The sequence below is a fragment of the Glycine soja genome, chromosome 11 (genome assembly GCF_004193775.1).
Source record: "Glycine soja cultivar W05 chromosome 11, ASM419377v2, whole genome shotgun sequence".
NCBI lineage: Eukaryota > Viridiplantae > Streptophyta > Magnoliopsida > Fabales > Fabaceae > Glycine > Glycine soja.
The window spans coordinates 16,222,113-16,366,291 of record NC_041012.1 but is presented as its reverse complement, the minus strand read 5'-3'; the positions used below and the strand labels follow the sequence as shown (position 1 = coordinate 16,366,291).

Below are 144,179 nucleotides of genomic sequence, written 5' to 3'. Positions count from 1 at the left end.
ATAAAATTCTAAAAATTTTGTCAGATTTTTTTTTTGGTAAACAAGTTATTACCTTTCTTAAAGTCCAATTCACCCATTTTAATTCACAATTCTATTTTGATATTTTTTTTTACTGGTTCTACTTTGATCTTTAAACTTAAAACTAAACAACTTGATCTCTAATAGTCGGTTTATTTATAGTTTTTAAATTTGTAATTTTAAGAATGTGATTTTAATTTCTTCTTTTTTTATAATTATGATTTTGACTTTTTCTTATAAGAAAGTAGTTTCTTTAAAATAAAAATGTTTTTTTCATAAAAATACCAAAACAAATTAGCTCTGAATTTTATTTTATAAAGTATGCCGTTTAGACTTATTGAATCATTCATAATGGAACCCATGTCATGCAACATTTATATTTAAATGTTTTAAAAACTTGACATTTGATGTATTTAGTCTTCGGCATCAAAAAAATATTTTGAAATTTTTATATTAACTAGATATGACATGATTAAATTATATATATATATATATATATATATATATATATTAACAAAAATAATTTATGAGTTAATTTTTGAATTTAGGTTACCTTTAAATTCAAATTTAGAGTGAAAGAAAAAAAAATATACATTACTATTAAAAAAGATAAATTAAACCTTTTCTTCTTCATATTTTTAATACGTATAAATTATTGCATACCGTTAGTTCAATTCATACTTACATCGAATTATGCCGTATCGTGAAATCTAACTAGTAGATAACTTGTTAAGAAGGGCACGTTCTCAATATGATGTGTATCTAATTGCGTAGCAGCATTAGCCCTTTGCGGATTGACTTTGATTTACTTTAGTTCTATACATTGATAATTTAAAATATCTAAACTTTATGAATGAATTAAATGAAAAATCAAATTAAAGTCCATTTTTTAATTGTACTATTATAAGTCATCATCACAACATTACCCTACAAATTTTATCTAAATCTTCATTTACACCCATAAGCGTCCTACATTTAAAATTGAAGGTTAAATACCCCCACCTACTATAATAAAGGAATTGTTATAGGGGCACTAATTGGGGAAAAAGGATTTACGTGAGGAGAACGAATATCAAATCTGTCACTCTAGTAGTTTTGCTTACGCTGCTAGTTTTTCAACGGAGAGTAGTAGTCCTTCCTAGTCTATGTGGTTTTATTTTGTTTTTTTTTTAATTATATATTATAATGTATAATAGGTTTACTAATTTTTATAAGAATTATCTTTAAAATTACATTGATAATAATTTTTCAAATAGATAACAGTATATTTTTTTTCCCGTAAGAATGTATGGCCATTAAACTTAAGAAAAAAAAAATATAGTAAACAAAATTGTGTTAGTTAATGAAAAGATGAGTCCCCGATGATGGTGTCAGCAAGTATGACAAACGACACATGTAAAAAATGAAGGCATGGTGATGGTGGGGTACACTTCACAAGTTATCAAGAACTATAATAATTATTGAGATTTGAGATGAGCGAAAAATAAAAACAATAAAAAACCAGGAAAATACAAAATGTAAAATGTTAGATGTAAGCAATGGAGGTATTAAATATGTTTTTCATAATATATATATATATAGTCTATCTCTCTAACAATGACTTAGCCCAACCCAGAACCAAATGTTTTGGATCCTCCACTCTACATAGTTCCTTCCTTTACTTGATTTTGGAATAACAACCTTGCCTAAAAATTGCACTTGCAAGTTATCCAGTATATGCAACTGACATATTTCATATGAAAAAAATAAAACAAAATTTGAACTACTATGAGCAAAAGTAGTAGCACAACTTATACCTAAATGTTTTTTTGCAGATTTCCCTACACTATGTATAAATGAAAGGGTAAATCTATACAAAAATGAACATCACAAATACGGTGCATGGAAAGGATAATAAACGAGAAAACAAACAAGTAACAGTCAACTCGTCAACTTCAATATTGGTTATGCAACTGCACCTTTAACTAAACCTACTAGTAATTTTCAACTTTTGATCACTATGGCCGAGTAAAAAAAAAAAAAAAACTAAGAACTAATATTTATCATAGAACAATAAATCTTAATATTGAAACTTGCAATTAGATGACCATGACATGAATCATTTGATATAGAATTAATTTAGTATAATAAGTGGTGTTGAATTTTAACACTTTGCCTCAAAGTAGGATTTTCATGGTAGTATAAAGAGAAAAATAACAAAGTAGATTAAAATACTTTAACATCTGCTCCGATTGGTTACATGCCACAATTTTTTAGGAGATATAAAAAAGAATGAGTTGGATGATTAAGGAAGAATAAAAAATAAAATAAAAAATCACAAAATTCAATTTTTTTTAACAAAATTAACATTCTAATATATATACTAATATTTGGTAACGGCTATTAAAAAGATGTCATAATTTTGCTGTAATAAAATGATGGTATCTGTACGTACGCGTTGATGCGATTGTGTTAGAAATGTTAGATACATCATATGCTTTGGATTGGAACAATAAAATTATTTAAAGTATTTTAGATTTAGAGGTTAGTGTACGAATCAATAATGCAAAAAAATTCCGGTGCTCCATCCCTTATCTTTTGTGTTTATCTATTAAAGGGAGACTTTTGAAATTGATTGGTGTTTGAGAAAAGCAGAGCAGGAACCGGACAAGTAGAGTGTTGATTGCCATTGCCATTAAAACAAGAGTATATTATACCAAAAAATCATGATAGTCTATGAGAATATTCAACTCAGTCATCGATTGGATTTCAGTATTATAACCGCGAATCGGGAACTTGGATATCTATAAACATGACACTATCCGCCATAGAGGTTTTGTACAGAATAATTGAACTCAAAGTCATCAAGATATAACATATGCATGGCTCCCCTCAATTTTTTTATATGGCTCGGTTGCCCACATGGCTTCCTTTTCTTTCTTTTAGATATACCCATATACATGCCATAATATCAAGTGAAATCTATGACTATTATAAATTTAGGACATATAAATATAAAAGAAAATGTGTTATATACTACAAATCTAACATAGTTTTACAGTGTAATTATAATTTATTATCATAAATTTATTAATTTTTATGATAATTATTTTAAAATTTATATTAATGATAATTTATGATTGTATGATATTGTAAATCTGTTTCATATTATGACCATTAAACTTTAAATATAATTGGTGATCAACATTAAAATTGTTAATTAATAATCACATGACTATTTAAATAATTATGTGTGTTTTTATTTTGATTATTCAAATATGATATAATCTATAATCATTAAAATATGTAGAAAAATACCAAATCTAACATGTAGACTAGTCTATAAGATGAATTTAGGGACACCGTAGATATTTACATTTCCAAATGTGACCTTGCCTAGGCTTTCATGAATTAGAAAAATACTAAATCAAGACCTAATCAAAAGTCAAAACAAATTTTCCTTCATTTTAAAGCCAAACAGATATTAACAAGTTGATTTAATTATTTTCTTTGGTCTGGAGTCTAGACAAATGCCATTAAAAGCATCTCGTTATGACTTATTTAGACTATGTTTGGGAGCGCAGAAATTGCAAAGAAGAGAGGAGAGGAAAGTTACGAGACCAGATGCATTTCCACGGTTTGATAAAGGAAAAATGCAGAAGAGATATTTTTTAAAAAAAATGGTGGATCTCATGCTTTTGTTTTTATTTTTTTTTTTACTTTATTTGTTGTCCTAAATTGTGCATTGTCTTTTTATTTTTTTAAAAATTGTAAAATTACATTATTTTTTCTGCAGACTTATGTACTTAGTTTTATGTTTAAAGGCAAAATTATTTTTTATTGTAATTTTTTTTTTTACCTAGCAAACAACTTTAATTCAAATATTTATCTTCCATTAAACAACCTCAATTTCCACTCTATTTTTCTTCTTTTCTTTCTTCATTACCTACTTCTCTTTCCTCTACTTTTTCCCCTCTTACCAAGCACAATCTTTTTTTTTTCCCTAACCATGATATTGGTAGTAAATAATTTCTACCACAAATAATTATTAATCTTCATTCAAGATAATATTTTTGTCCCAAGATTTATTTCATATAGCTGCCATTTGTTTTGGACCTCTCTTAATGTAACTAGGGTGGGCCAGGCTTAAACTTAAGGTGAGTCGAGCCTTTTAGCCCGTTATAATGGAAATAGACTCTACCGGTCCACTTCTACTAACTTCTCTATTTTTGCGTAAAAAAGAGTTTTGCTGGGGGAAAGTATTAAATAGAATAAAAATATTTGATATATTAAAAATTGACCAAGAATTTATTAAATAGATTATTTTTAACAAATACATTACTTTTTTATATGGACTGAATGGGTATGTGAAAAGAAATAGGGCCGGGGAGATGCAATCCCAGAAAGAGCTCATGTTTAAGTTGTGCAAATTAAATTAAAATATGACACAATTAATTGATATATACCAAAAAATAAAGTATAATGATTTAAGGTCATAGATTTTTTTTAAAAAATTTATTGAATTAAAAAATTAAATGACTTTCACTCTTTATTTAAAACCACTAATAAATAATGTGTTAAAATGAATGTTTAGACAAAAAAAATTCTTTTAGACAAAAAAACATTTATAAATTAAAAAGGAATTATTATTATTTTTTATATTGGCAAATACATTACTATCAGAACTGAAATTATATAACCAAAATTTATTTTTATTTTTAATTGTCTTAGTAGGGTGGGGGAGTACTACATAAAATAAAAAATATTAGAATTTTTTAATAGTTTATAAATTAAAAGGGGATTTATTAAATTTTTTTATCTTGGCAATACAGCACTTGATAGTAGAATAAAATTATATAAGCAATATTTTTTTTCTTATTTTTTTATTGTTTTAGTAAAAATATATTAATAGTGTAAATATCTTTTACACAAACATTCCATCATAAAATCATTGAAATGTTATATAATTAAAAATTATTTGCTTTTGCAAAAATCATTTTAAAAAGATATTTTTAAAGTAATTTATAATTAATTGAAAATATTTCTAATTATTTTTAAAGTAGCTTTATATTAATGGAGTATGAGTGAAATTAAATTAAATTTCTTTAAGGTCTTGTATTCAAGTCTTATATAATCAATTAGATTTGTTAATAAATATTAATTATCATCTTATCAACTCAAATCCTTAACATAAGTTTAATTAATATAGATAAAAAAGTTTATTTATAATACATAAAAAAATAAAATCCAATTTTATTAAGTAAATATCAACTTAAAAATATTTTTATACTAAAATAAAAAATTATATTCAATACAACTTTCAATTTTAAAATAATTATCATCAAAATTAACAAATCTATCATAAATAATAAGTAATTAAACAATAAACTAAATATCACGATAAGAAAAATATATCTTATTACAATTCATAGATAATTATCTTATGGGAGATTTAAATCAAATTCAAATTATTATTATTATTATAAACTAAAGAAAGAATTTGAGATTTATTAATTTTTAGATTAAATTTCTATATAATTTTATTTATTTATCAATCCCTACATGGTATTTTCTGATTCTCACGGGCTCACGGCCTGTAACCCTCGAAACGCGAATGGCCGTGTCGGCCACCTAATTCTCTGTTTAACGTCTTCAATCCTTCTTCCATTGATCACTATTTCGCAGGTTCTCTCCTTCTTTGCCTTTTCTTTTTTCCCTCAATTAACGCGTAAACGATAATTTAGAATTTCAGTTTCGTTGTTAAGTGTTTGCTTGGAAAGTTGTTGCTGCTGGCTTTCATTGGTATTTTAGTGTTTCCTTAGGTTGTTTATAATAATTGTTCTTCTGGCTTATGCAATATGCCTTATTATTGTCATTTTCATCCTAAAACTATATTGTAGACGCTTGCAATGTGTGTTTTATAATATTGAATGTTCTTATCATTGTCGTTGTTTAATGTTTTGTTTCTCTTCTGATAATTTTTTTTTGTGGTGAAGTGTTTGCCTTAGTCTCTTGAGGTGCAATGAGATTGGAGAAGTGTTGGTTCTGTTCTTCTACCACATACCCTGGACATGGAATCCAGTTTGTTCGTAACGATGCCAAGGTAATCTTATCTCTTACACCATTCTCCTTGTAAATCTTACTATGCTCAGGGATGAAAAAGAATCAAACTAACTTGAAATGTGATTAAGACTTGACTCGTTAGTTAGCTCGATGAACTTGGTTCATGAACTAAACGTGTCAAACTTGAGTAGAAGATTAAGCTATGTAGGGGTACATCTAGTGGCATCTATACATCTCTGTGCCAGTGAGTGTGAGAGAGAGAAAATGGTTGATGATATCTATGTAACCTTTCTTATTTTTGACTTTTGGTTCATGTAATTTCAAATCGCAAGCTGAACTAAACAATTTATGAACTGAAGTTGAGTTGGACTTGAGTTGAAAAAATTGATTCATATGAAACTAAACTCAACTCTGGATCGAACCAATTCTTGTTTAGTCGAGTTAGGTTTGATTTGACTAGACTCGTTCAACGCTATATATGCATTGGTTTGTTTATGCAACTATAGAAATAGAACTAGTTATGGATTGGTTTCTCTAGTTGGATCAATTAAGGGATCTGGAAGTGAGGCTCAACCGCTGTAGCAGCTAGTTACTTTCTAAAGCTGCACGCTCACCTTAGTTTAGAAATACTAGTTGTCTGTAGTCTGTACTGTAGTTTGATATTTTAGGGTCTTTGCTCTTGACCCGACTGTCTACTGTAATCTTCTACGATTACAAAGATGGAAGGACTCAGTAAATTTGTGTCTTATGCTTGAATTGATTGTTTACATCACCAACCAAGTTCGTTGATTGTCACTATTTTATTTTCACCAGTAATTGGCATAGACATAATAGTCATTAGTGTGCTATAGGGGTGTGGTTTTAATAGGATTTGCAATAGGAGCCAAATAACAGCTTTACCATGATTATAAGCTTCAAAAACCTCTTTTTACTCCTAAAGTCGTTTTGAATAAATTTGTGATTTCTCCCTCATTTTCTAAAGCATTTTTTGCTTCAGAAACATAATAGGATTTGAAATCCTTCTTCCTTGACCATTCCACAAAAAGTCACCTATGTTTGTTGATCTCTATTCCTTTACACTTTAGTTTACAAGACTACTTTTTTCCTTGTCTTCCATTCTTTCTTCTTCCTTAGGTCCTTTAAACTTCTTAGTTCACATTTGGGCAATTTTTATCTAATTTGTTATATTCTTTTTCTTTTATCATCATCTTAATTTTTTTACATCATTACTATGTTCTTATTGTTCCTAGACTTATAGTGATTGTGTCATAATGTGTAACTATGATATATTATTTATCATGAATTTCTTTAACTTTATATGTGTAGTATAAATTATTAGTTTTTATTGTAATATTTTAAATTGTGGCCATCTTGCATCATGCTATCCCGCTATAGCATTTTGGCTATGGCAAGTTGGTAACTACTAACTGGTAGACATCCAAGAGTAATGAATGACTATGTATGTTCATAGCTCCACTTCACTTCACATGGCACATATAATTCAGGTTTCTGACAACTGTTCTTCAGATTTTTCGGTTTTGTAGATCTAAATGCCACAAAAACTTCAAAATGAAGAGGAACCCTCGGAAAGTAAAATGGACAAAGGCATATAGACGAGTGCATGGAAAGGATATGACACAGGTAAATCAATTAACTTTGTTTCCCTTTCTGTCAGGGTCTTATACATGTGTTGTTTACTACTGTCTTGGTTTGGAGAAGCTTCAGCATTATTACATTTACATGCTGTTTCAGGACTCAACCTTTGAGTTTGAGAGAAAGCGAAACAGGCCAGAGAGATATGACAGGAATCTTGCTGAGAATGTCCTCAAGGCCATTCCAAAGATTGATAAAATCCGAGTCGCCAGGGAGGAGAAACACCATAAGAATAGGTTATTCTTTGACTCCATCTTTTTATTTCAATCTGAAAATTTTATTAGTACGTGGTGTTTTCTTTTTGCTCTCCGCTGACATTTTGTGAAATCTCTCATAGGATGAAAGGCAAGAAACAGAAGCTGCATATGGAGGCAGTTAGGGAGTTGGAACAGGGCATCAGTCTGGTCAAAGCTCCATCTGTGCTTCAAAAGGACCCTTTTCTCACTTTACCCAAGATCAAAGTTGGGGTTTCCCAACAACAACAATCAGAGGAGAATCATCCCATGGAAGAGTGATGTCATGCCAATGCTGCACTTTCAACCCCAGTTTTGTGATTATGTGTTTCATATGTGGATTCAGTGTCCAAATTACAATTTGGTTCATTGCTGATCCGACATGTGAATGATGCGATTTTGAAACAAAAGTTTTGGCCGTTGAGAATATGTTAGTGATATTGTTTTTGGACAATAATAATACTGTGTGATACTGCACTATTATATAAAGCAAAGCAGAAAGACGTTGTCCAACATGAAGTCTCCTTGGACCTATTGTACCTGTCACTGTCAGGAGTATTCAATCTGTTAATATCAAGTCAAATGTTAAATTAGTAGGAAAGTAAAAGTTCTTTATACTAGGTACTTCAGTCAAGAACAAATTTGACTGTTGAACGTCTATTTAGGTAGTGTTTGGTTAAGGAAAAAAAGAGAAAAATAAAGAATAAATAATGTGATTCTCATGTGGGTTTTACACCTTTTATATTTTATTTTAATTAAAAAAAATTCTTATTTTTATTTTCATCCTTTAAACCAAACACAATATAACATAATTTCTTTTCTATTAAATTAAAATACTAAAACTATAGTTTCTATCTTCTTTACTCAAATGATGATTTATTAAATTTTCATTGTTAACAAGAATTTTATTGTAAATAATATTTTCAAAATTTTGGTATTGAAATGTATTAAATTGATTTTGAAGTAAAATGATGTTTGAATGAATTAATACTCATAAAACAAAAAATATAAATATTTTCTTAAAATCATATTATTTAATATTTTAACATAATTTTGGATGACTTAACATAGGTCCGACAAGTTTTCATCTATTTTGAAAATAAATTGATCTATATGCTTACAGAAGAGACACATATTTTTTAAAGAAAGAAAGAATTGAACTAAGATAGAATTTAGTTGTTGGAACACGTGTCTTTCCGTAGGCATCTCCCTCCACGCAGATCGATAGAGAAGCAACGGCAACCATATATAAAGTATAAAAATAAATAGTCCGATCCGAACTGAATCAAAGTGACACAGTAAGATGATGTTTTTGGTGGTAAGACCCTGTGGTTCTTCTTCTGCACGTATTCACCATCATCATCCTACACCGCCGCGTGGTAGCAGAAACGTCGTCGTTAGATGCTCGGTGAGCAGCAGCGTGCAGGAGAAAGAAGAGAAGGGCACCGAACTGGATTGTTCGGTGTCTTTCCCTCCGATCAGGGCGGCGAAGAGGGTGGTTCTGGTTAGGCACGGGCAGAGCACGTGGAATGCCGAAGGGAGGATCCAAGGAAGCTCCAATTTCTCGGTTCTCACCAAGAAGGGCGAGTCTCAGGCCGAGACCTCGCGCCAAATGCTTATCGACGACCACTTCGATGCATGCTTCGCCAGGTTTCTTCTTCTTCTTCTTCACCTTGCATTGCTAATTGGAAGTTATAAGGTTAGTTTGGTGGTAAAAGGAGAAAAGAGGGAGGGAAAATTCGTGGATTCGATTTCTTGTTAACAAAAATCTAACAATTACTCCCTCTGGTCTCGAAGAGTTTTGTGTTTTGTCTCGAAATATAAGCAAATCTCAATAATTAATGCCTTATTTATTAAGATTATCTCCAAAATACGTTTTCATTTAATAAAGTCAAAAACTTTTTGTATACTTGATATCAAGTTACAATAAAAAATAGTTTTAAAAAAATGTTTAATTTTTACTTGTGGCTCACACTTTTAATGAAGATAACTGATTCTTTAATAAGTGTGAAATATGTTATTAAATATGTCTTTTTTCTTATACTCGAGAATTAACATCTGCCAATATAAAAAAAAAATATGCATTGCTAGTTATTATGATTCTTGTGACGCGAGATTTTCTTCTTTGTTGTTGTAATGTAGTCCTTTGGCTCGATCCAAGAGAACCGCTGAAATCATTTGGGGGCCTCACCACGAACCTATCATTCCCGACTATGATTTCAGGGAAATCGATCTGTACTCTTTTCAAGTATGCTATGCTCCACCCTAACACAATTATCATTTTTATTGTATCTGGTATCTACTCATAATTCAAAAAAAAAAACTTGATTAAAATGCATCACAATTATAAAGGCTTTTTACAGTGGCATCCAATTACAGAATGTCTGGCATCCAATCATAAAATGTCATGTACGGTAAGGTTAGGTTACTGACTTCTGTAATTACTAAAGTTATATATCTAGGAGGATTTCTTATAATTTGACAGAGTAAAAATCTGTATAGTGAGAATATATGAAAATGAGAAATGTTTCTTGGACACCTCATATGCTAATATACACCTAGAGAGAGAAAAAAATAATGAAGAAAAGTGATGGATGTAATATGTATTTGATGTGACAAAAAGAGAGAGATAAAAACAAATAAAAAATCTCAATCAGGTGTCTAAAATATTGGAGTGTCTAACTATGGAAATTAAACTATGTAATAGAGCATCTTTGGTTAAAGTAAACATTTTTCTTTTCACATATGGTTATAAAAATGTCAACTTGTTTTCATTTTGTTTTTGTGATGATAGAGATTTATATATGAAATAGTGAAACCAAGATTTTGTAGTTTGCACCATTTGCTGTACAAATCTTTGAGAAGAAGAAATAAAGTAAAAATAAGGTGACATTTTTTGTGATTATTCAATGAAAATTGACAACATTTTTGTCAAAACAAGTAGACCTTTATTGTAACTATTTTTTTATACAAAACAAAACTTTTGAAAAGATGAACAAAACAAAAATATGGAAGCATTTTTGTAATTACTAGTGAAAATAGGAAATGAGAATAGCCAATTTTTTTCATACCAAACAAGCTCTTAATGAATGCTTATTGGCTCAAGTGACGAGGAGCTTGGTTTTCCTTAAGCAATATCTTAGGCCTGAATCTCGTGTATGGAAAAAATAGAGTTAGGAGAACTTTGCATCCTTGAGTAGGTTAGATTAGTCAAGATTCAAAGTGAATTCTGGATAATGAGGGTTGAAGGCACGAAAAATAAAATAATCCAAACAAGCTCTTAGCTTTCTAGTCCATGTATTACCTTTGTTATTTGGATGGAAGAATCAAAATATTGAGAATTTGAACTTTGCGAGATGAAATTGATAAAATTAATCTGTAAGGATGGTATCTAACTCAGAGGTGAAAATAGGAGACCATATTATCCCTCAAGTCACACGGTTTAAATATCTTGGGTCTGTAATACAGGATGATGGAGAAATTGAAGGGGATGTGAATCATCGCATTCAAGCAGGATGGATGAAATGGAGAAAAGCATCGGGGGTGTTATGTGATGCAAAGGTACCGATCAAGCTAAAGGGAAAGTTTTATCGGACTGCGGTAAGACCGGCGATTTTGTACGGAACAGAATGTTGGGCGGTCAAGAGCCAACATGAGACTAAAGTAGGTGTAGCGGAGATGAGGATGTTGCGGTGGATGTGTGGTAAGACTCGACAGGATAAAATTAGAAACGGAGCTATTAGAGAGAGGGTTGGAGTAGCGCCTATTGTAGAGAAGATGGTGGAAAATAGACTTAGGTGGTTTGGGCATGTAGAGAGAAGACCGGTAGACTCTGTAGTGAGGAGAGTAGACCAGATGGAGAGAAGGCAAACAATTCGAGGCAGAGGAAGACCCAAAAAGACTATAAGAGAGGTTATCAAGAAGGATCTCGAACTTAATGATTTGGATAGAAATATGGTACTTGATAGAACATTATGGCGGAAGTTGATCCATGTAGCCGACCCCACCTAGTGGGATAAGGCGTTGTTGTTGTTGTTGTTGTAATCTGTAAGGATGGAAGGATTGTAATATTGACTTTTTGAAAAAACTAATCTGTAAGGTGCCAAATTGAATGAACTAGTATCTTTTTAAGTACTTAAATGGTGATTGTGATGTGGTATGGCCTTGCCACTTGTTGTGAATGATCTTGTTGTTGCTTTAGGGTCTGTTGAAGCATGAAGGGAAAGAGAGATTTGGTTCTGCTTTTCGCCAATGGCAGGTGGATGCTGCAAATTTCAACATTGATGGTCATTATCCTGTTAGAGAGCTGTGGGATCGTGCTAGAAGCTGCTGGACTAAAATCTTAGCTCATGATAGCAGGTCTGTTCTTGTGGTTGCTCACAATGCTGTTAATCAGGCCCTTGTTGCCACAGCAATTGGTACCTGTTTCTCCCTCTAGGAAATATTGACGATGAAAAGAAAAGATTGAAATTTTGTCAATTTGAATAATGTGCTCGCCTTTTCTTCCCTTCCTCACAATCAGGTTTGGGGCCCGAGTATTTCAGAACATTACTTCAGAGCAATTGTGGTGTTAGTGTGCTGGATTTCATCCCGAGATCTGAGGGTGGGTCTCCACATATTTGCCTTAACCGCTTAAATCAGGTATATAGTACATTTACCAGGTACAATGCCACAAAGTGGACTAGCTGAGGTTAAATGTGAGAGGCAGATTGTGTTATTCCCTCTCTATAAACAAAAGTTGTTTTTTTTTATTACAATGTGCTCCGCAGTTTAAGCTGTTCTACAAACAGAATTGAACTATTAATGCAGACCCCTGGTTCATCAATTGCTGGTGGGAAATCTGGAGGTAGAGAGCCAAGTAAGCGGATCATACTTATTTGTAATGGATCAACACAAGGAAATACAGAGGTATGAAGCAATGACTAAAATGTATTTGATCCTGAGGTAACTAGTCAAAGGAACATTAGCTATAGTTCTAAAAATTGAGTTATTATTATTCCATTGTTGGAATTTTCTATTCCAATAATTAATGTGGGCTAATATTATAAGACAATTTTAGGGGATTCTTATAAAATACCAATATCCATTTCTATGAAAGTTATAACTAGTATGCTGAGGGATACTCTATCCTATATGAGCTATTTCTTTTCTAATACTGGCAGTGAAGTGCATTCTTATGACCCCCAAGCAATATTAGTTGAAATATTAACTAATAAGTAGTTTACCAAGTGTTCTTATGATTCATTCTAATTTCTGATGCAAGTTCTGATTTTTTTTTTTAATTTAAACTGTAAATTTATGGAAGTGATTGTTGTATGACCAAAATTAATGTTTACTCAGGTGCTTTGACTGCTTAGCCATATTTCTATTTTTTTTTCTTTTCAGATTTGATCAAAATGCTTATTTTGGAATAGTTGGTTCATCATTTGTGATATGATATTCTAGCCGACCATGATTCTAAATAACTTAAGGTTTTGGGATAGTTGGTTCATGATTCCAAATGCATTTCTTCACATACAGGTTCAGAGGTTCTAACACTCTACCTTATGTTAACAGGATGTTTTTCCTTTTGGCGGTGATCAACCATTGAACATGCTCGGTGTCATACAGGTACTGCATCCAATCATCAGAAATAAATGGGCAAAAGTTATTTCATCTGACCTTTTGCATGTATAACAGTCCCAGAAATCTGCAGAGCTACTTCTTGATTTGAAAGTGAATTCCATAATTAGCAGTCTTAACAAAGCTTGTATCGGGACAGCCACGATCATCTCCCAGGTAGGCTCACTCTTGGTACTACATAGTTAGTTCCATCATGTCTAATTCCTATTTCCTAGTTTAATCTATTAAATTGCAAGTATTTGCATCTACTTCTCTCGCTCTCTCTCTCTCTCTCTCTCTCTCTCTATATATATATATATATATATATATATATATATATATATATATATATACCTGTTGAGTTGTATGCCTGAACTGGAGAATTTAGATTTTCTATTTGTTGTTGTTTTCCTCTAATTAAATTGTTAGATATGAATTTAGGTACAAGAAGCTGCAGATTGCTTGGGTGCTGACTGTGTGCCTCGATATGTTGAGATGAAGCAGATGGGGAGCTTTGATGTTGAAACTATCTTCAAACAAACTGAAACGGCAAGTAATGTTTGGATGTGTTTGTATGTGGAAGCATGGATCAAGCATTTGTTGACATGTTTTATTTTAGGCTTGGACACTATAGTTAATGGAGTATTTTCAGTACTGGGATGATCTTAACAAAGGGATGATCGGAAGAATTTGCTAATACGAATTGAAGATATAGATAAAAAAAAACTTGATGAAATGTAGAAGAAAATTATGACCATCTAATATACCAAGAAGTACAACTAGCAAAAGGTTTTTCCAAGGTTTGGTACTGATAGCTGCTTGTAATTTTGATATCCATTTTTTATAGTCTTTTTAAATAACAAGGATTGGTGAACAGTTTATTTGTGCATTGTCAGTATGTCTAGTTTTTATTTATTTATTGCAGGCTATATCCAATTTTCCACCATTTCAACCTGGGTGGTTAAATAGAGTTGATGATGGATTGAGAACAAAATTATGGGATCAATCTCGAAAAGCGTGGCAATCGCTGTTGGATGAAATATCTGATGAATCTAACCCAGAAGTTGTAGTGGCAGTTGGTCATCCTGCAATCCACATAGCTTTAATGGGGCACTGCCTTAATTTGACGAAAGAATGGTTGGGATCATTTCATCTCGACGCTGGGAGCGTTAGCCTTGTTGACTTCCCTGATGGACCTAAGGGAAAAGGTGTCATCAGGTGCTTAAATTATACTGCACATTTGGGGAGATGGTCCATACCTATTACAAGATCAACAGAGGATGGTGAAGAGTTCTAAGTGTAAACTTGTGATTCCAAAATTGAATTGAAATGACACCCAGCACCCAATTGAAGAGTTTCAGAGGTTCAAAGTGGTCATGATGATTGCTGAAATTTTAAGGCATGATGATAGTAAAAATGAAATCTTATAAGATCTTATAGTCAGAGGGTGATCTGGGATGGGACAACACGATTTTGCTTGCCTTGTGATGTATTTCACTTCAAGATATAGATATTGCTTGGTGTGATGATGTGTGCAGTTCATAACATCAATCCTCCAGGATTACATTGTCAGACCAGTTGTCATGTATTTATCTTTTTCTAATAGCAATTCTGAATATTGGTGATATACACTACTTGGTGATTGCTGACTATGTTCCTGTGTAGAAACAAATCAGAGAACCACTGCTAGTTATTAGATAATAATGTCACTCGAAGAAAATTTTGACTGAATTCTAAGTTACTACAAAAGTAATTCTGAGTCGTAAGAATTACATATTAATTGAAGAGGCATTGAAGGGAGAGATAAGGTGGGTTAGATGGTTAAAGGAGAAGAGAAAAGGGAAAAGATGACAGCTTTGAGCTAATAAAAAATTAACATTTTAACAAATTAATATTTGTCAATAAATAAATTGAAGAGGCATTGAATATGTTATGGCAAAAACGTTGTGCTGTCTAATATTTTTTATTCTTCTCTCTTTACAGATAATAATTGAAAACAACCTTGTTCTATATTTTTTTATATAATAAATCAAGAAATATGGAGGGGAAAAAAGGTTCATTGTAATATTAATTAATTCATGAATACTTTTAGATCCACCAATATGCAGCATCGCACACCTTGTGCATCTCCCCTACTAAGAAAGCAGATGCCTTCAAAGCTTTGATGGTTATGATATTATAAAAGTTTGCACATTGCTTTGAAATCAGCAAATACCATATGCATTATTAAAGTGAAATACTACTCATAATTATAGGAAAAATAGTTGTAGGATTGAACTTAGGAGTATTACTATACGTGTTTTGGTAGTTTTGTTTTGTCTTATAAAATTAGTATTATTTTGATAATTTACAGTAACTTTTAATATTGAGTCATTGGCTTTTGTTACGGTAGGGGGTGTGAAAAAAAAAAGGTTTGGATCAAACTAGTTTGTAATCAAATTTGTACTAGTTTGGAAAAAAGAATTGCACTATTATACAAAAGAGATTTAATTAACTAAATTGTTTTTAAGAAAACAATTTTAAACGGATTTGATTCTTAAATCAATTCAAAACTAATTCTTTAAAATTAGTTCAATTTTAAATTGGTTTATCAAAACATATTCAAATTTGAATTTAAAAATTGAATCAGTTAAATCAGTTTGATTTTTTTATACTCCTAGTTATGGACCTTATCAAAAAAAATTTAGGCTCATATTAGAAAATAAAGAAAATGTGTTACTTAGTTCAACATCAATAAGTCCAATGAAAAATGCTATAACACAATTTCTAACACTTTTTTAAACGATCTTTGATACTCTTTTGAATATATTCTTTATTATTAATTAAAATTTATTAAAAAATCCTAAATTTTTGTGGTTCTCACCTCTCATTTAATGATTCACTCTTTTAATTTTATAATTTTCAATAATTTTCAACCAATGAAAGAGTGTGTATTAAGCAGAGTGTATTGCTAGCACTTCTCTAACTCCAATTGCAAGTTTATAAGAACCAACACATTATAGGGATTGAAAATCTTCTAATTCAACACATACTCCTAAGTTCTATACATCCTGAGATTTGATATTTATTTAGTTAGCGTTGCACAGAGCAAATCACAAGAATCATTTCTAAAAGAGCTTCTCATGGTTTAAAGAATAGTACAAATATGTTACATTTTTTTTAACTTTTACACTCTTAATATCCACTGGTCAATAGTAACTTGAGTGTGAGAGTTTTTATAAGTATATTAATAATGATTAGAGAAGAATATTAATATATATATATATATATATATATATATATATTATTTTCTTCAATTTCATTTGGTTAAAAATAAAAGATAAAAAACAAAGATAGAATCATATATAAAATAACATAAAATAGAACAATCTAAAGTGGGAGAAAAATAAGGTTAGTCGGTATTTAACTATCACCCATTGCCCCATTGTTAAGAGGAATTGTACTACCAACAGTGGCGATTGGTTGTACGTTTTAAATAATGTAGTTGAGGCATATTAATGTGCTATTCTTCTATTTTTGCAGCTGTATACATTTTTGTAGCAATATTTTTTAGAGCAAAATTTATCATTGGGTTACACTATTTGCAATGGAATCTTCCTCCTTTACGCTGCAATAGCCTAGTTGACATGATTGCACAAATTACTCAGATACTATAATTAGACACGAAAATTCTTGAATGGGGATGACATTGCTCTGTTCGATTTTAACTGAAATATTTAGAATCAGAACTCCTTGAGATGATTTCAAGTTTTAACAATGGATTGGTCACTCCGCCAAGCTTAGATTATTCAACTTCAATGATTGAATATATCATTTGATCCGTCCCATCACACGGAACTAGTTGTTGATTTTGCCGACACTGTCAGATATGATACATAGATTATCTTTTATGCTGAAAGAAGAAGATTTTCAGTTAAAAAAAAAAAGGTACGGCGGAATTTTAAGTGTCACTCTCATCAATTAAATTTAACCCAAGTGTCTGTCAATAAGAAAATGAACTCTTAACCAATCTTCCCAAAAATCAACCCAAAATCCCATCTAAAGAAGTTATTTTTTTTCTAAATTGTCTTTGCACAAAGATTCATCTAATATTTGCAGTTTGGTACTCATTGGTGTAGATTGACGTAAGACTAAACTGCACATGCTTTGAGTAGATGAGGTGTCATTTTAGTTTTGGTCATTACTAGTTATGCCATATAGAATATTTAATGAAACTGAAGAACACGAACAAAAGCCACCACTACATATGGATCTAGGCGTGATAGTTATATAGAAAATGTTCCAAATATTTATAGTGAAAAAATTAAGATTTATTTTGCATTCAAAATATACAATAATTATAAATAAATAAAAAAATAGATTAGTGTATTTGGATATATGTTCTTGAATTGATAATATTTTTCTTTAATAGTGTGAATGTCTCATGTATATGTTAATGTTAAAGAGATATGGATTTGGATCTAAAAAAAAGATTTAAAATAATTTTATATCTTTTCATCTTTATAAAAATAAAAATTATCTCATATATTTTATTTTAAGAAGTTTCTTGATATAAGATAAAGATAATTCACAATTAATCATATGACTAGTTGATATGTAGCAATAAATTATTATTATTATTTTACTCTCTTTTTTATATTAATATGTTCTTAGTGTTAACAAAAAACATAATAATATTTCACTAAAATATTTATTTGATTAAATTAAATTCTCTAATTTAATTATCAAATAAATTATTTTCTTTTGTAAAAATTAAAACACTTGTTTGTATGTGACATCCTAGGTTCAATATTAAACCGATAGTAAATTAATTATTATTAATTTACTAATCAAGGTAGACATTTAACAATACTCCTCAATGTCATGACATGAAGCAACATATTTTATCATGTAATATTTCCTTCCATGATTTATAGATCAAGATTAATTTTAAAATATAGTATTATTGTCAAACTCTAATAAGCTAACATATTTAATCAATGAATGACTTAAGAAATTTTTTTCTTCTTTCATTCAATTGTCCTACCATCTTAATTCTATCATAGAATTCAAATTCATTACCTAGAGTTGATTAAAGACCATTACATATATATTGTTCCATCCGGATTATTGATGTCCTATTCATAATAATCATACGATCAAGAACAATTTAGATTAAAATTACAAATGATTTATTTTTCATTTCATAATCTCTATTATGATAAGAAGTCTCTAATTTTAATTAAGGACTTGTCAAATTAACTATTTAATAAAACAACAAATATGATAATAAAATAAAGAATAATTCTTTACTAAAATGAATAAGATGATGGATTAAATCTTGGGTATACATATTTATTCCAACATCTAGGCGATGAAGATCTAAACTCAAAATTAATATAAAAAGAAGGAAAATTTAGTCTACAATCTTGTACATGTTTTTTATTTTGTTTTATATAATATACCAATTTTATTTCTTCTATATCTTCTTCAAAATATTTAAACAAAAGACAGGCAAGGGCCACAAATATTGTCATTCAATTCCTTGGTTAGTAGTACGTAGGATGACGCACACAGTGACAATTTACTTAATTCAGCTTGGTTTCTTGTCATGATCACCAATTGCTAGTGACATAATAAGAATAAGAGTAATTAAAGTCAATTATTTGTTATTCTAAACAAAGGAATTACATAAGCAAACAAACATATATTAAATTTAATTTAAAATAAAAACTAATTGTTCTTGTTCTGACTCCATTAGTTTACAGCCAGTTGATTAATTTTTTTTCAGTTTCTCTCTCAAAAATCATAGCTAGCTCCCAATTCATGTCTGTAATATCCTTCAGACAAACGTATAAATGAAGAAAGTGCTCAACATAACTTTTTCTTTTATATATTACACAGACATCATCATATATACACACATATATTTAAAATGTTTTGATATATCCTTCTAATAATTCTCACAATTTAATAAGAGTACACATTTAATATTTTTAACAGTGGTTTCAGTTGAAACATTCACCTATATGTCATTGAACAATGAATATACCATATTTAATGAATTGTACTCTCTAAAATCCATGTGATTTAATTTAAGACATTAATAATCTACGACTGTTTTCAGTACTGCAATAAGAACCATAGACGTTAATCCATACCCAATATTGGACTATCCAGTGTATTATTGTACGAATCCAGGAAACAGCCTTTTCCTCTGATGGTTTTTACTAGACAGCTAGTTCAAGATGTGTTCTGACAAACATAACTTCAATATCAGTGTTTACACTCCCTCCCTTAAATCTATTATCAATGTGTTTGATTTACCGTTCCACAGTTCTCAACGTACGTTTATTTTGAAACTTTTTCTTATATACTTTTCCGTTGAATGATCTTGGAATTTGTGTGGCCAACAAACCAAACACAGACAAAATAATTTATGCATAATTCTAGCTTGTACCTCAACTGTAATAACTCAAAGTGGAAGAGAACCAGAATTATTCTTGTAGAGCCAATATAGCTTTGACTTTCAGGAGACAGTTTTTCCCCCTCAAGGTATAAAATTTTGTGTAGGTAATTAGATGTAATCAATGAGAAAAAAATTTAAGTAGGGTCACTAAATCAGTCATAGCATAAATAATATGGAGGCCTGCAGTGTTAATTTAATTTGTTTGTATAAGCCAATTCAAAATTAATAAAAAGTATTAAGATATTTATTTAGTGATAATCATAGATAAGGTCAATCACGACTTGTGAGAAGAAAACATTTTTAGTATAAGAAATATTTTGCCACTTTTTAAAAAGTGGTATAAAAACAAAAGTCTTTCATGTTTAATAAAATAGTTTAATATCTATGTATTCACTTTATCATTTAAGTGTAAATCACTGTTTAAATTATTTTATGACAATTATTTTAAAAGTCAACAAACTTATCGTATATAATGAGTTGTGATTAGATGTGTAATTGTGTAAAGTTTCTTCTTGCACGATCAATGTATAGCTTTTTTTCTCTTAATAAAAAAAGAATAAAACATTTATAATATATAAAGGATTCACAAAAATGTTAACCCATGAATAAGTAAAAAAAAATAAAATTCCCACCTTTATAAGTTAAAGACTTTCCTGTAGTAATTAAATGTAAAGTTATAAAAATGTTATCTTATAATTGACTATAAATATAATATTTTTAAGGTTAAATTATAATTTGAATTTCCTATAATTTTAAATCTGTAATTTTGTTAAATGAAGTGAAAAATACAAAATATCTTAATAAGAATTGAGCTCATGACTCTTTGTTTATAGACAATACAATAAATCATTAACACACTAGTTAATTATATTAACATTATTTTTTATGTATCATCAGTCAAGAGTTATTAATGCTTTTTTCAAATTATCAAAATTTATAATTAAAATATATTTAATATATAAATATTTTTAATTTTATTTTATATCATTTTATATGTTTTTATTTTTAATAGTTTGCATTTTTATTTTACTAATTTATAATTAAATTTCAAAATTAATATGCAAATTATTTACATATTTTTTAAAATTGATTTTAATATAAAAATTATTTTTACTTTAATTATTAACGTAAAATTAAAAAATATTTATATATTAAATATTTTTCAATTTATAAATTTTGATAATTTAAAAAAATGATAAGTCTTGACTAATAATATATAAAAAATAATGTTAATGTAACTAAGTAAATAAAACAAGTATCCCAGTGATTTATTATTTTGTCTATGAATAAAGAAAGAGTTATGAGTTCAATTCATATTGAAATATATTTATTTTTTTACTTTATTTAATCTTTTTTTAAGTAAGCATCTTGCCAATTGTCTACATAAATTTCACGTTAGTATCAATATATCACATCAAAATCAACGTTTGACTTTGGGTGATCAAAATTACTTATTTTTTAAGATAATAAAACTAAATGTATTGATTTATAAATAGGGGAACCAAAACCGTAAATTTAAAATTATAGGAGACCAAAATTACAATTTAACTTACTTTTAAATAGAATAATAACTAAACATAATTTATAAAGTTTTTTAGTAATCTTATTCTCAGAATATTTTCATTTCTAAGAAAGTGATTTAGTTAGAAATAAACTTCTTGTAACAAATTACTCCTAAAAAACGGTTATCCCTTTAAGATAACAAAAAGAAACTTCACTCAACCAAAAAAAAAAAAAGCACAGATGTACCTGCACTCTGGTTTATAGGGATTTTGCCTAATGTATTCAATAATCGAGAGGGAAGAGGGGGGGGGGGGGTGAAGTTAGATTCATGAGCTGGCTGGCCCAATTGATTTATTAATTCCCAATATTCCCGCGGATAGATAACAGCTTCCTTCAAGTTTCATCAAGAACTTAAGATAAAGTCTAAGATCTATTGGCACCAAGTGTATTATTATTATTATTATTATGATGTGTCAAAAGAAATTCAAATTCAACTTTGCTAGGAAAAGGTGATGCCCCCCATGGACGTTTTGGTTGGAGAGAATTTCTCGGTATTACATAATGCCAAGGCACAATAATTTCCTTTTCAGTTGGATTCCATTCTGCCCCCTTTTGAATTGTCACCTTCACGTTGCATTTTAGTTATATATGTATCATCATTCATCACCCTTTGGAATCTTAATGTAACTAATCTTTAGCATCAAAAGAGAAAGAAGAAAACAATGGGATCCAACTCCTCTCCTAAGCCACTACATTTAAATTTCTCTAGCAAAAAAGAAGAAGAGTGAATGGGGGTCACATACTAATTATTGTTTTACAAAGGTATACATATGTTTGTGACACATGGATTATTATTGCTTAATCATAACCGATGGATTTGATTCATCAGTCCCTACCATGGATCTCTAGTCTCTATTAGACATTTACCAGCTACAAACAACTATATGAACTTTTCAAAAGTAAAGGTCTAATTAGATGAGATAGGATAAGTTAGCTATGTGGCCTACTAGTTAACTAAACAAAAAGGCTCAAGGAATCTCCAGGTTACTTAGTGAAGAGTGAAGAAGACGTGTACCTTTTTCACAGTTCAAGCTAGCTTTGTGGACAAGCTGAAATAGTTCTTTTATTTAACTTATGGATTTACATTTAAAGTTCAATTTGTAACTAGCTGAGTAAGAATTTGTTGAGAGAAACATGTAGCTTGTAAGGAATCTGGTTATTCTACTTTTGTTGGGGAAAAGTTTAAAATGTAGATGAAAAGAAAAAGAAAAGTTAGCATGCCTTCTTTTATAAACCAGGAATTTTTCACAAGAAGCATGCGTTCTCATTCACCTTTTTTATAGTTTCTAATTTCCCCCACTTAAATATAAACTAAAGTTCTTGTATAAATGAGGTCCAAACCTTCTCACAAAATTCAGCTCCAAACAGCTTTTAAATACTGCACAAATAGTTGATAAATGGTAATTTTAACACCCTTAAATATGTTGAACACGATTTAATTTCTAGTAGCATGAATGAAAAATGTTTTGTTAGCTAGGAGAGATTATATTCACTTGTAAACTCGGGTATTTTTAGCTGTAAAAAATCAAAAACTAATTTCTTGAAGTACTAATATTTATTTAAGAAACTAACCTCTCTTAACAAATGATCTTCTATAAACACAAATTTAAAGATTAAACTTCTAATCATATAGTTAAGGGACATAATTATCTTAGAAAACATGAATAACTGTTGACCATACTACTCCATATTAACATGATTTTCCACTCCAAAAGAAATAGTCTAATTGTCCACTTGGGAATGCCCTTAAAGCACACCAATAAAATAACTGCATGTACTTTGGTTCAACAGCTCCCCCCCCTCTTTCTAATATTTATATTTTGTAATTTAAACTTTACAGTGTGATTTGTAGATGCAGTTACATATAAAGAATCCTTACGTTTACCATAAGCAAGTATGGATGCTTGATTCATAATGAGGAAGCTAGAACAAGCCCCAGCAGGACCAGAGGTTCTGGGGTCCATGGCCCAAACAACATGCCCTTACACACTTGTACCTCAACGAGAGAAAGTAATGATGCCCCTTATGCGCTGTTCATGTTGTTTGTGACAGATTCCACCATTAATTCCCCCCCCATATATTCATTTATTTCTGTTTTACCTCTTTACACTTACTATGATATTCAATCGTAAAATATATAATACCCAAGTGTTCTTTTTCACGTCAAGGCTTAGGGAAAATGTTTTTCGCCTTTTCACTTAAGTCGTTATAGCAAATCAAACTTCAAGTCCTTGTGAACATATTACTTCACAAATTCTTAATGTATGTTTGGTTGGAGAAAACTACCAAAAAAGGGTAGATTGAGAGGATAGAAACTGGATCAGTTATGCTTTAATAATTCATGTGCGTGTGTTCATTCAAATTATTTTCTTTCCCAACTGCAACCACATGATATTATGTGTATTATATGATGTAACAAGTAGACCAGAACTAATTAAAATAGTCACACTCCTTTAATTTTACATTAAATATGTTATTCTCAATTTAATTACTTAGAAAGTGATTACTAAGTAGTCTACAACTCGTTTATGCCTTCTTTTGTGGGTTGCCCCGTTTTGCTAATAAATATTACTCATAGTTGAGTTTGCATATTGGGGTGAGTTTAAACTTTAAAGGCCAAATTTATTTTGTGGGTCCAACATTCACTATCGCATATTCGTGGTTTTCCCACTGCACTATTCATTTTGTTGGTTTATTGGAAGATAGAGGTATTATAGTATTTTTGACAGCAGAAAGCAAGAGGAACCGCATATTTATTGTTAGAATGGATTAAATATGATTTTAATTTAAATTGTAATTGATCCAAATTTATATATATTTTCTCCTTTTTTATTTGTGATTCTGTTTTGATATTTTATTCTCAATAATCATGAAAAAATGATAGAGAAAATCATGTATTTATTTACTGTTTCATATAAATGAAAATTATCAGATTTCATTTTCTTAACATGGTATTAAAGCCAACTTCAATTACCTTTCTTTAAGAATTGGAGATGAGCTCTTGAGTATGAAAATGAAGGATATGTCAAATAAATTAGATTCTGCTCCACATATACAGGACCTGTCAATAATCCTTACACTTGTGCGTCGTGATGGTACAAATTATACTAAATGGGCCCTAAATGCAGAGAACAAGATCTGAGGTTGTAGGCGTTGGAGTTACACTCAATCTTTTGGGGTTGATTACCAAAAAATCTTTGCACAAGTTGCAAAGCTCAATACAGGGAGGATGTTATTATCACTAACAGTAAATTAAGATTGGTCACTTCTTCAATATTCGATGTAAAAAATAATTTTTTTCATGGAAATTTAAAGACCTTTAGTAATTCTCTTGATAAGTTGGGAATGTGTGACATCCATGCACAAACTTGAGAGGGGGTGTTAGAATCCATTAATTGTAGGAATTAGATATGATTTGAATTTAAATTGTAATTGATCCAAATTCCTATATATTTTCTCCTTTCTTATTTGTGATTCTGTTTTGTCCTCAATGATCATAGAAAGATAGTAAAGAGAATGATGTATTTATTCATTGTTTCATATCAATAAAAATCATCAAATTTGATTTTCTTAACATTTATACCATCACACTTTTTGCTAATTCAATGCCCCTAAGAAATTTCCTATTTAACAAGGTAAAATTAAAATTTGTAACAAAAGAAAAACGGCAACCTGAAATGAACACAAATCTCGACCTATTGTTGACTCTGGCACTTAGCAAATTTAGCGAATCTGTGTTATAAATCTAAATTTTCACTCTTCAATCAAAATATTTTTGGAGTACCTAATCCGAAAGAAGCTAAAGCGTGGGCATTGTTGATTTGTTGCAAGGTCTTCTTTTGGTTCAAGAACTGGGTTATCATAATATTATCATTGAAGTTGATTGTAAGCCAGTAGTGAATGATTTAATGGGCTGTAATAGCAAAAATACAGATCAACAAATCATTCCGTTTATGTGTAGGTAGGTTTTACACAATGTTTGAAACTCATTCGTAAGTTTTGTAAAAAGACAAACCAACAATATTACTCACAAGTTGGTTAGAGTATTATTGTCTTTAGCTAGAATCCATAACTTTTATCATATTTCAAATTGTATTGAGTACGTTATTTTGAGGGTTATTTTTGCGTCTATTAAATTGTCTTTAATATGAAATGACAGATTTTTCTTTTGATCGGCCTGAAATCACTTAGATATCTTTCTGTAAAAACAAATCAAAATATTTTTAAGAGTTATTTTGTTTCCATTAAGTTGTGTAGTTTTTTTCATATTAAGCATTTTATTTTATTCTAAATTATTTAAATTTAATTAATTTCAATTTAGTTTTAATTTAAATTTTAATATTTTAATTGTTAGTATACTATATTAATTAAAAATATCTAAATTTTTAAATAAAAGGGTTTTAAGATTACTACTAATCTTTGCCAATTCTAATTTAAATTTTGAATTTTGAAAAATAATATTAAATATTAAATATAGAGATGAAAAGTCTTAATTAAAAAAATATGATTTTTTCAAAAATTGTTATTTCTGACTTTTATTTTCATCTTTTGTGAAGATAATTATCTTCATCTAATAAAATAAAATACTATACATTATCACTGACAATAATGACACTTATATATATATATATATATATATATATATATATATATATATATATATATTCAATTTTTTTAACTTAAAAAAAATCACATAACATAAAAAAACACATACTAATTCAATATTATCAATATATTGTGGCTGTAATTTCAATAAAAATATTAATTGATTTCTAAATTTTTTTTCCTTTAAACAATATATAATAAAAACATAATCACAAAGTGTTTAGATAAATTGGTATAAGATTGTTCTAATTTAATTAATTTTGAGTTCCGATCTTAAATATGTAACTAGGGTGAATATTTAGAAAGTAGCTCATAATAGTTTATAGTAGTCCTATTTAGTTGAATCTCACTTTATTTGTCTACTAAAGTAATGTATATTTTAAAAAAAGTATCATTTTCACGTGGTAAAATAACTTATTTTTTTAATAAAAATATTTTTCTATCAAAATAGTTAAAAATAATTGTGAATCTGTTTAAGTATTTAAGATAAATATTAATAAATGGAAATATTATAAAAATATAGTTAATATTTTTAATAAAATAATAAATATTTTAAGGTAAAGTAAAATATAAAAAAATATACTATTATATTATATTATCCTTAATCCTTTAAAAAAATTACTATTCATTAATATTAAAAAAATAATAAAGTTAGTTAACTTAAATTTAAATCTTATTCACAGAAAAAACAATCTTATTCTAGAAGTATCAATAAAATGTCAAGGAAAACTAGTTTAGTTAGTTGAACAAAATACATTAGTTATTATAAATACTTTGATTTTATCTTTAATTTCCATGAATAAATAAAGAAATATCAATAAAATTAAATAATTTTGAGGAATTGTAACATTTAATGACATTAATATTTAAAAAAATGATATTTTTTTCTATCAATAAATATGAGTTATATTATTAATAAGCAAATAAATGCATTTATTTATACGGAAATGAAGACTATTTGATTAATTCTCCCTCTAGTATTAAATATTCTATTTTTTTTCTTAATTATAAGATTCTTTTTAAAAATTTATTTGTCCCTTTGTAAGATTCTTGTAATTTCTAAATGCACTAATTATTTTTATGTATATCCTTACTTAATTATTCTATTTTCAAATATTAATAAAAAATAAATAAGTAGATAAAAAGAGAAGAAAGGATAATTTTGGAATTATAACATAAATAATTGACAAATTTAATATAATAATTATTTTTCTTTAAGACCTATGAATTAGTTGAAAAAGTCTTACAATTAGAAATAAAGAAAGTATAAGAAAAAAAATAATAACACATTAATTGCATCAATTTCAATTAAAAATTAGTTAACCGTATTTAATAGCATTAATTTCAATTAAAAATATTTTTTTTTCAATTTAATCTCCATTGAAACTTGATATGTGGTTAAAATTAGTACTTTAATTAAATGAAAAGTATTTTAGAGATAATATTATAATTAAATTTTTTTCATAATTGACATCAAGAAAAATGTGTTTTTCTTCTTCCTATTATATTTAAGACTAGAAGGAGATTTTAAAGATATAAAAAGAATTAACAATTAATGTGTGTATATATACATGATTTTATATTTTTTTTTTATAATTATGATAAAATAGTACACTATGGATGAAGTTCACATCAATTAATTAAGTAATTAAGTAGAGTGTGTAAATTTTTACAAACTCCTATCGTCCTAATATTTTTATCTTTTATTCTCACGCACAAAAAATAAAATAGTACACCAATATATTTCTTATGCAGACGATCAAGTAAAAAACTGAGAATACAAAGAGAAGGAAAAAACGGACGAGTAATAAATGGGATTCCTCTATTAAAAAATAAAAAATAAAATGAGATTCCGTTTGTTTGTTTTTCCACCCTTTACCAATAACACCTCATAGGCCTAATAAATTGTCCATAACATTTTTTTCTTTAATTGCAGTTATTAATAGTCATCAAACCCGAGGTATGCATATTGAACCAAAACCAAATGGTGTCACAACTGGTGCTGAATTACAGGATCAACTTTTTTTCCACCTCCTTTTCTTTTTTCTCTTTTCTTTCTTTCAAATTGCAGTGTTATCTGGCAACTCTGATTAAAAAAGCACACCACCGAGGTTTCTGCCTCAATCCTCTAATCTCTTCTCTCCCCCTCTCATGAGACACACATTATTATTATAACATAAGATAGTGAGAGATTGTGTTGTGTCATGTCAAATGCCAAGTCTAGATCTTCTTCTCTTCCTCTTGAGTTTCCCCCTTTCAGAAACTCAAGAAACATGAATATGCAACCATAAACTCCATGTTTCTCAGACCTCACAAATTTTCCATACAATACAAGCCACAAAACACAAACCTCCCTTAACCCATTTTTCCAAAAACTTCAGATCCTTTTGTGTTAAACAACCACAAGTCCCCGCATCGAACAAATAAAAACACACAAAAGGGTATATAAAGACAGAGAGGTTGAGTCTAATTATTTCTTGTGCCAAAAAAAAATAAAAATGAGAGACATAGTTTCTTGCTTCAGCGAGAACGCAGTGAACGTGTCTCACTCTTCAATGTCGTGTTCTTCCTATTCAAACAACGCGTGCATCTCTCCCTCCTCCTCCTCCTCCTCCATTGTTGTTCCCTCCACCCAAAACTCAATCTCCAGCGTCTACAAACTAGTCCTCTCCACGCTGAAGCAAATTCTCATCACGGTCACATGGTGTAGGAGCAACTCCAACCAAGGACTCACCATAACCTTCAACGACGGCGATGACCCTCCACCACCACCCTTCAGACTCAACACCAATTCACGTCTCTTCAGAAAGAAAAAAGGCTCCAAAATCCTCGAATCTTCATCTTCTGACTCATCAACCAAGGTAGAAATCTTATGGGATCTCTCAAACGCCAAGTACGAATCAGGACCCGAACCTGTTCAGGGCTTTCACGTTCTGATCATCATCGACTCTGAAATAGGCTTGGTTCTTGGCGACACTGCTGCTGCTGAAGAAACAGTTTCCAAGAGGCAAAATTTCAAAAACAACAAAAACACCCCTTTGGCTAAGGTCTCACTGTTATCACGAAGAGAGCATTGTTCTGGGAACACGCTTTACACCACCAAGGCTCAGTTCTGTGACACTGGCACGTGGCACGATGTTATGATCAGATGCAGTGTGGAGAAGGAGAATGAAGGGTTGTTGTTCAAGTCACCGGTTTTGTGCGTGTGCATTGATAAGAAGACTGTGATTCGTGTGAAGAGGTTGCACTGGAATTTTAGGGGGAACCAGACCATTTTTGTTGATGGGTTGCTTGTGGATTTGCTTTGGGATGTTCATGATTGGTTCTTCAACCCTTCTTCTTCTGGGTATGCGGTGTTCATGTTCAGGACTAGGAGTGGCATGGATAGCAGGTTGTGGTTGGAGGAAAAGAATGCACACAAAGATAAAGACAGGGTTGAATTCTCCTTGTTGATCTATGCCTGTAAGACTTCATAAGGGAAAACTTGTTCTTCTAATTGCTTTTCTTTTTTGTCTCTTTAGTTTCTTATTCTTTTGTTTTCCTTGCTTTAATTCTTCTTCTTTTCATTCCTTCCCTCTTGATAGGTTACATACTCATTCTTTTCTTTTTTTTTAGATAAAGGCAATAATTTAAGAGTTTCAGAAATTTTAGTTATTATACAAGAAAAATAAGCTTATTAATTTCTCTGCATTTTTTTTTCAAGTTTATACTCTCAACCAATCAACTAATAAGAAATTATCATCTTTTAATATGATTGTCAACTAATTAGAAACTTTTTTGTGTATAATGACATATTGAAATTTCAACTTTATACAAACTATTCAAATCTTACTACTAGATGTCTACACCGACGTTATTATATTACTAACAGTAAAAAGAAATCTTTAATACAACTTTTTTTTGAAGTAGTTATTATGAAATACTTTGTCTTGAGTGTGTGGAAGTGATCATATTGAATGTTACTAGAAGTGTACGATATTGAATGTATTTTCTACCGAACATATAAGCATGTAGTCATGGGAAAATGTCCAAATTGTATACTAGTTTTATTTTATTCTTTTTTGGTTTGAAAGAAAAAGAGAGTGGCCAAACAGGCTTTTAGGGTTCATGACATGGACGTCAACGGAAATTAGCTAAAAGGGTAACGGATGACTTTGATCGGCATGGCTGAATTGCCATTGCCAAATCTGTACGGGAAATAAAGTTAAATAATATATTTATGAATGGAATGAACGATATCTAGACCGCGTCTTCTAGTTGCTCTTTACAATTTTGTTCCTAACTGTAATCTTTGGTTGAAAGGTAAAAACGTTTTTTTTTTTTTTATGATAACCGTCCAACTAATTAATAAAGGGCTTGATATATGTTACATGACAAGGTATGATGTGTTACGATTTGCTTTTTTTTTTTTTTTATATATATATAAATTAAAAGTTTAAGGGAATTGAATTTCGGGAGTTTATCAGGATAATCATAAAGATTCAATGAACTTTTGAGATATTAGTTACAAATTATCCATTAATAATATCCCCTCATATCAAACTCAGTTTTTGAAGATGAGTCTGTTGCTTTTCAATTGTACCAACTTTTATGGGTGTGTTACCATTTGCTTGTGATAACAGTTTGTTTAAAACTTAAAGTATGGATTACTTTAGAGGGAAAATGAGGTTTGGTTTGGTCGGGTCACTTTCATACCAAAATCATTCAAAGCAAGCTCTCCAACATTATAAATATTCGGCTTGTCTTTACTAGCGTGGTGGAGCCTTTGATTATCTATGATGGTCTATTCTTCTGTCCTTAGATGCCATGATATGTGTTTATGACTCCCTGGTCCCTTCAAAACTAGAGTTCACCCATCTGAAAACAAATCATGACCAGCTACTTTGTGGATACATGCGTTTCAAAAGAAGTGGATATGTTCATTTCACACTCAAGTACGCGAGATGTTCGTCTTTCTTTTTAAATTGGATAGAATTGATTTGGATAAAATCAGTGTGTTTGGATTGGTGTTTTAAACTCACGTATACTAAGATTTTTATGTCAAAATGGAGTTTTCACGTGGAAGTTAGGAATTGTTGTTTCTGAAAATTCACGACAATTTTGTTTAGAATCATTTCCAAACACACTCAATTTTAATTCCAAATTTTATGTTTAGATGTTTGCATCATGTTGTGATTTTAAGTCTATTGTATTGTTAGACTCAAGGACTGTTTGCATCATGTTTAGAAATAACATTGGCGAAAGTAACAATTTTTTTCCGGCAAAAATTGAGGCATTCCTGTTTTGTATGTTATATTATTTGATCACATCCATCATTTTATTTCATGTTTTTTTTTTTTATAAAATATTATACAAATACAATTTTTGTTCTGCTTTGGAGATAAAATCCGTACCTCACGAGATTCTCTACTGAAATATAGCCCAATGAAACAATTTGATTGCCTTTTTGGCTACTATTCTGCCTTTTCCTCTCTACTTTGTTCAAAATAAAGTGCAAAGATGTCTTCAGTATTACTATTTACTAACAGTGTCAGTCATCTTTCATTTGATTTCCTTTTCTTTTTGATTGAGTAATATAATGTTTCACACCAAAGAGTACGTTTCCAACATGCTTTACAAATGTTACTTTGCCTGATTTTGTATGTTGGGTGTTGTTTGGTGGAAGTTACTTTCGTCAGTTGTTAAAAATTCTTCACACATGCTCTTAAGAAGACCGTGTACGTTATTCAAAGTTTGGATTCATCATTTTTCATTGTATAGATGAAGTGAATCGTACAAATTATTGCTTTTTGTATTGCTATTTTCAAATGTTGAGTTTTAGCCACTCCACTAGTCTTAGAAAATTCTATATTAGGTTGGTTATCACCTTTGAAGTTGAAAAGGATGGGCATAACAGTGAAACCACGTTCTGATTTCTGATTTCTGAGGCTATAGTGGATCAATTTGGGTGGCTTATTTTTTTTTCTTTACCTTTGATTGAAACTGCAGTGTCTCAGAACATCAGCCAACGTTATGTGCTTGTGCAAATTCTGGCTCAAAACAATAATGGTTCGTAAGTTGACTTGTTCTAAATTTTGTCTAGTAAAGAGATTCCAAATTTAAATCCCAACAAAAATATAGATATGATAGACGTGAGAGCAATCACTATTAGACTTTTCATGAGACTGGGACAAGCCATAACCATCTGAAAATATTTGAAAACCCTGAACAATTATTTGACAAAAGTATATACATATCTCGATCTATACATTTTTAAAATATCATTGATTCATATTGTTAGCTCCTTGCTTGCCATTTAGAAGAATAGTGTTGTTCTAACTTCAATTCCATTCCTAGCATTTTCATTTATTTTTATCAAAATGTTTACATATTATACCACAATTATAAAAAAGAGAAAATAGTGTATATACTAACAATAAGAATTTAACTTTTTTTACATCATCATTTAATTAATTATCATATACTAATATGTTGTAATTAGTATTTATTTCTTAAAGTATTATCTCATTTAACAACAAGTGGGAGATCAATTTTTGGATGGAGAGTTTTGAAAACTAGAGCAAAAACTCTCTTTTCAACTCATTAATATTTTTCTATTCACATAAATTTTAAGATAAAGTTAACACGTGTTGCTATTTTAATTGACATTTTAAAAAACTAGTAAATTTAAAATCAAATCAAAATCATATTTTAATTGATATATTTAAGATATGACAATTTGGAATCATAATACTAAGGAAGAATATAATGTGGATTCAAATCCTCCACTAATAAATTATTGATAAAAAAATTAATATCAATATTTTTTTTCTTTCATCCGTTACTTACCAATTACTTCTTGGATTTCACATTATTGTTTAATTACGGCTACATATATAAATTCTGCTTAACTGTATTCCACATCTGATCTCCATTCTTGTCCCTACCTTTTTAAGGCCATGGCGGTTCACCAACTCTCTTCACTTGGATTGAAGTTTCCAATGTCACCTTTTAGCATTCCATGTTTAATTTAATGCGCATCACCATTCAACATGTTGAATTATGCAAGCTGAATTAAGTATGGTTTGTGTTAATGAATTGTCTGTACTTTTTATACATTATTTAATTTTTATATTACACAATGAGAGTTTTAAGAAAATAACTTTAAAGAATTTATTTAAAACAAAATTTAACAAATTTATCATATAATTAGTAAAAACTCTGAAATGCTATAGGAAAAACCCTAAAATGCTCTTGTTGAATAATATTTCTAAAAACACTTTCATTCAAAATAATTATTCTAATCCATATAGAAAATATAAAAATTCTTTATATTATCAGTGTGTAGGCTATTTACTAAATAATTAATAATAAACAAATTTACTTAATAATAATTAATATATCCTAAGATAAGAACTAAATGTTTGTCTACAACTTATTCTAATGGCTTGTTTGTTGTAATATCATTGAACAGTCTCATGCTCGAGACATCACAGTCCTTCACTCACAAGATAAGGATTAAATAGTAAGGATAAATTTAGTAAAATTATTTGGCTCATTAAATTATTTATTATTTTTCTTAATTTCATAAAATATTCTTAAAAATCGCGTATTTTAAAATGAGAAGAATAAGCCTTGATAAGATATAAAGAAAAAAAAAACTTTTGCCAAATTCATAACTTAAGACTTTTCAAACTTAAAATGAAACACACGCCTAGTGTACTTTGAGATAGATACATGTACCCATCCTACAATATTTAAAATTGTAGGATCCACCTACTCTTTTTTGTGCCCCTATCTTTTTAATTACGATTGTTTATCGTTTATGAATAGTTTTATAGGGATGTTTATGGATATGAGTTAATTGCGAATTTGAATTGACTCGAATCGATTTAAATCATTTAGATTGAGGTCATTTATGTATTTAAGTCAAAATTGAACCGAACAGATCAAAATCGTTCATGTATGAATTAAGTCACTGAGTTTAAATTTATAAATCCGATCAAAACTGAAACAAACCGATTAAAATTGATTAAAATTTTTAAAGTTGTGTTGGTTTAACTTTAAATATTGTTAATATTGAGACTCCAGTTTGGACTATGAGTGTTGCAACTTTTTAAAATATTACTTTCAAATACATTGTTATTTATTTCACCTTTTTTATATTTATTATCCTGTCACATTTATAATATTAATAAATCATATTTTGTTTATTTTTTTTTAAATTTGGCTGTAATAAATCTGATTGTAACAAAATTTATGGTAATAAATTAGTTTGTAAATAATAGTTGTAATTCAACTATTATAGTAAATATCGTTGAAAAATATTTTATTTTAATTTATATTAGTCTATTTTAAAATATTATGTTTATGATATTAAATGAATTAATTTTAATATTTTTAGACATTTGATAATATTGTATTAATTGTATTGAATATTTGGATGGATTATGATACAAAATAATAGTTCTAAAAAAATCAAATTTAAATGGATAATCTATTGATTCGAATCGAATCAAATCGTTCATGAATGTATTAGATTTAAAAAAATCAAACTAAATCAATCAAATTAAATTAATCAAATCTATCATAAACACTCCTAATAGTTAATATGTTAGTACATACCTCACGATATTTGTTTTTAATGTTTATCGGGATGACGTTGAAATTTATTTACAATGAAATGACCACACTCCGTCTAAACGCGGCTTTTGTTGCGTTTGCTAAGCACGTGTTGTCCAGCTAATGTCAGCTGCTGCATTTATAGTGGTTTGTTGTGCCAGCGTGGCCCCCCTCCCCCATTTTTTCCTCCTCTTCACACTCTTCCTTCATACTCCCTTTTCCTGTCTGATACAAAAATTGTCTCAAACTAATTATTATTTTAATTTTTAACATAGTATTAATTATTTTTTATTTATATCTCTTATAATATTAATGATAAATAATAAAATTTATAAATAAATTAATGATAATATAAAATTAATTTTATAAAATTATTATTATTTATTTATTATTATCTTTTTCTGATACCTGTAAAGATGATAATCATTTTGAGATGGATGAAATATATTTTTTTATAGAGATTAGATACATTTTTTAAAGGACATAATTTTTTTTAGTTGAATAAAATTATTATGGACAACATTTTTTAAAAAAAAATAGTAAATTAGTTTTCGAAATTATCTTTTACATTTCAAAAACTAATTTTTAGAATATAAAAAAAATAAGAATTGTGAAGAGAAAAAATGGGTATAAATAGAATTTCACATAAGGCCATAAGGCAGTAGGGGCTGGGGAGCCGAGTTGCATTTGAGTCCAAGTCCAGTTGTCACGTGCTCTTTGCCAAAAAGCCCATTCCACTTCAATGCATATTTAATGTGTAGTAGTGGGCCAAGTTTAATAACATTAATTGATTCTCTTGTGGGCACAAGTAGAAGCAGCACTTGCCATTATGATTGATTCGTGAATGTAAGCAATGTCTAAAGTTTTTTTTTTTTAGTTTTTCAAAGTCATTATAATTCATATTAGCCTAGTGATGATCAACATGTTTAGATAAGCCCCTCCAGAAGTATTTTCAGGATAAAAAAATAAGAATAAAATAAAATGAATTTCTCTACCACCTAAAAAGAATAGCCAGGACTCATTATAAATAAGTTTATTTTGGATTGTTGTCTAAAATGGTCTAGCCAACAATGGTTAGTCCAATTAATAAGGACCAAAATCATATTTTACAATTATGTTAGTTTGAGTTCTAGTAAGCTCTTATTAATGAGTAATATGAAAGTAACTTTATAAACATTAATTGAGATTTAAGATCAATCCTAATCGATCCACAACTTAAATCATATGGAGAATGCTAATGCATACACACCATTTTGTTAGAATGAGTGTATTAGCAACCAACATTACAAAAACATTCTTCATAAAAAATTCATTATGAGAGAAGAACGTTATAAATTGTTTCATTAACATTACAAAAATAACATAACTTATCATTATTTTTTACTAAAAATTGTTTTTGGAAAAATAGTTATTTTTTCAAATTCATTTAAATACAACAAATATTATTATTTTTAAAATAAATCTGAATCAATCACACTTATTATTTTTTAAATAAATATATAATCTAATTTAATATTTGTGAGAGAGAAAAATGAATGATAATTTAATATTTATGATAGAGGAAAGATGAAACTATTTGAAGATTTAATGCTGATAGAGATAAAAGAGAATAGAGAAATGATTATTTTAAAATTGAATCATAAATTACTATAATATCCTTACATTAAATTTAGTGACATAAAAGAATTCAATAATTTTTTTGTCTAAATATTTATGGTGTTAACAAAAATGATGTGTGTGCATTAGCATTCCCAGTATATATAAAAGTTGGCCAATTTAACTTTTTATTATTATATTTAGGAGTTTAGTGTATTTTTAGTCCTTAAACTTTATAAGATTTCTGTTTTTAATCCATGAATTTTTATTGGTCAATATTTATTTTTTTCTCCTTACTTTTAGTCCCTACTTATAGCCCCTTAATAGGAATTAAAAGTAATAACGGAAAAAGTTAAGGGTTAAAACCAATAAAAAAATTAGCAGCTAAAATTAGAAATTTAAAAAGCTTAGGAACTAAAAAATAGCAAACCTCAATATTTATCATTTCTGAAATCTAAGCTCGCGTAAGTGGTATAATGACTTACATCAATACAATTGCATGATTTGAGTTTGAATTCAATTATCATCCAACTTAGTAGTCTTTTTAACTTCTTCGTAGTCCTTATATTTGATTCTTATCAGCACATAAACCCTCTTGTACAAGAAGTGTTTTAAAAATGTGCTTTACTTACCTTGCAAAGTATATGTAGTAGAGTTAGTAATTTTTCAAGTAATGAATCAATTGCCTCTTAATTTGTAGAATAAAATGTAAGTCGGATATTGCTTGCTAATGTTTTTGACGTAACAGCCAGCTACTCAATTATACTTGTAAAATTTATTTTATTTTTCTGACTAACATGAATCTTTGTGAAAATTGAACCAGTCATAGAAATATTGGAAGAAAAGCCTTCCATTCGATATGGCAGCTCACTGTTGCAAATTGACAGTTACCGGCATGCTATCATGCTCGAAAAGAAAACAAAAACTGCAAGACACGAGTACAAATAATTGAGTGAGAAAGAACACAATAATTTAGTCACTTCTATAATGTCTGAGTCATGTCATGTTCCATGGCAAAGTATCAGGGTAAGTTTATGTTTTATTTTTCATCTCCTCCTTTTTTGTTATCTGTGTTTCGTGGTTGTACTTGGTTTTTTACTTTAATATCAACCCTGCTTCACATTGTTCTGTTTCTTTATTCAAGTTTGGTAGTTTTCAAGTGATTAATTTGATTGCGCATTGTTTTCTTGTTTCATTGTTACAAGATGAGTATTCTAATTTACAATTGTTCCATTGAGAATTATATTCTAGGTCTTCCACTATTGTGCTCTTTTCTTTTTTGACCTCTTCAATGTAGATTGACATGCCAGCCTTATTTATAGTGTTTTTCTTATGGTTAAACAAGCTCTTTTCTTTTCATCACTCTTTCATGATTGGCTGAAATTTATTAAGAATAATCAAATTTGGTGAATCTAATATTTAAATTAGGAGATAGAATCATTAATGATAAGTGAGACTCACCAAAATTGTTGATCTTTAACAATTTCAGTCAATTGCAGAGGGAGTGTTGAAAAAAGAGTGTTAATGTTCCTAGCATTTCTCTTTTATGAAACATTCAAATTTTTTATTATTATTTCCCTGTAACTTTATGAGGTAATTTTTAATATGGCATGAGATCAAATAGAGCAGCTTCTATTTAATGCAGTAGCAAGGCCAATTGCATTCTCTAGTATGATTTACATACTTATAAATTCCGAACATGCAAATCTTGCTTGAGGGCTCCAAAAGGAGGTAGTGACAGAAACTTTACTTATCATTTCTGATTCCATTCCTATCGAAATTTCAATCTGAGCTTACTTTGAAATTCTTTAGCTGAATACATGGTTCATAATACTCTTGTTACAATCCATTTTTGGCAGGACTAACCAAGATCAATCACTACTTTGTGGCAGTTACAATTAACAGATGAGATGCAAAGATTATACTTAAACATATTAGAGGCATATAGCAAGTGGCATATGTAAAACCACCAAATACTCTTAAGTCTTACCTAACAATGCAACCCTTAAGCTAAACATACTTAGACATGCATGAAGAAGGCTAGTAGGCTACAGTAACTGAACCAATCAAAGAAAGCATAGAGAAAAAAGCACTAGCAGTAGATTTTATCCCAGCCTTGGAGATGACCTTGTCTTCTGCAAAATTGTCATTAGAGTCATTGAGTCAGAGTCATCAAATAGTTTCCTCATAACTCAAAACAAAAGGAAAGCAAAATAAAAATGCACAAAACTTAGATGCAATTTCATTGGTACTTTTTGTGCTATTCTCCAATCAAAATTGGAGATTCACCTGAGTAATCTACGTTGACCTTCAATTTAATCCTTTATTACGCAGATTACTCAGGTAAAACTTCAATTCTGATTTGAAAACAACACCATCAAATAGTTTCCTCATAACTCAAAAACAAAAAGAAAGCAAAATAAAAATAAAGAAAACTTAGACACAATTTCATTGATACTTTTAGTGCTATTCTCCAATCAGAATTTGAGTTTCCCCTTAATAATCTATGTTGACCTTCAATGCAATCCTTTATTATGCAGATTACTCAGATAAAACTTCAATTCTGATTTGAAAAGAACACCAAAAACACCTATAGAAATACATCTAAGATTTGTAAGCATCTAAGTTTCGTCTAATAAAAATCTTGGTACATGTCAAAACCAAGGTATACTTACTGCACTCTTTAGGGTGGCATAAGCAATTCAACCCAGCACCACAGTTTCCATTAGGCTTTTCACACCCTTGACAAATTTCTGGTACACGTGGAATGTCGACAGATAACCTTGTTCCCACCTTATATCCCTGATCATGTCCACCATCTGAAGTACTTCTATGCACCCAGCTGTAATGAGAACAATTCAGATGTTCAGGGTGAAAATCCTTATCCACCTTTTGCAAATCTTCAACAAAAAAACATGAATAAGGATGTTCCAGGTGCTCTTGAGGCCTAGAAGGTGGTGAACCAGCACCTCCACATTTGTACAGGTCACTACAATTTTGCATGATTGGTAAAGTGGTGTCTCTTCTGCTTGAGCAGTTGAAGAGAACAAGGGAGTTAGGTTCTGGAGGAGAAGGGAAACCAGATGTGACAGCCAGAGGAGAAACATATTGGAGAGAAGAACAAGAAGAGTGAGTGATGGTTAGTAATCTACCATTGTTGTCAAGTGATGAAACATGAAAAAGGCCAAGGGATGTTCTCAAGTAGAGATTCTGAGATATGCACAAGGTGATGTTGTCTAACATAGAAGAATTGGAATCCAAGAAAGGTGTTTGAGTTTTGATATTCCCACAGAAGTTTGCATGATTATGCTGGGGTATAGAAGAACATAATATGATATTGAATAAGAGTAAAGAATGAAGAAGATGCATATGGAGTATCTTGAATGTCTTCATGATCTTTCTTTTTTTCTGTCAATGCAAAGAATGTTTGCTAAGTTATTTTAATATTTCTGTAGTAGATTCATTCTTTTAGGATCATTCTAGATAGGAAAGCATAGTATTAAGAACTCAAGAAAACACTACTTACAAACTACTTTCCAAGTTGGTCCCATATATGAATGAATTAGTGACTTTCTTTTTATGCTTCTTTTCTTTTTCTGTCACTAGAAAAAGAAAAAGTTACATTGCTTTGAGGAATCTTAGGCTTCAAATTTCAAAACTTTTTTGAGTCAATTTACTACTTTAATTCTTCGACTCTTTTTTTAATGATTTTTTTTGAGTAAATGGTAGAGAAGGGACTAGAACCTAGGTTCTTTCCTTTATTAATTTTTTTTAATGATTAAGTCATCTAACTTTTTTCTATTTCATTTTAGTCTTGTAAGTTTTATTATCCAACAAATTGGATCTTTCCGTCATTTCAATTTAACTTTGTTAGTAATAGTGTTAAGTTATCTTTATATTAGTTTTTGACTTAATGCTATTTTATTCCTCTAACTTTTAAAAGTCCAACAAATTGATCCTTTCATTATTTGCCTTCTTTATTTTCTTTTCTATTCAAAAGAATTTCATTTTTTTTTTTGCAACAATTAGTTGAAAACAACGTGACTTTAGCTTTGAGGATGAACCAATGGCAGCCGTTAGAATTGTTCAATATTATTTAAGAGAATACTCATTGAAACATTTTTACTATGTTTCTTTGTTTTTATTTTATTATATATATGTCCTTATATTTTGTAGAAAATAGAGCACTCGAAATTCATACTTATCCATGAATTTTGAAAGAAAAAAATCACACGAATTTGCATTAAAGAGGGAAGTGAACATTTCTAAAACAAGAAAGAGATAATAAAATTCAAGGTTTTAATTAAACTTGATGTAATTTGTTCAAAGTATTTTTTATGTTGAACCTTCTTTATAAAGTGCAAATTAGATAAATTGTTTGACCATTTTGAACATTGCACCTTAAAGCCTATGCGTAGTTCTTTTTCTAGCTTAAACAATTATTATTGTTTAAGCATAAAAGAAGAACTGAATTCAAAAAGACTGTCCATTAGATAAAAGAAGCTAATGATTTATTGAATTAGTCAAAATTAAAAGAACAAAATGAAATAAATAAAAGTTATAAAAAAAAGAAGATAAATTAGAGATTTTACTTTTCTTTAGACTTGCCATGGCTTTACTAGACCATATATCCTTCCAAAAAGTACGGTTAATTATTTCCAATTGATCATTGGTTTTGCATGGTTCAATGTCTTTCACCATTGATAATCATTCCCTGCCCTACTAAAGTTGATTTGGTGTCGTTTAGGCTTTTCTAGGAAAGGCAAACAAACAATGTTGTTCTCCCACAGTTAATAAAAGCCTTGACCCCATCTCTTTAAGATTGAATTGTTCTGTGCATCAACCAAACAACCAAAATGTGGAAGATGCATTTGTTGACATAGACCTTTAGAGTGCCTTGCGTAACTTTATTTCAAAGTGAGCAATGATCAATGTAACAATGTTCGCCTTACGGATTGCGTTCAAACCCAATACAAAAACATTTATCACACTAAGTTACTGGTAATATTGACATAAAAACATGTCAATATAAATTTGGGTATTAAGAAATTAGGATTTCATGTAATAAAATTTGATAAAGTTATACACATTTCAGAACACAACATAAAATATAAATAAAGTATAATGTATTTAATTGGATGGTTATAGAAATATCTTTAGTAAAATAAACTAACAAACTTATATCTACAGTTGTTGGATTACTCTCTCAACTCACTGTTACCACCCGTTTTATTAGAGATATTCTACTTACAGAATACAGGTGGAAAGTATAGATAAATGGATATAATTGAAGAAGGAAGCAAAATGGGAAATAGGTGAAACTAAAAAAGAACCAGGAAAAGGGAAAAAAAGATTCCCAACTTGACTTAAAAAGTAAAAGGAAAATGTTGAGTGTAAATTTCTTAAAAGAAGTGGAAGAAAGACACAGATTATTGAGAGAAAAAACGAAAAAAAGAAATAGAAGAAAGAGAAAGAAATTGACATGAAAAGAAGAGATAGGAAGAAGAGGTAAAAAAAGGATATCGAAGAAATAATAAGTGTATGAATATAATTATCCAAAATAAAATGGAAAAATGACTTAACTGGTATCTAAGTCTAACCAGTCACGGAACTGTACTGGAGCTGCCAACCCAAGTTCTTGGAAAATCTTTCTCATTTTTAGGTTGTAAGAAGTAAGAGAGAAATAAAAAGAAATTAAAAAGGAAAAAAAATTAGAGAAATGATGGCAGATATATAATAAATGATAAGAAAATAAGAAAAGACATAAAAAAAAGTTGAAAGAGAAATGAAAATTACCCCTTGCTAGTTAGGTGATGATATATTCAAACTCTGTATTGATAATCACATTCCCTCCTCTATAACCAAATAGAAAACATCCAATCAAGGGGCTCATACTGTTCACATTCATCATTCATCACACCCTTTGTGGCAGTAGAAACATGGAGAGAAATCATAGAATTAGTATTAACAAATACCAATAATGCTAGAAATTTCCATTAATTAGGAAAAAAGAAGAACTTATTATCAAGTTTGAAATTGCATAAGAGATTGTAGGAACTAGCTAGGAACAACCATAACAGACTACAAATAGCAGATGCACACACATGCATACACTTTTAAAGATGGAAAAGTTTATTTGCTTGAATAAGTTGAGGATCATGCTGGTGCTTTGACGAGGTTAGATGGGAAATCCAGCACCACAATCTTCTCAATAGCAGGTGAAAACACTCCCGAGAACTCAAGATGATTTGGGTGAGTCTGAAATGCGTTGAACTCCTCTTTCCCATTGAATGTCATCAAGAAAGCATGAGTGAAACCTTGTCTTAGCATATCATGACTTTCAATGTCCTTTCCCCTGCCATACAAATATGTGATACACATATATAGTAAGTACATGAGAAATGTTAAAGATTATGTAGCCTTTAATTGGTTGTGCTTTTTATATACTAAATCTAGACGGAGACCACTGACCAATCAGATACTACTACAACAAAAACAATAACATGTGTCGACTATATGAATCACACAGAACCATTCACCCATAACATAAATGCAGAAAAGTATGTGTTAAGGGAAAGAAGAACAAAACTATCTTGAAACGAAGTAAACTAATATAGGTTTTATACCATTCAAAGGACTTGACATGGTCAATCCCAAAGACCATCTTCTCCAACCCTTGAATGAGATCATCAACTGCCACACCATCTTTGAACTTAACAATCACATAGTGATTGAAAGTCCCCATGGCTACTACTACAATACAATAATATTAAAACTCTTATTATGAACCAAAAGCAGTCCCTAGTAGTCAAATATATATGCACAAAATTAAACCTACAACATGCACGCGTCCACTATTACAGTCCCTATGTGTCCACTGTCAGATCCTATATAATGACCAATTTCACCGCTGGTAAGTGGTAATCAAATACCAAAAAAGGTTTTATTAGGGACAGAATCTACGGCTCAATATTAGGAAAGGTACTAGTTTCAAATATAGACCCACCAGGGTGCAACTCCTTCCTCCACATTTGCACAGTCAAAATTGTCTGGTGTAATTGTCCTTCCACACCCTTGGGGTCATTTCCCTCTAGAAGTTTGAGTTATGGGTTGGCCTCACTCAGAGTCAGAAAAACATTATCATATTATATATGTCAAACAAACAACGCACAAGTGAGATAGTGATTTATGTTTTTTAATCTAGTAATTCATGGTTTAAATTCTAATTGATCATAGGATATGAAATAAATTATGTTGGAGAAAAATATCACCTTATAAACATTCATGGTCTCCATCAAAATTAATCATCACTTCCATAGAAAATACTTTCTATCAATAACATGCTCTTAAAAAAATATTATACATGTCAGACTCTTTCCCTTTCTTCAGAGCCTTTTTCTATTTAAGAAAAGTGGCGCCATTTGCTGTGGACTGTTCCCCTTGTCCTTGCCATGTGCACCACCAAGGTAAATTATTGAACTTTTATACATGGATGAATGGCATCATGCTATGTACTTATCGTTAAGGAATCTTGAGTCTTGACTCAGGTGAATAAATATTAACAATCATGTCTAAGTGATTTCATCAATTTCAGCTATAATATGCTAATATTTTTTATTTTACTCAATTTAACAAGTTGTACTGGAATACACTAATTTCAGTATACTAATTAAACTAAGGGACATTGGGACTTCTGTGAATATTCAGTGGTGTTTTGTACCAAGATGCGGTTCTAATATTATTATTATATATCTAGGGTCTAGACAACATTTGGCTGGATTTGAAATGACAAGTCAAAAAAGAAATGTATTATTGGGTTATGGATAGCCTTAGTGCAATTGGTAATCTGTCCTAATCACCAGTTATTATCGAACAAAAAACCTTTAATACAATTGAATTATTATGGTTGATTTTTTCGTAAAATTTCTATTTATCTAATCAGAATTTCAATAATTGATGTTTTAATCAATAATAGACTTCAATGTTCACTCCTAGAGTACTTTCAAGAGACACAGAAAATTTTTATTTCATTAATTGTACCAATGGAAATATTTGTGGGTAAAATCTCCTCTTTTCACCTGGAACTTCATGATTATAACTCTATAAGTCTACAATAACCTTGCGTAGTTCTTTCCACACGTGGATCTTATTTTAGAGTTACGAATGTCTTTTTAATTAGAAAACACAAAGGATAGGTAATGTCGTGATCTTTTGGGGTACTATTTGATTTAATTCGTTATTTTCACTATACCAGGAAGAGTCATCACACAGCAGTAACAAGCATCAAATCTCTGTTCTGACAGTGTCAAGCATAGAAACTGAATGGTGAAGACTGAATAGTAAAGAGGTTGAAAGTTTGAAACAAAAGATGTACCGAATAAGGGTGTGTTTGGATTTCTGGTTTGGGGTTTCAAAAGTATGTATGAAATTAAAATCAGGTTGAGAACATGAGATGATGTTTGATTATTTCTCAAAAGTTTGTTTCAAAGAATAAAAAAAAATGTTTGGAAACTCGTTGCAAAATTATGTTTTATAGGTAAAAATGATTCACCAATGAATCAAGACCTTTGTTATTTTGTGTTTATTTGTTTTTATATGTTGATTTGCATTGGAATACATACACACTTGAAGCAATTTTAACTACAAAACCAAACATGCATTAAATTTTGGCTTTAAAACTCTGAGAGAAGTCGGAGCATGTTTGTTTAAATGTTGAAACCAATTTTCACTTTTTTAGACGAATGATAACAAAATTGTTACTTTAGCGTTTTATATGTCTTGGAATGCAGCAAAATTTATTGAAAATGCTTAAACAAATATGAATTAAGACTTGAGATACTTTTGTAAACTTTAATTTAATCCAAACATGTGCTAAATAACTTGTATTTTATGATTTTTATTATATATATATATACATTACTACCTTAAAGACAGACCGGGACTGTTCTGCTCGTTTGTTCATATTTTTTATTCTTTGAAATTGAACTTATATATATTTAATTGGTCCCATTTTTTCAATAATATAACTGACACGAGAGGTTAATAGAATAATAGAGTGATTTAGAATATATCAGTTGAACGGTAAATAAGTATATAATAATGTATATCAATTTACCAAAATGAGGTTCAAGGATATCATATCCCTTTATTATTGTCGTACATAATGTAGTAGAAAAGTAAGTTTGAAAATCATGTATCAGTTAATTTGTGATTTTATAAATTTCTATTTGTCGAAAGATAAGTTTCAAAAATCAAAACCATGTGGAAAATTGTTTGGGACCTATATATTTAGCACGTGTTTGAGTATTATTTAGTTTTTCTAGTATTTTTTTTTATATGTTGAGTATTTTGGGGTGTGTTTTTATTATAATTTTTATAAGACCTTTTATAAGGTTTTTTTTATTTATAGTTAGTAGTTTTTTTTAATCTTTTTTCTTATTTTGAGCGCTAGAGGCCCTAATAGTTTCTACACCATGTTGTTGACAAAATGTTCCTACTTTTTCTATTGGTTCATTTTTCTTTTTGTATTTTGTCTTAAAGTTTAAAATCTATACATGCCAGACTCCTGTATCTACTATTATATTGTGAATTTGCCAATATGTTAAAATATGATAAGATATTGAATGTCTTAATGTTTTTGAAAATTTATTTTTATCTTTTTCAAAAAAATAATTTTGGAGTCTAGCTATGAACCTTAATTTCTTTCCAAAAGCGAGTAAACTCGTCTTCCTAAGTGTTACTTTTGATGAAAATGTATCCTTATACCATGTATAATAAGACATTGTTGGATAATAAAAGTTTACTACTGAATAGTCGCCCTTTCTTTAGATACATTTGAGTAAAAAATACATTTCAGTCCCCTACAAAGTTTTGAATTATAAAATATATTAAAGTTGATATTGTATTTTGTTCATGAGTTTCGGATTGTATTTAACATTGAGTTTCTATCACCTTTATTAAATAAATTATCCCACCATATCTTTTAATTGACCAAGTGAATCCCTATACTATGGCTATAATCTTTATCTGAAAATCTTTTAGGATGGTGCCTCCATTGGCATTTCACATGTTAGAAAACATTTTATAAATAACAAGATATAGAATAAAATATACAAAAGTGTTCGGCATTTATTTTTGTGAAAATTTCAGTATATTTTTTTATTCACAAGTTAAAATGTATTATTTTTTTAGTTTGGGGTATGATTCAAACATCTAAACTTACATGAATGATTTTTTACATGCACAAATAATGTAAACACATCATATTTACATCAATTATATGTATAATCAATGTAAAAAAAATATCATATTTACATCTGTTATACATATAACTGATGTAAAAGGTTATTATCGTATGTTTCAATTTACCCAAAATTATGTCTGGACTAAAAAATGATGCATTTTAATTTTATGAGGACAAAAAAATGTAATGAAAATTTTGGAGGGATAAATTTTAAACATTTTCATATTTATCAAAACAAAAAATATATTTTCACCCAAAAAATATAAAATTCCTCTAGTGATAAAAGGAGAAAAGAAAGAAAAAGGGATCCCAAGTTTGAATCCCCCACTAACAATTAACATTGATAGATAAAATACTTTTAAATCAGAAGGACACTAATTACATCAAAACAAAAACACTCACAAATTATCTTTCCTTAAATAAGGGGAATAAAGGCTTATTTATAAACAAAAAGTTGTCTTTACCTCATTGCATTATTGAGAAATAGAATATATTATTCTTCTCTTCATATACACACTCGTGCTCGCTATAATCACTTCAAGGAGCCCAAATTAACAACACATGTTATGCCCATCAGATTGTATGATTCTCCATGATACCATCCATGTTGCATTAACCGAAGAAGGATTCAATCTTATATTTCTCTAAGAAGCACCAATTAAATGAGACGGATGTTTCATACCACACCAGGGAGAACCAATGAAAAAGTGCTCTTGTTCCTCTTTTCTTTCATTTTACCTGCCCGGCTCATCTACAAATAGTAATAAGTCCACTGGGCCACTACCTCATCACTTGCAATCCAAATTCCAACCTTAATTCGATTTTTTTTCCCCTCTCGATTAAATAGCTATATTGATTTTTGTTTTGTTTTATGGTCGTGACTCAGTGATTAAATGCTTTCATGGTTTTGTAGACCACACTGATTGATTAAAAAAATTTACTCTACATTTTTTCTAATTTAATGATAACTACAGGTTTTGTTTCTTTTTTTATTATTGTACGATATATGGTGACAATCACAGTTGTAATTGCAATGGATTGGCGTAGCCGATGTAAAGTCAAGTGCATTCAAATGAGTGAAAATAATATGTTTTTTTTTCTGATTATAAAATTATTTTAATTAATTTATGTTCTTTAAGAAAATTAATTATCACATTAAATTTGTTAATTATTTGTACTATGATTCTAAAATCTTTCATTTCTTCTCTCTCTATTTACTTATTTGTTTTCCGTTAATGTTTAAAAAAAAAGAATAATTAAGTTAGGATATTTAGAAAAAAAATCATTAATATATCTAAAAATTAAAAAATAATCTTATTAAAAGGGATAATTTTTTTAAAAAATAATCTTATAATTAAGGAGAGAGAAAGTACAGGAGAACCTTATTATATTTCTACTGTGTTAAAAAAATTTAGGCTAATGATAATCATAAACTACCGGCAAAAATAATCTCTGGGTACGTCAATGGTGGATCGGAAACACCCGTCCGGCCAAAAAAGAAAACAGTTGCAATTATGATAGATGAAAATGTACATTTTCGGATGATGAAGATTCTGTTAGGATATTGACGAGTCATCTTCAAAGCTCGCAAAATCAATAAACTGAATTGATCTCTCTACTTGTATAAAGTACCAACCTAAATCATTTCCCAATAATTAACTCAATAACTTAATCAAATTAGGCAAAGTAAATTAAATTAAACAAAGGGATATTTGTTGTTATAAGGCTGAAAATAGAGCGTGAAATAAGAAGAGTTGACAACAAAATTTGAAAAAATTATTCCTTGAGTTGTCAATTATCCAATATGGCATAAACTGTTATGCAGTCATTGGTCAATAAGATTCATTAATTCAACTCGTTAACTCCCTTGGGTTGAATTATCAACCAAAAGCTTGAATTGAAAATTCCAATTCTCTGCTTGACAAATGCCCAAAATTTAATTATAATTAGTGAAGTGTCACGGGTCGGTATTTTACTATAAGCGAAATAAATACTATTTGTCAGGGTGTTGTTTCTATCATTTAACATAAATAATATTTGTCAGAGTGCTTTTTGTATAATTGTACTGTAAGTGACATAAATATTATTTGTCAGATGTTGTTTGTATATAACATAAAGATAATTTGTATCAAGAGTTGATTGTGTTGAAAACATTTTAAAATTGATTTAAATTATATAAAAGAAACATAGGAAATAAATTAAAAAATATTGTGATTTTGCAGAAATTTTTTTATTTTAGATGTATTTTATTGTGAAGAGGGACTAAATTTTCATAATTAATAGACATATGAAAGTAATATTTTTATTGTAAAAGATAATTGACACTTAAAAAAAATAAGTTTTTTTTGTAAAATAATTTTGTAGTGTTTGTTTTAAAAAAAAATTAGTGGGCATATGAAAGTAATATTTTCATTATAAAAGATAATTTACACTTATAAAAAAATAATGTTTTAGTCTTTGTTTTAAAAAATGTTTCAGTCTATAAAAATAATTTGTTGTTATGTTAAATAATTTTGTAATCTCTATAAATAATATTATTTAAAAATAACCTTTTCTTATCCTAAATAAATTTTAATCTAATTCAGCAAAAAAAAATTATAATCATGTATAAAAAATAATGTTTTAGAACAATTTTAGTTATGTATATGATTACGGGACACAAAGTTAATGCTCTTTGTAATTTAAAGTTAAAAAACTATTCTAGCAATTTGAATGTAAAAAAATATGTAGCTTAAATTAATTTAAACATATAGCATTTTAATAGTTAAAAATTCCTAAACTTAAATGCAATTTTGTTTTTTTTTAATTTTATTTAATCTACAATTTGATCTCTTTATTTTATAATTAAAACATTTGATTATTCTATTTTTAAAAATTCACAACTATGATCTCTTTATTGCAAAATATAAATATTTGGTTTTTATATCTTTAAAAATCCACAATTTTTGTTTAATCTTTAATTTTTTGTATATTTTATTTCTTTTTTTTTTTACTCTGTGCTGTTGTTTTCCAAATGCAGGACGAGAATGAGAGATTTCATTGCTTATGTTACTATTGGCTTTCTTATTTAGTGAAGAAGGGTAATTTTGTGGGAAACGAAAATGCAAACAGAAAGGTTAGGAAAAAACAAAAAACTTTTCCCTGTAACTTTAAAAAACTAAAATGTTCGATAATTAGAAGCAAAAATATTGAAAGGTCACAGCATGGTGGGATAAGTTTTTTTTTCTGATAAAGTAAATCTGAAAACAGAACATGGATATTACATGGTCTGTAAAACATAAGCACTGAAATAAGCAGCAAATAAATATGAGATGAGCATAGCAGGAAATGTGTAAGATGAGCAGGGTAGACAACAATATCCCTCCATCAACAATGTTCAGTTTACTAAACAATAAATTCGTAGTACAGTAGTTATAAATTACTAATATAGCAGATTAAATAAAACAGACTCATTTCATTCAAATTCAAACCATGAAAACTCAAAACTCACTGATACATTCCTTAACAATGTCATATGACAAAACAAAATTTGAAAGCCAAAATTCATGTGGAATACATCTCAACTACATCAGAAATATACTCCATGCGTAGGATGTTTAACTCTCTGGCAGAAAACAAAATAAAAATGTTTTTATGAACCAATACTGATGTGTAAAAGAGAAATAAAATTTAAGCTAATGTGCAAAATAAAAAAGATTAAACATTTATAATATATCTGATGTTCAAAGTCAAATAAGTAAATAAGAAAGAGACCATGTAATTGACAAAATGTTTATAAAAGACAAAAAGATAGAAAAATCAAAGTACATAAGCTAACTCTAATACTCCTAATTCTTTCTTCGGCGGATGACAATTTCCCATATTTTATCAATGATCCTGTAATAGAAGGAGACTTCATCACCGTGGGAGAAATCATTATCTGCAAGGAATTGATACCATGATTGGACAACATATATGCACCTAACTCCACCATCAACCACCACAACATTTCACTGTAATGGAGGTCCAAATCTCCTGAGAATGGTCATGTGTTGACCGCAGGCATTTACATGTGTCATGGCACAATTGGGGAGTCTCTGCATGGGAAAAAAATAACATGATATATAAGCATGAATTAATAAGCAACATTGAAGAGGTTTTCATTGTTACCAGTGGTCCTGGTGCACCAAGAATTGATTGTGTGATTTCAAGTGTCCAAATATGTTGTCTTGACATAACTTCTGGCCTTCTGCAAGTCTGGCATTCCAGTGAGGGAACGAAATAAAGATCAAACATGAATTTGCTGTTGCATGCCAAGAATTTAATGATCACAGATTCGTAAATTGATAAATCTTTTCTGAATTCTTTCAGCCCTTCCGCAAAGTAGACTTTTGCCCGATGCTGCCTTAGCCTGATTTGGTATATTGTTCCATCATATCTAAAGTTGACAAACTCAGGGTATTCTGGTGCCCATTATTGGTGGTAAAAAGTGAGCACTTCTATAATGTCCTGCAAATAATTATAGCAAGAAAGCAAATATGAAACAATATGAAGAATAAAAACAATTAGTATGTAACATTACCATATCATTGTGGAATACTGCAGTGAACGGTAGGATTAATGGATTAGTGTAAGTTGGATATTCAATCTGCAGTGAGAGGAAATGCAAAAATGAAAATCAAGTATGGTACTGAAATAGGAACGTCTAAAATATGTGGAGAATGACAACAACATATTAAAATGAAAAAAAAGTTGTATGTACATTGTTTGTGACATAAAGGTTTCATTTTGCAGCATTCTTACTGCTGTAAATGTGCCTTTAATATTTTGGATCAAACTTTTAGGGTGATACTCATGCCAAACTTAACAGGATGCTGACATAAAGTATCTTTCGACTGGAATGTAGATTAACAATCAAATAACAAAGGAAATTGTGTATTCGTTGTCTGCTGGTAAAAAATAAACAAAACAATCTTTATAACAAATGACAATAGTAATGAGTCAAAATATATTCGTGCATGCATTCAAAACATAAAGGAAGAAAGAAGGCTTGGTTCCACAGCTAGATCAAAATAGCAGGAGACAAAGAAAAGGTAGGTATAACAAAGGTCACACATTTTTTCAGGCTGAACAGTCGAAAACAATATACATAAAAACCAAATAAAAAATTTAAATAACAAAAAAAAAACAATTACATGCAAGGGGCCGAGAATGAAAAGGAAGTAAAATACAAAACAAAAAACTAAGCCAACAGGAAGCAAAACAAAAACCCATGTGAATGGAGTGAAAGAGTGAATGGAGTGAGAACTGGAATAGAAGAGAATAAGAAATGGAAAAAATGCAGGAGAGAAAGAGTGGACGGAGCATAAATGGAAAAAATCCAGGAAAACAGAGAATGAACAATGTTCAAAATATTGAGAGAGTAAGCGAGTAATTGGTTTCACATGCACCTTGCTTGTAGCTGTTGATGAATCAGAACTGGTACTTGTCTTGGTTGAGTCAGTCGATAACTCTGAAGGCATTCTCTGAGCTGTTTTAGTATTTTTTGTTCAAGGAATGAACATTGAATATCTGCTGAAGAAGTGGCATGTGAAGAATAAATGTTGAAGTGACACAGTGGTTGGTGAAAATGTGTAAGGGGCAGAATACAGAGAGATTTGAGAATTGTGGAGCATTCAATGGAGTATGGCAAGATTGGAGGTGGAGAGTCATCTGAATCGTTGTGACTAATTTTTTTTTTTTTTTTGTTTACTGAATGTCCACAACCAATATTGATATTTATAAAAATGCACTGAAACAAATATATGAGCAAAAAATAATCAACATGTATTTAATATGACAGGTGTTAACAAAGTAATTATGTTATATATTATATATTATATTATATTATATATATATATATATAATAAAATAAATAAATAATCTGAGAAGACTAATTTTTTGGTATGAATCAAAGATTTTTTTACCAAATTAGATGGTTTTTAATAAGTAATTCAAATAAATAATAATGTAATGTACTGGTGGAAGCAGACATAAAAATCTTAGATTTGGTTTTAAAAATCGCAACCTTAGATGTTTAGAAAGCGTAGAAGACAGACCCAAGATTCTGGGCTGTAAAAAATCATTTTTTAAAAATTAACCAATGATACAAATACAAACCGAAAATGCAAGGCAAGGTGTAGAAGCTCTAGCAGCATTTCCTTTTTGTAATTAATTAATAATTCATTTATTTCCCAAAAAAATCCCTCATCAGTGCCAGGTGTTGCAACTACGTTTTCCCTTGTCTCCTCTTTATCTCTCTCATGAGATTACGTTACCACTTTTTTTTTTTTCTGATCTTTCTTTTCTTTCTTTGTGTCTGTCACAACCTTTTCTCTCTTTCGAAAAAATGAAGAGTGAGAGAAAGGGATCAGAAGAGAATAGGAATGGGAAAGGGTGAACGAAGTGAGAATGAGAATGAAATGACAATGTAAAAAGAAGAGATGGGAAAACCCGGGCAGGACACGTGGAGGGAGGGGCAAAATAATGGGAAGAGGAAAAGAAATAAAAGCAAACACGGGCATAACACTTGGATTGAAGCAGGAAAAATCATAAAACCCAAAAAAAGACAAAAGCCAAAACTTTTTGATGAATATGAAAATTTTTAATCATGAACCAAAAAATCAAACCGGGACTCGTGGAGTTTCCAGATAAAAACTGCACCTGTAGTGTGTTATTCTACCAGATGTGCATGCAATATAGGCAAACTAAAAACATTTAAGCTTTTGCACTGTAAAAAATAAAGAAAGAAAGAAAACATAGACAACAAAAACAAATCAAAATTAGACAAAAAGAAATGGGAAAAAATAGATAAAAATGAAACCTTTAATAATTAAATGTTAATATTAATAAATTGACAATGATTACGACAAAAATAAATAGAAAATTAAAGTTGATTTGAATAATATGGTAAAATTGATAGTGTAATATTTGGAAAAAACCTTTCCATTAATAGGTACTTGCCAATTAATTTTGTCCAATAAAAAATAATAAACTCTCCAATCTTTCTTTTCTCACTTCAATCCACGTGTAATTTTATTTATTATTTTTTTATTTTGCTCAGTGCTTACACCTTCCTCACATGCTGATGCTTTTTTTTCCAGTACCACCAAGCCACACGTATTGCTTTCTAATTGTCAGATATAAAAATAGAGTGATAATGACCTCATTTTGATTGATGGAGGTATTTTTATGTTACGTTGTTTTGGCAGTTTAAAGTTGTAACGAATTACTTTGTTTTTCCAGTACCACCAAGCCACACGCATTACTTTGTTTTTTATGATATGATCTTTTTGTTTTGATAATAACGAATTCTCTCTCCTCCATCTCTTTTGCCTCTGTCAAGATTTTCTTATCAATCAACTTTAAATATTATATTGTCCATTTGGTAAAATTGATAGTGTAATATCTGAAAAGAAGTTGCATATAAAAATAGAGTGATGATGACCCCATTTTGATTGATGGAGAAATTTTCATGTTACTTTGTTTTGACAGTTTAAAGTTGTAATTTAATCACTATGATTTCCAGGTAATGCATTTTATTGTTTACAATTTGCTGAAAAACGTAAATTGAAAACATATTTTTTATATTAGTTACACTTAGTTATTTAATATTAGTAATTTTATTCATTTCACTTTCGTATGAAATTTTTTTTTCATTAAAAGTATGATATGATCTTTTTGTTTTGATAATAACAAAGTTACGAAAATTGATTCCACTATTATAAACCTGATTTATGAAGGAAAGACACATATAGTGAAGAGTATTTTGTTTATCACATTTTGTTCTTTCTCTATTTTAATTTATAGCAAATTGGTGATTTTGGAAGTAAAAGGAGCTTGCAATCAGCTTTAAATATTATACTGCCAATTTAAAAATGAAACAAAAACGTTAGGAAAATTGTAAAAACCATTTCCATTAATAGGTACTTGCCAATTATTTTTTGCCAATCAATTTTAAACATTCCGTTGGAGTATGAAAATGGTCATGATCTTCAAATTAATGAGACTATTCTGTTAGGATATGAAGATAATCCTAATATTATGTTACTTAACAATCAGTTTTAAATATTATGCTGTCAATTTGGTAAAATTGATAGTGTAATATTTGAAAAAACCTTTTCCATTAGTAGGAACTCGCCAATTAATTTTTGGAAATAATTTTAAATATTCTATTGAAGTATGAAAATGGTCATGATTTTCAAATTAATGAGACTATTCCGTTAAGATATGAAGATAATCATAATATTATGTTACTTAACAATCAGCTTTAAATATTATACTGCCAATTTAAAAATGAAACAAAAACGTTAGGAAAATTGAAAAAAACCTTTCCATTAATAGGTACTTGCCAATTAGTTTTTGCCAATCAATTTTAAATATTTTGTTGGAGTATGAAAATGGTCATGATCTTCAAATTAATGAGATTATTCCGTTAGGATATGAAGATAATGATAATATTATGTTACTTAGTGTAATATTTGGAGTAAAAATGATAGGTATAGTGTCTTCTTCAACCTTGTATGCATACAATACTGATTCATGAAAAACAATCAACATGCAATGACATAAACAAAAATGGAACCAAAACGAAAACAAAAGTCAAACGGAATATAAAGAAAACAAATAAAGAAAACAAACTTGTAGATAGAGAAACAAAGAAAAGAATCCTGTTTGAGATAAAAATCAGATAAAAATCGAAGGTTTTTGGAGTTAAAAATGGCAGCTTTAGTGTCTCCTTCCACCTTCTTTACATACAATAACGATTCATAAAAAACAATTAACATGCAGCGAAATAAACAAAAATGGAACTAAAACAAAAATAGGAGTAAAACGGAATATGAAGAGGAATGAAAACGAACGAAAATGGAAGTTGGAGAAACAAAGAAACAAAGAAAACATAATATGAAGGAACATGTAGACAGAGAAACAAAGGAGATAAACCTTTTGACATAAAAATCAGATAAAAATGGAAGCTTTTTGGAGTAAAAAATGGCAGCTTCAGTGTCTTCTTCCCCCTTCTCTGCATACAATAGCAATTCATTAAAAACAATGAACAGACAATGAGATAAACGAAAATGGAACCAAAACAAAAATAGAAATAAAACGAAATATGAATATGAAGAGGAATGGAGAGGAACGAAAATGGAAGATGGAGAGGATGTAAAAAATCAGTGACAACTCTTTGTAGCAAAAATGACAGCAGATAATTTAAAAAAAAAACAAAAAAGAATTAGAAGAGAAACAAAAAGAAATCAACAACAACTCTTGGAGCAAAAATGAGAGAAGATAATTTTTTGAAAAAAGGAAATTACGAAAAAAAAATGACGCATTTGTTCTTCAACACAGAACCTGTACTCATGTAGAAAACAAAATAAAGGCAAAACACCCCCAAAAATTAAAGCCTTTGTGTTTACGAACCTGAACCCATGAAGTTTTTGAGATAAAAATCGCAACTTTAATGTGTTTTTCCACCTTCTCTACATACAACATGCCAAAAGAACACAAAAAAAAATTAAACTTTTGTATTGGGAGAAGTCAGAAAACAAAATAAAGGCAGAAGACCACAAAAAATTTAAGCTTTTGTGCCTATAAACCTGCATTTTAAAAAACCGAAAAAGAATTAGAAGAGAAACAAAAAGAAACCAACAACTCTTGTAGCAAAAATGGGAGAAGATAATTTTTTTGAAAAAAGGAAATTACGAAAAAAAATGACACATTTGTTCTTCAACATAGAACCTGTACTCATGTAGAAAACAAAATAAAGGCAAAACACCCTAAAAATTAAAGCCTTTGTGTTTACGAACCTGAACCCATGAAGTTTTTGAGATAAAAATCGCAATTTTAATGTGTTTTTCCACCTTCTCTGCATACAACATGCCAAAAGAACACAAAAAAATTTAAACTTTTGTATTGAGAGAAGTCAGAAAACAAAATAAAGGCAGAACACCACAAAAAATTTAAGCTTTTGTGTCTACGAACCTGCATTTTAAAAAACGAAAAAGAATTAGAAGAGAAACAAAAAGAAATCAGCAACAACTCTTGTAGCGAAAATGACAGGAAATAATTTTCTTTTAAAAAAACCAAAAAGAACAGCAACCTCAAGTCCTATTGTTGCAGCCCTTGCATGGGCAAAGCGTCGTAACCTTCAACACCACCGTTAGCCTGTCCCAAAAATCAAACAAAAAAAAATCAGACCACAAAAAATTAGGCAAAAAAAGGAGAAAAAATAGATAAAAATGAAACTTTTATTCTTCAATACCTTTATTCTTTAGTAGCCTATCCCAACTCTTCCATGGGCAAAGCCTTGTAACCTTCAGCACCGTCGTTAGACTGTCCTAAAAATCAAAGCACAAAAAATTAGACAAAAAAGGGGAAAAATAGAATATTGACGTGAAACAAAATATGGACGGACGCAAAAGAATAAAGGAGGAGAAACAAAAACAGGATGGATGCAAAAGAATAAAGGAGGAGAAACAAAAGCAAAGAAGAAAAAAAAGGAGAAGTTGAGGAAGAGAAAGAAGGGGAAACTGAATATTGATAGAGAAGAAAAGAGAAGAAGTTGAGGAAGAGAAACTGGGGGGAAGAGAATCTGGATGGACGCAACAGAAATGGAAGAGAGAGAAGAAAGTTCTGGAATTAAAGAGAATTAAATGGTGAGGTGAAATCCGGCAATTAGAAAATGACATGTGGCTTGTGGTTGTGGAAATAAAGAATTGCAACAGCTGACACAAAGAAGAGAGAAGGGGCCTTGTAAAACACAAACCTTCACAAAAGGATGAAGTCTTCACGTGGCAATGAGCAAAGAAGCATAAAAGAGGGTTTTTTATTGGACAGGTGGCAACACACGGACTGAAGAGCAAAGAAGCATAAAAGAGGGTTTATTATTGGACAGGTGACAACACACAACAATGAGCAAAGAAGCATAAAAGAAGGTTTATAATTGGACAGGTGTAAACATGACAGAGCTCCAGCAGTGGACAGGTATCAACAGGACAGAGAAAAAAGTAGTTAGGGCCTTGTTTGTATAAATAGATAGACAAGTGAAATTCAAAGCCTCAAGAAAAATTTTAAATCTAAAATTTGCAAACAACGTCAAATCAATTAGAAAAACATATAAGTAATTGAAAACCTCCTTTGAATTATATTAAAGTTCAGACCACAAGTCAAGTTCATCAAAGTAGCTAGAACAATGTGAGAAGCATGCAAACTAGGGAGTGAAGAACAATTTTAAAACAGAGAAAGATTCAAAACAATAATTGGAAAACCTAAGTTTACATCGGAGAAAGATTCAAATGGCATTTAATTAAGTAGATGTACATTAATGGGTAACATGTACAGGCAAATACAGGCAATCCCTCATATTTACTTTACAAACGGGTAAAAATACCGTTATGATTAGTTCAGATATTTTTAATATTTAAAAATCAATGCAAATCAAACTATAAACACCCCTGTTACTGAATAATGATAATTTGATTTTTTTTTTTTCCATCCATCAACATCAGATTACAGTGGAAGGGAAAGGTATATATAGTTTGGATATTTGATACTGGGCGGAGACAAAACTGGGGTAGTTATAACGTTGAGAATTTAATAATTGAAAAGATTTTTCTTTTATATTCAGCCACAACGTCCTTCTATTACAATTGGCACACGAGATAAAATTATCTTATTACTTAAATATAATAAACTTTATATTTACTTATTTTATAATAACTATGAAATAAATAAGACTTGTATAAAATACTTTGATCACTAACGTGTATGGTAATTAACTATGGCATTCTCAAAAAAAATAAAAATTAACTATGGCAAAAATTTTGTAGCTAAATATTAATGTGCCGTTTTGCCATGTTTTTCTCGTGCGTGAGCAATATATATACATACAGAGTCACTGTCATCAAAAAGTACTTCTAATTTCTTAAGATATTTTTTAGTAACTTACAAGAGTTTTTCTTTCTTTTTTGTGCTTAGAAAGTTAGAACATGAAGCCTCATCAGACTGATTAAGCTCCAGCCAGTCATATCGTTGACATTGACCATGTCTAATAGAGAAGATGCCATTGCAAGGACTATAGAGTATGAACTATGAAAAGCAGAGTCAAAAGATTCTTTTGACTTAGTAGAATTGTAGATGGAAAAGTTTTGCTTTCCAATTTCCATAGTGGTAGTGAACTTGCAAATAGTTAGGAGTAATTATTAAAAGTATATGTTTGCTTCCGCCGGCCTATACTCAATAGGATGCTCGTTGATTGGAATTTGGAAGCACTAAATAGTACTAATTTTCATGCAATTTTGGTGATTCCACGTGGAAAGAGAAGAGTGACTCGCATTAAAAAAATGTTTTTTTTTCGATACTAAAAAAACACTTAGCTAATTACTTTTTAGTGGGTCCTAATTAATGTGTTTATAAGACTCCAGTTCAAGATCACACTTAATAAATCTCAACGCTTTCACTCACACACTAAGTATTTCATACATCACACGAGTTTATCAATGACATGAAATAATACAAGTTAATGACACATTTAAAATAAGGTTGATTTAATTAATGAATGTGGTTTTTAATTTTATTGATAAATAAAACTAATAAAAAATATATGCATTTGGATTTTCATTTTTGAAAATATTAAAAATTATTTTAATTGATAGGAAATTATTTTATTCTTGTTTTGTTAATATCTTATTTTCTTTAGTATGTTAATGTAATCAATTTTTCTATGATGATGAATAATTATGATTGAACTTCGCAAAAACCTCTTTAAATTTTGTTTCTTTATAACTTTTAGTGCTATTAATTAACAACTACTCAAATGTAACTGAATAAGATAATTAAAATTTTAAACGTCTTACTATAAAAAAATAAAAAATAACTAAAAACATAAAATTAAAATCTTTTTAATTAATTAAAATCAACTTCTATATTTAAACTTGTTTTTATAATTTCTCTTATATAACTTTCGTATGTTAAGACTTAAAGATATATAACTTGATTTTAACTCATGAAAAAAAATTGATTTATTTTCTTTTCTTTTTTATAAGTATTTATATATTATCAAAAAGTTTACCTAAACTGAACCATAAATTTTCAAAACTATCAATAATGTGGATAACCACATAAAAAAATACTAAAGAATTTTGTTTATATTAAATTTGTAATCCAGGTGAAATGATTAGATGCTTTAATTTCTCAGGATCCTCCCTTTGCAGCAATTCATATCATTGAAGAAACACTTTCGTCATCTTTTCTCCACCGGTACGTTCTTTGGTTGTGTCTACCGTAGCAATTTTCTTAAAATTTGTGGCATCAACATTCAACACATTGATGCAACAACCTCACAAACAATCTTTCTTCTTTGTCTCACTCGTCATGACTATAAATGCACTATATATATATATATATATATATATATATATATATATATATATATATATATATATATATATATATATATATATATATATATATATATATATATTCACTCGTCACAGTATTAAGCAAATCTTGAAAAGCAAACAGAACCTGCATCTAATTAAATGCACTATATTTTCAATTCTTGCCATCAAGAACATTGGTAAATTTACAGGAAAATTTCACTTTGAGCCAGTCAAGACCGTACACTGATATATCTTCTCGGCTTCAATCAAACTGCACTGGTTTTACATGTTCCCATATGAAACAAGTTCTAATAAATAATTTGCTGGCACACACAGATACCCTTGTTGCAAGTTCTTAAAAGAGAATAATACAGAATAACGACAAGAGAAAAAATATGCCAGAAAATCACTTATATTTTTTCTGTAATTAATACATACGTGTACACTTTGAATTGATCCTTTTATAGATTAGCTTATTATAGGTCACCCCATCAGCCAAACTAACAAGTTGTTATGGCAAAGTAACTAATTAACTACAAAATCTGAATTACACCACAACAATGCTCAAGTGCAATAACAATAAATAAAGTCGTTTTCTAGGATAACTACTACAGATTTATTGAGTGCATGTGGATTTAATTACAAGTACTGATCTCTTAGGAAAAGAAAGTAAAACTACTGGTAAATAGAAAATAAATTGGTATAAATTATACGGAGGAATAAGCTATATATGGAATTAATCAATGTTGATTTTTTCATATATTAATTTTACTCTTATTTTTTTCTTTTGTTTTCATTACCTTACTAGTACTACTCAGTCACATTTATAACCTTCTTGTTCTTTCTTCCCATTCCTCTCATGGTGCACATTCATACCCAGCCACCACGGGATATAGAAAAGTCTTTTTGATAAATTGGTAAAAAAAGGTTGGGAGAAACTAGCTAGCTAGGCCTAGCAAAAGGGAATAGTTCTCACAATGTGACTAACAGAGATCTATTTGATTACTAATTGAGAGAGGTGATCACATTTTTTAGTGTTTAATTATGTTTCAAATAAGATTGTCTCGGAAGAAAATACCTATAAGGAAACGAGAAAAAAGAAAGTACATACGCAGTAATTATATGGGCAATATTAATTTGTCCACAGAGTAAGGTCTATTACACAACCAATATCGTCCCAATCCATTGCTCTCTTCATAGAAGGAGGGGTAATAAGCAAACCCTCTGCCATACTATCCAACAAACCTGGCATATTGTACACTGCCTCCTCATCAAAGAACATTGTTTCTGACTCATCGTCGTGCATGCCAATGTTCAAACAAGTGTCTTCAGCATTCCCATTTTCACCAAAATTAGAATTGTTATGAGAGGAAGAAAAGGCTGTGTTTGGTATGAAAGCTTCAATAGAAGCAGCTTTTGCTGCTTCTCTTATATCTACAGCAGAGTGTGACTTTGCAAGTGGAAGAAGCGAAACTGAATCGGGGAAATTGAACTTCGCTGAGGTGCCACTAAGTGCCAAGACAGCCACGTCATGTGCCCTAGCTGCCATTTCAGGAGTAGGGTATGTCCCTACCCAAACCCTTGATTTTTTTATTGGTTCCCTTATTTCACACACCCATTTGTTCCCGTTTCTTTGCCGTACACCCCTAAACACTGGGTGGCGTGTCTCCCTAAACTTCTTTCTACCTGCTTTTCTCTTGTGAGATGGATTGGTATTAGTATTTGGTTGTGGATTTGGAGAATCACATAACAGATTAGGGTTTGGTGGTGTGCATGGTGAGACTGAAGAGGAGGATAGTGAAGTGGAATCAGCTGGAGATTCGTTGATGATCTCAAATTCCATAGTTTATAATAAGTAGTTATTTTGTATCTACGTACGAATTGTATAATTGTGTTTTCTGAGAGAGAGATCAAGCGGCCAAGTAGGTGTAGCTAAAGGTGGTTTCTACTTTCTATTTGCTAATTAAGAAAAGTGAGATAGATGATGGGAAAAAGGGGGGTTTGTGTGTGTAAAAAAGGAGATGATTTAAAATGTTTGGGGGTATTGTTGTTTGATTGATATATGTATGGTAAAAGCGACTTGAACAGGAAATTAACACGGAGAAGGAACACGTTCGACACACGAACCTGATGTGAATTTCGGCCATGTGGCTTGAATTGGTTGGTTGGTTTGGTTGTGTTGAAGAAACACGTGGGGCATTAAGTGTAGTGATCGCAATTAATCCATTGTCCATGCGTAGGTTGTGGGGGAAAGAAAGATATATATGAGAAAAGACTAACACTTATTTATTCCTCACAAGTGATTTATTGAGATGTAACATTTGATCTAGTGATTAGTTAGGAAGAAGAGACTCAAGGTTTAAGGGTCAAGAAAGAAAAGAGAGAGATTATATGTTCCATTTTTTCTACAAATATTTTTAAATAAACTACAAGATAACATTTGTTTGATAAAAAAAATGTTACAAGTGATTCTTATAGTGAAAGAGAAAATAAGTGGATGAATATAATTATATATTCCTTAAATGTATTTCGTAAGTCCAATTAATCTCGATAATAGCTATAACATATGGACTAATTAATTTGATTGAAGAAACACATATTGGGTGACTTTAAGCATAATTTCTATCATCAAGGAATTAACATAATTTATTATTTTTAGCAGAAATACACGTATTCTCACGCCTGTGTGTTTACATCTTGTGTTATTATATTTTTTATGTATTAAATTTAATATATATTAATGTATATATGTAGTTATATATATAACATATGTTGAATCTAATTTTATATAATATGTATATGAAAAAAATAAACATTGATATATTGCATAAATTAATTTTATATAATACAAAATGCATTCGACAAATTAATTCTTAGGTATCTGCATTTTTATTGTGTTAAATTATTATTGTAATTGCTATATATGCGAGTGGTTGTACCATGTATTTTTAATAAAAATAAATTAAAATTAATATACATGCCATATTATAAAGTAAAATTTGTAATTTATCTTTAAAAAAATGTAATTTCTCTTACAAGGATGACACGTCAGATTATTTTTAATTTAAAAAATTAAAATTAATATACACGTCATATTATAAATTTAAAAAATATATAATTTCTGTTATAAGGATGACATGTCCCATTAAGAAATAGTATATAATCTAGATAGGTACAAAAGTTTAAAAATAAAAAAAAATAGCAAAAAAAATTGAGAGTTTAATTAACTAATTGGTAGATTTTTAAATCCAAAAATGTTATTACTTAAACTGGGAGAGTATGTAATTAACAAAGGGCGGAATCAGACAAATAAAAATTGATGGAGATTAAAAGTAGTTGAAAAATTATTTTTTCCTTAAAAAAAGAAAAAAAGTATATATAATTAAGAATTCGAGTTGGGATGACCTGAATTCTTTACTTTGTTTTAAAAAATTACAATGTAAATTTGAGTCCCCTCAATTCGAATTTATATTATGAATAACTGTGTTTGTGTTAATAACAAGTAACATAGGTATGTTTACGAATATATTTGTTATTTCTTGTATGTTTGTGTGAAAAAATCTTGAAAACATGCATTTTCTTTAATTTTAAAACGTCAAACTACTAAATATGTTTTTGAGTTTATATATTTCTTACTATTTCACTACTTTCCTGACTTTTTTATTTGTCAATTTTTTGAAGAAGCTGGAAAAATTAACTTACTTGTGACTTGAGATAAGAGAAAAAAACATAGATCAAATTCAACCACAAAGGAAAAGTTTAAAAAAAGAAAGAAAAAAAGAGGGACAGAAGTTTGAAGAAGTGAGATAAGTTCCATGTCATAATGTCATTTCACACCAAAATAAATTAAATTACAATAAGTCAATAATCTAAATTCTATCACAATCCCATATCAATTTTACCTTAAAGCTAGGACCAAGAGGTTGAACCCTTGTCACTTAAGCATCACCTCCACTTGAAGAGAAATTTGAATTGTGATTAGATGAGGGGTTATTTTACTTGGTATGTTATTTGAAATAGAATCTATAAATATAAAATAATTGGAGATAATAAATGGCCAAAGCCACCACCTCCAAATAACTTCACCCTTGTCACTTGTGTCTTCATTGGACATCAATCCCATAGATGATGTTGATCCTGAAAAACTTCCATTGTTGACTATGACTAATAAATTACATTAAAAAATGGGATTCGATTTCACACGTACAATCAAAAATAAAGAAATAAAAAAGTCCACCATAATCTCACCACGATTTTGGCTCCTTCCTCTCTGTCAAATCTCACCTTGCAGGGTCTAGTCAACAGATTATGTGACAAAAGAATACATTTAATTTAATTTAAGAGACTTGGTGATTACTTTTAAAAATATGGATTGTTACTCAAATTCAAGGATAAGGAAGATCTAGGGATAAATGTGTAACAAACTAACACCTGGTTAAATCAGAAGAAGAAAAAATGATTCTCCATCTAAACAAAATCATAAAAATTCAAAGGTTAAAATTTGGGAAAATAAAACATGAAAAAAATAGAGGGGATAGAGATGAAGCAAAATAGAGTGGTTGGTGTAGAAATAAAAGAAAAAAGATATACATTAATATGGAAGATTTCATCTCAATTATAAATGAACCGAAAGAAGATAGTATAAATTAAAGAGAAGTATTCAGTAACAAAAAGAACATGAAGAAGAATAAAAATTTAAGAAAATAAAAGAAAAATTAACCTTATAATTTCGAGCAGCTTCTCAAAATTGTAATTGACTCAAAATACAAAAGATAGATGTTTTGTCATGCAGGGAAGGAAGGTATGTTTACGATGGTTACGACGTACTACAACGTGTTCAGAAGTGTTAAAAAATGCAAAAAAACTACAATATCATGGTTTTTTTTTCTGTAAATACATCTTCTTTCTTTTGCTTTTTTTTCAATTTACATTACTTTACAATTTAATTCTCAATTTACACTACTTAGTATTTTCTTTTTTTCTTTTTGTTTTTTTAATTTAAAATATTATAAAATATAAATATTATATTATATAATTTTTTTAATTGGTTTTAAAATTACTTATTTATTAAATTAAATTTTATAATTTTGTTTTTTAATTTTATTTAAAGAAAATGATATTATTAAATATAATTATTTTGTTTTATTATTTAATTTACTTAACATATTTTTTAGGTGAATATTTTTATTTAAAATCTGAATTTTTTAATATAATTATATTATTAAATATAATTAGTTTGTTTATGTCATTAAATTTAATTAAAAATGAGAAGACTTTTTGTTTAACAATTTATTTATAGAAGAACATTATATTACATTATCAATAAAATACTTAAATAATTACACTTGACTAAGGAAAAACTTAAGATGGAGATATGTTAGGACAATTATTTTTGTTATGACCATGTTGCCGTCAAATTTCACATTTTTTTCTACTTTTCCGTTCATTTTCTTCTTCGTCCATCTTAGTAGGAATGCGAATTGAAACAAGACAACCCTTTGCAATCCTCTTTGTCCTTGCATCAGGATTCAACCTATGAAGCACGGACACTCCAGCCCCTTGTCGTGTCCGGTGTCCGACACGCGTTCGTGTCAGTGTCCGACACCGACACAACACTCGTACTACGTTCTATATTTTGGACATTATAGGTGTCCACGTGTTCGTGTCCATGTCGTGTCTGGTGTCCATGTCGGTGTCGGTGCTTCATAGGACTCAACTGATCTCGTTCATATTCTTGTCACATTGATTCGGGACATGAGGGTTATGGTGAAGATGGTTGTGGTTGAGGAATAAGGTCAGTAACAACATAGAATTATGTAGAATTCAATTGTGGATTCTGAAGAATTATTTCCATTGCACCTTTGAGATAGTCATTGTCTTGTAATTGTGCTGAAATATATGAAATGAAATAGGGACACAAAATAACAATTGAGCAACTTTTTTAGTTGCTCGAGTAGGAAGACGATTGTTAATTTTTTAAATAAATTGTGTAAACGTAATAGAACGACTAACTTAAATAAATATTGAATTCACATATGTGTACACCAATCCACAAATTGAGTCGTCTACAATGTGACCATTGTAGTAAATGATGGTCGAAATTTCTTTAGGTGAAACCATTGTGGTAAAGAAAGGGATAGAGATAATAACAGAAAAGAGAGGAAGAGTTCTCTAGCTAGGTAGTAGTGAGAGTGCTTTGAGACTCATTGTCTTTTCTCTTCTTGGCTTGATTCCTTTTTTATAACTGTTACAGTGGACTTAGGCGGCATGATGCCAAAAAATCTTTCTTATTTATATTTTTTATATCTTTTGGATTTGTTTTACTTTTCTTTTCATATCTGCAAGCCATAGATAAAAAAAAATATCAATTCATATCATTTAAGCAAAAAATAACTGCTAATTAAATATATTTAAAGATATTTTTAATATATTTTTATTATCAAAAATAGCTCATATTTAGCAATTATCATATCTTTTGGATATTTTAATCTTTTATTTTCATATCTGCAAGCCATAAATAATAAAAATATCAATTCTTATCACTTAAGCCAAAAATAACTGTTAAATAAATATTTTTAAAGATATTTTTAATATAGCAATTACTAGTCTTTGAAATTTTATGTCTATTATATAAGATAGATGTATCAATTATTTTTTTGCTTTATTTTTTATTTTATTTTAATACTACTAACTAATTTTATTTTTTTTAATTAAAAAATATCAACAACACATAAATTTAACTACAAAAGTACATACAAAGTAACTAAAAAATTGTGCTCTAATTTTATCTAATTTTTTTTATTTTCCTTTATCTGTATATTTTTATAAAAAAAAATAAAAAAAATTATAAAATTTAATTTAATAAATAAGTAATTTTAAAACCAATTAAAAAATTATATAATATAATATTTATATTTTATAATATTTTAAATTAAAAAATAAAAAGAAGAGAGAAAGTCTGAAGTAATATATATTGAGAATTAAATTATAAAGTAGAGTAAATTTAAAAAAAAAGTAGGAAAAAGAAAGTGTATTTACTAAAAAAAACAAGTATCATAGTCTTCAACATTTTTGTTTCTCTCTCTATTTGTGAAATGCTAATAAACGCAGAAAAAGACTATAAGAAGATTCCTTGTTCTGTTGCAACATCAGGGGATTTAAATTATTAATTTTGAATGGAAACGGCAAGAGGTAGAATCTTGGAAGCCATGGTAGGAGAAGAAATTCTAATTTTTTTTCTTTTGGGTTTTTGTTTTTCTAATGTGGAGATTGATTGGTGAAATGGGGTGACGTAAAAACTGCGAATGGATCGAGAAGGAAAATCGTAGCTGCTTTTGCTTGTGTTTCAAAAATAGGAAAATGCAGTTACAAAATACCAGATGAAAAGTGTGCAGTCATTCAATTATCAAGCATCATTTCAACAAATTATAAGTTAAAAACTTAGACATCACTCGTAGAATGTATAAATTTCTTATTATGACATTTGAGGATAAATATGTCCAAAAAAAAGTGAAGACCAAATGGAAGATATCTTTTTTGTCTATTGTTATATATTATTATTATTATTATTATTATTATTATTAATATATATACTGGACTAATTTCATTAATTTTTCGTTAAGAAATATAACATAATGGTATATATTTACTACAGTCGGTTATTTATTGTTATACCACATTTTAACTGTAGTTTTTTTATCAGTAAAAAAAAGTATAGTTTTCTTTCTCTGGTAGAGATTATAAATTAACAAGAAATATACTTCTAAAGAAGTCTTCTACTTTGACCCACAAAAACTTTTCGTACACAAAGACATGAGGTGTAGCTTTGGACTCACTCGACAGTCGACATTGCATGTGTGCCCAGTAAGACTATGAACAGTAAAAAAAACAGAAACATAAAGCAAGAAAATATCAAGAAACTTAAATAAATTAAGGCTAGTTAACTTTTACTTTCCTATAATTATTATATAGGATTGTTTTATTCAATGCACCCGATGCATATATATTAAGGAGACAGAAAAATAATAAATAAAGAGGAATTATCTTTTTGTTATTAATATCATTATTGTTTAAGTTTTAACAAATTAAAACTTTCTATTTTTGTCTCATAACTTTAATATTCGATAAAAAAAAATCCCTATTTCATGAATTCCATTAAATAACAGAAGATTGATTATCTTTTCTTCCTTAAAAAATATGATCTAATTAATATTTGTAAAGTCCTCCGCGTGGGTCATTAGTCTCAATTCCTTTACTCTCTTTTCTTTTTCTTAATGAAACTAATTGTGTAATCCACGGGAGAAAATTTTGTTCAAGCTAGGTAGATCAAACTTCTTCAATCTCCTTTATTATGCATGCAATAAGTGCACACAGCGTGGGAATGGAATATGGATGTGTGTGTAGAATTCTAACCACTAACCAGTAATGTTTCGTTCGTTCCCATTTTTGCATATCAATTGCTCTCGAAGGTGGACTCTTTCAAAACTGAGATATCATGACACTGGATAAAGTCCATCATTCACACCGCAACTAACAAACTCCGATTTCATGGTAAGTAAGGTTACGTTTTTGGAAACCATAAAGTCCTGATGATGATCAGAATGAGAATTAAAAAGTTGGTGGGTCTCAGTGTCTCATATATACTTCTCCACTATATATTTCTTCCCATCTCACTAGCTATCTCTACCCTTATTTCTTTTATTTTTATTTTATTTCTTATTTATTTATACTCATGCATTTTATTTACATTTATTTTATTTCTCTTCTCTCTACCAAACAGTGCATTAGAAAAAGTAAGAAATGAGTGTGGTTGGTTGTGGCCATAGCTAGCTAGCTTTTTCCTTATTACAGTTCTTGATTTGACTCTGCCAATTATAAAATCTGCGTCTCATATTCAACTAGGAAATTGCTGGATGGTAAAGATAGCTAAGGTAGACGAAGGTAATAAACGGTGTCACAAACTTAGAATTAAATTTAAGATTAAAAAAATAAGATAAGTTTGTGAATTATATAACGAACGGTAAGGTTAAAAGATTAAAAATATAATATTAAATTATTAATTTTTATTTAAAATTTAATACATTAAATAATTTATTAATATGAGGTGGGTGTACAGTAAATTAACAAACACATTAACCCTTCATAACAAAAACTATTCGTAGGTACTTTTCATAACCAATTCCAAAGTATTTTCTTTTTCGGCAAACAAAAACTTTTATATTCATAAGCACAAGTTGTGGCACAATGTCAATACACAGTATATAACCAAAAAGTATACCAACCAGTACATATCCCTCGTGTTCCACACTTTGAAGTTTGTATCCCATACCATCTCTTATAACTATACATGAATCTTATTCTAAACAACATAAATGCATATAATATGATTCCCAAAAGTGCATGTATATATGTTTCGATTAAAGTTTTTACTCTGAAAGCTAACAATTAATTGATGGAGTGACCCACTTTTAAGCTTTATTTTTTCCCACATTTCACGTTCTGTTCTGTTTTAGTTATTTCTCATTGCAAATTTTGGGAATTTTGTTATTTATATGTCTGGTTCATTTTCCATCCACATTTAATTTCTTTATCACTGTGACTTTTAGTAACAACTCACGTACTTATTCTCAAGCCAACGTTCTGATAACGAGTTGGTTGAGCTTTGTGATGGACAAACTCTATAAATAGAATAGAGTGCTCTCAGTTTTATATCACCAAACTCATTTCTTTATTTAGAAAAATACACCATCTGTTAAGAGCAAGTAAGGGTCTGGAAGAATAAAACTGTCTTTAGGTTCGTGTATGCGCCGCTTCGCGCTCGATTTACAATGACGGGAGGTACGCTCGTAATATTTAATTTCCATTGTTTGATCTAAATATATCATTTAAATTGATTTGCATGTTTAGATTAATATCTGTATATTTATTTATCATTTGGTATCAGAGTCATTCTAGTGCTCCTGTTTTGCTTCTATTATGTTTTGTTCAATAGAGAAAAAAGATTAACAGTATATATATATAAGATGAGGTATATGGCACCACCAAAAGCGTAAAAGAAAAGTTGCGTAAACTTTATATATATAATATAATATAATGCAGGAAGAAGTATACGCTTCAATCCAAACAGTTGAACTTTTATATATTAAAATAATATAATAAAGAGGTTGCAGCGTGCTAGTTTTTTTTTAAAAAAAAAAATGCATCCCTCTTTATTGAAAAGGTAAAATTATAAATTTGGTCTCCCGTTTATCTTCGGTTTCGGATCTGGTTCCCTAATAATTTAATTTACAAATTTGGTTCCTCTATTTTATAAAATCGTGCAATATTAATTTCTTAGATCACAACTGGACGTTGACCGTTAACAAGTGATGCTGACAGCCACGTGTCACGTTCTTATTGGATAATGATTGTCACGTGTCATATTCTGATTGGATGTCAACTCCATGAAAGATTAAATGAATTATTGTTTTCATTGACCAATTAGAACATGACACATGACAGTCATCATCTAATAAGAACGTGACACGTGTCAGTCAACATCACTTGTTAACTATCAATATCCAATTGGGACTGGAGGACCAACATTGCACGATTTTACAAAATAGGGAGACCAAATTTGTGAATTAAATTACTGGGAGACAAAATCCGAAATTGGAGACCAAAAATGCAATTTTGCCTATTGAAAACTAAGCTTTTGGTATATTACGTCACTGTGCTTTGAATTATTCATTAAGATTAAAGGATCCTTTAGAAAGCGTAAACTTACGTTAGTGTGCTTAAATTATTTATTAAAATTAATTGTATGTTTATTTTGGTATTTAAACATGTAATATTAAGCTAAATAATTTATGCATATTAAATTTAATGGTTAAGAGTTTATATGTTTCAAATATTGGATAATCATATGCATATAATATTTATTTAATTTTGAAGTTTTGTGTATGATTTATGATTTTATACATGCGAAATTATCTTGAATATTTTATGAAATATTATTTGGTTTATTTACATTATTTAGAATATTATGTAAATATTTAGCTCCTATTAAGATTGAATGTTAAGTGATTAATATAATTTTATTAAATTAGAGAATAGTCACAACATCTTTAATTGAGTAAAATTATATGCTAAATTTATAATCACATTAGAAATATTAATTGTGATTAATCATATGTAATGTGATGAGATCTACCCACAGAAATTTTGTTGTATTTGTATGATTAATTAGGACAAAATATTAGATTATATTTCTTAATTTACCCACAAGAATTAAGGAAAAGAACATGATTTAATAGTTTTATCGTAAAGTTGCATGATGAATCTAATTGAGTAGGACTTTAGCCCATAAGCAAGTTTTGTGTCACTAGATTCATATATTGAGACATGATTTGCATTGGCAAAACATGACATTTGTTTAGTCTCAAATTTTCTTAATGAGCATGTGTGTTTGTTTGTAGTTTCACAATCTATGAATATTTCTTGTGACCTTATATTGAAAGGTGATAATTATAAGGTTTGGAAGGAAAGAATTCTCCTTCATTTAGGCTGAATGGATATTGACTATGCTATAAGGAAGGATGAGCCACCGGCTATTACTGAAACTAACGAACCTAATGTTGTTGACCTTCATGAAAAGTGGGAGAGATCTAATCATCTATCCGTTATGTTCATAAAAACTAACATATTCGCTAATATCCGGGGTTCAGTTGACCAACATGATCAGGTCAGAGATCTGTTGAAAGTCATTGATGAACAGTTTACGACCTTTGAGAAGTCGCTTGCTAGCACACTCATTATGCAATTCTCTTCCATTAAGCTTACTGGAACGTGCTTAAGGGACATAGTGACTGAGTTGAAAACCCTAGAAGTTATCATGTCTGAATCCTTCCTAGTACATTTCATTTTGTGCACCCTACCTCAACAGTATACACCTTTTAAAATCTCCTACAACACACATAAGGATAAATGATCTATTAATGAGTTGATGACCATGTATGTTCAAGAAGAAGAGATTGATAATGGAAGAGGGTGAGAATGTAAATTTAACTACTTTTACTTTTGGAAAGGATAGGAAGAAGTCTGTAGGCACCAATAAAGGAAGGATTCCGACTCAACCAACAATTAAAAAGGAGTCAAAGTGTTTCTTCTGTAAAAAGAAAGGACACATAAAGAAGGACTGCTCCAAATTTAAAAGTTGGTTTGAGAAGAAAGGTATACCATTTACTTTCGTTTGTTATGAATCTAATATGATTAATGTGAATCATAATACATGGTGTATTGACTTTGGTTCTACAATCCATATTTCTAATACCTTGCAGGATATGGAAAGCCTAAGGAAGCCAGTGGGAAGTGAGCAGTGCATCTACTCAGGGAGTAGGATGAGCTCGCATGTAGAGGCCATTGGAACGTGCGTCTTAGTTTTAAGTAGTGGCTTTAAATTACATTTGGAGAAAGTTTTTTATGTTCCTAGATTTTGTAAAAACTTAATTTCTGTTTCTAAACTTGCACCTTTGGGATTCCATTTTAATTTTACAGACTTTGGTTTTAATTATTGGTTGTGGTCAATTGGTTGATGGTCTTTATTCGATTGAATTTATAAGCGACGCTACTTATAATTCTATGCACGTTTCTGTTGGGTTAAAATGATGTATTGTGAATGAAGAATCCTCTATGTTGTGACACCGGAGATTAGGACATATCTCTATTGAGAGAATCAAGCGATTAGTAAATGAAGGAGTACTTAGTACTTTGGATTTCGTTGATTTTGAGACTTGTCTAGATTGCATTAAGGGTAAGAAAACTAACAAGTCTAAAAAGGGTGCAAATAGGAGTTCTAATTTATTAGAAATCATACATACAGACATATGTTGTCCAGACATGAATGCAAATAGTCCAAAATACTTCATAACCTTTATAGATGATTATTCACGATATATGTATCTCTACTTACTTCATTCTAAGAATGAAGCTTTAGATGCCTTTAAAGTTTTTAAGAGTGAAGTTGAGAAACAATGTGGAAAACAAATTAAGATCGTGAGATCAGATAGAGGTGGGGAGTACTATGGTAGATACATAGAGGATGGACAAGCACCAGGTTCATTTGCGAAATTTCTTCAAGAACATGAGATTGTTGCCCAATACACTATGTCTGGTTCTCCAGATCAGAATGGTGTGGCAGAACGAAGAAATTGAACCTTATTAGACATGGTGAGAAGCATGAGGAGTAATGTAAAGCTTCCTCAATTTTTGTGGATTGATGCTCTTAAGACGGCTGCGTATATATTAAACTGAGTTCTAACCAAGGTTGTCTCAAAGACACCTTTTGAGTTATTCAAGGGTTGGAAACCAAGTTTGCGACATATACGCGTTTGGGGATGCCCGTCTGAAGTAAGAATTTATAATCCACAAGAGAAGAAACTAGACCCTAGGACTATTACTGGGTATTTCATTGGATATGCTGAAAGGTCTAAAGGGTATATGTTCTATTGTCCATCCCACAACACTAGGATTGTGGAATCAAGGAATGCAAAGTTTCTTGAAAATGACTTGATCAGTAGGAGTGATCAATTTCAGAACATTTCTTCTGAAAGGGATCATTATGAAGCTGAACCTTCTGGGACAAGTAATAGGTTGGTAGTCATTCCCACCCCTCAAGTTAAAATGGGTGTTAGACAACCAGTGATTGAAGTTCCACAAGCTGTTGAAAGTGATCATGTAGATCAAGTTGTTTATGAGGAACAACATGATGATATTGAACAAACTGGTGAAGAACCGGTTGAACTAGTTCCTCAGCAGGATGATCAAGCAACATTAAAAAGATCTACTAGAGTAAAAAGGACAGCAATTCCTAGTGATTATGTAGTGTACCTACAAGAATCAGACTACAAAATTGGAGCCAAAAATGATCCTGAGACGTTTTCACAAGCCATGAGTTCTAAGGAATCAAATTTGTGGTATAATGCTATGAGGGATGAGATGGATTCTATGGCATCTAACCAAGTTTGGGATCTCGTTAAGTTTCCTGTTGGTGTAAAAGCCATCGGATGTAGATGGGTCTTCAAAACAAAGAAAGACTCAGAAGGCAACATTGAGAGACATAAGGCAAGACTTGTTGCTAAAGGATTCACTCAAAGAGAAGGAATCGATTACACAAAGACATTTTCCCATGTATCTAAAAAAGACTCTCTTCGAGTAATTTTGGAATTAGTAGCTCATTTTGATCTTCAGCTGCATCAAATGGATGTGAAAATGGCGTTCCTGAATGGTGATCTAGAAGAAAAGGTTTACATGAAACAACTTGAGAGATTCTTATCTAGTGTTGGTGAGCACTTAGTCTGCAAGCTTAATAAGTCCATCTATGGATTGAAACAAGCCTCCTGCCAGTGGTATTTAAAATTTCATGAGGTCATTTCTTCATTCAGCTTTGAAGAGAATGTCATGGATCACTGTATATACCAGAAGGTCAATGGGAGTAAGATTTGTTTCCTTGTATTATACGTAAATGATATTCTGCTCGCGACTAATGATAAGGGTATGCTATATGAGGTGAAATAATTTCTCTCAAAGAACATTGACATGAAGGATATGGGAGAGGCATCTTATGTCATAGGCATAAAGATCCATAGAGAAAGATCTCAAGGCATTTTAGGCTTGTCTCAAGAAACCTATATCAACAAAGTTTTAGAGAGATTTAACATGAGAGATTGTTCACCAAGTGTAGCTCCCATTGTGAAGGGTGACAAACTCACTTTGAGTCAGTGCCCCAAAAATGATTTTGAGCGGGAACACATGAAAAATATTTCATATGCTTTAGCAGTTGGAAGCCTTATGTATGCTCAGGTTTGCACTAGACCTGATATTGCGTTCATTGTTGGAGTCTTGGGAAGATATCAAAGTAATCCAGGTATTGACCACTGGAATGCTGCAAAGAAAATGATGAGATATCTTCAAGGAACAAAGGATTACATGCTCATGTACAGACAAATTGATTGTCTGGAAGTGATTGGCTACTCCGACTCAGACTTTGCTGGTTGTGTTGATTCACGAAAATCAACATCTGGTTATATTTTTATGTTAGCCAGTGGAGCTGTATCTTGGAGAAGTGCCAAGTAAACCTTAACTGTTACTTCCACTATGGAGGCTGGGTTCGTTTCCTGTTTTAAGGCTACCTCGCATGGTGTATGGTTAAAGAGTTTCATGTTTGGCCTTAGAGTTCTATTTCTAGGCCATTAAAGTTGTATTGTGACAACTTTGTTGTGGTGTTTATGGCTAAAAACAACAAAAGTGGAAGTCGAAGTAAGCACATCGACATCAAGTACTTAGCCATAAGAGAACGTGTTAAAGAAAAGAAAGTGGTCATTGAACACATCAACACTTAGTTGATGATTGCTGATCCTTTAACTAAAGGCATGCCACCAAAGAATTTTAAGGATCATGTAGTACGAATGAGACTTGGTTCCATGATGTAATTTCATTATACATACATTTGTCATTTTCAATGAAACTCTTATTCAATTAGATATTTTCTCATATGGTTTTGTGTACATATTTATTTATTTCGAGAAAAATCATTCGATTTAGATATAGAATAAACATATGGTTTATTCATTAAGTTGAGAGCTAGTGTTGAGAGACTTGATATATTGTGGTACATGAAAGATATTACTTATCATCAGAGGACCTATCGTCATGACTCATATATTTTATTTCTTATTACGGTTGATGTTGAGTTAAATGGGCCAAGTGGGAGAATGATGGAGTGGCCCACGTTCAAGCTTTATTTTTTTTCCCACATTTCACGTTCTGTTTTATTTATTTCCCGTTGCAAATTTTGGGAATTTTGTTATTTTTGTACCTGGTCCATTTTCCATCCACATTGAACCCCCCCCTTATCACTATCACCTTCAGTAACAAACTCACGTACATATCCTCAAGCCCACGTTCTGATAACAAGTTGGTTGAGCTCTATGATGGACAGACTCTATAAATAGGATAAGGTGCTCTCAGTTTTGTATCACCAAACTCACTTCTCTATTCAGAAAAATATATCATCTATTCAGAGCGAGTAAGGGTCTCGAAGAACAAAATTGTCTTCAGGTTCATGTATGCGCCGTTTCGCGTTTGATTTGCAATGGCTGAAGGTACGCTCGTAATATTTAATTTCCGTTGTTTGATCTGAATATGTCATTTAAATTGATTTGCATGTTTAGATCAATATCTGTATATTTATTTATCATTAATTTCTTTCTTTCTCATTTGGTATGTTAGAATTCGTTCTCATGCTTACAATTAATTTGTAAAAATATTTTTCAAACTTTAATACAAATAAATTATAAGTCTGAATCCAAGTGATGGAGTTTAATTTCTTTCCTTTAAATGCACCAGACCTACTAAGCATGTACGTATTTGGATCACGAAGGAATAACAAGCCAAAACAAAGGCTGAAAAAGCAACAATACCCATGTTTCTGCGGTGAAACAGTCTCGGTTTCGTGTTCGATGAACCAAACATGCACTAAGCAACCAATCTTCTAGGAACAAAAGATTCAGCATAGGGAATAACAGAAATAAAATAAAATAAATAAACTAACATCTCAGACATTTATGGCATCTAAAACTACGGTATTCTTTGTACATGTCCACATTCTGAGTAAAAGAGTTCAAGTCTTTTGTGGTCCACCTGTCTTCTTGACCACCCAAAATTTGCTTGACAATTTCTTACAGAAGCTGTTGTGCTATTCTAATCTTCTGAACTCTCGAGTATGTTGCGGTTCGGAATTTGCTTCATCATCCTCTAATATTCTACAAGAGCGAAAAAAGTAGTGGCCACGAGGAATGAGAGAAAAGCAAAAATCTTAATTCAGAAAACGTGTAAAGGGGCCGTTTGTTTGTCTTTATAAAGTATAGAATATAAACAGCTAAATCATTCTTACATGATTTTGTCGTGGTAAAGAGACACGTACGTGAGAGAATTGGCTCTCGCAGCATATACTATATTTTAATAAATCGAGTATTAGTCATTTTCCACAAAGGGTGTTTGTGTGTATGGATGATCAGTGTTTATAATATTATTTTTGAAGTGAAATAGTATATATGTTTGGATTTGTTAATTAAAAGAAAACTAGTAGTAAAAAAATCTTCAACACAAAAATATTTAAAGTTATTTTAACTTTAAATTAATTTTAAATTCATTATTAATTTCCCAATATAATATAAAAACTAAAAATTTACCCAAATTCACACCAGTTGCATGCCATTTCAACTTAATTTTATAAATTCAAATTGAATTCAAACACACACGGAGTCGCAAGATACGCTGTGACCTGTGAGAAAGCAAAAAATGATCACAACATAGACGTAATTAAGATGGTCCCGACCCTGTAAGTCAAAACTACTATCTTGTACCATTTACTTTCTTAAATTGATGGATGGTTTTATTCTCAATGAAGATCATTGTTCCATCCAGCTACAATATAATTTTACCCTTATCGACCATATATGACAGAAAGTCCAGCATAAGTCACCCTTGGAAGCATTTTTCCAACAAAACAAGGCAAAACAAAATGCTTTTCCACATTATAAAGGTGTTAGTTTTGAATCTTGATAGCACGGGTTTATACTTTATACCGATATTGCATCACACGTGCATATGCTGCGATCCACGACCAAATTCTTTCGTAATTTTGGTGAAGGATTTCGGAAACAACAAGCATTGAGTTTAATAAACTTGTATGATTACTATTGAAAGTAATTATTATAAAAATTAATAAATTTATTATATATAATAATTTGTAATTTGAAGATAATGTAACAATTTTTGGGGGGTCTCCCTTCATTCACAAAAAAAATGTAACAAATTTTTTAAATATTTTCCTTTTTCTTGATAAATTTAATTTTAATGCACCACAAGCGATATGATGGTGTAATATAATATAGATCATTAAAAAAGTTTGATAAATCATGTTATTAGGGTGTGCATTAGTCCGAAACAACCTGACAAATTCGTGAATTCAAATCGAACCAATTTAATTGAATCGAAGTTTTCAACTTAATCACATTCAACTCAACCAAACCAAACTCACTTAATTTGAGTATCAGGTTTGGCAAACCGATGGGGAGGATAGAATTTTTTATGTAATTCCTGGGTTCTTGTCTCTCCCAGCGTTAGCAGATGTAGCTGTAATTTTTTTCCCTCGTCGTTTATAAATAAAGTTTTTTCTTAGGGGCTTTTGCCGCTCATTCTCACAAAAAAAAAAAAAAAAAAAGTTTTGCAAACTGACCCGTATGTGTTAGTGAGATTATAAAATATTATAACATGATAATTTCAAACTTTTTCCACATACAAAATAAATCGTTGGTTCTGAATTATTTTTCATTGTTAAAGATAAATCATATTTTGAAATCAATCCCTACTTAAATTTGAATTATTCTTGATCCTCAGTCCTCACTACCTTTTTTTGTTAAATATAAGAAATAAAAGAAAAGAAAAGAAAACTTATATAAAGATTAAAACAAATTCATAATCTTAGGAATGAAAAACATTTAATCTTAAAATTCTTTCTTACTTTAAATATCTAACTGTTCAGACACAGAATACTTCACCTCTTCCACGAAACCAGGAACTTGTGCCTTTCTCTTAAGACGAGATATACGTTTTCGGTGCCCTCGACCTTGTCTGTGTTGCTCCCATTCATGAAATCCTCTAAGCACACGATCTCCGCAGGCCTGTAAACACAAAAGTTCATAAGAGAACACAATCAATGATGCAGCACCATTGTGTGCCACTGCAAAAAATGATTATAACACGGAAGAGAATGTGCGAAGAAAATAAGGTTAACTCAGCCATTTTTTTTGGTATAAACAGAAGAGATACAACGTGACATTGTTATGCTAATACAGCCACACATGGTACTTTGTGTGCCTCACAATTTTCACGGTGTATTTTATGCAGAGAAAAAATTAGGCATGTAAACTTTTTAAACTTAATTTGCACTTAAATTTTTCCGTGGTGAATTGTAGTTGGTGGCATATCATTGCGCCAAGACTCCAAAACTTGCAACGCACAACTAGCCATAAGGATTACCATGTTCCCCTTCTCTCGAATAAAAAGAGGTGTTGTTGAAGGGTATTATGTATGCAAAACAATGCAAATCTTTTTCAGTGTCATGAAAGTGAATAATGTCTCATGACAATTTGATTCAAAAACAATATAGCAAACCTTGCATATGTATTGAGTCCAGAGGTCCCTTTGGATTATTTTCATCCCCGTGTCATTTGACGTCCCAAAGATGGTTCCATTCTCACTCAGGAAAGATTTGACTATCTTCACAGCAGATTCAACCACTTGCCGGGTCCATACATCTTCTGATTTGCCTAAAACATAAAATAACCAAATGAATCTAATCCCAGATATTTAATGAGCTAATTGATAATGATAAACAAAGAAAATATGCAGGAACAATATTAAGACAACTTACTTGATATTGATTCTGTGGAATCAACATAGTGTATGTTCCAACCAAACAGAGTTTGCAGTCGACTGAGCATCCTCTTCTGTCATGAACAAAGCTTCAAAATCAATCTCTGACTTCAAAGTTTCCATACTAACTCCAGTCAATTCAATGCAGAAGGGTTTAGTAATTGTCACCAATGAATACTGATCAAATATATTATTTCCTCTTTAAGTTAACTGGTCCTTACTGACAATATGCTACATTGCTCAAGAGACAATGACATTAATTGTTTTTTTGAAAAGCTAAATATTATTGAATAAAGTAGAGCACAAGGTGTACCCTACTAAGATAACAAGATTACATAAAACCAGAGGCGACAATAACATTAATTCAAGGAAGCACAGAAACAAAAAAACCTAATAATTCTACAAAAAGCCTTGTAGCTAAAACAAAGAAATACTGATATTGTACAGACCTATGCCAGGTGAATTAAATTAAATGCTCTAAAAAAAGAACAAAGGGCATTACAAACTTTTATGTCAAAATTCAGATGAAGTATCTCAGTGGTACTGGTAATTTTCTATAGTGAGATAAATCAGAAAAAATGACATTTTCAGTTTCCTTGCATACCCGAACAAATAAATTTTCATTCAAAAATGCTTGTTTAAGGAAGTCACAAACAAATGACATTTCTACCTGACGGCGAACAAGTCTTCGGGTATTAAGCTTTACTTTTTCAATTGCTTCTTCCAAAAGAATTGTGGATTCAGTATTAGAGGAAGATCTCACCAACTCCATCAAATTATGATTAAATAATGTCTCTCCCTTTTCTATGCTGGATCCTTCAGTCAATTCCCTCTCTCTTTCATGCATGTCTTTGACAACACAAGTTCTAAGAAGAGGCTCAAATTCACGGACACCAATGGCTTGCCGCAAACCTCTAGTATAAACTGCATTCAAGTTATAAATGCCATAGACTTCATTGAGTAATCCCTCATGCATCATGCAATCTACCCTCTGCTCTACATATCTGTCCAGTACAGGGAGAGATGCATCCACACATATAAAACAACAATCATATCTTAAGTTATCAACTTGACCCCACTTCTGCCCTGCCACAAGCAAGACCAATATTATTTAAAATGGAAAAAAGAATCAACAGACATACTGCAATAAAACATGAGCAATTAAATATCCTTCTTCCATTATTAATCCACTTGATGCCCACAGCAATTTTCCACCAACAGAATAAAATGGAAATAGTGAGGAAGCCTGATTAGTGAATTGTGAAGCAATCAGTGAATTGTGAAGCAATCACTTATAAGGCAATAACTTGAGGTATATCAAAGCATATATTTATGGACAAAGGGAAAAGAGACTATTGAATTTCCAGTTGATCAATGAGTGCTAAAGAAGAAAACAAACCTCTGCTGCCTTTCCTTGAAAAATATTGCTAGGAAGAACACCAGTGCGATTGTACAAATTAATATATTGATTTATCTGAAACCCAAAAAACACGTGTAGACATGTCATCCCCAGTTAGGCATTCCATATAATTTTAGATGTTCAGAAATGAATTGAAAGCCCATATTGCTTCTAAATTCTAATATATGTACGGCACGCAAGAACTATAAAATCACAAGACTTACAATAACAAGCATATTTATACATGCTTTATACTGTTATATGAAATTAACTTAAATACACTGATAGTGTAAATATTTTTTATACTTTTATAGTAAGGTTGTTGCTTTTTATAACAACTACTTTAAAAGTCAAATTTAAGGTGATATTTAAGGTTGACAATGTAAAAATCTTTACACAGACAATGCATGGAAATTAAACAAAATATAAACAGAAAAACATCATAGAATTGTTGTGTATGACTATATGTAACTCTAACTGCATAAATAAGATCGCCATTTGCATATGTCTATAAAAGAATAAATAATAAACAATCAAATTACACGCCAACCTTTCTATGGTTATTTGGATGGATTCTATTTGCTGCAACTGGATCAATATCTTTAAGCAGGTCATAACTATTGTTTGAACAGTCATTTTCACCAATGAAATTGTTACCAGACCCTATAAATTTACAAATACAATAAATGCTAAGTATACATTAATTGAACAGAAACAAAACAAAAAAAGTAAAATAAACCACCAAATACATAGCAATGTACCAGTTGGATCACCCAAACAGCTTTCATCCATATCTTCTGCAGAATCATCTAAAAGAAACGGACTCACAAGAGCCTGAAGAAGGAAAAGAAGCAAAAATGCCCCCAAAACAAACGTAGAACTCAGTCACATAAGTACATTATTAGACATTACAAGAAATTTAAATAAATAAAACGAAGAACATAATGAGATACAAAGAATACATGAAGCATGATTCAAAATCCCAACCTGGATATAGTAATTAGTGCCCCCAACTATAACAGGCAAGTGATTACGAGCCAATATATCATCAATAATCTGAAAATATAAATAAAAAAATAAAAAAATACAGTAACAAACTACAATACCAAAAATAATACTCCTTCCATCCTATAATAATTGTAGTGCAAGAAAAAAAAATTGTTCCTAAAATAATTGTCATTTTAGTTTGTCAATGTAACATTAATTACTATTTTTTACTTATAATATTAAGGTTAAATTAATTTGTTGTCCTCTAATTTTTTTGGGATCAATTTGATCCTCTAATTTTTTTAAACTGATTTAATTCGATTCTTTTGTCTAAATTAAATTAGGAAATGTGCGTTGTATAACGGTTTAAAATTATTTAGTAACGGTTTTAAACCATCACAAACATACTGCGATTTCTTAACAGGACCTAATTTTGACGGAAGGATCAAATTGAATTAAAAAACAAATTACAAGATTAAAAAACTAATATAATATGGGCAACAAAGACTAAAAATGAAATAATGATAACAAGGTTAGCTTTATAAAATTGTTAGATATAAAACAATCAAAGGACTAAAATAATAATAATAATAATAATAAGTTACTAATTCTCTTCATTCTTCAGCGTTAGAGACTTACGGGAATAGCGGAATCCCGAAACGCTTTGGCAGTGAATTCCACGTTGGGGCTTACGGTACCCAAGAGATGATGCGGAACTCCTGCAACAGATTCGAAACGCGATTTCAGAAACGGGAAGAGATTGTTGGGATGGGGAAAAATCAGGGTGGTACCGTTCTGGTGAGAGAGAGGGAGTTTGTTGGTGAGAACATCGAGGCCGCGGTAGACCTGCATGGAATCGGCGTTGATGAGTTCGACGGGGAAGTGGGAGGCCAAATCAACGGCTAGCTTCGACTTCCCGGAAGCGGTGGGGCCCGTTATGACTAGTAGCTTTGGCTTTGGCTTTGGTCGTTCTCTGTTGCTAGGGTTTGAAGTTACTGTGCTCTCTGTCGCCGCCATTGTTATTGTTAACCTCTCTTTCACTCTACGTTCTCCTCCTCCTAGTGGCAGCTTTGTGTGGGCTGGACAAACAAAATACTCAAATTATTTCGAAAGATTTTAGGGTTTCTGTTAAAAAATTAGGCCTGTGTATTTATCAAATCAAATATTCATAATTTCAACAATAATAATAATAATAATAAAAGTAATTAATAATTCATATATCAACTTTACACTCTTCAAATTAATTGAAGTATACTGTATGGTTGATTTTTTTAAACATGCTGATAAGATTTTAATTTACTGGTGTGTGAATGAAAATTATTTTGTTGAGATAAGCAAAATTCAATTTGGTGAAATGCTGGAAAATTAATCTCATAGTTTTCAATTATTAGAATATTTTATTAAAAAAAAGTAAAGTACACCAAAAAAAAATTAAATTGGGCATTGATAAAAAGAGTAACTAGACCCTTTAAGCCCTGAAATTGAAGGATGTTGTCACATTAGTCGATGTTAAAATTGAGCTCTTATATTTTATTGTTATAAAATTTATATATTAAAATAATATATTTTATTATATGGAAATTGATGTGTATATTAATTTTAGTTTAATATACTTTTTTAGGTGTGTTTGATATGTTAAAAAGATAGAATAAAAATGGACAAATAATTGAGTTATATGATAATTTTTTATATTATATATTGTCTGATTTACAAGTAATTTTGTGTTATATATTATTTGATGTGGTTATGTATTAGATAGAATAATGTAAATTTTATTATAATACCATTTGTATTGTGTAATATTTGATTTGCACTAGAAAAAGATATAAAAAAATATTTTGAAATTTTTTAAATTATTTTATTATTTAACATAATATTTATTATCATGTTTCATTAATATTTATAATTTATTAATATTGTGATATATTTTAAAGCATTATTAATTATTTTATACTTATTTTTATAAAAAAAAGTTTATAATTTATTAGTTATGTTGATATATTTTTAATTATATCTTATAAGTATCATATTATAAAGACTTAATTGTAAAATCTCGTAGTGTTTTGATTTTAATCATTGACGTTAAGTTTTAAATGTTGATTAGACTTGGAGTTGATCATTATTTTCTTAAAATATAATAACTTATAAAAATGCTTAAGGAATAAAATCATGGTTCTTAGTAAAATTATACATTTTTTTTACTATTACACATTTGAATAATTGGTTCAAAATATAGTATTAATATAAGTTTTATGTGAAAATAGTTCAAAATTTAATTTTTTTATAATTTATTATATTTTTATAATCTTATATATTATCTTTTAAAATATAATATATAAGATTAAATTCTATTTTCACATAAATTAAAATATGTATATATATAAGTTTAATTTTATATATTTATTTATCTTTTAAAATAATGCTTTTAATTACTAATAATATTTTTTATCTATATTAAGATATTTATGTTATTTATTATAATATAGATAAAAAATAATGTCAATAAATTACATACATAAATATTTAAAAAATAAATAAAAATTACTGTCATTTTATTTAATTATATATCTTTATTATATAATTTAATTCTTTAAAAAATTTCATACCTAATTAAATAAAGTAAAATATAAATAAAAATATTATTATAATAAATAACAAGAATATCTTAATATAGATAAAAAAATATTATCATTAAATCAAATATATAAATATTAAAAAGATAATAAAATACCATCATTTTATGAAATTATAATTTATGTAAAAAAATATGCATTAAAGATAAAATTTATATTATATATTTACTTTATAAAATAAGTTTTGAGTAGTGTGATAAAAATACATAAGATTATAAAAAAATATAATATATAAAATAAAAATAAAACATATAAGTTACATATTCTAATTCTTGTGAAAATAAAATTTAATCTTATATATTATATTTAAAAGATAATATATTAGATTATAAAAATATAATAAATTAAAAAAAGAGTAAAATTTAAATCTTAAACTACTTTTGTACAAAACTTATATTAATAGTGTATTTTTAAGGATAAGTTATTTAAATGAATACTTGAATATAATGATAAAATAGTAGTGTGTTTCTTATTTCAATGACCATAATTTAATAGATAAAATCAGTTCTTGAGATTAAAAAAATGTATTTTAAAATATATGAAAATTCAAATAGTAAATTAAAAAAAGAACCAATTTAGTGTAATAAATAAAATAGGGAGACAAATTTTATAAATGTATTATAAATTAAAAATAATTCAAAAAAATTAAAAAGAGAAGAAAAAAACAAAAATGATCATAGAAATTGTTAGCGAAGGAGGTGAAGAAAGTTTCTAGCAAAAATAAGAAGCATGTGTGTCGTTAGAAGGAGGTATCTGGAAGTGCCAAAGCCTTCCAAGACCCTTGACCAAGTTCTTCCCCCGCGTACACCTTCTCCACTTTTCAATCCACATCATGCAAAAACATGTGCATCACACTCGATCCTTTCCTGTTCCTCGCCATCACCGCGGCGGAGAACACCGCCGCCATCCTCCCCGGCACCTCCGCGAAATACCCTTTCGGTGTCCCACTCTGTCTCGTAAAACTCGTTGGGAAGATTCTTCTGCGCCAACTTTCAGGCTTTGTTGCCTCGCAGGTATGCCTTCGTGGGAGAACACGAAGGTTCGGAGCGGTACGAGGTGAGAAGCCCCTTTGCTTCACGTACCTCTAGCATAATAAAAAGTCAAAAAAAGTTATACACAGATTCTTGTGAGTTACAAATTTTTCATTTTATAATTCTTTATTTATATTATTCCTCCATCATTTTTTAAATCAAACTAAATAAATATTTTTTTATTACCCCATTCCTTAGTTTTTAATGAATCAATCACACATTTTGTTTATTATAATAACATGATAAAATAATATATTAGATATGTAAATACATACTTATCTATAAACATATCTATAAACAGTTAATCAAATTATTTGTGATACATACTTTAATATTATTCTATAAAAACATTTGTAAAATATTGAAATGGTAACATTATTATGTTATTTTAAATTTTTTTCTTCTTATTTTAATCTTTAATTATTTTTACTCTTAGGATGTATATACTTCAATTCTAAGAATTTTTTTATATATTTCACAGTAAGATATGTGATGAAAAGAAAAGCAAGAGAAATAGATAAATATGTGTAGAAAGCAAAGATTATTTAAATATTTGTCTAATTGTAATTGTAAAATAAAAAAAAAAATCATTCAAATCATGTTTCCTTTGACAATGTTTTTTAGTTTGTTACCATTTTTTAAACATTTAAGCCCAAAATTAATAAATTATAGAAATATATAATGGTGTTTGTTTTTTCACTAGCATTTGATAAATAAGAAATTTCTAGGTCAATGAAAAATAATTAATTAATCTTTTTGATTTACTTTTTTAGAAGAAGAAAAATTAAGAATAATATTATGTTGAAGTCATTATAGAAATACATTAACTTAAAGATTCATGTTTTGTAATGAGATATTCATGTTTTAATGTTTTAATGGCTTACAGAAATTTATTTCATAAATTTCACCCAAGAGGAAAAGTCATCTTAAACACCTTACAAAAGTTCAATAAAATTACTTTCTAACATTATCAACTATCTATTAAGTCATTTTTTCATAATTTGATGTTCATGATCCAAATGTAAAATCAACAATTTTTTTATCCAAATACAAATTCAAAAATCAATTTTAATATAAATTTGTACGACTAAATACTATAAGCATGACATGATCAAAGACAAAAAGATATATATATATATATATATATATATATATATATATATATATATATATATATATATATCATCTTGTTCTTCACAATTATGTTACTTTTTTCTTTTTCCTTTCCTATAGGCTCATCACATGCAAACTTCAAATATCTCAACTGCACACAAAAATGAGAGACAGGAGCAATAAAAAACAAAAGGAAATTAATAAAAGATAAAATTAATTGAAAATGTAAATAAAAATAACACATAAGACAAATAAAAGTCTATAAAATGTTAGAAGTTTTCGTACTTTGCCTACCTTATTTCTTCTATATTCTCTCTTCATCAAAGATTTTGTCAACATAGCACCATACATGCTTTCGTTCCCTAAAGACACAAAAATAATAAAAAAATAAAAAACTTATAATATGAATGAGATAAGGGGAAATTATTAGAGTTTTTCTTCTTTGTCTTTAAAAATACTTAGAAGAAACAATAAAGTAAACAAACATAATACAAAAGAAAATAGTTAAAAAGTCTATAAAATGTAATATGTTTTTATTTTGTATATCCTGTTTTTTCTCATTTTTCTCTACTGGTCAAAGAGTCTTTGTCAACACAACATCATACATCTTTTTACCTCCTAGAATATTAGAAAATTATATACTCTCATGACTTTTGTTCTCTAAAGACACAAAGATAATAATAAAATAATTAAAATAAAACTTATAGCATATAAATAAAATAAGGAAAAATCATTATAAAAACACATAAGAAGAAACAATAAAGTAAATAAATAAAAATAAAATAGAAGAAGATAATTAAGAAGTCTATAGATTTTTTACTTATCTTGAATATTTCCATGGCTTTCTTTTCTTATGTACCTATAAATGATTATTTTGTAACTTTTAAATCCAAACCAATCCAAGCTTTCTCCTTCAATTTGGTTTGGGATCTCACGTCAACCTAGAGTCCTAGATGCATGGCGGTCCCTAACTCAAATTCTAATTAGACAACAATAATAAAAGCACCTAAGCAATTGATTGTAAATTTTCATAACTTAGAGAAACGAAATTATTATAACAGGGTATTTTTTATTTATCAAATATTAATGGTTAATTGTTAATTGTTAGTATTTTATATTAAGACTCATAATTGCTATTGTTAATACTACATATAAATTTGAAATGTTTTTTTTAGGGTGTTGAAATGTTAATGTATAGACCACCTTCATTTTGTCCTTTTAAATATGCTCATTGCATCATGAACGGATCTCTCGCTATAGAAAAAGTGTCCCAATAAGATAAAAAGAAAAATAATGGGTCAAACATTATGGAATAAAGTTAGAGAGCATAAACACACGCAGTTTCAACATAAAAATAATTTTCTTCTCGTAGATAATGTACAAATCATTTTCTATGCTAAAAATCTGGAAGTATAGCTGTACATTTGGTATCGGGTAATGTTGAACATGTTGAGTAATAAAACGAGTCTTTCAACTTTATTAAAATGGCAAACTTTTGTATTCGTGAAATCAGTAACGTAAGTTGAAACATGAAAGCGTGGATTAGTTTAACTAGATCTTTCCGAGTATTCAATTTGCTTTTGATGACAGAATCATCACATCTCAAATAAAATGACAAGAAATTATGTAATGTTTAGAATTTAGGTGTCCAATGCGCATTTCCTAATTAAGTCTGCAAAATACAATGAAATCACAAATTATGTCACATACAACGACATGATTCTAGTTACATCACCACACTGAATATCCAGAAGTAAGGTTACTTTGTATTAGCATTTCAATTCAATGCAGGGTATCTAAGTTTTTGCTTAACTCCTCCAGCTTCTTCATCCTCAACTTCTCGCTTTCAGTCACCAGCTACCCCAAAGTTCACAGAATAATGAGGGAAAAAGACAAATTAGGAAACAAATTTAGAAAGTTTTGCAAACACTCAAATCATCAAAGAATTTCTTACCTCCATTAGTTTGGTAACAAGTTGAGCTTTTTCCTTGTTTTTCTCATTGAAAACTTCAAGGGCTTCCTTGTATTCTCTCTCCTGTGATCCCACAAAAAAGAAAAATTAAGATACTTCAAAAAATAATTCTAAAAGTTAAAATAGGAAAAAGCTAGATTTAGTCTCATCTACTAACAAAATTAATATTTTAACAAGCTACTAAAAAAAAAAGTGGCCTAATCAGTAGCCCTGTATCTGCCCTTTTTTTCAGCTTCTTTACTTAAAAACACTGTTTTAATTCTTATACAAACAATTTTTTTCTGTTCTAGTCTTTATTGCTAGTTTTGTGACAGTACAAAACCTCCCCAAAATAGAGACATAAGGAATAAAGCATAAAAATTGTTCTTACAGGACTAAAACAAAAAATTAGCGCAGGTATAAAGACTAAACAATAAATTAAACTTTAAAATAATTTATATTTCCTTTTCAATCTTTCTTCTATTTTTTTTTCCCGGGCATAATGATGCAAAAGAAGCTTGCATGAGGAAATTGAAATCTCCCATTGAACCAAATTGATCATTTTCTACGTGGATATTTAAACACAATTATTAATAATGATCACCTTAACCACTAAATAATGATGCCCACTTTGCCTCCCAGCTGATGAGACAATATGGGACCAAGAAAGCAAGCATGGTTAATTGATTAAAATTCAATGCAGTGCTCAAGTGCTTGTATCAAAAGCTGTGTAAGCATGAGGATCACTTTGCCACCTTGAGCAAATCCTAAGGCTTAAGTAAAGATTTTAGAAATGTCACACATTCGATCCTTTTGCTAACAAAAACTAAAAAACTAACATTTACCAATTTACAATTTGCTGACTAAAAAAAAAGATTTTAGAAATTTCAAAAGTAAACAACTGGTAAACAGTTGGAAAACCTCACCTTTCTCTGGCAGGTTTGGCCCAGTGGCTTTAACTCTTTGTTAACACTGTCTATCTTCTTTCGAACTATTGCAACTTCCTTCCTCAATGGATCTGTGAGACCCTCAAGCTCCTAGAACATGATATGCAGTTTTTCAAACAATTACTATTTAAGAAATTGTTTAAGAACCAATACACTACACGCATGACACAACAATTGCCTTGGAATTTCTGATTATCCTCAGTTCTTGCTCAAAAGGTTTAAGAGAAAATTAAATGGAAACATAATTTTCTAATCAGACTAACCTGTGTGATTCACAAACACCAATAGATTCTATACTTTTTTTCCCATGCCTTAAGTTTACTAATTAGTGTGTTTAGAAATCTGTTGAGAAGTAAGAAATTGGGTCTGAGACTTAGAAGCTATAACTAGTAGCTTCTTAGTAAACATCAAAAACCATGTCTAGAATGTGGAATCATACATGGTATATATTGATTAATATGTAAAACATATAAAACCAAAATCCAAATAATAAATCATGAAAGCTTAGAGCTAAAGCAAATACAACTTCAAAGGAAAAGAATCAGTATTGTTAAACTTACTTCTCTAATCTCAGCCAAGCGCTTTGTTTCCTCCTCTACTCGACCGAGATAAGCGTGAACCTTATCCCTCACCTCCATTTTTCTCCTTTCAATTTCTTCTTCCTTTGCTCGGAACATTGCCAAAGCTGATCTTGACATCTCCTCTTCCTTGTCATCCCTCATTGGACTCTGGTTGCTGTTAATCATCCCCGAGTTCCTCACTCGCTGCACATTTGGTTGTTGTTGTTGTTGCTGCTCATATGACTGTTTTGGTGTTGCCATTATTGCACCAAAATCTACAGCACTCTTTTCCTCTCCTTGGCCAGTTTTCTCTGTTCTTTTTCTTCTTGTTATCTTTTTCTTGGAATGATGGCTCTCTTTCTCCTGAGGGTGCTTATAAACAGGACTAGCTTTTAAAGGTATGTGACTAAGTAGTTTATTTTGTTAACAAACTATAGAATAAGCCCAAATGACAGATATGACTGTTAAAGGCTATGAAGTTAACAGTGGAATTATCTTCTCTAAACAAATACTTAATGTTTTTTTCCTGCCACCTTTACTCACAAGCCAACTTGATTATATGGCACCATCAAAATTCTTGTATTGGATTTGGAAGGTGTTATACGTCGAGAGAGTATTAAATGTTAAATCTTTGACTACACTTCTCCGTTTTATTATTCTCTGAAAACTTAGTGAAGAATCTTGATGAGAGTGCTTTGGTTAGGTTGCAATTTTCTTAAGTTGGTATATTGGCAAATTCAGCTAACTACTTCTCCTCACCATGGCATCAATAGTTTATGTATGGACCCGAAATTTTAGCAAGACACATGTATAGATATATATAGTTATGTACCTGCCATGCACCCCACGGTAACTTACAGAATCATATCGTCCTTTTACCATTTATATGAAAATTCTTTATATGTTTATTTAAGATAACATATATAGATATTTTTTTTCTTTTAAAGTTTCTAAGGAGTGTTGGTTATTATATAAGGTGCTTTCTTAAAGATAGAAAGGTGCTTGGAGCAGAAGTTTTGGTTGGGGAGTGAACAGAACGGGCTCACCAACTGCTACAAAAAGCATGAATTTGGGAGAGCCTTAGGAAACAAGACAGAGTAGGAGAATTGACAGTAGCCAGTTGCCTTTTATAAAAAAATTATTACCCATATGGAGGACCAGCCCAAAAATGCATTTTCTGGAGCAGAAAGTCAGATACACACACAGCTTGGCACTATGAGAAAAGAAAGGTATCTTCCAGCTTATGTTACAACTTGCAAATAATTGATCTCTCACATTAATGGGCCAAGCACTATTGAGTTCCACTAATGACTCTGGGTGTGAAAAGTGAAAAAAAAAAAAAAAAACCCAAGAAAGCATTATCATAGAATCTTAATTCATTTATAAGGTAATACTATTTCCTACATCTGACCACCCTTCTAATCGAGTTAATATACGGAATGTATATCCGATATTGTTTAAAATTTCTTCAACACACACATAACCAGAAATGATTTAAGTAGGGACAAGTACAACACGAGTAAATACATGAAAGAGTGGATGGTGAATGCTTTCCAGGCTGACATATGATTTTCCATTATTAATTAGTATTCATCATAGTTTTTTTTTTTTCTTTTTCTTTTGGTATATCATCATTGGTTAATTTGTAGATTAGCCAGTTAGGATCTTTCTTAGGTTAATCATACACTTTATGGTTCTTAAATCCGTTGAGAGAACCCCACTTTCTGATGTAGACTAAGTCAGAAAAGCTTGAAAGTCAATCCAGCTCTGTCAAGTGTGGTGTGTACATTCAAAGATCTGCAAAATTTCTGCTGAACTTGTTAGAGGCATTTGAATGTCACATGCCCCACAGTCCCTCCCACCCCAAAAATTTATAGTTTCCCAGCATGGTGGTTGGTTGGTGAACTCTTTGGTTGCAGGTGTTGACCGTCTGTGAAAACTTCTAAGTATCTGAATTTTGATCAACAGCATTGAATATCTGAGCTCTTATAACTGCTGCGACTAAGAGCAGTACCAACTGGTTCTGGTAAGTCATGAGGGGCTTTGAATTGCTTTGGCCCACTAGGTCAACGTATCATATTTCCATTGATTATATGCTGTAAAAGCTTTTTCTTTGTCTGATTATAATAAGAATTCGTTTGCTCCTTGTGCAATGCACTCTTTTAGTACATGAATTATGATCAAACAAAACCGCGAGGAAGACAAAGTAGATGGATGCAAGACTTGCACCCATAAGTTTTCAACTAAGGGGGCAAATTTGTGCTTACTTTCACAAACTAAAGAAGTTTGTGCTTTAATGTCCATGTGAAACACTGATTTCTCCTTTAGCAACAAAGTTGCTTGCTTAATGCTGTGTTTGTTCAAGATTATCGGGGTTAAGTACAGAAGAGAAAATTTTGCCTTTAGAAATTTGTGCCTCGTAACACGAGAATATGTGGATTTGCACTGAGATCTGAGAATACTCCCAACCAAACACTACAATCTTCCAAATCTCATAAACGTTTCCGATTTTCCCACATTGTAGAGTATACAGAACCCAGAGATTATTTGGGATTGATTAAACGGCGTAATAAAGGGGGTTCCGGAGCTAATATAGGATTTTTCTTCCTGCCTTTTTCTTGTACACTAAGCAAATGTTTAGATAATTTCAATATTATCTTTCTATAAGACTCATATGGATTGTAACAAATATTAGATAATCCGTATGGATCACACAGATTTTTTTTTAAAATTTTTAAAATAATATATTTTACCAATTAATTTAAAATAAATAACTCATGCAAAACTCAAAGAGTTTTAAATTATTATACACTCTAACTAACTAAACTAATAGGTCAATTAGGATATAATATAATTAATGTCATTATATATAAAATTAAAATTTCTAATATATATTTAATAATATATTAATTGTTAGAAAATTTATTATGTAAATTTTAATATTATATATAACAATATTAATTATTTTATAACATAATTAGTCATTAGTTTTAAACTAATTAATAAAACATATTTTTTTACAAATTAAAAAGAAAAATCCGTATGTAAATTATCAATCTATATGACTCATGGATTACCAATCCGTAATAACCTTACGGAAGGACAATGTTGAATTATCCAAAATCTCCTGGGTGTATAAGAAAAAGACTGGGCGAAGAAAAACCCACAAATATATTAGACTAGAAGAGGTTGGGGAATAAGTCAACTGAGTCCTAACCCAAAGTGATACTTATTTACGGAATATATAAACAAACGTAATTTTTTACTAAAAAATATTTATATGTTGCAGATTCGTATTAACGATTGGGAAAGTGCAAAACCTACAAGAAGCATTTACCCGAGCCATTGTTTGTGGTGGCGGCCTCTCCAATTGAAGACCAAACAAGAAAAATAAATACAAATGCTATGAGATCCAAACCACTTGGATCCACCTTCTTTGTCCATTTCACGTGTTTCTATCACCACCTATAGTTTAAGGCCCTCAACCTTCAAACCCCAAACATGGAAGGACATGCCGATGCCGGCTTTATGTTAACCTTACCCATTTGGAACCAAAACAAGCAACAACGTCTCACAAGGCAATTCCACTGGACTATCCACCATGCATGCTATATAAGGCAAATTGAAATGTTTATCAAAGCATAAGAAAAACCAGTGAGCTTGTCTAGCAAGGAGAAGCATAACCTAGATGGAACAGTTAACACGGAACAAGTACTAAACCAGAAACAGAAAACAGCAGTTTGAGCCAATTCACTCAATTTGATTATATCAAACATACAAAGAACAACTTTCATTCAAGTTATAAACCCCCAATGGCAGTCAAAATCTGCAACTAAGCAATTTATTAAGAGAACAGACATAAATGCAAAGAAAACCACTGGCCCATATTAACGAAGCTAAGGTAGGTTTGTGTGGGAAACCCTCCTCAATCAGAAATTCCCAGGTTATTCTTTCTTTCCAATTCCATGCGACATATTATAGATCCCTCGTCCCTAGACAAAATACACAAAACAGTGTCTATAAACAAATGGAGAGCTGGAGACATTGATAAATTCAATCTGTTGAAGTCAACAGAAACAAGTGAAAACTCATATCACAATTAAACTTACAATCATGTAAATTGACGTTGCAGCCAAAGCCAGTGGTATGGCCACGGATGTAATCTTATCCATGGGTCCCTTCAAGTAGGTATGCCTGTGGATACTCTGAAAATATTTTTGCTTCTCAGCAAGCTTTTCTCGTGGTCTGAATGGTGATTCCGACATCTGCACACCATGGCCAAAGATTATCCCAATTTTATCCCAACTATATAAAAGAATGAATTGAAACAAAACAATGTCCTATGTCCCCCTCCCCCTCCCCCCTCTTTTTATATATCACAAACACAACAAATTGAGAGATTGAAGCCTTGAACTAATTCCAACATATGCATCAAACAAACAGGGGAAAAAACCAGAGATAAAAGGGAACAATGGGATAAATGACCCAACCATGATTAGTATCAAATAAAGTGGGTAATTTTAGGTCAACAAGATGTATCATACAAACAAACAAAAAACTATATACTAATAATCCAGTACAAACAATTTTCAGTTTTACAAGATAATATCTAACATGTCACATTAGAAAAGCTTTACCCCTTTACATGTAACAAATGAAGCAGGTTTCCAACCCCTCTAGTAAGTAACAAACTAGCTCTTGCTATATTCTCCTCATCACTCCAAAGTCTCTTGCCTAAGTAGCATTGTATACTGCAAACTCTAGCTAGTTCATCAATTATCTAAGCAAGCACTATGATATGTGCCAAAAGAACATGATTAAAAATCACCAAGTGCTTGCCACCCCTACCCTAATCTCATTTAAATCACAGTTGATAATTCAACAGAGCATTAAATGAATAACCCCCCCCCCCCCCCCCCCCCCCACAAACCACCACACTGACACACAAAAAAAAAATGAAAATCAAACTGAAGCATAATTTTGACTTATAATGAAAATAGGGAAAACGATTCAGATTTAAGCGAGAAAACACAATCGAACACAACAAAAAAAATTGGGCTATGATAAAACCATCATCGCCAATAAGGTACACTATTTGAAAAGGCTCCAAAGACTGGAATTTGGCAAAAAGTATTTGACGAAATTATTTTAATCACGGAAAATTATATATGGAGCACGAGATCTGGGAGAAGTGCGTGGCTAAATTAAGCAGTGTGAGTGATGAATAGATGAGAGAGTGGGAGTTTTATGAGCTTACTCTGAATAAAGGCGATGGGTGTGGTTATCGATTGTAAAGATTTGAGGCACGAAAAATGACGAACGAGCTCTCTTAAGAATCTAGGGTCTTTCAATTTGGGGAAGATGAACCAATTTTATAGGGGCTCCGTTAACCTCTCTATCTATTGACCCGACCCAATCAATTTTTACAAGTGTTTTCGTAACATTTTTTTGGGATTAAAATATTAAATATTTATTTGTTATAATTAGTATTTAAGTTTTACAAAATAATAATAATAATAATAATAGTATAAGTTTTATAGCATTTATAAAAAAAAATTACCTTTTTTAAGCTAATATTGCCAAAATTTGTATTTTTTAATCATAAAAAATATTGTTCAATTCTTTTTTTTTTCCTAAAAACATATAAATAAGAGTTTAATTTAAATGTATTAAGGGTTTGGAATGAAAATATGTTAGATTTTGTTAGGTCTAAGCTAGACCTTGTTAAAAATATATATAGCTTGATTCGACCTATTAACCTGTTAAAGATTTTTTTAAAAGGTCTAATTTAACCTACATAAAAGTAATGTTTGGCTTACAAACATCTTCAAATGTTTATTTTGTGATAGGTTAACACCCAAATAGAAGTGAAAAAAATGTATGTTAAGAAAACCATATTATAGTCCCTTAAACACTTAGACGACAGACGTTCTCATTATTTTAAATTCCATATTTTCGAGGTTACACAAGTATAAATCCTCACAAAAATAACTTGGAGATGGAATTACTAGAGAAGATGTTTTGGTTGTTGTACATCTCCCAATATACAAAAATGATTTGTATTTCATTTATTTTTTATATGATCAATATGACCCCTCTGACGACCAAGTGTTGTGTATTAGAATTGTTTAGTATTTTAAGTTTTATTTTTTTAGGAATAATTTCCAAATGACCTTTGGTTGAATTTTGTTAAAAGTTTTTTTTTCTATCGTAGAAATTTAAGCATAATCAAGGTAAAACATAATTGGTGTTACATTTTAATATTAGAGCAGTTTGATTCAAATATGATTATGATTAGTATAATTAGATTAGAAAAAAAGAATATTATGGGTTATTTCTCATGCCATAAATCATAGTTGCTTTGTCATATAATATTGAGACTTATGACTTCAATACTAGTTACTTTATAGTAAGAAAATATTACAAGTGAAACCCGAGGTCAAGGGCAATCGTCCTTCAATTCCTTAAGATTCCTTAAGAGTGTGTTTGGATGAAGAAATTTAAAATTCTGAGAAATTTTAAATTTTAACAATTTCAAATATTTCAATTGAAATTCTTTTATTTTCAAAATTTTGTGTTTGGATAAACAAAAATTAAAATTGTGAGGATGAAAGAAAATGAATGCAAAGATCATAGAAGATATGGTTAATGTGCTTTAAAGAGAAGAATATTGATGCAATATGGGGAACCGGGACACGACGGTGTACACCACCATACCTGACCACAATCAACCGCTCAAGGCATGGCCCAGGACCTCCACATCGGCGAGCACCTTAACCGCGTGATAGGCAGCGACGACTGCTCCCCTAATTGGTGAGTGCAGTTCTATGTGTCCCCTTATGCCCGCACCCAATTGACACTCCACAAACTCAGACGGTGTTTCTTAAGGAAGAAGATCATCTGCGTGAAGGAAGAGTCGCGAGTTCGAGAATGGAATTTCAGGAGGAACTTTGTGGAAGAGAGGATGAAAGTTATAAATGAAATACATGAACGATTCGGAAGGTTCTTCTATCAATAAGAGAATTTCAATTTCTTACATTTTAGAAGGAAATTAAAATTCTACATTTTTAGTTGTTTAAAATTTTGTTTTAAATTTCCAAAAATTTAAATTTTTCATAAAAAAACATCTAAATAATGAATTTTAGACTTTAAATTCTCTGATAAATTATTTTTCTCACTTAAAATTCTCTATCTAAATACATTCTAAAGGTAATCCCACCGAACTAACCTAACTATAAAGAAGAAATCCTTGAAAGAGTAAAGAATACCCAGAACAAATAATTGTAGAAATCCATAATTCAAGATTTGTTGAATTCAAAAGGAGTCAACTACCATCCTTTAAAGGTTATAATCCCCCTGAGACAAGGTTATGGTTGAGGGAGATAAAAATGATCTTTGAGTGAGTACCTTACCTATATTAATAATGAACTTATGTCACTTTTGTGTTAAAGGATGAAGTTGAGTTTTAGTGGAGAAATATGAGGGACATCATGACCATTTTGAAGAATACCTTAGAGCAAAAAAAACCTTTCAAGGTAGTATTCTCGGAAAAAGTGTCTCTAAGGTTGCGAGGGACCACATAAAAATATATGAGATGCACAGCAAAAGCATGACAATAAAATATAAAAAAAAGAAAAAGTTCAAGGTCTTACTGATTTGGTAAACCCAACAATTTATTATTGATAATACAAATTATTCTTGAAATCTCAATTACATTAATGAGGAATAAGAATTTAGGCTGCTTATATTTTGGACCAATCTAGTCTCCTCTTAAAATAGGTCTGATCATATTTTCACCTGTATATCGAATTCATTTAGGTTTAGACTGAATTAGGATCCGAATAATTGATCCGGCCAAAATTTAGGGATGAGTTATGGTATCGACATTGTTATTTAATGGTTATCGACATTGAGGCTGCAAAAAGTTATTTTTGAGACAGGTTGCAAATAATTGGTGGATTGTATAACAACTAGATGTCCTATACAATTTGGTGCAATTTTTGCTATTGAAAATTGTCCTATACAGTTTGTACGTCGACAAGCAAATTCAGTTGCTCATTGTTCATCAAGAGTATCTAGATTTTATGTTAGTCTTCATTATTTTGACTTCACTTCCTAGTTGAATTCACTCTTTTATTAAGAATGAAATGACACAAGCATGTTTTTTATTAAATAAAAAATAGTTTTAAATATTAAATATATTCAAAATAGGTGCCTAAATTTTTATTGGTTAAAACTAATCGTTAGCAATTTCCAACTAAGTCTTTATAAACTAAAGAAATTTGAATGTACAAAAAAAGAAGCTAAAGACATTTTAATTAAAAGTAGGATTTTATAGTTAGTTTATGGCAATTTAAACCTACTAAAAGAATGAGAACTTTTATAACCAATTTAAAAACATCTGAAACTTAATTAAACAAAAAATAACGTAACCAAGATCTTTTTTTTTTCTTTAATTTAGAGAACTAGTTGAAAATTTATAATGTTCAAGAAGCAACCAACAAATTTGATAAAAATGTTATTACGTTCTGTAATTATATGGAAGATTACAATAGAAAAAAGCGAAGGGGCACATAGAAGCGAAGCGCGAAATGGCACACAATTGATATCATCAATGGCATTCTATTGCTAGCCATTTTCTCCTTTCGCTAATTCTTCTTCTACGCTCTCTCTGCAAAAGATGCCTTCCAAGGACAAAATCGCTTACTTCTACGACGGTGCGTTTTCCTCTTCTATTTCACTTCCATCCTCTCTAAATCGATTTCCTTCCTTCCTTTTTTTCTTTTCTGTTTCCTCCGATTCTTCTTTCGCGGAATTGAACTGTTTGAAGTTCGTCAACGCTCTTCGTTTCGACTCGGTCTTCTAATTCCTAGCTCACTTCGTTCCTGACTATCAAAACCCTAGCTAGCTAACCCTATTCCTATGCTCGTTGTGCTTGTTGCTGCGTTTGGTTGCAAGAAAATTGTAAAATAAAGAAATTAGTTTGCGTTTAGAACTGTTTTGGATTTCAGATTCTGCTCCTTGATTAGTTCAATTCGTGTTCTGTAAGCTTTAACGCTGTGTATTTTGGATTGTTGCTGAAATTTTAGTTTTTTTTACATTTTATTTATATTCGCTCTGTTGGGTAAGAATATCAGCATCTCTAATAGCAGGCGAGTTCTGTGAGGAGATGTTCAATCTTGTATTCCAATTAGTTCTAGGTTTTAAATTGTGGTTACATCCGCAATTGTGGCTGCAATATCATGGATTTGGTGCATTAGCCGTATTTATTTGCCAAGGATTGCAGGTAACTGCAACCGTAATGTAAAACAGTTGCTGCAATATTTTTTCGTATCCGCTAGTCTTTGTTTTTTGCATGTTTTCTGTATACTCAAATACTTCAATCTTCATATTGCAGGTGATGTCGGTAGTGTATACTTTGGGGCGAAGCATCCAATGAAGCCCCACCGGCTTTGCATGACTCATCATCTTGTTCTCTCATACGATCTTCATAAGAAGATGGAGATTTACGTTAGTTACATATGTTGGCTGTTTTTGTTTTTCTGTTGCCCCAAATTGTTGATTATTGGTGTGGCTGATTGCATAATGTTGTTCTGATTGTTTCTCTTTTATGTATGATCCAGCGTCCACACAAGGCTTATCCTGTTGAGCTTGCCCAGTTTCATTCAGCTGATTATGTTGAGTTTTTGAACAGGATTACACCTGACACTCAGCACTTGTTCTTGAATGAACTGACAAAATGTATGCTTTTCACAGTTTTAAACTCGTTTAGATGTGATTTTAAGTTTTTTGTTATGAAGCGCAAACACATAACATGTAATGGGTATGATGCGACCTGGTTACAGGGATAAGGGAATTTCTTAAAATTCAAAATATGATACAACCTAGATGCGTTTACATGAATTTAAAAGAAAACATAGTTTACATAAATGCACAATAATTAAGAAAACATATTCTTAAAATTCATTAATACATATGTAACATAACCATATAAGTGGAGGATGATAACAATTTACGAAAAGAATACTTGTGATTACCGCAAAAATAGTTACCTATATTTTTTTCCCTTGTAAGAAAATCTACACTTTCTCCAATGCAAATGCCACAAAAATAACATGTTTTTCCCAAATCCATGTTATGATGTCCAAAAAGCATCAATTGTCCTATTCAGAAAAAGTTTTGGCTCTATAATTGCTCCCCATTTATTATAGCTTTAAGTATGTAGCAGAAAAGTTAGAGTTGTTTTGGAGCTTTATTCCCAATGTATCAGACAATAAAACAAAAAAACGGAGGATACTTGCTGGATACGTATCACATGCATGTTGGAATAGGATATGTATATGACACTTATACTATGCCATCAGAATATTGATGTTACTTTTAAGTTTTAACCAAAATGAGTTTTTCAGATTAACATTATCCAACCCCAATGTTTATGGCAAATAAGCTTTTGCGGTGGGGTGGGAGGGTGGCATTGGGAATTTCTGTAGAAGATAGTAAATGTAAATGTTTTACCTACAATGTTGTTACTTTTCATCAAAATATGAGCCCCCCCTGTCCCTTCTATAAATTATTGATATTTGACTTCTGAAATTAACAATATCCAACCCTATTGTTTATATAATAATTTTACTTATATACTATCAATTTATTGTGTAGCTACTAGCTAATAACAAGTTTTTTTCTATTTCGCAATCATTTCAGATAATCTTGGAGAAGACTGCCCTGTATTTGACAACTTATTTGAATTTTGTCAGATTTATGCTGGTGGAACTATAGGTACAATATATTTTTAATAGTGATTCTCTGAATTTTGGTTATGCTTTGTTTTTTCGGTTATGCCTAGTTTGGCCTATATATGCTAATTGATAAGTGCCCGCAGATGCTGCACGTCGATTAAACAATCAATTGTGTGATATTGCTATAAACTGGGCCGGTGGACTACATCATGCTAAGAAATGCGAGGCATCTGGATTTTGTTACATCAATGACTTGGTTTTAGGAATCTTGGAGCTTCTTAAATATCATGCTCGTGTTTTGTATATTGATATAGATGTGCACCATGGTGATGGTGTAGAAGAAGCCTTCTACTTCACTGACAGGTCAGTCAGTTTCTTATATCTTGTTAGATTTATGAAGGTGAAGCTATTGAGAATGTAGGACAATTTTGCCATGCTGCTTGTGATTTTTCTCTATTTTGTTAAATGGAAAACTTTGTCATCACAGGGTGATGACTGTCAGTTTTCACAAGTACGGAGATTTGTTCTTCCCAGGTACTGGCGATGCTAAGGTGATTTTCTTTATTCTGTTTGTATTTTTAGTAAGTTAACTAACTACTCTTGTTTTAGTTGTACCAACCACACTATTTGTATTACAACCTTAGTATTACAATTACACAATCAGGATTTCACTGTTCCCCTTGTAATTTGCTAAGTGGAATGCTCTTTTCTGTTTGAAACACTATATAGATTGGAATGATTTGAACTGATTTTACCATATAAAAGGAAATAGGAGAAAGAGAAGGAAAGTTTTATGCCATAAATGTCCCATTGAAGGATGGAATAGATGACAGTAGCTTCACTCGACTTTTCAAGACTGTAAGTTCAAAATTTTATTTCTTCTTTTTTTGCCAAACTTCAACCTCAATTCTAAAGCTTCTCATTTTAATATTCATTACATTATTTCTGCTTGATGGTATTTTGTCTGAACTTTTTGAAATTCTTATGCTATAGATTATTTCCAAAGTACTTGAAACATATCAACCTGGTGCAATAGTTCTCCAGTGTGGAGCAGACTCACTTGCTGGCGATCGCTTGGGTTGCTTCAATCTCTCTATTGATGGTGCTTATCTCCCAGCAAATTTCCTATTCTGATGAAAATATCAGTATTCTATGTTAGGGATAAGACTTGATTGTTCTTGTTGGTGTTTTTTTTGTCTATGTTATCAGTCCATCTTTGTTCTTCTCTGTTGGTCTCTATTTAATTAGTGGATAGTTTAGCTTGATTAGAAAAATTATTTTTTGATGTTTCTTTCATAGGTCACGCTGAATGTGTTAGCTTCGTAAAGAGATTCAATTTGCCATTGCTGGTGAGTTTATATCAGTTTATGTTTGCCATTGCTGGTTGAGAATTGAGATTTACACGAATGGACTTCTGCCACAGGTCACTGGAGGTGGGGGGTACACAAAAGAAAATGTTGCTCGATGTTGGACTGTTGAAACAGGAGTTCTTCTAGATACAGAGCTTCCAAATGGTATATTTAGTCAGCCTCTTTTCAAGTATTGAATTGTGACATATTTTACCAAGAATTTATTTTTTGTTAATTGGATTAAATATTTATTGTTCAAGCTTCAAAGTAAAACAGAAACAATGTCGCGTCACGTGAACTGCGAAGTGATGGTGATTTGAACTAGGTTTTATACTATAGAAATAGTGATAGATCCCAACTAAAATGATCAGAATTCATTCCAAAAACATGAAAACAAAGAATACTACAGAACTTTGAGGCTCTGTAAACCTCGTGTCCAGAGGCCCCAAACTCACTCAATGACTGGAATGTCCTCTCCCCTAACTTTCCCTCCTTTTTTCTTTTTATCTTTATTACATCAAATGGTTTCCCCTTTCTTTCCACCTTTGCCACATAGGCAAGGTTGTTACTTGTTATGCTCCAAATCCCTGTTCTTGCTCTTTCTCACAATTCCCATGTGGTATATATCATTGGATTTCTTTAGTTGTACACCACTGTCAGGAATGATGGAAAAAACTGTAATACCAAAATTTTCCTTTGGGAGCATACGAGAGGTTGCAATACATTATGCATCTTGTCTTGCAATATTTGCGCGGAAAATGATTTATCCCCCAAATGCTTTTTATCTTAGCTTCAAGCTTGTGCTTGAGGTTTATGTCCAGATAGAAAATGTAATTTTAATTTGCCTTTACACTGCAAGCTCCTAAATTAATTCGTACATGTCTTATCCAATGAATCAATTCAACATTCTAGATTTAAATTCTGTCTTATTGTTTGCAGAGTGGAAACTTTCTTACCTGCTTGTTCTGTCTTGCAGAGATTCCGGAAAATGATTATATTAAATATTTTGCACCAGAATTTTCTTTGAAGATTCCAAATGGGCAGATAGTAAGTATTTTCTCAATAGTCTTTCATAATATTGTCTTTATTTATTGGGGGTTTTCTCTGCTATTAAATTTAATTTGATTGGTGATTTGGAATTATTGTCTTGTCATATAATATTTCCAATTTCATTGGATATGATTAAATACATATTGTTATAATGTTGACTTTGCAGTGTGTGGTGTCCTTACTCTTTATAATATATACCATGGTCGTACTCATTTTGTTTCTTTTATATTGATCAGGAAAATTTGAATAGTAAATCATATCTTAGCACCATTAAAATGCAAGTCTTGGAAAATCTTCGTTGCATCCAACATGCTCCAAGTGTACAGATGCAGGAGGTGAGTTCATACTTGAAATAGAATCACCCCATCTAGTAGGCAGGCTCAATTATTTTATCATAAAATTGTTTCTTGTAAAAACTGTTTTGACTTTAGAGGCACTATGTTACTAGCTCTTCAACTTTCTTGTATTCATGAACTCTTACAAATGTGGTTAATCATCAATTATTTGCATTGGGAGGTAAATCTTAAATCTTTTAAACAATTGAAGTGGAAAATATTCTTTCTTATAGTGCTTCTAAATTAAGATGAGAGTCGATAGTAGATTGGGGAGAGAAAAGGGTTCAAAACTTGGTTGGCATTTCAGGAACTAAATATCAACTTGTGAATGGCTTTGATTGGGTTCTGCGGATTTATGCATATCAAGTGGAGGACATTTTGATATATGGTTGTATTGCTGGTTTTTTAGTCTAGAGCTGTAGATTTTTCTGTTTTGACACCTGATATCTTTTGTACTGTTACAGCTTGTTTGGATCACACCTTGTGGTTCAACCATGCTCTTTCTTTAATATAATATTCATTTGGCCTCTTATAAAAGAATAACTGATTCAGTAAAACTGCTTAAGCTGAAGGACAACGGCTATGGAAATTGGGCATTTGGGCTCTCTCTCTCTCACGAGACCGAAATCTATTATTTAGGTTATATATATGTTAGTAAACTTGGAATGTCAAACTCGCGATTAATACTTCAATGTCATCATTTTCCTAATGGTGCGACTAACGTTTTTTGGGTCACAGGTCCCTCCGGACTTCTACATTCCAGAGTTCGATGAAGATGAGCAGAACCCTGATGAACGCCTTGATCGTAAGGAGAAAGAAAAATTATTAATTGCACTTTTGATCTCTATATTTTAGTCATTTTGGCATCTCCGATTTTAATTACTCACGTCTAGTCTTCGTATTTCTCCAATTGATTTATAAATTTTAACAAAGAAAAAAATGTATAAAATGTTTGAAAAAGAATCCTTTTTCCCTATTCCTTCTAACTTGTGCCAAAGTTTAGTTTACTGATTTTGATATTTCTTTTTTCAGAGCACACTCAAGACAAGCACATTCAGCGCGATGATGAATACTATGACGGTGACAATGACAATGATCAAATGGATGTTTCATGAAGTTAGCACTTGCAATGTTGCCTTTTGGTTGGGGAGTGACCATTTAAGAGAGAAGGAAAATGTAATTAGACAAACGCCTAGATGTATCAACAAAGCGGTCGTACTAGCCCAAGAAACTTGTATATTTTGTAAGATTTTTATTATTTTATATATATATATATATATATATATATATATATATATATATATATATATATATATATATATATATATATTTGCTCAAAAGTACATTATTCCGGTCTTCCCTATTACCGAATGTCATTTTTTGTGTGGAATGAAAATAGAGGGTGTAAGAACAACTCTGACTAGAGCTGCATAACATTTCTTTTTTTAAGGTGCCATTTCGTAAACAATACTGGCAGTAGAATTGCACGAATTGTCAAATTAGGGAACCAATTGTGTCTTCTACAAGAGCTCTAATTCTGATAAATGAGCCCAACATTCTACGGTACACAATTGCAGCAAATGAAAAAGGTAAAATGAGGATAGAAATCGTGTAAAAAGTTCACCATCACCACCAGAGTTCAAAAAGAAAACCATAATTTGGTCAAAAATATTGAAATTTCTGAATTTTCTAAAAGCAAAAAAATACAGAATTAGCATAGATCTAGAACCCGCCGCCCATAACCAAAAGAGGTCAGAGGGGGAAGAGAGGATTCATCATTAAATGTTCTTATCTAGTTGTTAAGAAAGAATTTAGCTGCTATATTGAACAACAAAGAAAAAAAATAGAGACGAAATTAATTTTTCTAACGAAAGAGATAAGTCAGATAAAAGTTGACAAACTAAATCAATCTGAATTGGAAGGTTCAATGCAGCGGTTTGTATTTATCAGAAGCTTGGTCTAAAATTCCCAAAAAATTAACTTTTTATGATTATATCGGAAATAATCCAGCAAAAGGGGGGTTATTTAGAGCAGGCTCAATGGACAATGGAGATGGAATAGCCGTCGGTTGGTTAGGACATCCTGTCTTTAGAGATAAAGAGGGGCATGAACTTTTTGTACGTGGTATGCCTACTTTTTTTGAAACATTTCCGGTTGTTTTGGTAGATGGGGACGGAATTGTTAGGGCCGAACTTATGACTCCAATTGTAAGATAAGCATGGCAAGAAGTTTCGAAATTCCATATACATATATATCGTGGGTTCAGTGTAGTGTACCACCGAAACATGAAGGTACTTCGACATCTATGAAAACCAATGATTTTATGACTTCACCACAGGATTGGATGTTTTGGCTATTAATAAAGGTATTAGGATTCTTGTACATGTTTGTTTTCTGCCAAAATGGTTTCCAGTAATGATCCGCAAGCATCTTCAAGCAAATCCAACACCTGCCAGTGCCAACATAATGATGATAAGCAGCACCAACCAGAGCAAAGAATTGTTCTGTACAACACAATAGTGTTTTATATCTTTTAAAATTTAAAATAGGTGGATTTCCTGCATCATCAACAATTTGAGACTAGACGCACGTATTCTGACCAAATTAGTCCCTGAAAATTTTCCATATTTTGGTTTTTGTTTCTGACCTTAAAAGCATTGATTTAGTCCCAATATTTTTGGAAATAGCCAAACAAGACGAAAATGCGTTAGCTTTAGAGATTAAAGTGTGAGTATTTTAAAAAAATACAGGGATGAAAAACTATTGATTTTAAAAGATGGGGACAAAAACCAAAACTTGAAAATTTTCAGGGACGAAATACACCAAACATTAACCCTATATTATGTCTTGAATTGGCATATTTTTTTCAAGTCACTGAGACATCCTGTTTGTTGGTGCCAAAAGATGCAAATACAAAACTGTTTCAATTTAAGATGTCCTGAAGCAGGTCTTATTTGAGAGAAACTGGAAGCATGACATAAGCTGAACTTCTCACATGTCAAATATGTGCATTAATAACCAAGTCGTTGGTCCGAGTAATACTGGACTCGGTCCCCTAAAGCAAGGTCTTGGATTTGAGCCTTGTGCATGGAAGAAACTAGGTTGGGAGGGAAAAATCCCACTAAAGATGGCCAGTCAAGTTTTCTGACGAAAATTAGTCATTGGCAAAACCAATGGATACTCCATACCAATAACATGTTTACAAAAAAAAATTAAAAAATATGTGCATTAATATATGCCAAATATGTAATTCAACGACACAGGAAATTGTATCTTCAAAGGCACTAACTAAGAAGAATTGATTTCAGTCAGGCAATCTGATACTGCTTCAATGACTTTATCCACCATTATCATGTAACTTAGGCGGTAGGCCCATATGTGTTTCTTCACTTGATAACTTAAACCACGTAGTCTAAATAAAGTTCATTATTTGCAACCCCTAGTGTTCTAATAACAAAGGTAAATTTCAGTGCAAAGTATGTGGATATGGGCACTGTCTATACTTCAACCTAAGGGGCTATTGCATAAGGTGGTATATATTAGACATATAGTATAAAACCGGTTTGGGGCCTTTTCACTCGACAGTTTATGCTATTGGGATGGTTTCAGCCCTCAATTCCACCTAGACATGTCCATATAATGCTTTTTTTTCCCAAGTGATTTAATCAAGTAGTATTATCATTCAAAACTATCATAGAACTGGGAAGCAACACTCTACTTCAACCTACAAAATGCACCAAGTGCCAACCCATAACATAACCTAACATGAATAGCATACCTTCTCAAACCCTTGATGTCCACCATAATAAGGATCCGGGACTTCACTTTCATCATGCTTCTTACAATACGAGCACATCAACTTAACCTGCATCATCACCATCACAGTTAGACCAATAAGTATGTAAATCAAAAGCTCAAAAAGAAGAAAAACCTTGCTCCAACCTTTTTATGTGAATCATCCGGTAGAGAATGTCTACCTTTCCACCTATTAAAGGCCTCCAATATGTCCTCTAAAGCATACAACAAAAAGTCCATTAGCAACCAAACACACATAAACAAGATGAACTGAGTCAATCATAAACATTCCATCCAGCTTCTTTAGAAAAAATTCTCTACTTATAGGTGAAAAAATAAGATAAAATGATCTAAGCTTCAACCATAAACTAAAATCAACTTACGCACTTTATTACTTTTGTATAAGTGCTTTCATTTAACTCCTCCAATAGCTCAAATGCATAAGTTGATTTTAACTTACACGAGAAACTCAATTCACTTTCCCTTCTTATTTTCTTCTCTGCTAAGTACTTACACAGAAGTCTGTCACATCATAATAAATAACCAAACACTACCTTTGTTCTGTTTGTCCATCGCAAGAATGAGGTCAAAGTCAACGAAATCAGAGGGCTTGATTGGCCTCGAAATAGAAGTTATCAGAATCCCACGCCTCTTTGAAGCTGCCCTCATTCTCGGATCCGCTTCATTTCCCTTCAAAAATCACCACCATCCCCCCATTATTCAATCCAAATAATATAGACAGTCATTCATTTCCATCCGTAAAGCATTATTTTTTCTTTTTTAAATTTCCTCGTGAATTTTATAGGAAAATATTTCACGATTTGCTGTCATTCATCAAATATAGATTCAGCAACAATGGAAATTCTGTTTTTTTACAGAATTATGCATGCATCTAAAAGTCCTTTAATAAATAATATACACACAAAATCCAACCACAAACAGGCATATATGATAGTAAGTTTTTAATAGCTATCTTAAGAATCATTGCAATGAGATTTCTGAATGATGGACCGTGTAAAAACTTTACACATTCCTGTTAAACTAAAAAAAGTGAAATCCCATCATAATTTTTCTTTTAAAAAAATGATCTTTTTGGATGAAATGACATAAGGGTGTTTGTTTATAGATAAATAAATAAACCCACCTCGTGGTAATTGATGGTGCCAGCGGAATCGATTTTGAACTTCGAATTGAGGCCACTTTCGTTGACTAAGTCAGTGAAGACTCCTTCGGCAGCGGGGCTTCTGCAGATGTTGCCGAGGCACACGAAGAGAACGGAAAACGGCTTCGTTTCGGTGTCTGTGACGGAGGGTGAAGCCATTGACGCGCGAATCGAAGAAGAGAAACGGATTTTGCAGGAAATGGCAAAAGGGGTTGTTGGGTTTCGGTTTCTCAGAGTTAATAACTTTGCAGTTTGCGAAGAAGAAGAAGAGAGCTTCGGGTTTGGTGAGAGGAGGAGGAGTTGGGAACAGTGACAAAATGGTAAATTAATGACCCTCAGTATTATTGGCTTACATAAAGGTTAACTTGACATAAGAACATATTTAAAAGTTTGTTTAAAAATATTTTAATTAATTAATTATCTTAAAATTTAATGAAATATTAATTAAAAAAAGAAATTTATAAAGTCTTGGTATAAGTAATGCAAAGGACGTGGAAAGGTGAAATAAGTACAGATTACAGTACAACTTAAAAATACTTTTATTTTGTATTTATTATTTTATAAGAATATGAAGAATTTTTTTAAAAAAATATTTAATAATAATAATAATTATCATTATTATTATTACTTAAATTTGACATAAGCTGTTGGATTCATTCTCATCCTTACTCACACGACATTGTCCTCGAATTTGACGTCAGAGGAGCAACACTACATGCTTCACCCCCAACCAATTTTGGTTTGAGAGTTGATACGATCTCAAGAAAGAAACCCCCAATGGAAATTATTCTCTTGTTTGAGGTAGTATTTGAGGGATAAAAATGTTCACGAGAAATTATTGGAAGACCATAAGTTATCAAATAAATTTTAAAGGACTGAAATTTAAAATATAAAGAAATTAAAGGACTAAAAACTTAATTACACTTATTTTATTTGATGATTATAATGTTTTTATTTTATTTTAATAGCTTTTTGAGGGATGTTTTTTTATTAGATATCACTATGTCCCCTAGCCCATTGAGAAGATCAATTTTTTTGCGATTTAATTTGGGTCAATTTTTGTAATTTGAAAATTTTGCTAGTAAATATAAAAAAATACTTAATAAGTTTGTTATTAATTGGATAAAAATTGAATAAAAATTAGTTCGACAATTGACGGTATAAATGGATGACAAAATTTTCAACAATTAAACTAAAATAAAATAGTAATTATTTGAATAATACTTGAATAATAAACTATTTGACTTAAAGTAAGCAATAATAATTTTCATGTTTAGTTCGTGAGTTCCTACTTAGGTCTTAGGGTTTCACTTTCATCGGGGATGAGAGGTTAAAGGTTAAATGTTTTTTAGATTTAAGTCCAAAGTGTTATTGTTTACTCGTTTACTTTGATACTTATAATAATAGTAGTACATTAACATTCACAGTTCAATTTGGTTTGGTTCGCTTTTCACATGTCAAACCGCAAACCAAACCAAACTATGCGATTTGGAAAAAAAGAAAAACAAACCAAATCAATGACCATTAATTTTTCGATAGTTTTTGGTTTTTTGGATTGGTTTTCAGTTTTATACTTAATTTGATTTAGTTCTGACCACACCTGATATTCAGTCAGACATTAATTTTGTGTCTAAATTCTTTTTACATATGATGGAAATTAAACATGATATTCTCGTTAAATAGATTATTCACAAATATTTAAACAAAATAGAATTTTACATAACTATATCAATCTTTTGAAATATTTGTTGAGAGATGTTTGATAAATAAACAATTTTTAAAATTATTTTTATCTAAACACATGCTTAACTGTATGATAAGGCAGTTCCGCAATTGGTAATACATTATTTTTCTAAAGTATTATTGTCTCAGCTTTTTTTTTTTTTATAAAAAAAGTGTTTAGTTTTAATACGTAAAAAAATTATATTGTTCGTAAATAAGAAATTATTTAGAGAATGATTTTTAAATCATTATTTTAAAAGTCGATAAACTTATCATATATAATTAGATGATCATGTATAAAATATCTATACTACTATTATATTTTAATTAAATTATTTTTTTAATTTAAAGAAAAAAGTTAAATAATAATTGAAATTTCAATTTATATTTTTTTGATGGAAAATTTTAATTTATATTAAAAAAACATAGAAAGTATTTAATATCCTACTGGTGTGAATAATTCAAACATATCTAAATAGGCAAGCCTAATTTATCACAACATTTTTGTAAAAATAGTTTAAAAAGAGAAATGTAGTAAGAAACCTTCTAACACACTCTTTTCAACACATTTTTTCTTTTTTTAAATTTATTCAACTTTTGATTTTGAGATCAGCTGCTTGTAAATGAACTTGAAGATACTATACAATATTGCTATTTCATCCTGCTTCCTGCACATGAGATGAAAGAATGATACTGCATTACATTTACATGTACAGCTTAATTACTCCACGTTTTAACTTCGCTCACCTAACATTTACAGGCATATGAAATGAGCAATAGCAGCATTTTCAAATTTTTGTATTGACCATCTGTATTTTGACAACAGTGTCGTCGTATTTGTGCTGAAAACATAGATAAGATAATGTTCAACAGTGTCGTACCATTTATTCCGCACACTATTTATTTCTTAGTGGGACTCTGTCTCTTCCTTATATGTCCATGTATTGTAACTGATAAATTCAAATTAAAGAATGCAACTTATTTGGTATTTGCTCTTTGCTCTTTGCTCTGCATTGAATTTACACATTTTAGCCTTTTGGTCACTCAATCTCAAACAACCATTTCTCCCTTTGATATCATGCAATTGCATAACTGCCTCATCTTCACTCACACTGTAGTAAGAAAGATGCTAATTAAATGTCAACAAAGCAGGTGGTTGCTTTTTGCACTACCTTTTTCCGTTAATTATACTGTGGCTAAAAATATACATTTGATACATCATCTTAACTTTGGATTTCAATTTGATTGTTTTATCTTTAAAAAGTTTAATTTTGGTATGTTAAAGTATTTTTATTGGATTAAGTTGATCCTTCGTCAATTTTTTGTCCTAGTATTATTAATTTTGTCCAATATAAGAAACGTCATTGTGGCATCTTACATACTCAGTACAGTAAAACATCAAAAAGATTAATTTAGTCGACTTTAGATTGTTTTGTACAACGGTAATCCAGAAAAGATAAATAAAAGAATTGTGAGACTTACGCATTTTTGTTTTAACTCACGAGCGATGTCGTGATAAAATAAAATGGAGAACACTTTTTTCCACTTTACCAAAAGTAAAACCTATTTTCTTTATTTTTCTCTTACTTATGCCTATTCACTTTATTTCTTTCCCATTTACCAAATTGGGTGTAAAAGAAATAACTTTCATGAGTGTTAAAAATTAACTTTCATTCTTTTCTAGGAGACCTTCTTCTATCCCTCTGGATCCTCCAGGACTTGAGTCATGAGCCCCTCCATACTCTCAACGTCGTCATTTGTCTTAACCTTTTTCGTATGTCATTTAAGAGGATCGTCATCTTCAGGGGACAAAGTCTCCAAAATCCTAGTAAAGCACTTGTCTCTCTTCTCAATATAAAAAAATAGATATATGTCGATCAAGGCATATAACAAACATAAATCAATGTTTGAAATTAGCTATTAAAACTAAAATTACATATATTTTAAAAATAAAAGAGAAAATATTTTAATTAAAAATAGTTTAAAATCACAATTTTTTTTATAAATGAGAATGAAATGTCTCAGCTAAGAGATAGATGCTATAATCACAAATTAAAAAAAAAAAAAAATGAAAAGACGCAAAGTTACGTTTGAAAGTGGTCCAAGCCCAAGTGAGTTACCCGCGTGGGTTTAAAATCCAAAAAACACGCAGCATTCACTACTAGTCACAGTTACCCCTGCTCCCTTCTCAGCACCTGACACACTTCTGCGTCCTCTTTTCCTTATTCCCCAAAACCATGGAAGACACTACAACAACGGAGGATCTTACCGACGACCTCCATAGCCTCAGCTTCACTTCCACCACCACCACCACCACCACCGCTGAAATCAAACGCAGCACAAGCTTCAGCTCCTCCACCACCACCACCACCACCACCATAATAACCCCCTCAACCTCCTCCCACTTCAAGCCCCACCGCCCCCTCTCCCTCTCCCTCTCCGACCTCCGCTTCACGCGCCGCCTCGGCTCCGGCGACATGAGCGCCGTCTACCTCGCCGTGCCCAAGGAAGGTAACGACGGCGCGGTGTTCGCGGCGAAGGTGATGGAGAAGGAGGACTTGGCGAGAAGGAACAAGGAAGGGAGGGCGAGGACAGAGAGGGAAATTCTTGAAATGTTGGATCATCCTTTTCTTCCCACGCTCTACGCCTCCATCCACACGCCTAAGTGGCTCTGTTTCTTGACGCTGTTCTGCCCCGGCGGTGACTTGCACGTCCTCCGCCAGCGATTCCCCAACAAACGCTTCCTCGAATCCGCCGTCAGGTGCGCACGCCGTTAGTTTTCTTCATATCAAATCATTGCTTTCTTTTTCTCGGGGAATGATCCTGTGTGGGCGCCGTGTTTCACTATTATTCTTCTGACAAATGCTAATCACTACCTCAAACCATTGCTTAAGATATCCCGTAAAAAATAATTTTGTTTATTACAAAATGTTACTACTAAATCATTTTCTTTTTAAATAATTAAATTCATTTCCAAAAATATAATATAATAATAAATTGATATCTAAAAGATAAAAAATATAAATTTAATTAATATTTAATTTGTCATGTAAAATTTGTTATATTTTTTACACATTTAAAATTAAATTTATTTTTTTCAAAATCAATTTATTATTGTCTTTTACTTTGAATTTCACTATTTATCAATTTTTTTTACAATGAAGGCAACACAGCTTCAAACCTATAAGTTTATATATAACATCATACATTTTATTTCAACCTAGGAGATTAGCATGTTTAGTTTTTTTTTTTTTTTTACCGTAATTTCTATTGTATTGTCATGTATTTTTTTTTAAGAAATTTTAACTTTATCGATCTTTGTGTGTATAACCTATAATTTCTTATATGCTCATGTCATAAGATAATTATCATGGGATTAAGACTGCCGTTAACTTTTTCTTTTAAGACTGGACTAGACTATTTATTAGTAGTTAACAAGACTTTTTTATTAGAATGTACTGAAATTTAACTAATACTAGTAGTAATAGTATTATTAAAGTGTATGTACCAACAAAATATTAAAGTGTGTTAGTAGAATTAAGGATGTGATAGTGACTTTTAATTGAGATGATTTGCTTATGCATTCCACGTAAAATTACTTCCGAAGTACTCAAAATGACAACCCACTATGGTGAGTTCAATTTTTGTGAGAAGTTGTGTTTTGTGTGTGCTATTATAAACTTTGTGGTACCCATAAGATGTGCATGATTACCTTCCAGGTGATAGATTAATTTGACTAGAGAGATTTTTTTTAATGTAAAGTTTTGAGGTTTGTGGGGACTACGCCGAGTTTTGAACCTGAAAAAAGTTAAAAGTTTATAGCATTTTTCTTTAGAGAGAATCTACCCAGATGACGAATCTTCTTACTCTCTGTATATTTGGAATTATGGATTATGGAGTTGAGAGATACTCGACTACAGGGAGATAAAATATTTTAAACTTGATTCCATAATTTGTTGCCTGATTTCTGGATTTTATTTTCTAAGAATAATAAATTAAATGTGAGACAATTCTTCCGGTGGTCCCTATTGTGGGATTCAAATCCCCTCACCCAGGCCAGGGCCACGGGAATATGCCGTTTTTCAAATTAAATCTGTTTTTAGAATATAAATGAATAATTAATTTGTTTATTTTTCTCTAACGTAATGTATTTTTTTATTTTTATTTTACTTTTCCCCTCATATGTTTCTGCTTTATGATCATATAAAGAAAATTGATGGTGATAACTTGTCTGTTTGGTGTGAGCCTTCAAAAGATTCCTATGCATGTCAATTAGTTTTTTTTTTTTTTCCCCTATCCCCTTCCCCTCATTGAGCACGCTTTTATGTCATAAAAACACACCACAGACAAATTGAAACAAAAGCTGAATCATTCAGAGACATGTTCAACTACCCCAGATTTTTCTTCTGGGTGAAACGAAAAAATGCTTGGTAAGTTGCTACCTTTGCATGAAGAGTCACTTTACTAACCGCTTTTGTTTTCTTGTCATTATTCGCACGTCTCACTCTCGCATGAACCATAAGACTTTTTTAAATCAACTTTTGACACGCATATGGCTGTGTCGTTGACATTTCTTATTTTCTTCTTCCTACATGGAAATTATCAATGTTGTCTCATACATGTCGCACAACATATATGCCAAGTTCTAAGGCAAAACCATATCTTGCCTTACAAACAAACAAAACTTCTGATTCGTCAATTCAACAAACATTCTTACTCAACAAAAAGAATATTAATTATAACTAAAATTATGAAGAGACTAGGGGAAGGGAGACACTAATAAAAAAATATTTCAAATAATAAAAAAATGTAGAAGTTAAATTCAGTTAATACAAAAATAGCAGAATAAAAAAATTAATAATATAAAAGTAGTGGGAAGTTAATATAAGTTAAAAAAAATTGAAATTTAAAAAGTAGTTTAAGAATAAAAATGTCCAATAAAATATGTACATTAAATGAGATGATTTTCATTATTAATAGTTATAGATATAGATAAAACAAGTTTATTAAAATACTTGCTCTAAACTCCAAGAAATTAATCGAGTAGTGGAGCAAATCAGGTTCTTATATCTAACACGTTGCATATTTGAGGTCTTATTCGTGTTTTTGAAGCAAGGTAAATGTGAATATTTGTACCTTAAGAAATGCTTGCATCACACTAGCTACATTGCCCTTAATTAATTAAATATACATAGCAAGGTTTTAGCAAGGTTCTAACACATAGCAAGGTTTTATTACAGATTTTATGCATCGGAAGTGTTGTTGGCACTTGAATACTTACACATGTTGGGGGTAATCTACCGCGACCTGAAGCCGGAAAACGTGTTAATCCGATCAGATGGCCACATAATGCTCACAGACTTCGACCTTTCCTTAAAATGCGACGATTCCACATCAACGGCACAAATCATCTCCGATCAAAAAACCCTTCCCACAGTCCCACGCAACAATTCCCACGTGGAACCCGCACGTGCCACCTCTTCTTCATGCATGATCTCCAACTGCATAGTCCCAACGGCATCGTGCTTCAACCCAAAACGCAGCCGAAAAAAGAAACAAACACATTTTAACGGGCCCACCTTCGTGGCCGAACCCGTTAACGTCCGGTCCATGTCGTTCGTGGGGACCCACGAGTACTTGGCGCCGGAGATCGTGTCCGGTGAGGGACATGGTAGCGCCGTGGACTGGTGGACGTTGGGAATATTCATGTTTGAACTGTTTTATGGTGTGACACCATTCAAGGGCATGGACCACGAGCTAACCCTAGCGAACGTTGTGGCTCGGGCCCTCGAGTTCCCGAAGGAACCCGCGGCTTCCGCCGCCATGAAAGACCTTATTTCGCAGCTGCTGGTTAAGGACCCGGCGAAGAGGCTGGGGTCGGTGATGGGGGCTTCGGCCATCAAGCAGCACCCGTTTTTTCAAGGCGTGAATTGGGCGTTGCTGAGGTGTACGCCTCCACCCTTTGTACCCCCTCCTAGTAGTGCGAATGCTGTATATGATGATCATGAAAGTTGTCCTGAGATTTTCATTGACTGTTTTTAATGGAAAGGAAATTTCAGCCATATATGATACCTTCATAAAACTGTTTTGTTATTATTATTATGGAATGGTGCATGTGTATCCCTATTTCTATTAGGTTAAATTTAATATTTTTTGTAATTTTTACCATGCTAAAATTAATATATCTCATTCTAATGTATGTGAATATTAGTTTGAGGTAAATTTTTTTTTTCTAATTCAATTCATTTTTATTATGTTATTGATTTTTGTTGTGTTAAATTTAATATATTGTAACGATTTTTCTTATTGTAACTAAATAGTATAATTACTTAATAAAATAAATTATTAAAAAATAATTAAGAAATCGCAATGTGAACTTGAATGTTATAAATAATTTTTATGCTTTTACTATTTATCATCATTTGTAATAAAAATTATAAATAAATAATATAATTGTATATATATATTTTTTCTAACTCAATAAATTCTCACAAATATCTCTTATTACTTTTCAAAAATTGTTTCTCTATTATTAATTGTTAGTACTTCTTTTTTTTTTATATTTAATAACCTCTTTTTTTCACATATTTTTAACAAAATAGCATAAATTGCTAAATTACTTTAGGACACATAAAATTCTTGGATGAATTTAAACATGATTAATGTGATTAATGTTTTAAAGAAGAATAATGGGTGATGAGGAGCTTTATAATTCCCCATGGTCAATTCATATTCTAAGTATCATTTTTTTTATAAGTGCGTTGGATATATTGTAAAATATTTATTGACTATTAATCATTATTATGTTTCTAATTTAGATCATGATTCTTCTTACATGTTTAGATGTATTATCCAAAACTAATTAGATAATATAGGAATTCAAATTTAAATGCAATAAGATAACATAGAAATTTAAATTCAAATGCAATAAGATAACATGTACCAACGTAGCAATTTAAATAAGATAAGTAATGAAATCAATAATTAATTTTTTTATCCTATATATCCTTTTTTTTTCTTTTTTTAATTGTAAAACTTTTTCATCAATTATTTCCACATTTATAATACAATGTGTCTTTGTTCTACCGTTATGAGAACCTATATGACATGATACATGATAAATACATGATTTTTGTTTTCATTTTTTCTTTAATCTACAAAAAGAAACTAAAATATTAAAAAAAACTACAAATTACCTTAAAAAAATATTAGTAATCAAACACTAATATGACAAATTTTCAGGTAGACAGATATAAAATCAAAACCAGTTTTAAAACTAACAAATATAAAAAATTAAATTAATTCTTAATTTATTTAAATGAGCATATTAACAAAAAAGTCTTCTATAAAAATACAAAAAAAAAGCAAAAATGGGTACTTTTAAAATTCACAAATATGTTTATAAAATGAGTTTTAAATTAAAAAAATGGTAAGTTTTAAAATCAAGAAATAAAAAAATGAAAATGAATTTTAAAATAATAAAAAATAGACAATTTTAAATTTGATTTAATAGAGATGGTTGTACATTGTCAAAAGATAAATATAAAGATAATAAGAAAAGAGATCAAAATAATTATATAAGAAAGATATTAGCATAAATTAGAGATGATTTATCTTAGCATGGAAGCATAAAGTGAGAAAAAAATGGGAAACAGTTTATATAAAATGGGTAGTTACATAAATAGAAAAAAAAAATTAAGTTTTGAAGGACAAAATAGTCCTTGTAAAAATGGAAAAGAGGTATATGGCTTATCTATTATTATTATTATTATTATTATTATTATTATTATTATTATTATTGTTGTTGTTATTATTATCATGGTATACAGGCTATGTTAGACGAAAAAACTATCTTGAAAATTAAAAAATTAAAAGCTAAAAGCTGTTATCTTATCCCATTAATTATAAGTGTTTGATAATATGAAAACTTAATAAATATATTAAAATCATGATTTATTTAAAAATATAATATGAAAATTTGATAAATATATTAAAGATAAAAATGAAAAAAAATATGAAAAGTTAGAAACTAAAAACTAACATTTTTAAAAATGTTATTTCAAATAGTATTTAAAAAATATTATAAGTTACTAAAAAAAACTTATTTATCCAACAAGTAAACAAAATTTTCAGCTGACAAAAAAAAAACTAAAATATTTTATCGAACACAATTATATATTTACACATATTTTATACCATTTTTATTTATTAAAAACATGTAATTTTCTTTAAAATGTCATGTTTGTTAATATATCTATATTTTTCCATAATATGATACTTAGTAATTATTTGATTTTGTTATAGACCAAATTTATTTTCTACACAATTGTATCATCAATGGTATAATAAATAAAATAATCAATAAGCATTAACCACATGAGAAAATTATCAATCAATAAAAATTATAATAAAAAAATTTTCCCAATCAATTAATTAATTAAGTCAAGGTTAAATTATCCATTTAGTTCTTATAGTTCCTAAACTTATTCTTTTTAGTCCCTATAGTTAATAAGCGAATTTTTTTAGTTCATGAAGACCTTTTGGAAATTAAAATATAAACTTTAAAAACTAAAAATTCCACTTATTAACTATAGGGACTAACAGAGATAAATTTAAAAACCATAAGGATTAAATGGATAATTAAGAACGATAATTTTATCCTGGAAACATGAAAAGGATTTGGATGAATTTGTGAATGAATTTCATTTTTTTTTTGGATTTTTTATATTTCTCAATGCAATCTTTATTTAATTGTTTCTATATTTTAATAAAATATTGTTTTATAAATAAAAGGTTCATAGAAGATGCTACATTTTTTCCTGTTAGAAAACAGAAGTCACCACACTGACGTTCAACTATACATGGTAACAAAACTGGGATTTGTCCTCTTCCTATGTGTCATTGTGCAAAATTTCTGGTTGGTTGCACTTAGTGTGTTTTTGGATTAACATCAAGTAGTCACGTTATATCAACTTGAGAAAAAGACACAAGCTAAGATGGCTTACATTGCATGTATACTATCTCAAATGGGTATTCAAACATGTAGTTAGGGCATGTTTGGATCCACATTTTACATACCTCAACTTGAGTCTAGGATGAATCAAACATAATTTTTTGGCTGACCGTGATATTTGGCAATGTGTTGAAAACATGATTCTAAGTTTTAAACTCCACTGTCATCTTCTAAATAAAATTAGAGAACAACGAAATGGTAGACAGAAACATTCCAACTATGTGGACATTCGAGTGTCGATCAACTCTAGTCTCATTGAAGCTATCAGAAGTAGCTTTTGCATCAATACTAACTTGAGTCGTATTATTTATTCCATTATACCTTTAGGCATGCTATTTGTTCCATGTTTATAACCTTAGTTAAACTCAAGTCATTTTAGTAATTGCATACCCAAAATTGTGTCAAAATTAATTGAGTGCAATTTCCAAACATTGTGTGTCCAAATCAATTTTCTAATGTTATCCAAAAAAAATCATGCTACTACATACTCACGTCTATAAAATCATGTTTATTCAAAACTAATTCTACAAACCCATATCCAATTACACACTTAATTAACTAGTTACTCAAATGAGATGCATGCACGCCCATACATAATAAAAAAAGTTCAATCCTTCAAAAAATATATTTTTAAAACTAAATGAAAATATTATTAAAGTGACTTCGAAGCACAAGAAGTGCCTGAAAATATATAGACTTTGTTTGAGTATGTAGTGCAGTTGTACAAATGTCCTCGAGCTTCAAACAGAGGAGTGAGGAGTACAGTGTTCAACAACTCATTTCACATGTTTTTTAACAGTAAAAGCATATTAATCACATGTCAAATAACGTAAAAAAGATACGTTGTAGGATTTTGACATTGGTTACTATGAAGAATTTCCGTAAAATAGGTAACAATATTTGTCTGTTTTTAATTGTCAAGGAAAAAAAAATTACAAGTGCTTTAGGTTTATATTTTTTTATTAACAACAATGATAATCATTCAGTTCGGGAAATTTAGTCACACTTAAGTTTGTCATTCCTCCTCAACTGTGTATTCTGTAGAGATCGAACCCAAATTATTCTCCACAAATTTAACACCAAACTACATTTATTTGGACTTTAGATTTACATTACCTTCATGTTATGAGAACAAGCAATGGTTCATCACGCGAAGTGATAATGTGTAATATTTTGCTAGATGCACTAAAGCTTGAATATCAGGATTTCATTCTGCCACATATGTTGCTATCAAAATGATGTTTTAACACATTAGCTGAATAAATAAAAACAACATCTGACAAATGAAAACAAATAAGAGAAGCGCTAATAAACACACTTTATAACACATTCCTAACATACTATGTATTATTGGTTAAAAAGGATTGAAAATCACAAAATCATAAGTGGCGTTCCTTAAATAAGACACGAAACTAACAAAATTTTATGATTTCAATAAATTTCAATCAATAAAAATTGTGTTGCTAGCGTTTCTCCACAAATAAAAGAGATGGGAGGAGGCAGAGTTAACTGAATCACCAGTAGTACAGTTCAGGAAAAAGAGCAGTGGCAACAAGCTTGTCGATTTGCTTCATAGACATGGAAAAGTAGCTGTATATACACTAATGTATAATGTTGCAGACTAAGGTTGGTAATAGTATTCTTACCTTTTTTTTTAGGTTTACTATCAGAAATCAACTCTCCAAAAAGCTTAGCTTAACAATTCCTACAGTGTCATTTAATTTGTACAATACTATTGCAAAACATGAAAATATTTGCATGCCAAAAGTGAATAGAATCAACTGGCTTCCAAATAGTTTATTACAGAATATCATGATCCTAATCGGAATATTTTTAATAGAAAACTCTCTAATTTCTCTGTTATTGTGGATTAGCCTTTCTTCTTCTGACAGTCTTCCGTGCACTTACAGTAACCTTGTTTTCACCTTCATCTTTCTGTGCTTGCTCATTGTTTACCGCAACTTTTGAAGGGTTGACCTTTTTTTCACCTCCATCTTTCTGCACTGGGCCATTGTTAACAGCAACTTTTGAAGAATTGATTCGACTCTTCAAGCGCAATATCTCACCCTTGGCAGAAGCCAATTCCTCTTCAAATTTCTTACCTTTTTTCTCTAAATTCTCTCTTTCTTTGCCAAGTTTCATGATAAGGTTATGAGCATCTTCAATGTTGTCTTGGGCCTCTTTGCATGCATTTCTTTGGTTGGTTAGGGACTTAATAAGCACATCTTTCTCTTTTTCAAGGCTAGAAACAAGAGAATTAGCTCTCTGTAGTTCCCCAGAAAGGATCACCGCATTTCGGTTCATTTCATCTAGTGATATGGTCGCCTCCTCCAGGTCCCTCTCAAGAGATTTTCGGGACTCCTTGTCTTTTGAGACTTGCTGCTCTAATGCTTGTAAATCTTTGTTCAGAGAAGCAACTAACTGTTTTTGTTCCTTCAAATCCTCTGCTGTGCTTTCAGCCTTTTTGTAGACTTCAACTAATTCTTTTTGTAGGCTATCATTCTTTTCAAGAGCAGCTGTCAATTCTTTTGACACACCTTGCAGCTCTGCTTGTGCTTCCTTCAAGTGTTCCTTGGCAGTTGTAAGCTCACTTGCTAGCATTTCTGCCTCATGTTTCGCATCATCAAGGTTTCTCTGTAGCGATTCATTAACCTCAGTGAGCTCAGACGAGAGCTTAGAGACCTCGAGCTCGAGCTCTTTGCACAGTTTGTTTGACAAAGTTAGAAGGTTTTCCAATTCAGCAGACTCATTTCTTGATTTTGCAAGATTCTCCTGGGTAACTTGGAGTTCTTGCTTCAAATGATTCACCTTGCTAGATTCATTATCTAGAGCCTCCTTCAAATCATCTCTTTCTTGGGATAAATCAGCAATGACGATCTGGCTTTTGCTTGCTTCACCTAGGGCAAGTTCAAACTGATCCTTTAGCTGATGAAGCTCCTCTTCTTTTTCTCTTAAAACCTTAGAGTCCAAAGCAGCCTTCTTTACAGCACTGAACTTTAGATCATTGTATTCCTTCTCCATGACATCACATTTACTCCTAAAATTATTGTTCTCAATAGTTAAGGAACTCACTCTTGAATTTAGTTCTATCACCAAGGAATCTTTAGCTTCTAGTTCCTCTTGGGTTTTCAGTAGTTCATCTTTCAACCCTTGAATCTGCAATTGAACATTTATTAAGTCATCCTTGGTTTGCTCATAGGTAGACTTCAAACTCTTCAATTCCAACTCCTTTTCTGCTTGGGATGAATTGAGAATCTGAACAGCATCTTCTTTGTCCTTGAGGTCCACACTCAGCAGATTGATTCTTTCTTGTAAAACACCAATGGAATCTATCTTTTCTTTCAAATTGTTTTCAAGATCCTTCTTATCTGTATCAGTCTTTGAAAGCTCAGCTTTAAGTCGGTCAATTTGAAGTTTCAGGTCCTCAATCAAACTTCTCTCATTTTTAAGCTCCTGCCCCAAGCGGTTAATAGTACTGTTTGCAGAATTCAGTTGGTTTATCAGTGCCAGTTGCTCTTCCTTTGCCTTTTCAAGTAGCTTGGCTTGTTCCTCCCGCTTGTTTAGTAACTTCAACTCATAGTTCTTCTTCAAGGAAACAATCAGTTCTTCCTTTTCCTTCAGTTTGCTGCTCATCTGTGCAGATTAACCAGTAAAATATACTGCTTAAATGATTTTTAGAAGAAAAAAAATTAAATGAAATTAAATGGAAAATGAACAATCATTTTTTATCCTTTAGTAGCAGAAGGAGGAGAATACTCCCTAATTTCCCTTTTTTACTGTATGATTCTTTGGAAGAGAGACATTCCTCAAAGGCTAACACACATCTTACCAGTTTCCAAGAATCATTAGAGTGCATATAAGCTTACTGTTTCTATTGTTGCAACAGCAGTGGACTTTTCTTTCTGAGCAAGTGTATAGAGAGCACCCAACACACCAGAAGAAAATATTCCAATTCCATTCAGGAGAAGCAGAAAGGAATTTGACGGTTGGTCCACTTCAGGTGCTTTCTGTCCATAGAAACTACAAAGTTTAGAACACACTAAACATCCAAAGCACAAATACGATGAGCAAAAATTTACTATTCAACAACATTTGTATCTGATCTTAACCGCACACAAACCTCGGCTTCCTGGTTATCCTCTTGTGTCTTCACGTCGGTTTCTTCTGCTGCAAGGAGAATGAATAATTACACAAGTTACTACAAAAAAGAAGACTGTAGTCCATTACTAACATTTATATATGGTAATATACTATCATCGACATCCCAGACTTAAACACAAGGACATGAAAAATAAAATGCAGCACAACACCTGAGGTCCCTGAAATCCAATTTTCCCTAGGGGTGTAAAGGGCAGACCTCATGAGGCATTCATGAATTCATGAATAATAGAAATATATAATAATAGAGCAAGGAACTTTACAGTATTCTACTTTTGACATGTGTATGGAGCTCTAATGGTATATTGTAATGGATTTAAAATAATCAGCCATTCCTTTTAAATTATAACAAATCAGTCTGATAATATATAACATATCACAAGCAAAAAGTAGCAAATCAGTAAGTTTTTTTCATCCATTCCTTAAGAAAGTTTCTAAGTGTCCATTTATTTTTCATCCTTGAGGAAAAGAATTGAAAATTCTAGTATTTACAGTATTCTGGATACAAAAAAGAAGGAACATGCATATTCACAAGTCGCAACTGGAAACCATTCTATTGCATTCGCATGGAAACAAGTTTTGAATTTTTCTTCTGAATATTAAGGGGCAAAAAAGGAGAGAACATCTATTGCATATTCCCCTCATTTCATTCTCTTCAATCTGTAAATTAGACATAATTTTCTGCCAAATGTATCACTGTTCCATTAAAACTCTTCGAGCTTAAAAATGCTCACCGAAATCAAAGCGTGCATATCTAGGAAGTGACACTTTAAATCCATATCTCTTAAATTCGGAAAACAACACATTGCATTCAACCAAATAGGTACTATCTTACATTTGAATCTAGGCTCCTAATCTTGAATGCTAGTGACCTATGACTCATGAGCACTCCTAAATTACTGTGATACACGTTTCACACAGGCACGCAGTGGTAACATATTCAGTACATTTCCCTGTCATTTTACAATTCTCAAATAACTGAATAAGTAGAGTAAATCTATCAAGCAATCATCAACAAAGCTGATGGATAGTCCGTACTAATATCATGGTAAGTCAAAAATCTATGTCAAGCATCATAACTATAAAAAAAAAATCAGTTGCTATAAGCCAACCCAAGAAAAAAAAAACACTATTCCTTTTTCTGGGTTACTAATTGCTAATTCACGGGCCCAAATTACGCATCATATGTAGGCTCTTTATTGAAAGACAATACTATTCGAGACAGGGTCTGACACTTAATGTGAAGATCTCTCCCAGCGGAAATTCAAACCTTTTTTTTTGTTCACCACATAAATACAATCACATTATTGTAAGATATAAATGATATGATAACATGAGAGAGATGAGTAGAGTAACGGAAGAAAACAAAGTTACTAGGGGGTGGAGGTGGAGGTGGGGATTCGAGAGCTGGGGCCCGCTTCAAACGGCGAAACGGAAGAAGAGCGATGCTGGTCAAAAGAACGGTTCTTCTGTTGCAGAGTGGCTCTTTGTCTTGCTGCCCCAAGCAAGATGTTGTGGAAGCTCGCAATTTTATGGGCCCAGAAGAAGAAGAAGATGAAGATGGGAATTGATAGAGGGGAGAGTGGAGTAAGCAGAAGGTACTCGCCATATGCTTGCTTACTCACTCACTCACTCACTCGCCACATACAATGCTTAGCGAGCATGTGATGGCTAATCTATCTGGCGCTTTTGCTAAGGTAATATATGGTGGGGGAAACAAGACCAATATCAAATATACACACCGGAAAATAGAATTTGTTGTTTTTTTTTTTCTCATTTCTTATTCGGATGGGAAAAAAATTAATTATTTTCTTCTTTTTTGAGTTGGAAAGAAAAAGTAAAAAAGAGATCGTGCAAGAAAAAAATTATTCCTTTATTTTTTATTCATGAAAAACATGAAATTATATTGATTGATTTGTTTTAAGGGATCTAACTCATTAATTGAGCATCACACGAGTTATTATAAATTTTTTATGTGAATCTAAAATAATATTTAATGATTTATAATACTGTTTGAGTAAATTTATTATTTTATTATTTTGTCATTTTCTGTCTACTTAATAAGAGACATTTTTTAAATGCTGCCCCAAATTCTTTTTTCTCCTTAATTAAACAATGAAAAAAATACTTGTGATTTCTTTTTATTCATTTTTTTTTTACTTTTTTTCTTGTTGTATATAACTTGTATGGTTATGATGTGAATTATTTAGAGGTTATAGGATTTAGGAATATTGTTAAATTAGTTTGTGAATCCAACACAAGTTAGATTTGATTTCTTACATCAATTATGAGCTACATAAAACTATTATGAGCTATAAAGTTGTTTCTCTAACTTGTGTTGGATTCACAAACTAAATAAAGGTGTATCAAATAAATTCTACACTTTATTAATTGAAATTCACACCTTTTACCCTCTACTTTAATTTAAATTTTTTTTGCTCTAAACCAAACACACCTTCAAGTAAATTATCAAATAGTTTTGAATAATAATCCTAAGAACTTTATTCCATTAACCAAATTATTATTTTTGAAAAGGCTAAAATTCAATTTTCATCCTCTTATTTTTTCAAATTTGTGCTTTTAGTCTCTCATTTTTTAATTGAGACATTTTATCATTCACTTTTAAAAAGTTTATAAATTTAATTTCTCATTTTTTTTAATTGAGACATTTTGTCCTCTATTTTTAAAAAATCCGTAATTTTAATCATTGTGGCCAATTTCAAACATTGATCTATGTACTTTGTAAATGTTAACTAACAACGATTTGTTTATTATACACATGACAAATATTTGTTTTAAAATTATTTAATTGCTAGCAAACTTAATTTACTAAAAAAGAATTAAAAAAATATACAGCCAACAAACTTAAAATTAATCAAGGGAATTAAAATCCCAAATTTTTTAAAAATGAGAGACGACATGTCTAAATTAAAAAATAGGAGGGCTAAAAATGTGAATTTTTTAAAAGTAGATAACAAAATATCTCAATTAAAAGAACTGAAATCGTAGATTTAAAAAAATAAAAAAGATGAAAGTTATATTTTAACCTTTTTAAAAATTATAATCTTATCTTATTCCTTTACACAAGCATGGGTTAGTGAGTGTGTTTGATTGTGAAGAAATAAAAGAAAAAGAGAAAATTTTCAAAATTATATGTGAATCTCACATCTCTTTCTTTTTATTTTAATTCAAATATTTTTTTTAATTTTCTTTCATTCTTTTCTCTTCCGCACATCCAAATACACCCTTCGAAAGAATTAAGGGATTCACGAATTAAATTGCTTTGGCCCTTGAATGTTAGCCAAGAAATGACCTAGAGCCAGAAGGAGATGCATTAATAATGACTAATGAGCAGATACAACAGGTAGTACAATGTTAAGGGATGTTGTGTTTCAAATAAACATGACAAGAAAATCCGTATCCATGAATACTCATTCGAATCCGTTTCGACTTTGACGAGTAATACCCGAGTTAACCAGGTATGGGTTCGGATTTTTCTCAGTCACCAAACATCGGATACAAGTACAGGTATGGGAATACTACATCCATCCCGACCCCGAACCTGGACCTGCCTCGCCACTTTAAATTTTTAGAATTTTTGCATAATTTAATCAAAAGGCCTAAAATTTTTATTATTAATTAATTTTATTTTAGAATTTTTACATAATTTAATATTCTTTTCTTAACAATTTTTGTAAACACATGCTATAATAAATTCATTGACATATAAGTAATTAAAAATAAATGTTTAACAATCAATTTATTTTTTCTAAAATCAAATTTTTAATATTTTCTTTACAAAAAAAAATAGTTTTCTAATTTGAATCTGGTACGGAACGAGGTCGAAGATACCTGATACCCGATACCCAACGAGTACGGGGATGAGATAATAAATTTTAACCTGTCGGATATCAGATACAGGTATGGAGACATATTGGAGAGTCAGGGTCGAGGATTGTGGAGACATTACCTGTCTCCGTCCTGTTGCCATGTCTAGTTTCAAAAATAAGATAATCTTCATTTGATACTATTGAGGAAATAGTGTGGAAATCAATACTTACCTAGCTGCCTGGTATTAAAAACAAAATGATTCAGTTTTTACAATATCTTTGACTTTATTGGACTGCAGGTTTAATCATATTAACAAATAAATTCAAGATATTCAGGTAAGATTACATATTTATTCTTATGGGAATAAATGATAGTAACGATAATTTCACAATTTTATCGTATAGGCACAATTTTCCCACTAAAATTGAGTTCATAACCCGCAAATGGCATAATTATTCAAGAAAACCAACACAGTAACCAAAAGGGAAGATGAAACAATGGAAGGAGGGGTTTGGAGGCATTTGTGATCCAAGGCTAATTTTTCATTTCTGAATTTATATATTTATAAAACTTCATAAAAAAAAAGAAAAAAAAAATAAGTCATGGGTTGAGAACTTATAAGCTGACATATCAGTTTCTCATTGCTAAATAAAATTAAAAATCAAACCCCTCCTACAAAACATATTCTAAGGTTCAGAAAATGTGCCCCTCAAATAAGAAGTCGAATACACAATGTACCAATGTACTTGCACTCCCATTAGACTGAGGAATACACAACTAGGAAATTAAGTTCCAAACAAACGCATGTTTTTCAATGCTAGATGTCATCTCTAGAACAGAACAGAACTACTTGTGTAGAAGCAATCACTTATATAACAAGCCCAGGAAGATTCAAAAGGCGAGTACTCATCTGACATGCTTCCTAACTGTAATTACATAATAAAAGCACATTTCTCATTATGTCAATTAACATAAAAAAGGTACCTCGTAGGATTTTCATATCAATTACTGTGAAGAATAACAATAAAAACTACAGAACAGATTATTTTTATTTTATTTTTTCTTTTTTTTAGTTAAATATGTTTTAGGTTTATATTACCTTCATGCTTATGAGTGCAAGGAATGGTTCATCACATACTTAAAATGGTAAAGCATAAAAGATATATAGTTTGCCAGATGGTCTAAAGCCTGAATAACAGAACCATAACTCACCATATGCTGCAATCAAGATCTTTTAAATTTTAACATGTTACACTGAAGTTATACTTAAAAAAGATGCAACGACAAAAGAGGTTACAGGTTTTTGAGTTTGAACTTCAAAGCAAAGAAAATGCATGAGTGCTGAAATTTGATTTATTTATTATGAAAAATTAGGATAGTAAAAATCAAAGCCGTAACAACTTGGTTATGAAGGTTTTGCTTTGAATAATCGGTTTCTATCTCTAACAAAAACAGTTATTAAGCCATAGCTCCACAGCTCATGTTTTTAGGTCAAGAGTTACTTTGACATAAATATTTCTGTAATTTAAAAGGAAAAAAAATAGAATAAAGACAGCTGCACAGTGTATGAAGTAAAAAAACAAATATAGGCATTCTGTTTTCTTGTTATCCGCCCCCCCCCCCCCCCCCCCCCTCTTGGCCAGTTTCCTTGTTGCCTTAATATTAAAAAAGAACAATTCAACTATTTTTCTGGCATTTAAAAATCCCAAGTTCCTGTTATAGACTAAATGTCCAATCAAAGAAATAACAAAGCATATATATGAGCACAACCAGCCGGCACAACTGCAATAGATGATGGACAATGTAAGCTACCTTGCCCGATTTTCCTCCATTTCATGAGCTAGTAGGGAACCCAGCTTACAGAAGTCAACTTTCGGAATATGACTGTAGATATAGAAGTAGTAGTCAGAAAAACTAAAACTACATCTGCAAAATGTGTTCCAATCGGCTGTGCAGTGCAATCTGGTTTCCCAGTATTTTTCAGAGAATATATCCGACTAAGTTGATTGTTCACTACCCCTGCAAGTAAAGGCAAGAAAACATAGTTAAGCATGTCAACAGTTTTTAGCAACATCGATGCAGAAGATCATTAGGAAGAAAATTTCTGTATTAGATGTTGATGCAAGTTCTCCAAACAAAAAAAAAAGTATATTGAAAAAATTCAGACAAAGTGTTCAAACACAATTTGAATTGAAAGATACTGAGACAAGCTTGAGTCTCCCCGTATACAAAGAGCTAGTAATGCTATCCTCACAAACCAAATTAAGGTAAAAGACAAAATTTTGAAGAGGATGAAACCTCAGAGAGATCCTTTTTCCAATCAATTGATCAGAATTAAATCAATAATAAGGGTTTATTTACCTCATCAAACAATGAATACATGCATCCTTGCAGATGTCCCTAGAGAATTTCTAGTCATTTTTCATTAAAAAAATTAAAAAGCAGAAAAGCATCCACCCTAAAGAAGCAAAACTAGAAGGCTTTGGTTGGAAGAGATTATTTTGAAAAAGAGGTGCTAACTTTTCTGATTGGCCTATAATTAATGTGTATAGAAGAAGAGGTAAAGAGAGGGAGAAGGAAGTGGAAGGTGAGGAGATTAGGCCCAAACAAGATATAAGGGTTTATGAGAGGAGAAGGGGACAAGCGGCAAGTAAGGAGGGAGATAGACAAATAATGGGGAAGGGAGTAACAGAATTGGCAAGTGGCAGTGTGGGAGAGGAGGAAAGAGCTGCAGGAATCATGCTTGCATTGGGAATAAGTATTTGGACAGTAGCAATGGAATGGAGGGGGCAGCAGAGAATTAAAAATTGGTTTGGGACTGAGTAGAGAAGTCTGGTTCTCTCTCAGTAGTAGGAGTATCTTTGCATTTTACTTATCTTCTATTCTTCTTGTAAGGGAGCTTTGCTTCAATCCAATTGTTGTTTTTTCCGTAATTCTTCTATATCTGTTACCTGATACATACTGTAAGAGGATTCCTCCACTAAGTGTTCACTTTAATATCAATATCAGTTTTCTTTTGTTCTATCTCTATCTCTGGTTCCTATCATTTTCCATTGCAGATTTAAATTCCCCAAATAAGTAAAGACAAACAAATGTTGTCTGGTAGCAGAGCTTAATTATTTGGGGACAACATTTGTTTGTGTATTTATATTCAAGTAAATGGGACATGTGACTAAATATTAGCCAATGATAGCTATGTGTGCCAGTACCCTCATAAAACAAAGGGTATGAAAGATCATTTGTAAATTATAATGTACTAGTAATTAGAATATACCAGTTCTGTACAGCTGTACTTTTATGGAAATTACTGAGACCATTTCAATGCCATTATGTTCCAGACTTTGTGCCACCTATTTTAAGCCCGTCAATTCTAATAATGGTTCTACTTTAAAGACATTGACATAAAAATTCTACAATCAATCTACATGACAAGGTTTAACTCATACCTGAAGACAGTTTTTCAGGTGTGGTGAAAAACACTTGTCATATATTTGTATTAATATGTTAAAAGATGGATTTGGTCCAAAAACAGAAGAAAAAGAAAATCATTAAAACTAACAATCTATGTTAGTAGGCAGTTTTTTAAAAACTCATTTTCCATTTTTTATATTAAATTAAAAAAAAATCAGATTGACATGCATGCTATAGTGCGTGTCACAATATTAGCATAAAATTATACTTTTGAGTTTTTGTTATGATTATGCATCATCTTCATGTACTGGTGAAAATAAATAGGTATTCAAAATCTTTTTCCTTATTAGATTATATTAAATTTGGGACTTTTCTGGTCAAATTCATTTTCTATTAGAATATATTAAATTTGAGACTTTCCTTTTCAAAACCATTTTCCTTATTAGCTTCGTAGTAGTTTTAAATTGGAGACTTTCCTTTACTAAACTGTACATTTTTGAAAAAGTTGACAATGTGAATTTAATTTTGAGTCTCTTTTGGATTAGCCTTTTCTCTTAAAATATGCTACTCAAGAAGGCAAAGCATAAATAGCTGTCCCCCCCTCACACGCACACAGTTAATTAAATAAAGTCACTTAGATGTGCAAAGTCAGCTTAAAATCAAAGGAGGACAAAAGTGGCTTGTGACGATTTGGATAATAAAATGGCTCTAATATCATGTCAAGGAACAAACTCCTAAAAATCTAAAGTATTAAGTAGAAGCATATTATTGGTTCTATATCTCTAACAAACTTAATGAATTTCCAATAATTATTGAATAACTTCATTAAATAGAATACTATTGACGCAAACTCAAGTTTTTATGTTTAGAAGTAACTTGATTATTAGGTTACCTGCAAGGAAAATGTTTGTTGCCCTAGAGAAGATCCATCCATTCTTTAGGATTTCCAAAATAAATCCCATAGAATGCTAGCAACTGCAGATGTATTTCTATCACCTCCCCAGTATAGTTTATCAAATAAAAATTACAATATGATCAGACTTGAAGCCAGCATCTTACCAGGGTTGTTGGTATTTGCCATGGAGCTCAGCTACTATAGCTTTGACTCACCCTAACCCCCCACACTATTAATAAACGCTCAGGATTAGTTCAGATGTGCATTCTATCTCCACTACTTCTCTAGTACAATACCACTCTAACTTGAGTGTTGAAGTGTCTTTGTAAGTATCACCACCACTTTCCCATGTTGCTAAGTCACTAGAGAGGAGCAGTAAGGAATACTCACCTTCTTAAGCCAACTTTCTAAGTCTTAGAATTTGAGCTTAATAAGGTGAGAACTGCTCAAGCTTTATAAGGACTACATTGGCGATAACTGTAGTTGATGAGGGATCTCAGCAAACCCCCTCATGCCTAGGATTAGACATCTAGAGCACGGACAAATGTGGATGGCCGATTAACAACAACCCTTATGTGTGAGAATAGACATCTAGCACAAGGACCAAATGCGAATGGGTCAATAACTAATCTACGATAGACTTTGATACCATCTTAGAATTTGGACTTAGGGCCAAACTCAACCTTACAAAAACCGCTTTGTAAGGTGATAACTGCCCAAGCCTTATAAGGACTACTACATTGGCTATATCTCTAGTCAAGTGGATCACAACACTAAGTTTATTTTAGGTAAAAAGTCTCACAAAAAAAAGGCAAGACATTACTTTAATATTTTATATTATATTTTAAGCTTATTTTTTCTAAAAAAATAAAAATTAAATATTTTCAATAACATTAGCATGTGTTCATTCATATGGAGGTATCAGCTAAAGTGTTAGACTTGTATGGAGGAGTCGAATAATATTTTATATTACTTTAATATTTTATATTATACTTTAAGCTTATTTTTTCTAAAAATATAAAAATTGAATATTTTTAATAACATTAGCATGTGTTCATTCATATGGAGGTATCAGCTAAAGTGTTAGGATTGTATGGAGGATTCGAATAATTGGACACTTAATGAGAAGTGTCTGGCATATGTCAAATAACTATCGGGAACATGTCAGTGTTGGAAACATATCCGCACTGCAACACTTAAATAGGACTGCTGTTCATGCTTCGTAGTTCAACTCAACACCTAGAGTGGAGGTTCATTACTATCTTGGATCTTGACACGATTACCCATAATAAAGAAACACTACCATGTTTTCCCTCCTATACCCCAAAATATCAAATATTATAAATAAGGGTAATTGCATAACCCAATGGTTTTGATGAGAAAGTAAAACATGTTTAGAACATAGTACTTGGTGAATTCATATTATATTACACACAAATAACATCGGAATAAGACAAAAGCATTATTATCAAAAACAGTTTTTATAACACAGTCTTTCTGTCTATCATTAACAAAAGGGAAAAAAGAATAACAAAAAAATGTAAAGCAAAAAACTAGTACAGCTTGATGGCATCCTACTCAGCCTACAGTTTTTAAAACTACTTGGTTCTTATTTTCCTTAATGCATTTTTCTTTCATTGTAAAAGAAAAAGTATAAAAGCAAATTAGAGAAATCATTCACTAAAACTCTACAAGGAACCCTACTTCCACAGCATCTAGCTAACCTATCATTGGGCAAAAGCAAGCATTTACCATTGTATCCCACCGCTCTGGTCCCCATCCCCACAATTTAAACTAATAAGGACTTCCAAATTCCAATTGCCCACCTTTAAATTAGAATATTTTGAAACAAAAAGTAGTTCTAGAGCACCCAAGGAATTCTCTACATTATGAAATGTCAATAATAACCTATCACTAATTAAGAAAATTATAGAAGAGAAAAACCATCAAAGGCCAAATATAACCTTCAAAAGGAAATTTGAAATCATTCATACTTGTATATCATTTGTAGGTTACTGACTTATGCCCATAAATAATATAACCACATAATATGAAGCTGAATTGGATATACATAAACAAGTTCATAGGTACACTGAAAACCGATTATCACATGATCCTGAACCTAAACCGGTGGCCAAGTCATATAAAATAGCTACTGAAATTACCAAGGCAAGTCATCAGAAATTTCAACCAGATATGCTTCATCTGTAGATATCATAATGATCCATTCTTTTCACAGCATATTCTCAAGATAGATAATATTCCTCTCCATCTGTGGCATTTAAGAGTTGCACAATAAAAAATAATGAGAATTAGAAAATTTGAAGTTCCTACTAAATTCAGCAAAAATAAATAATTTCCAATACAAACCAAGAAATTCCAATTTACAGAACTTGTTTTGCCTTCTTATATAAGAAAGTAACAGCCACACATTGAAAATCACATAGCAACAATAGTCAACAAAAATTCAATGCATATTTATTACAGAATTAACCAAATCATAAGTAAAGCACCACAAGTTTAGTTATAAAACTGATTCGCTAAAGCTTTATTAAACATAAACAAATAAAACTATTACCCAAAAGAATAAAAACCTTAGCACATTGATAATAAGAGGAAGGATCACATGCAATCTTAAGATCTGTAAGTGACAATTACCAACACTCTTTCTCCACCTTCCTCTCCAATTGTGTGAATCAAGGTAGGTTGTTCAGCACATAAGTATGTAGATGCAATCATGTTACATTCAATCAGTAAAGAAAAAGGGAGACAAAGGAGAGTGTAAGATATTGTACAGGCACATAAAATAATAGTTAAAAAATCTTTCAAATTCTTTTACTTAATAAACCAAGCACGTACACACACAATCTTCGACACCAAACTCAGAATGTCAAATAGGTTTAACTATATATAAAAAAGCCAGGTACAAACACTGTTGCTGATGGGAAAAAGAAACTGCATTTTATCTATCTTTGAAGCCAAACCTAAAGTGATATTGATGTACCTTCACAAGGGTTTCAAATCTGCCTCTCAAATAAGAAAACCTGTTCTTGGTCCAGTATAAAGCCAGGGAGCAACTGAAACATCACAAGAAAAGTGTAAATCTTTAAAGTATTAAAAAAGGTCGAATTGAACAAAATCTAGGGAGTCTAACAATAAGGGAAAGAATAAAATAATTGATTGCTATGATGCTTTTAGTTTTATATACATTAACAATTGTTCAATGATACAATCCCCCACTCTTTGAGTGCCTGTATGTAATAATTTGATATTCGTCTATATTTTCCAAAAATGCAATACAAAATTTCAGCAGACTAAAAACCTTCACTTCTTCAAATAGAATTCACAACAATCTTAATCAATCAACCGATGACCATTCAACAAATTATGCATTCAATTAATCCAGCCACCCAGATCCATATAGAATACACTTGATAAAATATGCTTATGGAAACAATTCATAAGGAAGCAAATGCTAATGTACTCTTTCTTTGATAAAACGAGATCCTGGTACTTCCATTTTGCATAATCAGACAACTTATTCATCACAGGGATGTTTTAAACAGGTGCAACCTATATATCTTACAAAAAAATAAATTCATGACATGCTCGCCTAATCAAGCCAAGATAATAAGTAACCATCCAAAATGGAATGATATTTTGGAGGTAGAGGCAAAGTAGGTAAAATGATAATGAATAAGGGCAAGAGCACATCGATAAGATATGCTACATATACACACAAAACTCATTGATTTGGAACATAGTTTGGTGGAAATATATCACTCATCCTACAAAGCCAGACAGATCATCATTCATCCACTATAACCTATAAGTTTCTCTAATGTCACATGTATATATAAACTACAGGTTCATGATGGAGGAGTTTCCTTACCCATTCTTATCTTTCCTCTCACATGCTTCAATAAGGCTAGCACATGCACGTCTTACACCCTCTGCACCAATGCTGCAATGAGCAAGGAAAAGCTTAGAAACTTATTACTCAAAATATTTAATCTAAACTCTAAATAACAACAATAGTCTTGTCCCACTAGGTGAAATGAGTTACATAGATCACACGAAGCCATTAGGATCCGTTAAAAGTTAGAACTAAAACTAAATAATTAAAAATCCAGGTTTATACACTTAGCTCATTATCACTAATGTGATGTAAAAAAACACATCAACAATAAAATTTTGTAATTCTCTTTGAAAGAAAAAAATCCAACAGTCATGAATCTACCATAGAAGTCTGGTTCTATACATTTGATTTGACACTTAGGAAACACAACTATACAAATGGGACAGAAAACACCCTGTGCAGGCACCCAAATGACACATTTAAAATCTCCTTCGAGGTGTTAAACAGGGAATGCCTTGTTGACACAAGAAAGTTGAGCTTTGAAGATGTAAAACATCAAAGGAAAATAAAACATTTAGGGCTTGATTGATTTCTAAAACCTTTTTTTTGGGGGGGAAAAACAACTCTTTTCACATTTTTGGAAAAACACGGCAAACAATTTCTCATCCAAAATCAATTGCATTTCGAAAATGATTTCCAAAACAAGTGCTTTAAAAACCAAAAGACAGAAACAGTTGAGAGATGTTTTCTTATCTCCTGTTTTCTTCAGGTGCTCAAGGGATAACTTTTTTCGAAAACAACCATCTACTCATGAAACAAACATTCAAATGTGGGTTCAGGAGACAGAAATTTTAGAAAACATGAAAAGTTAGAAGGCTTCAACCCTAAACCCTAAACATAAAACCAAACAAGTTACAAGGCCTTAATTTGACATACATCATTACATTATATTAGAAGGAAACGTTATCCACATATACAATAAGATTTTAATTTCCACTTTGAACAGTAAACAACCAACAGCATCAACAAATTCTCAGCAAAACATTTGACAAGGATATTCATTACCTGGATGTCCTCGCATAGAAATCCAGAGCGAGATCATTAAGTCGTTCATAATTAACCCTCTCCTGGTCACTGCACACGAGGAGAAGGAGGAGTCACAAACCGATCAACGAAGCCAAAGAATTATTACTAAGAAGCCTAAATTTATAAATTAGGAAGAAAAAAAAAAGGGAGAGAGAGAGAGAAGCGCCAGCAACGCACTCGGCGTGGGGCCACTAAAATTTATAATTTTTAATAAATTTTAACTAAAAAAAAAAAAAAAACATGTTAGAAAATAGGCGTAATTGCATAATTTATTATCATTGTATTGTGAATTTTATAGTTTGTTTTTCAGGAGTTTTATCAATCGAGTTTTTAATTTCTACTTAACAACGTCATTTTGAGGCAGTAAAATTTGGTAGTAAGAATCCTGAAAAATAAAATTGGATGATAAAATGCACCAAAAAAAAAACTTAAATGGTAAAATAAATTTCAAAAAAGAAAAGAAAATCTCAAATGATGAAATTCATTAATAATAATTAGGGGGTAAAATGGGTCATTAAGATTAGAAAGGATGCGATGCTGCTTACAGTTGGAGAGAGAGAGAAGAAAAGAGATCCTTGCAGGAATTACAGTAGGTGGTGACAAGTCTGAGGATGATGTCGCAACGAAAAGGTTGCCTCAGGACTTGAAGCTGAAGGAATTGTTGATTGACAACTCCCTGCGAGAATTGAACAATCGATTAGGTTACGTATCTGATAAAAAAAAAAGCATGTGAGGACTGAGGAGTGAGTGAGTGATAAGTTGGCACCTCATCGTGCATGGAGCGGATGTGGTTGTAAAGCTGGAGCTTGAGAGCAGCTATGTTGTTAATGTTGGCCATTTTTTGGTGAGAGAATGAAGAAAAGAAGAGTAAATAAAGAAATGAATGAATTGAGGGAGAAGAAAGAGAAGGGAAGGGTGGTTTTGAGTTGTTCCATGTGTTAGGGTGGGGTTGTTGTTCTTGGGTCTTAGCCATGTCCTTGGCTTCCGAGTTCTAACGCCTCTGTGTTGCATCATATTTGTCGTTTCAACATTAACATGCAAGAGTGTCAACGTCACTTTTCTCTCTTTAACTCCCACCTTTTATTTTATCTTTGGCTTCGTTCATAAACTTCGTGTCTTTCTTCATTTAATTTTATTTTTACACTCTCTCTTTAACTCATGCAAGTTTAATTAATTTTTTGTCCTCTAGTTTATTTTTAAGATTTAATTTGATTCTCTTAATATTATTTGAAGGTTCAAGTTTTTACTGCATTTGAAGGTTCAATTAAATTTTATAATTTTTAAAAAAAGTTGAATTAGGATTTTTATTTTTACAAGATTTGATTAGTAATTTGATACAAAGAATTAAAGTAGTGATGTAAAACTTTATTGCATGTGAGAGAAAATAATTTATTTAATGAAATAACATATGTTTATTTTTTTTATATAATTTTTTTTTAACTAAAAACAGTTACACATCCTAAGTGGAATTAGTTTTTAGTTTGATGATTAGAAAATATCTTTTATCTCTAACACAAAACAAAAGAAATCAATTAGTTCTCTTTTTAAAAAAAATAAGTTTGATTTGGTCTTATTTTTTCCAAAAAAAAAATTCTTAGCAAATGAAAAAAAAAACCAAGATGAACACTTTTTGAAAAATAAAGGGCATGTTTTTAAAAGTATAGAACCTAATTAAACCTATAAATAATAAAATGATCAACTTAAAGGTAAAAAATAAATTAAGATAAAAAAATAATTAAACCCATTAATAAAAGAAAACGGTATTCAGTGAAAGAGAAAAATAGAAAGAAAGCGGGAGAGACTAGAAAATTTGGTGATTTTTTTTTTGTCGTTAAGAGACAATACAAAGAATGTATGAACTTTTTCTTCTTTGTTTGATTAAATATAGATCGAGAAGAAAAAAAGGGAGAAAAAAATATATAAATTATAGAAGAATATTAATATTCATAAATAAACATAAAATGCAAAAACAAAAATGACATTAATATTCTATGAAAGTCATTGGTTAAATATGTCAAAATAAAAATATGTTTTTCATATATTTTACCATCATATTTTAATTTTTACGCATTTTTCAATTCAATTTTTTCAAGTATTTTAGTATTATGTTTTTCAGTTTTTGTGCAAATTATTATCTCTTTTATAACAAAATGATATCATTTTTTACAAATAACCACTCCCATTCTGTTTAATCAAATGAATTAAACTACTTTCTTATCGTTTAAAAAAATATTGTGACGGTATAACATATAGGGATATATCAGTATTTTATTACATATTGGAAAGATCGATAAAATGTGTAAAAATTAAAAAGAAAATAGTGAAATGCACCGAAGAAATCTTGGATGGTAAATTTTTTTTAAAAATTTATATATGATTGAAAAAATTATATATAAAAAATATACTTAATTCAACCAATTTTTAAGCACTACATTTACATTTGGAGTATGAATGTTAAAATAAAGATTTAAATATATTTTTTATTTTTGTAATTTAACGTTTTTTATTTGACTTAAATATATTTTGTGTTTTAATTCTAATAAAATATATTTATTTTATTATTGTTCTTAAAGTACTTTGCATAATACTTGAACCGTACAAAAAGTGCTTTGAACAGGTAAAAAAAAATATCATCTAAAATATCATGAAAAATAAAATAAACATATTTTGTAAGGACTAAAATGAAAAAAAATTAATAAAAATGAAAATTAAAAAATGTTAATTTGTTGGGAAAAAAAAGTATTTAATCCTTTTTATTTTCGTCCCAACAAGTTATTTATTTTTTCTTTTTTACAGATATTTTTTGTTTTAATCCTTGTAAAATGTGTTTATTTTATTTTTTATTTTTAAAATGCTTTAGATAATACTTTTTTACTATTTAAATTATTTTTTTCACGGTTCAAAAATCTATCTAAAACTCTTTAAAAATGAAAAGGCAATCAAATATATTTTACAATAAGTAAAATGAAAAAATAAAAAAATTACAATGAAAAAAAATGTATTTAAATAAAAAAAATATAATATAATCCACATCAATTAGACATAAAGTAAAAATATATATATTTTAATTAAAGAATAAAAATGTGTCACAGAATTACTTTTTAAATTCAATCTATATATATTTATCAGTATAATTATACTATACTAATATATATTTTCATTTTTCTATTTAATATATTAATTATTTTTAAAAATTATGACGCTATATATATATATATATATATATATATATATATATATATATTAAATTTTATTAAAGAATAAAATTTTAATATATAAAAATCTTATGAAAAGTCATATGTTTCAAAAATATATATTTAATTTATTGAATTTAATAGATAAATCATATTGAATAAATATTGTAATTACTATATTGGTAGTAACATTGACTAAAAACAACATTAAATATAATATATAGTCAAAATATTAAATAAAAATTAAGAATACTATATTAAGATATATTTAAAGTTTTTATTTTTAAATTTGTTTATCAACCAGTTCTTTTAAACAAATATTAAATAAAAATTAAATATTTAATAAATATATTGTATTTTGTAAATTCCATAATTAATATATTAGTAGTCTGGTTGACTGACAAACAACACTAAATACTATAAATAAAAAAAATATTATGTTGATTTAATAATTATATTATATTATTTAATTTTATATTACATTTAATAAATACTATGATTATTATATTATATAAGTAATGTTGACTATTCAACAACATTAAATATTATGTTTATTAAATATCGTATATAGTCAAATTATCTTAATAGTGGGAATCTGGGTTGTCAATGTAAAATTTGGATTTAATTTGCAGGTAATATATCTTTAGAAAAAATGAAGAAGTGTGATTAAGCTTTAAATCGAAGAACAATCTCATAATTATTCCCAAAAAACTAAAACTTAAAAAAAAAAATTAGATATGGCCTGTGCTTATGAATAAATTATAAGGTTATATAAATTTGTTGTATATACATGAAAATATGATAACAATTTTTCCATTTTTTCTACTAATTCATATTTTAAATCTATTAACTTCATCTTAAATTAATTTATAAATTGGTCATTTTTACAATATTTGTCTTTAAATTTATATTGAAAAGACAAATTGCTATAAAGTACTTAATTTACCGTTTGTAATTACCCTTAACTAAACTAATAAAAATATAAACTTATCTTTTCAATAGAACTTTTTAAAATTGTATATTTATATTAAATATTTATTTTATATTATATATTTATTTTTATAATTTAAATATGCATGAGGGAAGGCAATAATATTATTTTAATAAATATTTTTTTTGCGTATTAATTGGTATCTTACATAGATCCAATCAATCAATCGGTATGTAAAATAAATTTAAAATGACTACTCATAATATAGCCTTTTATTTATATATTAGTTTTGGCAATCAGAGATTTTCAATTTAAATTTTGATAAATAATTTGAATATATGTATTTTTTAATTTCTAAAAAAAGTTTCAGAATTAGTTTTATTTATTTATTTTGATATTTGATCATAACAATAAAAAAAAACAAAAAATAGTATGCAACAAATAAAAGATTTTACTAAAGAAGAAAGTTAATCACCAATTATACCTAATTTTTTGAAATTATTATTACTTTGGGAAATTTTACATACTACATTCACATATATAATGTATTGTCTAGAAGTTGTCTTCAAAGTTCCCTACATTTATATTAGGAACCTATCTAAAAAATAAAAAATCATAAAAAAATTATGATCATTGATTTGGTTTAGTTTTTTTATTTTTCAAACTACCCAATTTGGTTCAATTTGTAGTTTGACATGCAGAAATCAAGTTAAATCAAACCGCACTATAAATATCCCTATAAATTATTGTTATAATTAGTATTTTGTTGTTGGATATCTATGCCCTAAATTTCAATAGTTGAAAGTAAGTATTATGAATGTTGTTCTACTATTTCTTTTTTAAGTTCAAATGTTCATTCGTTGAAACTTGAAAACAAGTAATATGTATTATTTTTACTTTTAAGTTGAATGGTTTATTATTTAAGTTAAATAATTATTATCAACTTGAATATAATTATTGTTTTACTTTATGTTCAATTGTTAAAACTTTTGTTGTATATTTATACAGTTGATTATTGAATTAGTTATTATTCAAGCTTTATCTATTTAATGACAAACTTTTTAAGCATTTTTTAATACTTACTAGAAGAATTTTCAAATCTCAAAAAATTTGCTTGATTTGGTTTAAATTTCATAAATAATTTAAATTGAATCAAACCATATTATACTTAATTTTCTTGTTTGATTCAGATTTATTTTAGGTCAAAATCATACCAAACCGTATTAGAAATACCCCTTATTTATATTAATGCCTTCATTAGAGTCGGATGAAAAATCCATTCACATTCCATTCCGCATTCATCGTGCACACTAAAAAAAAGCGAAAAATTTAATGAGAAAAAAATAAAAATAACATTAAAGTAAAAGGAATCAATATCAATATGAAAAAGAAAAAAAAATAATAAAATAGAGAATTATGGCTTAGAGGAGATAAGAATGTTATGGCCAAAATAAATGTAAAACCTAAAAACTAAGTCAATATATATAGGAAATGAATGAGAGAAAGATACTAAAATAAGTAAAATCGAGGTAATATTTTTTTTAGAGGAATAAAATGCATTTAATGCTTTTATTTATAAAAATTAACAACTATTTTTTTACTTAAATATTTTTTTAAACAAACTTATATATACATACTTTTTTAGAATTGATTTTGTATTTAATTATAATTGATTTAATTAATTAAAATTAATGAAATTACATTTAATTCGAGAACGGGAGAAAGGATGTCACATGGTAGCTTTCAATTAGATAAAAACCTTGTTTTATATAATACTAGTTATATTTTGTGTGCATAAGTGTGTAGATGCTTGCAAGTATATTCATATGTATTCGTTAAAAAATTAAAACAAAAAATAAACTAAATTAAAAACAAATAAATTTAAATCATATTGTTGTACTAAAACAATTACTTTTAAAACATATATATGTATTAAAAATAAATAATTTTGAACTTTTATATTTATATAGAAATTATATTAGAGTAACTTAACTTATATATAATTAAAGTTATTTAAGTAATTTTAAATTATAAGTATCCCTTAGTTTGAGTTATTACCTATCATGTCCGATTAATAAACAGATAGAATAAAAATTGATTTATTTTCCTCTTAGATGATTTATGATGTATATTCACCTTTTTAAAGAAAAGAACAATCCAATCTTTAAATTGTGATATTAATTAACTTAATTACTAACTTAAATATATTAATTACCTTAATTTCTATTTTAATATATCAATTGCTTAAATTAATCATTGTAGGTTTAAGCAAACAAATGATACCAACATTTTTTCACTAAATGAGTTTTCCCTTAATACTAATTTTTAAAAAAATACTAAATGAGAAGATATATTGTTATGGGTTAGTTATAATATTGTTCAAAATGTGATTTCTGAAAATATAACATGATACCTTGAAACAAAAGTTTTAAATAAATTAATTATCTTCTTTTTATCCATGTTTTGATTGAATTTTATTGTTTGTTTTAATGAAAAAATTAAATTAAATACGCAGGATTTAAGTTCACCATCATTTGTCACACGTGCAAACAGACACTATCTTGTTTTATATAATATATAAAATAGATATAGATAGATAAACGAGTAGAATAAAAATTGATTTATTTTACCCTTAAATTATTTATAATGTATATTCAACAAGAACAATTGAATCTTCAAATCATTATATTAATCACCTTAATTATCATACTGAATATATTAATTACCTTAATTACTTTTTTAATATATCAACGGCTTAAATCAACAATTGTAGGTCTAAGCAAATAAATTAAACTATTTTTTTTTGAAGTAAATGAGTTTGCCCTTAATATTAATTCTCTTAAAAAAATATTAAATGATAAGATATATTGTTATAGTCATAATATTTACCAGAATGTGATTCCTTAAAATATAATGTGATATCTTAAACCAAACGCTCTAAAAAAATTAATTTTTCTCCCTTCTTACATGTTTTGATTGAATTTTATTTTGTTTTTTTAAAGGAAAAATATAAATTAATTATGCAGGACCTAATTTCACTATTGTTTGTCATGTGTGCAAACAAGCACAATCAACAACCTTGTTCTATATAAGAAGAAACAAGGCAAGAAGAGATTAGGAACACATTTTGAGATATAAATTTATTTGTAGTGGTTGAATGTGCTTTGTTCATGGGTGAAAAAGAATTTTGGTAAAATGTACTTTGTTCTATTTCCTTTGATGTATCTTTCTTTCAATTGAACAATACATGTAACATTGTCTTCACGTGTGATCGTTGATGTCATTTTTTCTTATGTTTGACTAAACTTTTGCATGATTGATTGATGTGTCTATTTTGGCTTGTTTCACCTATTGTCATGAAATTATTGTATCACCTCATGTAAACTTATGACATATCATTAAGAGAATCTTACGGAGAACCTCTAAAATAACGAAGTACATGCTTAAATGTCTTCATATTGGTGAAAAATTATATTTTGCTATCGAATAAGTGAAATGATATATCAAGTCATGTATGTATAATAAGATAAATTAGTGTTTCAATAACACTAA

General features: G+C 30.1%; 14 protein-coding genes and 2 long non-coding RNA genes across 19 annotated transcripts; 6 read left to right on the top strand and 10 right to left on the bottom strand.

Moving 5' to 3' along the window:
• The first annotated feature begins 5,559 nt into the window (after positions 1-5,559).
• On the top strand, positions 5,560-8,547 carry LOC114374383 (probable ribosome biogenesis protein RLP24). Of its 2 annotated transcripts, none has more exons than XM_028332026.1 (5): positions 5,560-5,682; positions 5,994-6,100; positions 7,588-7,701; positions 7,813-7,949; positions 8,051-8,547. In XM_028332026.1, exons 2-5 carry the CDS (start codon positions 6,020-6,022, stop codon positions 8,226-8,228), a joined length of 510 nt encoding a protein of 169 aa, XP_028187827.1. In that variant the 5' UTR covers positions 5,560-5,682; positions 5,994-6,019; the 3' UTR covers positions 8,229-8,547. The 2 variants fall into 2 exon arrangements, with proteins under 2 accessions (XP_028187827.1, XP_028187828.1); XM_028332027.1 differs by having other exon boundaries at positions 5,566-5,682; positions 6,006-6,100.
• Positions 8,548-9,209: 662 nt separating this feature from the next.
• On the top strand, positions 9,210-15,199 carry LOC114376484 (probable 2-carboxy-D-arabinitol-1-phosphatase). The gene is made up of 9 exons (XM_028334631.1): positions 9,210-9,596; positions 10,089-10,194; positions 12,148-12,364; positions 12,469-12,587; positions 12,756-12,854; positions 13,503-13,556; positions 13,626-13,724; positions 13,989-14,096; positions 14,473-15,199. Exons 1-9 carry the CDS (start codon positions 9,250-9,252, stop codon positions 14,842-14,844), a joined length of 1,521 nt encoding a protein of 506 aa, XP_028190432.1. The 5' UTR covers positions 9,210-9,249; the 3' UTR covers positions 14,845-15,199.
• Positions 15,200-28,096: 12,897 nt separating this feature from the next.
• LOC114374801 lies at positions 28,097-29,679 on the top strand. Its single transcript, XM_028332496.1, has one exon. It carries the CDS (start codon positions 28,662-28,664, stop codon positions 29,637-29,639), a length of 978 nt encoding a protein of 325 aa, XP_028188297.1. The 5' UTR covers positions 28,097-28,661; the 3' UTR covers positions 29,640-29,679.
• Positions 29,680-30,933: 1,254 nt separating this feature from the next.
• Positions 30,934-33,284, top strand: LOC114374027. The gene is made up of 3 exons (XR_003658511.1): positions 30,934-31,097; positions 32,152-32,211; positions 33,099-33,284. It is a non-coding gene; the product is annotated as an uncharacterized LOC114374027 (long non-coding RNA).
• Positions 33,285-38,095: 4,811 nt separating this feature from the next.
• LOC114376932 lies at positions 38,096-40,647 on the bottom strand. Its single transcript, XM_028335269.1, has 2 exons — positions 39,036-40,647; positions 38,096-38,495 (listed from the first exon to the last, which is right to left on the bottom strand). Exons 1-2 carry the CDS (start codon positions 39,751-39,753, stop codon positions 38,401-38,403), a joined length of 813 nt encoding a protein of 270 aa, XP_028191070.1. The 5' UTR covers positions 39,754-40,647; the 3' UTR covers positions 38,096-38,400.
• Positions 40,648-42,179: 1,532 nt separating this feature from the next.
• LOC114376933 (stress-response A/B barrel domain-containing protein At5g22580-like) lies at positions 42,180-43,473 on the bottom strand. Its single transcript, XM_028335270.1, has 2 exons — positions 42,987-43,473; positions 42,180-42,715 (listed from the first exon to the last, which is right to left on the bottom strand). The coding sequence occupies exons 1-2, from the start codon at positions 43,103-43,105 to the stop codon at positions 42,517-42,519; spliced, it is 318 nt and encodes a 105-aa protein (XP_028191071.1). The 5' UTR covers positions 43,106-43,473; the 3' UTR covers positions 42,180-42,516.
• Positions 43,474-56,051: 12,578 nt separating this feature from the next.
• LOC114375055 lies at positions 56,052-57,110 on the bottom strand. The gene is made up of 3 exons (XR_003658690.1): positions 56,883-57,110; positions 56,428-56,785; positions 56,052-56,100 (listed from the first exon to the last, which is right to left on the bottom strand). It is a non-coding gene; the product is annotated as an uncharacterized LOC114375055 (long non-coding RNA).
• Positions 57,111-60,569: 3,459 nt separating this feature from the next.
• LOC114373691 (dehydration-responsive element-binding protein 1F-like) lies at positions 60,570-62,001 on the bottom strand. The gene has a single exon (XM_028331205.1). It carries the CDS (start codon positions 61,841-61,843, stop codon positions 61,133-61,135), a length of 711 nt encoding a protein of 236 aa, XP_028187006.1. The 5' UTR covers positions 61,844-62,001; the 3' UTR covers positions 60,570-61,132.
• A 16,470-nt stretch (positions 62,002-78,471) lies between these two features.
• Positions 78,472-82,985, bottom strand: LOC114374340 (tRNA dimethylallyltransferase 2). Of its 2 annotated transcripts, XM_028331977.1 has the most exons (10): positions 82,654-82,985; positions 82,502-82,581; positions 81,863-81,931; positions 81,637-81,709; positions 81,426-81,538; positions 80,876-80,950; positions 80,147-80,557; positions 79,475-79,550; positions 79,216-79,370; positions 78,472-78,722 (listed from the first exon to the last, which is right to left on the bottom strand). In XM_028331977.1, exons 1-10 carry the CDS (start codon positions 82,877-82,879, stop codon positions 78,564-78,566), a joined length of 1,437 nt encoding a protein of 478 aa, XP_028187778.1. In that variant the 5' UTR covers positions 82,880-82,985; the 3' UTR covers positions 78,472-78,563. The 2 variants fall into 2 exon arrangements, with proteins under 2 accessions (XP_028187778.1, XP_028187779.1); XM_028331978.1 differs by lacking the exon at positions 81,863-81,931.
• Positions 82,986-88,181: 5,196 nt separating this feature from the next.
• On the bottom strand, positions 88,182-90,617 carry LOC114377377 (syncoilin-like). The gene is made up of 4 exons (XM_028335852.1): positions 90,098-90,617; positions 89,517-89,627; positions 88,594-88,674; positions 88,182-88,496 (listed from the first exon to the last, which is right to left on the bottom strand). Exons 1-4 carry the CDS (start codon positions 90,356-90,358, stop codon positions 88,422-88,424), a joined length of 528 nt encoding a protein of 175 aa, XP_028191653.1. The 5' UTR covers positions 90,359-90,617; the 3' UTR covers positions 88,182-88,421.
• A 3,111-nt stretch (positions 90,618-93,728) lies between these two features.
• Positions 93,729-95,498, bottom strand: LOC114377378. Its single transcript, XM_028335854.1, has 3 exons — positions 95,355-95,498; positions 94,207-94,362; positions 93,729-94,089 (listed from the first exon to the last, which is right to left on the bottom strand). Exons 2-3 carry the CDS (start codon positions 94,360-94,362, stop codon positions 94,042-94,044), a joined length of 204 nt encoding a protein of 67 aa, XP_028191655.1. The 5' UTR covers positions 95,355-95,498; the 3' UTR covers positions 93,729-94,041.
• Positions 95,499-98,634: 3,136 nt separating this feature from the next.
• Positions 98,635-104,809, top strand: LOC114376409 (histone deacetylase 9-like). Its single transcript, XM_028334508.1, has 14 exons — positions 98,635-98,814; positions 99,495-99,607; positions 99,721-99,838; positions 100,802-100,876; positions 100,980-101,199; positions 101,324-101,387; positions 101,602-101,694; positions 101,830-101,938; positions 102,136-102,185; positions 102,260-102,350; positions 103,162-103,232; positions 103,472-103,570; positions 104,309-104,375; positions 104,603-104,809. Exons 1-14 carry the CDS (start codon positions 98,778-98,780, stop codon positions 104,683-104,685), a joined length of 1,290 nt encoding a protein of 429 aa, XP_028190309.1. The 5' UTR covers positions 98,635-98,777; the 3' UTR covers positions 104,686-104,809.
• A 942-nt stretch (positions 104,810-105,751) lies between these two features.
• LOC114376410 (putative low molecular weight protein-tyrosine-phosphatase slr0328) lies at positions 105,752-108,866 on the bottom strand. The gene is made up of 5 exons (XM_028334509.1): positions 108,510-108,866; positions 107,920-108,055; positions 107,513-107,580; positions 107,349-107,435; positions 105,752-106,019 (listed from the first exon to the last, which is right to left on the bottom strand). The coding sequence occupies exons 1-5, from the start codon at positions 108,684-108,686 to the stop codon at positions 105,939-105,941; spliced, it is 549 nt and encodes a 182-aa protein (XP_028190310.1). The 5' UTR covers positions 108,687-108,866; the 3' UTR covers positions 105,752-105,938.
• A 3,530-nt stretch (positions 108,867-112,396) lies between these two features.
• Positions 112,397-116,408, top strand: LOC114375604 (serine/threonine-protein kinase D6PKL1-like). The gene is made up of 2 exons (XM_028333433.1): positions 112,397-113,010; positions 115,490-116,408. The coding sequence occupies exons 1-2, from the start codon at positions 112,487-112,489 to the stop codon at positions 116,289-116,291; spliced, it is 1,326 nt and encodes a 441-aa protein (XP_028189234.1). The 5' UTR covers positions 112,397-112,486; the 3' UTR covers positions 116,292-116,408.
• A 4,433-nt stretch (positions 116,409-120,841) lies between these two features.
• LOC114376076 (MAR-binding filament-like protein 1) lies at positions 120,842-125,112 on the bottom strand. 2 transcript variants are annotated; one of them, XM_028333994.1, is made up of 4 exons: positions 124,795-125,112; positions 123,383-123,429; positions 123,129-123,269; positions 120,842-122,895 (listed from the first exon to the last, which is right to left on the bottom strand). In XM_028333994.1, exons 1-4 carry the CDS (start codon positions 125,027-125,029, stop codon positions 121,123-121,125), a joined length of 2,196 nt encoding a protein of 731 aa, XP_028189795.1. In that variant the 5' UTR covers positions 125,030-125,112; the 3' UTR covers positions 120,842-121,122. The 2 variants fall into 2 exon arrangements, with proteins under 2 accessions (XP_028189795.1, XP_028189796.1); XM_028333995.1 differs by having other exon boundaries at positions 123,383-123,426.
• A 2,663-nt stretch (positions 125,113-127,775) lies between these two features.
• Positions 127,776-137,436, bottom strand: LOC114374636 (histidine-containing phosphotransfer protein 1-like). Its single transcript, XM_028332303.1, has 8 exons — positions 137,269-137,436; positions 137,048-137,178; positions 136,482-136,550; positions 135,450-135,521; positions 134,562-134,634; positions 133,723-133,829; positions 129,064-129,270; positions 127,776-128,177 (listed from the first exon to the last, which is right to left on the bottom strand). The coding sequence occupies exons 1-6, from the start codon at positions 137,338-137,340 to the stop codon at positions 133,791-133,793; spliced, it is 456 nt and encodes a 151-aa protein (XP_028188104.1). The 5' UTR covers positions 137,341-137,436; the 3' UTR covers positions 127,776-128,177; positions 129,064-129,270; positions 133,723-133,790.
• Between the last annotated feature and the right edge of the window lie 6,743 nt (positions 137,437-144,179).

Coding starts and splice junctions, on each gene's coding strand:
- LOC114376409 (XM_028334508.1), top strand. CDS start 98,778: ATGCCTTCCAAGGACAAAATCGCTTACTTCTACGACG. Junction 99,839..100,801: donor CTTGAATGAACTGACAAAAT/GTATGCTTTTCA, acceptor CAATCATTTCAG/ATAATCTTGGAGAAGACTGC. Junction 104,376..104,602: donor CCCTGATGAACGCCTTGATC/GTAAGGAGAAAG, acceptor TTCTTTTTTCAG/AGCACACTCAAGACAAGCAC.
- LOC114375604 (XM_028333433.1), top strand. CDS start 112,487: ATGGAAGACACTACAACAACGGAGGATCTTACCGACGACCTCCATAGC. Junction 113,011..115,489: donor TTCCTCGAATCCGCCGTCAG/GTGCGCACGCCG, acceptor GTTTTATTACAG/ATTTTATGCATCGGAAGTGT.
- LOC114376076 (XM_028333994.1), bottom strand. CDS start 125,029: ATGGCGAGTACCTTCTGCTTACTCCACTCTCCCCTCTATCAATTCCCA. Junction 123,430..124,794: donor ACCTCCACCTCCACCCCCTA/GTAACTTTGTTT, acceptor TTCTCCTTGCAG/CAGAAGAAACCGACGTGAAG. Junction 123,270..123,382: donor AGGATAACCAGGAAGCCGAG/GTTTGTGTGCGG, acceptor TTCTATGGACAG/AAAGCACCTGAAGTGGACCA.
- LOC114377378 (XM_028335854.1), bottom strand. CDS start 94,362: ATGTCGGAATCACCATTCAGACCACGAGAAAAGCTTGCTGAGAAGCAA. Junction 94,090..94,206: donor CAACGTCAATTTACATGATT/GTAAGTTTAATT, acceptor TATTTTGTCTAG/GGACGAGGGATCTATAATAT.
- LOC114374383 (XM_028332026.1), top strand. CDS start 6,020: ATGAGATTGGAGAAGTGTTGGTTCTGTTCTTCTACCACATACCCTGGA. Junction 6,101..7,587: donor TTGTTCGTAACGATGCCAAG/GTAATCTTATCT, acceptor ACTGTTCTTCAG/ATTTTTCGGTTTTGTAGATC. Junction 7,950..8,050: donor GAGAAACACCATAAGAATAG/GTTATTCTTTGA, acceptor AATCTCTCATAG/GATGAAAGGCAAGAAACAGA.
- LOC114373691 (XM_028331205.1), bottom strand. CDS start 61,843: ATGGAATTTGAGATCATCAACGAATCTCCAGCTGATTCCACTTCACTA.
- LOC114377377 (XM_028335852.1), bottom strand. CDS start 90,358: ATGGCAACACCAAAACAGTCATATGAGCAGCAACAACAACAACAACCA. Junction 89,628..90,097: donor GCTTGGCTGAGATTAGAGAA/GTAAGTTTAACA, acceptor ATCATGTTCTAG/GAGCTTGAGGGTCTCACAGA. Junction 88,675..89,516: donor GCCAAACCTGCCAGAGAAAG/GTGAGGTTTTCC, acceptor GTGGGATCACAG/GAGAGAGAATACAAGGAAGC.
- LOC114376932 (XM_028335269.1), bottom strand. CDS start 39,753: ATGAAGACATTCAAGATACTCCATATGCATCTTCTTCATTCTTTACTC. Junction 38,496..39,035: donor ATGCCACCCTAAAGAGTGCA/GTAAGTATACCT, acceptor ACAATTTTGCAG/AAGACAAGGTCATCTCCAAG.
- LOC114376933 (XM_028335270.1), bottom strand. CDS start 43,105: ATGGGGACTTTCAATCACTATGTGATTGTTAAGTTCAAAGATGGTGTG. Junction 42,716..42,986: donor CATGTCAAGTCCTTTGAATG/GTATAAAACCTA, acceptor TTTGTATGGCAG/GGGAAAGGACATTGAAAGTC.
- LOC114374801 (XM_028332496.1), top strand. CDS start 28,662: ATGAGAGACATAGTTTCTTGCTTCAGCGAGAACGCAGTGAACGTGTCT.
- LOC114374636 (XM_028332303.1), bottom strand. CDS start 137,340: ATGGCCAACATTAACAACATAGCTGCTCTCAAGCTCCAGCTTTACAAC. Junction 136,551..137,047: donor TCTTCTCTCTCTCTCCAACT/GTAAGCAGCATC, acceptor CCTCGTGTGCAG/TGACCAGGAGAGGGTTAATT. Junction 133,830..134,561: donor GATTTGAAACCCTTGTGAAG/GTACATCAATAT, acceptor TAAATGCCACAG/ATGGAGAGGAATATTATCTA.
- LOC114374340 (XM_028331977.1), bottom strand. CDS start 82,879: ATGGCGGCGACAGAGAGCACAGTAACTTCAAACCCTAGCAACAGAGAA. Junction 82,582..82,653: donor CCCTCTCTCTCACCAGAACG/GTACCACCCTGA, acceptor AATCTGTTGCAG/GAGTTCCGCATCATCTCTTG. Junction 81,710..81,862: donor GCACTAATTACTATATCCAG/GTTGGGATTTTG, acceptor TTCCTTCTTCAG/GCTCTTGTGAGTCCGTTTCT.
- LOC114376410 (XM_028334509.1), bottom strand. CDS start 108,686: ATGGCTTCACCCTCCGTCACAGACACCGAAACGAAGCCGTTTTCCGTT. Junction 108,056..108,509: donor GCACCATCAATTACCACGAG/GTGGGTTTATTT, acceptor TGATTTTTGAAG/GGAAATGAAGCGGATCCGAG. Junction 106,020..107,348: donor GACATCAAGGGTTTGAGAAG/GTATGCTATTCA, acceptor TGGCACTGGCAG/GTGTTGGATTTGCTTGAAGA.
- LOC114376484 (XM_028334631.1), top strand. CDS start 9,250: ATGATGTTTTTGGTGGTAAGACCCTGTGGTTCTTCTTCTGCACGTATT. Junction 12,588..12,755: donor GCCTTAACCGCTTAAATCAG/GTATATAGTACA, acceptor CTATTAATGCAG/ACCCCTGGTTCATCAATTGC. Junction 14,097..14,472: donor TCTTCAAACAAACTGAAACG/GCAAGTAATGTT, acceptor TATTTATTGCAG/GCTATATCCAATTTTCCACC.